The sequence below is a fragment of the Centrocercus urophasianus genome, unplaced genomic scaffold, assembly GCF_019232065.1.
Source record: "Centrocercus urophasianus isolate 14NV4802_14NV808 unplaced genomic scaffold, USGS_Curo_1.0 seq_3, whole genome shotgun sequence".
Lineage (NCBI taxonomy): Eukaryota > Metazoa > Chordata > Aves > Galliformes > Phasianidae > Centrocercus > Centrocercus urophasianus.
In genome coordinates, this window is record NW_024884866.1 from 1143365 (window position 1) to 1287543 (window position 144179).

Consider the following 144179-nt stretch of genomic DNA (forward strand, 5'->3'; position numbering starts at 1 on the left):
AGTTGGAGGGGGCAGAAGGCTACAGGTACTTAGAGTTTTAGGACATTCCAATTTGTTGAAATTGAAAGGTGAGCTCCTGCTTAAATAGCCCATAAATAGAATAATGAGGCTGAACAGCATGTCTGTCTTCCCCACCCCTCCCCCATAGTGGATTCTCTGGTATTTTAGTATTTCCCCATTTGCGACCCCCCCAAACAATTGTTAGGTCTTTATGCAACAATTTAAGAGTACTAATCAGGTTGCCTCACAAAACACAGTACAACCTCTGATATGAATCACTGTCTGCTTAACTGCAGCAATATTGAAGTAGTTTGTCTTGATGCTCAGCCTTAAAGCTCTCTTTCTGAATACTCTATGCATGCAGAATACAGTTAAATGAGAGGAGAGGGAGAAAAGTGTCTATTTTTTTGCATCAGTCTTTGTTTAAGTCCATTCTGCTGTGTTTCACCCAACAAGTATGCTGGCTGCTCAATATTCCTGATCCCTTTATCCAAACTCGAATTAGTTCACGTGCTTTCTTGAAAGTACAGTGCAGAAAACAGGGTGCAGAATTCTAGTCAGTCTCAGCAATGCTTGCTGTACTGGAAGAGTTATTTTATGTGTATTGTTTAGCATATTTTGGATACCAGCATGTGTGTTTTTTAGTAAATTTTCACTGGACATGCAATGTATTGCAGCCAGCAGTCTGCACGCGCCAATCGTTCCCTAAATCTTCTGAACCAAAGCGCCACTCGACCATGACTACAGGTAGAGATCTAAGCTGCTCTGAGATGCAAGGGGTTTTACAAAGAGAAGCAGTCAGATAGCTGGGTTCTCTCTTCTCTGTTACAAGATACCAGTAAGCCCGCATGGACAAACAGTGTTAGTTTGCTCTGGCTATCCCAGGCTGCAGTTTTACCCTCATGTATTCTTGGCCGAGCTCAGATCCTCATAATTCTCTCCTGACTTTTACATGCATCCCTTTGGGTTGGGTTCTATGATTGTGAATGTCACACAAATCCTAATGAAAATACTAGCCAGACCCCCAGAGCTCTTACTGATATGTCTAACTACTCTGTGAATTGATAGTATCCTTGCACCAAGTATTATTTGTTAGTTCCTTCTGTAAATTGAAGTTACGCTGACTGATCCATAATTCTCCAATCTCCCACCCTTGAACAAAAAGAGAAATTGTACCTGCCACCTGAAGTCTTGTCTGTCTTCCATGACTTCTCAAAATAGCATCAGCCGTCTCTACGATGGTCTTAAAACAACTTTGCTGTATGTGTGTTTTTTCTCCATTCTCGTGGAAGCTCGTAGTCAGTTGTCACTGGTGTTAGCCTACACTCATGGCTGAGGACTGAAGCAAAAAAAAGTTAAATATCTTTAAATAGCCTCATCTGGTGTTTCTTTTTCTTCTCAATCAGCTTAAATGAGCTTTTTAAAATTTTTTTGCCTTTTTTTTTTATTAAACAGAATAGCGTTTTACCATCTTTAACAGCTTTTGCTAGTTTTATCTTGTTTTGTGCTCTGCCCTTCTGATTTTGTCCCAGTATACTCCTTTGTGTGCATCTATTGATCTCATTTCTGCTTTTGTACAATTGCCTGTACTTCAACCAAGTGGGTCTAGGTAATTTACTGCACTTCCTATCTTTCCTTCACACAAGGACAGTTTGTGTCTTTAAGAAGGTGCCAACTCTCCTGAACTTTTCTTTCCCTCAGAGATACATAAAAACCTCATGGGAAGGAAGACTCAATTTATTAACCTATTCCTCCTTGAAGCCCACTGTTTTTATTCTACTGCTCTTTTTCCTTCCTTTTGTGAGAACCCTGACTCACGTCATCGTCACTCTCACTCAGGTTACTTTTCACATCTATATTCTCTACATGTTCCATCTCTCTGTCAAAAGTATCTAATTTCTTAACTCATTTCTCTATGTGTTTATCTTCTACATATTTTTACTTTATATATCAGTACATGCCCAGAAAATTCAGAATTTGAACATCTGTGTTAGCATATGTACTTTTCCCAGCAGTGAGTAGGAAGTTCCTTACTGCACACGACTATGATTACAAAAGGTTAGACCCAGCATTTTTCAATTCCTTTTCTTCTGTTTTCCTGTATTGTTTTTATGTAGCTGTTATTTCCTTTCTCCAGCTTAAAGCCCCACTGGCTTGTGGAAAAGCACGTTTGGCTGTTAACTTATTTATTAGGACAACAACAGCCTCTTACTGCTGTATGCTGCAGCAGTCAGGATTCTATTCTTTTTAAGAGTTGTATTTTATTTGTAAGACTAATGGTTCGATATCTTTCTCCTCCAGCTGAGTACCCCATGGGCTGTGTTCATGACAGGAAATGACACTGCCACAAATCACCAGCTCCAGTATCAAGTGCAGCCACATCTATGTAGATTGCAATGCAATTTCCAAATATATCACATATATCTAATGTTGCATCTGGTGAATTAAATGCTTAACAGCCCCTACCTCCATAGAGAGCATTGTGAAATTCCATTATAATTGTTTATAATAGATTTACCTTTCTTGCAGTTTGATGGTATCCATGTGGTGAGCGGATCTCTTGACACCTCCATCCGAGTTTGGGATGTGGAGACAGGAAACTGCATTCACACACTCACAGGCCACCAGTCTTTGACGAGTGGAATGGAACTTAAGGACAATATACTCGTGTCTGGAAATGCTGATTCTACAGTCAAAATCTGGGACATTAAAACAGGACAATGTTTACAGACATTGCAAGGTGAGCTCAAACTAACATAATATAAATCAAGCTGCCTGCAGTAATCTGTGCTGCAGACCCTGTATAAAACCTTCTAACCATTTCACACAAAGAAACAAACACGGACCATTTACAACTTAAATATCATTTTTCTGATGACAGCTGTATGATCTTCCTCTGAATTAGAGGAATTTCATCTAATCTATTCAAATCACTTGCCTATTATGAAAGGCAGATGGCCTGAACTGAGAGAAATTTGCAGTGAGTGTATTAGCTTAATAAGCCACAGAAATATGTAGGAAATGACATCTCAAAACAGTCAGTCGACGTATTATTTAGGGGTCACTTGGATGTTTCAGAGCCTACTGATTAATTGGATTGGGAGGCAAAGCAAACTGTCTATTGCAATAAATCAAAAGAAAAGAGTGGAAGACGTTTTCACTTTTTCAGTAAGAAAAAAGATTTTGGTTTCCATTTTTACAGTTGCCACTGATGCATCACACACACCAGCATATTATTTTGTTCCCTCTCCAGAAAAAGTCATATATCATATCCAGCAATGCTGGCTGCAGCAGAAAATTAAACTTCGCTGGAAAAGCAGGCTGCTGTTTTAACAGTTTATACGTCTCTATATGTCCCTCAGTACTTACCAGTAGAGTAATCCCATAATAACACTTCAAAGGGACTTGGAGAAAAACATGCATCGTGCTCACCTCATTCTGCACAGTTAAGTTCATGTTCGTGAATTTCCAAGCTTGCACTTTGCCTGCTGTGCGTATGGAACAAAACAAGATCACTGTAACAAAGAAGTATTGGGGAAATTTCGCTTTTTGAAAACAGAAGGCAAGGTTCTGTACCTTTTAAAGCACAAAAACAGGGATAACACATCTAAGAGAAACAGCTGCACTCAAGTGGATGGGTATTTACATTACGTGCAGCGCTGTCTGTCACTGCTTTCCCATTAGAAACAAAAATGTTCTGGTTTGCTCTTCTAGGTCCCAACAAACATCAGAGCGCTGTGACCTGTTTACAATTCAACAAGAACTTTGTAATTACCAGCTCAGATGATGGGACTGTAAAACTTTGGGACTTGAAAACGGGTGAATTTATCCGAAATCTAGTTACATTGGAGAGCGGGGGAAGCGGAGGCGTCGTGTGGCGGATCAGAGCTTCCAACACAAAGCTGGTGTGCGCCGTTGGGAGCCGGAACGGGACTGAGGAAACAAAGCTGCTGGTGTTGGACTTTGACGTGGATATGAAGTGAAGGGCAGAAAGATGAATTTATCCAAACGTGTAGACGATGTTCTCCTTTCCCTCCCCTTGGAAAAAAAAAAAAAAAAAAAAGAAAAAAAAAAAAAAAAAGAAAAGAAAAAAAGAAAAAAAAAAGAAAAAGGAAAAAAAATCCCTTGTCCTTGGTGGTGCAGGATGTTGGCTTGGGGCAACAGATCCTAAAGACCTACAGACTACGAAGGAGAAGACAACGATAACAAACTCTAACTGACAAGAGAGGCATTTGCTGTCTCGTCACATAAAATGGCAACACCTTCGACCGGGGCAGCTTTGCAAGAACACAACTTCTGAAATGAAACCAGGTGCAATTATTTCTTTACTTTCCTCCAGCTGCTTCTACGAGCAATTTGGAGGTTAAAAAAAAAAAAAAAAGTTACAGTTCTTGTTACCAGGTTATTTTAGTACAGAGATCCTTAAGGAAGCTGCACAAGCACGCCTGCTGGTACCCCTGGCCCTCAGCAAGGCGCTCTCCCGGCCCCGCTCTGAGCAGGGTCCCTCCCAGCCTCCGTGAGCGGTCGCCGGCTGACTTCAAAAACCAGAGAGCATCTGCAATGAAACCAACTGCAAAACAAAGAGAGTCCATTCCTGGTGTGGAAAAGCTAAAATAGTACTGTGAATTGTTTTGTGCAGTTTTATCAGAGCTTTTTCTTTTTTTTTCTTTTCTTCCTTTTTTTGCCAACCATTGCCAACGTCAATCACAGTATTAGCCTCTGTTTAATCTACTTACCGTTGCTTCCATCTACACTCTTCAATGCATAAGTTGCTCTGAGGTGGCAAGTTGTCCTGGGTTCTGAGAGTCCTCTGATGGATTTAATTCGCAACGCTGGTGCTAGAAGTAGGTCTTCAATTACGGGATTGTTTTCCCACCCCTGTACTGTATTCCCAGTGGCCAAACTTATTTATGCTGCTAAATGAAAGAAAGAAAAAGCAAATTATTTTTTGTTATTTTTTTTTCTGCTGTGACGTTTTAGTCCCAGACTGAATTCCAAATTTGCTCTAGTTTGGTTACAGAAAAAGACTTTTTGCCACTGAAACTTGAGCCAACTGTGCCTCTAAGAGGCTGAGAGTGGAAGAGTTTCAGACAATTAAAGAGTGAAGTTTGCCTGCAAATAAAGAATTGAGTGTGTGTGCAAAGCTTATTTTCTTTTTTTCTGGGCAAAAATTAAAACACATTCCTTAGAACAAAGCTATTGCAGCCTGTTCTGTGGGGAAATTTTTTCTTTGTGAGGGCTGTGGTGAATGGAATGAACATTAAAAAAATTTTAAAAAGCTGACAAAATTTTTAAAAAAGATTATAAAATACAAAAATGAAAGTAAAGTTGCTGGTCAGTCTTAGTGTTTTACAGTATTTGAGAAAAAAAAAAACAACTGTTACAGTTATTGCTGGGAGGAACTGACAGAGCAAAAACTTAGGTTTTTGTAAAGATGTCACATGCAAACAAAATGAGAAATGAAAGAGTCAAACAGTTTGCCTCATTCTCCAAGAGCCACAACTCAAGCTGAACTGTGAAAGTGGTTTAACACTGTATCCTAGGCGATCTTTTCTCCTCCTTTTGTTTTGTTTTGTTTTGTTTTATTTATAGTCTGATTTAAAACAATCAGATTCCAGTTGGTTAATTTTAGTTATGTAACAACCTGACAAGATGGAGGAAAACAACGTTTAAAGGGACTGTGTCTATGGTTTGATTCACTTAGAAATTTTATTTTCTTATAACTTAAGTGCAATAAAATGTGTTTTTTCATGTTAGTCTGTCTTGCTTTTTCTCTTTCTCGCAGTTACTTTAATGCCACATTGCCTGTGACCCCTAAAGCTCAGCCAAGCACCACAGCTGGCCACACACGTCAGTGTGAGCATCCCTGCTGCTGGTGCAGTGTGGGATTGGCCTCCAAGAAGCTGGCGGTAAAGCCAGGGCCTTCCCCCATTGCCAGGGGCTGGCCAGGACTGGACTTCGGGGGGAGGGAGGTATACAAAGCTTCTCACGTACATAAGAGCTATCTCAATAGCATCCTGTTACTGCAGCTTAAATTGAAACCTGGTTATTATTTGTGGATTTCAATCAATTGATTGCAGTCTTAACAGTGGAAAACACATCCACAAATGCAACTAAAGTCAAAGCGAGGATTGCAGTAGAGCTTGAAACAAGGACAGTGACACAAACCCCACAGCATTCAAGATCAGCCCGGTGGCAGTCCTTTCAGAAGCTGTGCTAAGTCATCAGCTCTTAGAAACCTAACAGCTGAGCGTCCCTTTCTCTTTAAAACTCCCGGACCAAAATCCTTCCTGTTTGGGACATACAATTTTTCTTTCCCTACAGAAAACTGCCATTAAAAAAAAAAAAAAGTATATGCATGGAAGAGAAAAATATACATCAAATCATGAAATGTCTATCTGCTTACTCAAATGTAGTTGCAATTCCCAATTATGCAAAACAAATAATGATGAAGGAGCGCACTTCCATCTGGCCTCTAGAGATTAAAAAGCCATACAGCATCACTGAGCAGCCACAGATTGTAAATATCTGTTCAGGGAGTTGGTGTTCAAGAAAAAAACAATTGCAGCAAGCCCTGACACAACCAAACTATGATCATCCAAGTTTTTATGTAAAAACAACAAAAGAGCTCATCCTCTCAGCCAGGAGGGCAGTGTATGGATAGCCAGAACTTCAGGGAGCGGCTCAGGCGTGCACCTTTTGGGCTGAGAGAAGTGCTTGGCCCTGTGCAGGTCCTGAGCTGGGCACTTTGCTCTGCTGAGTAAGCAGGCAGGGCTCCCCACCTGGGAATGGGGCATCAGCCTGGGCTGAACTACTCGTGGCAATAAGTAGGGGGAAATACGAAACGTTACTGCAGGGAACCGAGCAATAGCTTTTAAGATTGTGTAATTGTCTTCTATGATTTGTAAAAATTGCAACAACATGTTTTCAAAGAGCAAAGGCAGTTGCTTACCTGCACAGGAGGACGAGAAGTTTCTGAATAACGTTACGCTGGAGGGCAGGAATACAAATCAGGGCAGAAAAATGACTGAAGAGGAAGAACAGCATCCAGACAGGCTCAAGCTGTGTGTAAGTACACTTTAAGCAGCCAATATGAGCAGGATCAAAATGAACTTAACCAAAATCCAGAGTTCTTCCAGGTAATAGAGCAGTTCCAACACTACCTTAAGTTCAAATCAATGCAGACCAGCTTGAACCTGTTGAACAAACCACATTTAGAGCTTCTGTCATCCCACATGCAGATTAAAAACCCCTGTATTGCCTTCAAAGTCAATATGTCGCATGTTAAATACAGAAATCATCACAGTGCAGTTCAAAAGGCTTTTCCCCTTCGATAAAAAAACTGTGAAGCAAATTGCAATAGCACTGTGAAGTCTTCTGTTTTGCCACACAGTTGGCTTAGGTTCATAGGCATTCATGTTGCTTACAAGGCACACGAACAATGTCACTCAATAAGCAGAAATTTGTTAAATTATTCAAGTGACAGCATTTCCAAATGGGCCTGTAGCAAATAGGTCATTTGTAAGGAAGCATTTGAGCAGTTTTTCTTTATGGTTTCCTTATTTATGGCATATTGTCTTCATTTGGTGTGATTCGATTTTTTGGGTGGGTAATTTGTTTCCAATAAAAGTATTTGTGAGTACTGGTGTAAGACTGGAACTGCTTCAGGCTCTCAGTATGCATGCACTTCTTGAATCTAGTGGCTTATTCATTGTGGATTATAGCATAATGGTATCTGCAGCTATCCGGGAGAGATAATTGTGTGAGCTTCTGGAGCCTTAGCCCTTGTTTTGATACTGATTCCTTTATTTCTTTCCGCTTTAGCTCCAGAAAGAGCTTCCTCATTTTCTACTGTATCTGAAGCCAAGACAACAACACTAAAAGATGAGGTTTTTTTAATAAATATTATTCTTTTTTGGGCCTTGATTTTAGCTAGCAGTGATTAAGTCAGAACTAGCACTGCCACCTCCTCTAAGATGCTGTTCCCGTGGTCTCACATATGCATTTACTTGGTCAGGAGCTAAAACCTGATGTTTCACACCTGCATCTACACCAGCCTGTAGCAGAGCTCTGTGAGCCATTGTGATTCCTTCGGGGTATGAGCAGCAGCTCCTGATTAAACACCTCTAAAATACACGCCTGTGGAGATTTGGTCTTCAGGACCAACAGAGTGGTGCTACAGCTGGGCTTCTGCTCACACCTCTAATGGCTGGTAAGGGCATAACCCAGACCTCAACCAAACGGGCCTCCAACAACCCTCTTCTGCAGCACTCATGGCTCCTGATAAGCAGCCAGATCTCATCCAAACATCAGGAACAGAAAAACAGAATCCAGCAGCCAGCACTATGGAGGTTTTGCCAAAGATAAAAGGGCAAATGCCTTCATCTGTCTTTCAGCATGCTTTCTGGGGAGTTTGTTCTGATCTGTTCACGGAATCCAGTTTAAAATATCATCTCTCACTGTCTGGCCAAAATGTTCTACCGGGAAGTCAGCACCTGAATCACTCACAAAAGGAAATCATTACATTCTGCAAAAAGAGAGGCTAAAGATCCAGACTGTTAAAAGCCATGAGAAAAATGGCTTGAGTCACTCTGACCAAACAACTGGGAATTACTTGAAGGGCAATATCCAACTATGCTGACCGCTGAATCCTTAATGCAAGTGGGAATATTATCTTTCCATCTCCTGGTATTTTACCAAAAGCCTTTCTCCCTCACTTTGATGCTGTGCAAAGGCACACCTGTTGTGTGACTGTGGTAAGTATTTGATGAAGCTTGACTATACACCATAAATACACAATGTATATTAGGTTGTTCAACTTTTCTTCTGAAATCTGCATGTATTCAAACATTTTCCAGTGATGTGTTTCTTTAATCATCACTGCAGATTTGTGAATAACTGTTCTAACGGAAAAGCTGTTTCGAGTCCCTTCTGCAACAGTCTGACCAAACCAGCTGTCCCCAGAAATCCAGCAGCCATTTCAGGCTCCCTGATCAGCTTGCCAAATGGCCTAGTAGCTCCAGGAGTACTTCAGATAAAAGGAATGGTGCATTGTGCTACCACAGTGCACACTGCTGAGTGAAACGCCGCAGCACTCTGCGACTGCAGCCGCCTACAATCCAATGGCTTTATGCCCACATACATACTGCACTGCTCTAGCCCAGGCAGGGCAGGAGAGTCCTCCAAAATCATGACTAAGCATCATCTGGCTAGAACACAGTCTCCCACTAACCAGAGGTGGCAGAACTCATTAATCACAGAGCTTTCCACACAAGAGCCAGGCAGCACAGAAGAATCCAGTGGTGTTTTTAAATGACACACTGTACAGGACAACAGAGGGTAAGCAGACTTGGCCTTAGCCAAAGGCATCCTCCAGCTCTCCTTTGTCCTCACCCCTGCCTTGCTCAGATCCAGCATCATCCACCTGATCTCTGTTCACAAGCTGGTTTGTCACAACCCTACACAGCAGCAGTGATTTTGGTAAAAGAAAATGAGTAATTTGCCCTCTGCATCTCTCTGTGCTGCAGAAGTCAGCTCTGAACTTTCTGCAATGCTTTGTGCAGGGACAGCATGATCTCAGCCTAACACTAAATGCTTCAAGGGAGTCCACGAAGATGAGAATGCATTGTTAGCCTAGAGAGAAACATTTGTCATCAGCACTGCTGAAAAGATTTCCACCTTGAGACTAGACTGAAAGTAATCTTCTAGGCCTGGTGCAATCAGACAAGTTTCAAGTTGATTTCGACTCCTTAATTTTTCAAACACAAAGCCACAAACCTCATCTGGCCGGGTGCCTCCATGACTGCAAAACAGGCACATTCCGTAAGCAGGATTGTGAGTCTTGCTGCCTTGAACCTGAGAGCTCGTGGTCTGTAGACAGGGAACAAACATGGAAGGTCTGTGTAAGCTGGATCAGAAGTGACCTATGAAAAACAGAGAAAGACAGGGGCAATGAATTAGGGGCTTCTTCTGTCAAAAAAAGTCATCAATGCAAGTTCTACAACAACTGGCTATTTCAACATCCTCATCAAAGCACAGGCGTGAGCGTTCTTTATGAAGCACTCATTCTGGCTGGCCTGTAGTCGAGAACACAACCAACCAAGTTAGCTCTGACTTGCACAGACTTCTCATGCCTGGGGCGGGCTGTTTGATGGGCAGGGGAACGCCTGCCTCGCTGCGCCAGCCAGCTGGGGTGCAGGTTTCACACGGTGCTTGCGGTGCGTTATCCGAGAACGCTTTGTTCTTTTAATTTAAAACAGGAAACAAGGAATGCAGAAGATCCAAAAACTTCAAAGGCAGTTTCCATTGCCAAAGGAGCTGCGTTTTGACTCCGTTCAGCCTCCAGATTAAATATTCAAATCTGACAGTGTGGGAAGATGCTTACGCCTTCAAGAGGCTCAAAGATTCCTAAGGAATTGAGGCATTCAGATCAGTTGGCTGTAAATTTCAGTGTGGTAAGCTAAGCAGTAGAAGTGTTCCTAAAAGGTAGTTTTATTTTGAGCTTCTTGGTTTAAAATGAATTTCTAATAATACCACAGCTTTGCAGACACATACGCAACATAAAGTATGTTCCCTTTACCATGATACACAGAAGATCTGAGTAGAACATTTCCCTCTGTTTTCAAACCCCCATTTGCTTTTAGGTTTCCTGTTACATTTAAGTGCTGAATTTGAATGCTCATGTTATAGTTCTGAAAAATGAAGAACTCAAAAGCTACACACTAGAAGGACTCCAAAGTTTTTCCCTCAGACTGTTTAATGCTACCTGTCTGCTTTGGCATACCTCCTGTCAATTCTCAGCTTAAGGAGTCAGTGTTTCTGTTACACGCTGCACACGTTTTCCCAAACACTGAAGATGTGTAGAAATGTTATACTGCTGTCCCCAGTGGAAAAGTTTCTTGATGTTTTTCTGCTGGTGTTAGCAATGCACATTTAGCACATGCTTTGGGCATGCCCTGGATGCCCTCTGCACTATCCTGCTGACTACTGCCACGCTTGTGATATCCCATTTCATCCAGGCCAACACAGCAGCACAATGTTCCTGGTGCCCATTCTTCCATCCCACACAATTTGCTATTACATTTCAAGAGCAGATAACTGATCTGCCCGGGTTCACCTGTCACCAGCAGCTAGCAGATCTCCCTGCACTTCACTTTTGACCAAAAGGCAGAACAAGAACCTGGGGCAAAGGAGCTGTATGATGGAGGAATGCCCCCAGATGTGAGACAGCCATTAATGCAGCCATCTGTTTGTGTGCCTAAATGGGATACAGCCCCACTAAGCCCACAGATCTCCAACTGCAGTTCAGAAAGTCAGCGTTACAACTTCTTTTTAAGAGGTGTTTTATAAAGGTTTCAAGTATGCATTTGTTTCTAAATAAATACGTTCACATCTTGAAACGCCTCTTGCTTTACATACTTAAAAATAAACAATAAAATCTTGCGACAAACTGTTTTCCTCTGCTTTGTTCCCTCATTTTCTCTTTTCTTTGGCACTTGCACTTCAGTTTCCCTGCGTTTTGCTTCCTCCTTTGTCCTCTCCCTGTGCTTTTCCTTTCATGCTTTACCATTCGTGTCCCATTTTTCAAATTTTTATCCCTTCCTCATCTTTCCCAACTCCCAGCCCTTCTCCTTCATTAAAGCTGTCACAGCCAGCTTCTCCCTCCTGCTTCCACCCAACATCTGAGCTGGCACATGGGAGTTTTTTTCACACCACTCTACAGATGTAAGATGCACAGGAGATAGATAAGACTGATGGGAAACAAATGCAGAGATTCCCATCCCAGAGCTTTAAATAAATAAAAAAATTCATTTATCTGCTTTAGCATTAAAGACCTAATGTTCCTCTTTCCACAGCCCAGAGACAACCCATGTGGTCCAGCAACACTGGGATCAGACCCTCTGAGCATGGCCCGGTTTACCATTAATTTCACAAACAACCGAGCAACAAGGATTGCCCAATTCAATCCTCGTTAAGCAAAATGTATTAGCTCTCATTAAAACAAAAACATGTATTATCTTGCTCCTTCGGAAATCTAATGTGTAAAGGCATTTTTGAAAGCATTCCTCCCTAGCAAACATGCGTGATTTCTGTATACCTGCAGAATTTGGAAGATACATTTGGTAAAAAGTCTCCAAGGTAAGTACAGAAGCTATCATCCCAACAAGTGCCCCTTTGTCTCATAAAGCCATGTAGAAATAAGGATTGGAAGCTGCAAACGAAGCCATGTTCTGAACTCGACAGCAGTGGCGGATTTTCCTTCTGGTGGTACCACGGCAGCACAGCTGGGGCAGCGCGGTCTGTCAGGACACGTTAGCAATCATACACAAACCACATCTAAAGCAATCTAGCACACATTTCTCACTAATTCTTAATACACAATGACAGCGTAGGCAACAAAAGCTCCACGGCCAGCGTAGGATGTGGCCACGCACCGGGTAACCTGCTGGTGAAATTTAGCTGTGTTACACTGTATATCCTGCTGAAAAAAGCCAGGGATGTGCAGCACCTCTCTGAGGTTTGATTTCTGCATAGTGTCAAGCCAGCATAACTTAATCCAAAGAGATCAACAACTGGTAAGAAGGACACAAACTGTCCAAAGCAACAAAGACTCATGTAAGACATGCTGGTCTTTGCAGGACAGAAGGCAGTGAAACCTATCAAACACTCACACCATAACAGCAACAAACCAAACAAAGCTCAAATCCAAATCCACACAGCTTTCATCTCCCTGTTTCATTTCAGCCTAATAACAGCGTTACCAACTGCAGGTGACCTCTCCTTCTTCCAAATGCATGCCCACCCCTATCCAGCATGAGCTCAGTGCACACTATACTCACAGACTGTATGAAGAAAGGTAAGAAGGATTTACCATACACTTTGTTTTTATTTTTGCTAATTTTATTCAAGCATTTTGCTTTTATTTCCACTGTTTCACAAACAAGCAGAACAGCCACTGCCACGTTTCTCCATAGCTAGAACAAAGCCAGCAATACATTGATATTGCTGCTTATCCTTTCAGGGCTGCAGAATCACCACATCAGGGAAAATAAGTCAGAATTAGGCAGAGGTTCAAAGCCCAAAAAGCACAGCATGTGAGCAGCGCTGTGTCCTGAACTCCTGAGAGAAGGAGCTGACCCCACTGACAGCTTGTATGGGAACTGCTGAATCACGGCCTGAACCTCTGATTGATCACCTGAGGCAAGCAACCAGTCAGCCCTGGGAGCACAGGTGAAGGCAATTCAGCTGTGCTGCCAGAAGGGGTGGAGCCTGGCTGCACCTCTCTAGACCCATCTAGGAGCTGACCACCAGGGGAGAAGGGTGTCTTCTGGAGATTCATTCCGCTGGAGTTTCATAAGCGAGTCCAGGATATGGGTAAGCATCCTATCTGTTCTCTTTTTGTTGTTATAACCTACTTTGCCAAACTCTCTTGTTTATTTCATAATTATAACATCTTAATATTCTATCTAGTGATTATATATCAATAATTGATTATACACAGCTTTACCCTACACAGCCACCACATTGCACACAGCAGCAGCTAAAGCAGCAGTGAAGGCAACAGGAGCTTTCCCATGGACAGAAGGAGTGCATCAGACAAGAAAAACCCATGTGTCTATTACTTCGTGCTCTTAGAGGCCCCACAAATTCCTCCCCTTGTGATACCTGACTAATCTGACAGCACATGACAAATGAAGCTGCTCTGACAGGAAGACAAGAGTTCCCCTCTCCTTTGACCCTCCAAACAACTTCTGCTCTCTTAATTAACACTTGATGCAGCCCTCTATGCTCACAGCTGAAGCTCCATCAGCAGGACGGAAGGGCCCCCCTCCCATACCAGTGGGCACAAAGACTGGTTGCAGCCATCTCCTGCCACCACCCATGGCTGTATACTGAAGATAAAAAGATATCTTTCTCCATAGCTCTTCTCTAAAAATTCAGAATAGTGTCCTTAAAAATTGTTCTTTCTGTCCAATTTGTGATTTAGGTAAGAGCAATTTAGGTGAGAAAAAAGAGACTGCTTCACAAGACATACCATTCTTTTAGCTCTGTGATAAAAAGGAATCACATCTCAGGCATAAACACAACAAAATGACAGTGCCAATACTTCGCACCTAGCCCAAATGCACGCTACTTACATTTTAAGATTCTTCTCCTGCACCCAGATAAGAGGCACAGAGACAACAGACTGTGAAGCTCACGTGGTATTTTTCCCTTTCAGGAAAAATAGCTATTTCTGCCTGTCCTTCCCACGAAATGCAAAGGCCTACTCAGTGCAACCCTTGTCCCTCCCTCAGATGAGGATTACATTTTTGCAGTGCCCTCGGAGAGCCGTGGATGTCTTTGAGAGCCACTCCAGTTTGGAGGCCCGCTCCGGGGGGGAAGCAGCATCTTTTGAGATCAGTGTCTGGTAGCGAGAGCGTCTTCCTGCCCACATTTCCATCTCACATGTTCTCAGACATTTTCCAGCATCCACCCAATGTGCACTGAGCAGTGAGAAATTGAGAGTTCAAGCAAATGATATAGAGGAATGGATAATTAGCCCCTAGGAATGCATCCAGCTACAGTTAGACTCCATGAAGGTTAGAGACCCAATTCCTCCTCAATTAAATGTGATACTGAAGAAATTTATAGGGCTTTATTCAAGCTACTAATTTCTCAGTTTTACTGAAAACAATTTACAATCAAATGAAGTGAAAGCTAGAAGCAAAGTGTACATTAATTACTTAATTTTCCTTTTGCGTTTCTCTTCATTTTATCTTTCAGTGAAGACGCATTTTAAAATTAGGATAATATGCCAGTAAATATTATACATTTTTTTTTCTTTTAATTATTACTGCATAAAAGTTGAATCGCTTCTATGAACTTCAGTGTTGCCTTCTGCCGAGGACAGTGTTGTATCACCAATCTGCAGCACCAGCAAGTGGGAGAATTTCACCACTTCCCGGGCTGAAAACACATACGATAACAAAGCAGTCCAAAAGATACCACAATATCTGAAGAGAAAAATCTAGTTGCTGGGCTAGCAATATGCAGTCTGTGAATGGCACAGCCACGTGTGTGCACTATGAGATGCGACTTGGGAACACAGTAACAACTCTGTCAAAAAGGAAACATGAATGGCAAAGCGGCTTTTCGCAACACTCCACTGGAGCTCTGGCAACACTGAGAGAGATGGAGGTGAAGCTAAATAAGTGAGCCTGCGGGTCATTCACCCTTATACAGAAAGAGCAAAGGGACCGTGAACTGCCACTGAGGTTAGCAGCACGATTAGGAAGGGCTGTGCGAGGCGCGTGCCCCCGACCTCCCAAGTGGCAGCGCTGAGGGATGCAGAGCAGTGGCTCGCTTGCTCTTGCCTCAGAACGCTTGGCAAAGGCAGGGAGCGAAACGCAACCGCAGCTTCACATCAGCCCTACAGCTGCTTCATGGAGGTCGGTCCCCCAAAACAAGGCAGAGCAGCAGGAAGATACCAAATGCCAACAGCCCAGGGCTATGGCAGCTTGTCTACGGGTGCAGAAATTACCCAGGTACTCTTCCAGTCTTCCTATCCTCACAAGTGCATCCAAATGCAGAGCCATTAGCCTAAAAGCTTTCCACGACCTAATAAATATTTCAATTGTTTATCTACGCTAATCTATTTTAAGGGTTCATATTAGCTAACCTACATTTTGGCACTAGAGCAAAGCAAAAAGCTTTCAGAAATTGCCTGTGAACAGTGTTGGTGAAAAATAAATTTGCCAATGGCTTTGGCAATACAATGCCAAATGAGAGATCAGGCTAAATAGGGGAGGCATAAGTGAAAGATGAACTGAGATGTGCAAGGAGAGAACCACAGTAGGACTGTTCATTCGATGCTCATCACCTTAACGTGGGAAAAACAAACAAGGATTCACAGGGCAGGCACCCAAAGACCCCGAGAGACCTAAAACACAGAGAAGATAGAAAAGCTTTACATAAGATCTACAAATATTTGAAGGGTGTGAAGACAGGAATTTTGTGGGTTCAAATAAAGAGAAAAATCTAAACAGCAGGAATAAATTTAAGAAATAACAGACCAAGGGGATAAAGATGTTTCACAGTAAAATCTGATAGGCAATGAGATGGTTTCTCAAAGCAAGAAGCTGAAGTTTTAAAAACCTTATTTTTAAAGTTATTTTAAAGGTGCATCAGAAAAACTACCCAAATAACTTTGAAAAGATGAAAAACATGCAAAGCTGTAAATCATGGAGAATAGAAGCACACAAGCCATTAAAGATTAGACGTCAGCAAGGAAATCTCTCACTGATTATATACTAAGAGACAGCAACACTGGTCTAAAGCTTTTCCCACTTGTAGTATGCATTTCTGCTTCCTTTCCCCAACAAGCCAATATTGACTATTTCCCCCATGCAGCAAAGTGGGACATGTTCTAGCAACGTGCAATTACTCTCTGGAATGCAAACAGTACTTCTGACACACACGGCAGTAATCTCAACAGTGGCCTCTAATGGAAGTTGTCTGCTTATTCCCATTTCCACTGGGACAGCAGCCTGTGATGCTGCTTGAATGTCAGTCTGGGCTAGACTGTACCTATGAGACTCAAGAATTGTTCAGCGTGCTGAGAAAGTCATTTTAAGAAACATAAGTTCTTTATCCCTACTTGACTCCATGCCAAGGGAGTCACACAAAAACCTCGGGATGTTTCACTGCTATAGATTATGTAACAGCTACTTTTCTGAAACCTCATTTACAATTCTCAGTTGTTCAAAAAAACAGCAGCAAAACCCTGCTGATAATTAGCAAATCTTCCCTCTGGTAATCAAGAAACTGAAAAAACCTAACAAGCTTTCTCAGATTCTTTATTTCTTTCCCTACAAATGCAGAACTGTTGCACTGCAAGCAAATTTGTTTTTTCTTTGTTTCTTATGTAACGGTGTAGTCAGACCTGTTCCTTTCTGAACCTCTGTCCTATGCCATTAGTAACAGCTCTCCGCTGTTCTAAGTACCAACCTCCTTTAATCCCTTAATTAATTTAACCACATTCTAAATAGCACTTAGCTCTCTTTTGGGACTCCAAGATACATGCTTTATTAGGACAGCCCCACACAAAGTGCACTTTCTAAGCCCATGACATCCATGTTACACTCATTCCCCAATAGCTTCAAGGCTGCTGGCTTTTCTGCTGGGAGGCAAAAACCACAACCTTCTTTAGTTTCTCTGGAGATACCGAGGGCTGAAAAAGGACCAGATCACCCAGATCACCTCTCACGACTCCTTCTTGGAAGAGAAGTCATAGGTCTAGTGACACTGAAGTCTCCAAGAGGCTGTACAAAAAGCTGACTGTCTTCTTTTTTTTCCTCCTAATGGAAGTCTGAGAGGTTTCTGTGAAGTAAGCAAGTGCCCCTTACAGAATATAGCCAGAAGTTCTCAGCCAAACACCTCCAAGTGCTTTAAAGAAATACTACTATCGTTACCCTAGAAAAGCAGAAAAATGAAACGGTAATGCCAACCTCAGCATCATCAGCTCAACTATGATTTCCTGGCATTGTTCACTGAGACACAAATCCATTCTTTATCCAGATTTATTTAACACATAATGAAATAGATTCCAGAGAACTTGGCCTTGTTTTATGTAGAAGAAACATAAAAATTCACATAACATTGGTTTTGTCTGTGCAAAATTCAAGATTATATGCCCTGATCTCCCTACTCTCGATATAGCTTCAGAAGGAGAGTGGTTAGAGAGAAAAACTGAGTCTAGAAAAATGAAGGGCATTACTTTTGCCTCACTCAACATAACCATACTGCAAATTCTAGAGTGATACTCTTGACCTAACTGAGGGGCAAGATTTTTACCTCTTAGTATGTGGTAAAGGGAAGGAAAACACATCACTTTCTAGAGGCATGTTAAAGAAGTACAGCATTCGAATGAAAGAAAAGTGAAGTCAAAGAATATTTAATGTAAACTTGGTGAGCTCATTTCCCAGATGAGCTAGATATCTGCTGAGCTTGCCTTAAAGGGCAAAAAGCAAAGATGGCTTCACCTCCCAAATGTGGCCTGGGGCACAGTTAGGATGATTTACTTTAAGACAGTTTAAATGCTCTTGGCTTATTCAGAGTGGAGATCACGTCTCCTGACAGCCAAAGATACTGAGGCACTGGGGCTAGGTCAGAACCTGGTTTCATATCTCTGGAATAAAATAGAAAAAGTACATCACAAACAGCCGACAAGGACAACATCCTTCATCTTAAAAACTATCAAAGAACAGCTTTGTTAGGTAGCAGGAGGGCAATAATAGTAATTAAAAATAACACATTAACTGAAAGGTTGAAAAATCATTCTATGCTATCTGACACCTACAATCCAATAATTACAAGCAAGCATAAGTCAAAAGGGTCAGCCAGCTATAAGCAATTGGAACAACCTTGTGAGAGAGAAGTGTCCTCAAGAATTTATAGAAGACAGCGTTACCTAAAGACAGAGAGGCAGTTATACAGAGAAGAAAGAACAGAGAGAATCAGATTTCAGGGCACCTATCTGTAATTGGCAAGGTTGGGAATAACAATGATTTAATCTACAGGCATGGACTGGATAGCAAGGTGATTTGTAACAGTCATCACAAACGACATCAATCCAAACATTATTAGAAAACCTACTGATGATGCCCTAACCTACCTCAGGCAATATTTTTGTAGAGAATCAAGGGGAATATGAGCAACATAAAGCCACCACCAGCTGAAAAACTGTATTTCAAAGATAGCTATCCCTAGCTTCTTGTCTTACTGAGACGCATAGAATGCAACCATTTCATCAATGCCTTGGATGATGCAATGCTCTTGCTGTGCTTGCAGATCACATCAAGTTGGAAAGGTCAAAAAGTGCTGGAGAACAGGATTAGAATTCCAGAGAATTCTAAGAAAATGGAGAAGTAGTCTGAAATAAATAGGATATGCCTTGGTAAGGACAAATGCTAAGCGTAATACTTCAGATCTTGTCAGCTGGCTGAAGGTCAGAACAATCAACTTCACAAATACTGGATGCAAAATCACTGGCTGGGAGACAGAAAAGGACCTGGGGGACTAAAACTGCTCAGGAATCAAACATCAATCAGCACTGTCACACAGCTAAAAGAAGAAAAATAAAAACCAAAACATTACAGTGCTAAGTGCTATCAAAGCCTCCTCTAAGTAGTTTGTTCAGTTCAGGACTCTGTATTTCATAAAATCTACAGAATGCACACCATTTAGAGTTTACAGGAGACAGGAAGGACAGAGTCCAGCCAGAAGGACCTTTGAGCTAATACAAAGAATGAGAGGTGCTCCATCTGGGAAAGGGAGAAACTGAGAAAGAAGCTAACATGTAAATAACATAATGAAGAAGCATTGCTGCGAAGAGGAAGAAGTAAAAATGTCCTCTGTGCTCGGGGCTAAAAGAAAACTAACTGTGAATTAAATATGCTGCTTAGAGATCTTGCTTAATTTCTATCAAGGAAATCTCTTAGAAAAGGTTAGATGAACACTTAGAAGCGATATTTCAGGTAAAGTTGAACTGTCCGGGAAATGGAGACTAAAAAAATAATCTCTCTATTACATTACTTTTATGATAGATCCTATATTTTAGAATGCTCCATATGATTCTCTGGGCCTACCCATCTTTTACAAATGACTATTTTCAAAGTGTTTTCTTTGAAAACACAATTTTCTTAGCTCTGGTTATAATATCCCCATCATTTCTATGTACAGAAGCAGATACATTATAACTTTGCACTGCAGACTTGCACATTTGAAGAGTATGCACTATTCATGACACTATCCTGGCTTAGTAAGGCATGGAGCCAACAATACTATGAGAGTTAGGATGAGAGAGATAGGAAGGAACAGTCAGCAGTGCCTGGGGAGGGCTGGGAATGCAGACTGGGAAAAGAAGAAAGAGGAAGAAAGGAGGAGGGAAAAACAATCAAACAAATAAATAAATAAAAAGGAAAACCAGAACTACAGTATATTCATGTACAATTTTTCCTTTTAAACAAGAAGAATAACATTGTAAAGAAGACTTCCGGTGCTGCCGGAAGATAATGCAACATCCTTAGCAACAAGGGATGGAAAAAACAATACAGGTGCATCAGTTTGTTTAAAAAGGGAATGGGGAGTTAGAGAAATGGTTAGTAAGGGCAGCAAAGAAAGGAAGGGCACAAAGAAGTGAAATGAGGTGAAAGTGGTCCCTTCAGCTTTTACTCTGTACACTGAAGGGGCATGATAAAAAATTTCCCAGAAACTGATGCTAACATTTGCACTGCCACAACAGCCAAAGTACTGCAGTTGCTAAGCTGGAAACAGAATACAAGGCATTCACTGTTCTTTTGCTGTTTCACTTAGTAAACAACAGCTACTGCCTTATCTACCTACCATTTTCACCATACTGCTCCACTGTTGCAAGGTCCTACCAATGCTACCTTTATTCTAAAGGAACAGAAAGGGATTCAGGCAGTTCCTATCGGTCATAACACTGTATTAGTAAAATCAGTGACAGTTTATTTGATACACACGAAGGATCAGCAGGCTCAGTAGCCTACTCTGCGCTACAACTTCTGCCACTCTGCTTCTTCCTAAGCACTGAATGTAGGTATTATAGGAAGGAACCACAAAATAACCTGAGATGAGTAGATAGAGAAAAGCATTTTTCCAAACTAATATATATATTTTTTTGCCTGATGTAGTAATACAGAAATTAAGTTGGTATTTTTCTGCCTGTTTAAATTTGCATCTCTGCAACAGATGGAACAGAATAGTTGTAGCTGTAGGCCAAACTCTGAGAAATATCTTAGCGATGGAGGCAATAATAATGATCACAAATGGGAAAATGAAGCAAAAGTTCAAATTTAACTCATCAATATATTATTCTCCTTTTTACCACAGAAGACTTGGCAATAGCTGCTCTCTGCCTGTGATCCTTTCTGAATGCAGCCAAAGACTCAGCATGAGACTTCCAAAAGTCATCTAAAGGACTTCCGAGCATAACTGGGCAGGAATTCTCATGTTTCTACTTCATAAAAAGTGCCAACCTCTGGACCATAGCTAGGGAACATTTATTCCCTAAAGGAATAAAATTTACATTTCCCATCTTTCCTACAGAATAGGAATTTGAGGATTTCCTTTCATGTAAGTCAATGCTGCTAGACTTCACTACAGCAAAGGAGTGTGTAGGAACTGAAGCATAGATAAGCTGCAAGCATAGCTGCTCCGACAGGTGTCACAAGTCAGAAACATGGAAGTTTCACATGCCAGTTAGCTGGTGTACAGCCAAAGAACCTGGGATTTGGGAAGAGTGTCAGCTCACCATATTGTCATTAGAAGGCTATGCAGACAGAGAGGCAGTTTGGACAAGTTTCATGAAAAGATGATAATAAATATAATAAGCAGAAATTATGTCAGACAGAAGACTTACAAATTTTTTTGAACGAAATTGAGCATATAATTTGTGTAGGAAATCCTTCTCTGCACTGGTAACTATTACGAGAAAGCACTTAAAAAAAAGAAGGAACAACCTGGAAGGATAAATTCATGCCTACATGCAACATAGTACAGTTACGTCAGGCTTCTTTTTGTAACAATACAGTATAGTACCTAAAGGAACTGCAACCTCTTCAATAGCTCTTCAGCACTAAGAGAAGCAAAGAAAGTCTAACATCACAAGATGAAGCCTATCTAGGCTGTTAGGTTCTTGTTAGAGTACAGGGGTTCAGGAAATTTGTGGGATACTTAGTGATAACCCTTCCTTGTACTTCCCGTGGTCTATAGGCAATTAATCTCTATCTTGCTTGTAATTAGATAACTTATGCGTATCCACAAATGAAGTATGGGTCTAAGCCAAGAAACACACTAGCTGGACTTCTCTGAGGGAATTAAAGCATGAATATTTGGATGCTGCCTTAGAAGAACTGGTATCTTTCAAAAAAAAAAAAAAAAAATTAACATAGTTTTCTTTTTTACTTTTTTACTCCTCAAATGTAATACTCCTATAGATGAGAAGCTATATGTTCCTATCCACTTTAACTGCAAAGCCATGTGAATATTTAAACTGAGCTGGAAACCCCTAAGAGGCAAAACAGCTTTTCAAGGTCTCAAAAAAATTTATTAAATTACACCTTTCTACACTATACAATCTTCTTACCTTAGCAAGTGGTAGATATGGTACCAGATTAAATTAGTTGCACAGCCACCAGGCATAGTGCAATAAAGAATCCATTAACCAAATCATTTTATATCTAAGCAAACAGAAAATGTAAGGACATTTACATTAGCATCTGATGCGAATGTAAACCCTGCACTATTGATAGAGAAATGATGCTATCACTGTCCATATCATGTGTGACTGCAATACAAGGCTGACCATTTATCAAACTGCCTCTTTAATTTAAAAATATATTAAATATGTGCATAGGGCTCTCCACCGTGTGGTAGCAACAAAGCCAAGGAACACTCTGTTACTATTTGTTATCTGCCATCAATGCAAAGTGGAAGCTGAAAAGTTATTATAAATCATTTTTCCCCCCATTGTGTTTCTATTCAAAACTATATGCTTCTTTTAGAAATCTGTATCATTCCACAGTTGCCATGCATTGCAGTCCACGCTTTTTAGAGCTGGAAATTCTCTAGCTTGAGAATGTTTATGCAGTGTACAAGAACCAAAATGGGCTGAATTTTGCTTACCTTATTCATGTGTACAGTTCATCTGCAATGAGTCAGACTGTCTTTAATAGACCCTGTACCTTGTATCAGCCACAAAATTCACATGCAGCAAACTGAAAACTGAAGTGGAAGATGGAGTGAAACTGAAGAACGCCCTTTTGTCAACAGAAGTTCAGCCAACAAAGTGGGACAATCCATCAACAATTTTCTTGATGTTGTAAGTAGATTCAGCTCATTACCAAACACCTCCATGGACAGTCAACTAATGACTCAACAAAACACACTGTCCTTTTTGGATCAGTGCAGTAACAGCAGTTTACAACCTAATACTAGGGGACACCAGGTTACAAGTACTGTGATATAAACGAATGTGAAACAGAGCTTCCCCCACCACTTGGGTTCTTCATGTCCAAATTTCAGTTCAGAAGATGACATTCTGCTTTTCTGTGAATTCATTAGTTAAATAAATACATTTTAAAAATGCATTTTCCAATGTTATTAAATTAGGTTCCTAGGGCTACATTCTGCTGACCACAATTTACAAATGAATACATAGCTGGCACAGTTTGTCATCATACCCCCCACTGTTAATAAAAGATTATAGCACACACTGCTGCGTCACATCACCTTCAAGGTGCTTGATGACTGCTCAAAAACTGCTAGAAAGCAACGAAACAACAGCTCTATCAAAACGAAAACAGCCTTTTAAGAAATTTATTTCAGTGCTTCTCAATTTCTATTACCAACTCAGCTGGTGAGAAGTGAGTCTCTGAAGTCATTTCCCCTTCTTGAATATAACCAGAATAGTTGATTTTTTTTTTCTAATGGAAACCAGTGTATTACTCATTTTGTTTCCATTCTTATCCCAAGATAATATGTTTTCATAAAGTCATTGAAAAGTAAACCAATGCATAAATTTTAAAAGCTGAATTAAAAAAAACAGCCTAGAATCTCTCACCTGCGTGACACACACCTAAGCTCTCATCTCTCCACGGTTTGAGCTTCACTCCAGAAAATAAAGCCAATCTGAACTACACCTTTCATTCTCACAGCTCTATAATAGTGACAACTTATAGAAATAGCAGACTTATTATCTGGTGGAAAGAATTTTTTACAATATGCTCTACAGTTTGAAGCAATACAATTTGACTATGGAACAGTACAAATAGTTTGTATTAAGAATAGAAGAACCACATGAATGAGTGCAGACCTATTGGTCCAACCTCAGGAATATTAGGGAATTCTGAGTAAATTTGGAAAAAAAAGTTAATGAGTGACATGGTTATAAAGGCAGAATAGGATACCAGTCAAAGAGTTCTCTGGGCTGACAAGGTTAGATAATCAGTGTTTTAGACAAAGACAAAAGATGCTCAGTAATTCTCACGTAGCTGGACTTCAGGTAAAGCATTTCCAGTAGAAACCATTTATTAACTCAGAAAGCAATATACTGTGGGTAGGCAGCTTGGTAAAGGAAATACGGCAATGAGAAGTACTGCGGGGAAGAATGTCAGATGGCAGGGAACTGAACTACTGAAAGTTTTCAAGATTAAATCTAGTTTAGCATTTTCATTAATAACCCTGCCAAAAACAAGTGGGCCAATGACAGTCAGTGACATGCAGCATCATTGACAACACTGAGGAAGATTGCAATAACCACTACAAAAGTAATGGATGTTTTTGGTGGCAAGAACAATTGAAATGTAAAATAAGTTCTACATGGACCACAAAAAATAAAATAGTGGTTCTGTGCTTGGGAGTTAACTGAAGAAAGTTCTGCAATAAAGCTCAGAGCTCATCAATAAGAAATTACTAAGGTGGAAAATGTACGGTCTGTGCGATTCAGCTATGAAAGAGACAAATGTGATATTAAGAAGCATCAATCAAGGCATCTGAAGCAGACAGAAAAGTATTAATGCCATTGTACAAGGACTTTCTTTCAAGAGCTGCCCATAATAAGACCTCCATGAATTGTGGAGAGATACATGAACAGGTACTAAGCAGACAAATGTCATCATATCAGTCCAGACATGCCTAACTTACAAGGGAATGCCAGAGAAGCAGAGATGTTTAGCTTCAGTGGCAACTGGACAATTATCTGCAATTACAGCAGGGCGTACAGTAGACAGGAAAAAAGCTGATGCAAGAAGGAAAGAGGCATACGCCGGCCCTCAGGCTGTAAATTAGCAGCAGTCTCTCAGGTATAAGGACAATTGGGTTGTGGAACAGCTAATGAGAGCACCTGACACAAATAAACCCAGCCTACTGTGCTGTGAACAAGACACAGCACCCCTTGCAATTCCACAATACAAAGGAGGCCTAAAATTAAAATGCATTTTATGCACTGACACCTGCTAGTGTTGCAGCGACAAGGAGCAAAAGAAGAAAGTGCTTATTAAGGTGTTCTACCCATTAGAAGGTGGAGTAACAATTTAAAGGGTGGTGTTCAGTATATGTAGCTCACTTCAAGAGAAATGCCTTCTCTTTATTTCCATGGAAACAACAACAGCACACAATAACACTATTTGGTAGAGCAAATTCTTAGCTACGAAACACTGATAGTCATCACCACTAGCTGCGCATTTTCACCAGCAATGAACAAGAGCATGCATGCCTTTCTGATGACCATGCGCATGGAAATCTGCACCAGTGGAGGTGACCCAGCATTGCTGTTACCACTGCTGAAATGCACCACCCTCTTCTCACTGTGCTCACATCCGCTGTTTGGTGTCTCCATCAGTGTTCAGCAAGTGTTGATAAATGTCAGTGGGTGCCATTCTTTCTGCCTGGAGGAATTCAGTGACACACATTGCTTCATATGCACTTCCACGTCAGACATCATTTTTCAGACTGCTCCTCTGCTGCCATCTGACACACGGCAACAAGAAGTAACAGAATAATGGTGGGAAGGTTCAGACTCTACTGCCAACATTTACCTGTGATGTTGTGGGACAACCGAATAAAATCAGAAGCATTACTTTCAGAGCAGCCCTCATAACACAGTCTGCAACAGTAAAGCTGCTCAGGCTGACACTGTCAATTGCATGCATGCGAACATGAAGGCCTGCATTTGTTTATAAATAAAGGAAATTATAACACTATCCACTACCAGAGAAGCCAGCAAAGCCTGCAATTTTACTTATTTTATCACATTTCAGGAATCCAAAGCAGTAAAGCAACTTAGAAAAGATTAGTGGGTGTTAATGCTTTTACTGCATTAGCAGACATTCTCCCCAGAACTGCGACATAGTGTCCTAGGGAATGACACTGATAAATGAAGACAAAGCAGGGAATCAAAAGACATGCAGATGTTCTTTAGAAGCGTTCCAGGATGATGAAACAAATGACTTCTTCATATAGTTCTGAAGAGATTTTGTCCAAAGTATGCGTATTCCTGTAAAACTAAGGCACTAATGGGACCAGATATAATAGATCTCCTAGAAGTACAGTTGGCTAGGCACAGCACACACCAAACTAGCTAATTAGGATGCCTGGTTTAAATGTGACAGAAAACAAATTAATAAATGAACAGTGTCTTAACAACACACATCTGGTCATTAATGTTCAATATTTTCCTGAATAATGTTAAGGAAGATAGCTGTCCATGCTTCTATACTAAATATAGCACAAACACGCTTACCTCCTGCTTAACAAGAAGTACTTAAGAGCTATACAGCACCTCATAGAGTCTATTAGCTGGCGTCAAATCTGGGTTGATTCTAATAGTACAAAAGTGATTGTGCTGGAGAGGGGTGAGTTTGCCTTGTTTGTCCTGAAGGGAAGTTTCTGGCAGGCAGAAATTACTCAGATGGACGTAGATTTGCCACGCAGGATTAAAAATTGTGGAAAAAAAAAAAAATTGCTTGGAAAACAACTTTGTTTTCCTGAAAGGACATTTTAAACTGACAGCAAATTCCAATATGTATTTAGCTCGGTTTGCCTGGGCTGACATCACGATCGCACCTATGCAGAGAAGCTCATTCCCCAAACCCCCTCCAGGCCTCATCGCTCAGCAGTATTACAGCTTTGACAGTTGAGGGAGACTGTCTCAAAAAAGTATTATTAATTTCTGAGGTGAAATACCGGAGATTGACACTCATGGTTATTTCACACAATAAGTCCATTCAATAGCACTTGGGCACAAGCCAAACAAAAATGAGGTTTGGCCTCTTGAGCGCACATATAAGAAAGATTACAGCGAGTCACCACTTCGCGCATCAAACACAAATCACACCTCCCTGTGAGTGTGTTTCAGGGATTACCCGGAGGTCTGAGATTCCCTTCTGCACGCGAGGGCAGGAGAATGGACCGAAGGGACAATTAGCCTTCTTCCCACTGAACAATTTCCATGGCTCATGTAAATCAATTTAACACGGCTGTTACAAAGCCAACAAAGAAAATCCAACACTGCTGAAACTTGATGCCTGAACAATGCAGCCTCTCCTGGGGAATCTGCAGCATCCAGACATTGCTACCACATGAGTTTCATCTCTGCAAAGGGAGGTTAATACGCCTCACTGAGAGAAAGAATATTCCTTTCTTTCTCACAGCTCTGGCTGAGGGATGATGCAAAGCAGCAGTTCTCTTATATTACCTAGCGGGAAAGTTCTCCACATTGCTTTAAAAACAACATTCTGTAAATGTTTGTTAAATTATTCAGCACCACTGCACTAGGCAGCCTCCTGCTTTCTGAGCACTGCTTGCACTGGGGCACGTATGCCACACTCCGCCATTTTGAAGTTAAAAAGATCCAGGTATTGCTCAAACAGCTCTCTGAAACATAGTGGGCGCTACTATTGCCCTGGAATTGCTGCAGAACAGGTGGGCCGGGAGGCCACTGCTGTAGACAGCTGAAAAATGGCACCCAGCAGCTGACTGACAGCACCCAACCGCTGTGGCTGATCTGAATCCCCAGGGCAACTTCCTAACCTCTTGACTTCCTAACCCCAAGGCGAGAATTTGCCTCTGTGACCAGGAACATCTGTTGGGTCAAGGCAACCCTCATCAAATGTCAGCAGGGACTAAAAGATTGCACTGGACCAGGAAGGTTGATTTTGTTTGTCTTTCTTTGTTACCAGCCTGAAGTAGGAAAGGACTTAGCAAGGGCAGATTTGGAGTTTTAAAGGGACTTCAGCAGAGTCTAGCATGCTCCAGGGGACAACAACAACTCCTCCGTCCTTCAAAGCCAGAGAAAAGTGGCACAGCTGAGAGGCAGGCATATAATTGCCAATGCAGGATGTGCCCCTAGCACACAGTTCAACCCCTGCTCTCCTTTTTCTCCTGAGCACTCATGCATCACTGTTAGAAAAGCCCAATGACACATGGGACACCAAGCAGACCTGTGAGACATTACAGAAGGTCCTGAATTCCTATTACCCACCCCATGCTTATCCACAGTACTGCATATGTAAGCATGCTTCCTTCTTGAAATGACGGCCTGAGGATTTCTGAATTTTGAGCTATATAATAGAATGTAAGAAAAGGTAATTAAAATGACAAGAAATGCAAAGCAGTTACAATAAAGGTAAAGTGTATCACAGAGCACAGCAAAAGAGCAAGAGCTTTACAGAAGTGTTGGATGTTCTTAGTGAACAATTTGCACACTGAAGGCTTAAAGGTGTTTGTGGGATGTTAGTCTAATATATGAATACTCACAGAGCTGGTTTTCTCTTAATTCTCATCTTTAAATTGGTGCATCTAATATTTAAATCACATGGAATTATTTTTTTTTTTCCCAATGTGTACGGTTTTCTGTCTGCGTAATTACCTTATTACCATACCTATACACTAATACAAAATGTTTTGTGATGTAAGGAATTCTGGGATTTGAGAGTAAGCTAGACTGATTTTGCAGTCATATCCGCTCGTATACAAAACTTCATTTGTCTTCAGCAAGAAAACACTAATTTCCCATTGTCAAGTGGCATTGCTGTAAATGATCACTGGTCCTCTACAGTTGTTGATATGCAGAGACTGCTGCATCTGGATTTCCAGCTCCACAGCCAGCTGCCCTTGTGCTGAACCAGTACGGGCCGAAGGATAAGTCAGTGAGAGGAATAAACTGAAAGGTGGCTTCAAAAGGAGCTCCACCTGAAAGAATACTCTCCAGCTACACCCCGTTTTTGAAAGAAAGACAGAGGGGACGTATCCTTGTAAGCCTGTGAGGACCAACAGGAGTTTTTTTCAAAGTTAAAGCAACAGAAGTGAATCACCACTAGCCCCTACCTTCAAAGTACAAAGAAAGGCTTTCCAGTAACACAAAATGTCACAATTTCAAGTGACCATTCAACTGCTGCAGTGCTGGTAGAACTGGGCTCTGCTATGAAGCAAGAGGCAATGTGCCAGCTCCTACAGTCTGACAAGGAAAATTTCTGCTGGATTTGATCAGCTGAGATTCACAGATGGGCCATGAGATGTGTTGCCACTTAACAACCAGCAAAAGCATTACTTCTTCCTGCTGACTTTATGTCTAGATGATCCCTCTGGAGGAGTCATCAACAGAAATACTGAATAAGTCTAAAACAAAGCTGGGCCTTCCCTCCCTCACTGAGAAAGGGAACTTTTTTCTCCCAAGACTGCTCTGATGTTTTGCTGTCATTCAGGAATCCCAGATTCCCTGGCTTTGACTGGTCATTTGGCAAGGAGACATGAGTTGTTTAATTATCTCCCAAGAAGCAGCAAAATGACAGTGGAGCGCACATTTGCAAGGCTGAAAGGCAGCTCCTAATGACAAGTCTGTAAGCTGCTGAGCAAAATCTGCTCCCTGTGATAACTGCTTGCTGCTTTTTGAACATTATCTCTAAAGTCAGAGACTGATCTTTACCCGCAGAGGCTAAGACAAGAAGGACAGTAATTGTATAAGTACTGTTGTGGGTTCTCCTTACCCCAGACATGGAGATGGCTAAACAGCAATGCACGAAACAGCTAGACATTAATGCTGTTATCCATCAAACTAGCCTGTACCCAGGAAGACCTGGAAGGGTAACAGGATCAGTGAAAGCAATTTCAAAAGCCTGCACTGTTTTGCAGTATGAACCCCAGCCTAAAATCAGGTCAGCTTTTGTCTGCAATAAACAACTATTCTGCTAAAGTGTCACATGTCAGAAAGCACCTATCATGCTATGGGGCTTTAACAGGTGGGCGCGTAACAAGTGAAATGTACTGAGGCTTAATACAAATACCTCAGTCTCTGCCTCTACGATAGCTCAATCTAGAAAACTTTCATAGGTTTTGGACCAAAACTCACATATGCACTGGAAGAAAACAGAATTCATTTCTCCAGCAGCACCTTGCACCTCTATGTCTTCATCTAAGGATATAAAACACCAGTTTTACAGAATGTAGAAAGAACCAATTCACCAGAATTGACACTAACTTTCCTTTCAGAGGCTGCTGAGGTCAAGATTGCAGAATATGGTAATGTTACCAGCTCAACTTCAATTCTTACAGACTACTGCAATGACGCAAAAGCCTTGAAGTGCTAGTTCTAGGTGTACTCTTCTGCTCTCCCTGCACCAAGGTTCCTGTGCTCAGACTAGGACAGCTGCTATCAAGCTGGCAGAGAAATTCCTGCATCAGGGTGAGTGAAGTGGCTGCAGTGTCCCACAGGAAAGTGTTATGTTCAGTTCAGTCCAAAGTGAGCCAGGCTATTACTAACGAAAAACACAAAGGTGTATGACATCATGTAAAACAGCAGCACAGGTTCCTGAACTATAATACTGCATCTGCATAAAAGAGCAAACATGAAAGCTATGAATCCAGCAATAATGGAGGGGATGGTAATTCTAGGAAGGCTATGTGAAGGGCAGGTTATGGACAAGGAGCAATCCAATTTGGTTACACTAGCTAAGGTAAAATTTACAATGGCTATCAATCCTCATGCTTTAAGGCATAAACTGAGCACCATCTGGGGCCAGAAAGAAATTTCCCTCTGAGGTACACTATAACACAATTGGCTGTGTATATTTCTTCTTCTGAATCATCATAGATTGGCTACTGTCAGAGACAGGATACAAATCAGTACGGATCACTGGTCTGTTCCACAGCAGCGAATTCTATGCTGTTCATTCTCTTCACAGTTCTCACAGACTACAATATCATTAATACTACAGCAGTCATTTTTCCAATACACAGCAATAGTTTCTCTAATTCTGAAACAAACACCAAAAGCAACTTAAATGATTCCAATAACTAATCAAAAGCACTACGCTACATTTTTTGGGGGTTTGAGTGATTTATTGGTTCTGCTTTGGAAAATACATCTCACTGTCTACTTACTTGTGTTTTTAAATTACACATCATGCATATTATCTAGCACTCAATATAACAATAGCAATAGACTGAAAAAAAAGCATCAATGGTGCTTCACAAGGTAATTTAGAATTTGGCTTTAAATTTGTTTTGAAGAAAAGATGTAAGTATTGTCTTCCTGACTGAGATTTATTAACACTCCCCCTTTCCATTATCTGAGCATCTCACTTGCCCTAAAGCACATCTGTAAAGACAGTGAGAGACTGCCCACATTTGCTATATCCATAAATTACAGATGTTGCTCTGAGCTACACATCTATCAAGACAATTTTCCATAAGACTAAGACCAACCTGAAAAGTATCCATCTAACTGAGAATATGGAGAATAATTAATAAAAGCGGAGTCTGCAGACTTGATTTGTTTTACTGGGAACGTTCCCTACCCAAAGCTTTTTAACATGGTATGACAGAACACAGAGAAACAAATCAAAGCCCAAATAACACTTCTAGGTATCAAAATAAAAACCTTGATGCTTCAGTGACATTATGCTGCACATGTATGCTGCTGTAACAAACTCAGCTAAGAGAATATGGATAATTCTGCGTTTAATAAGACACACTAGATCGTATTTTCCAATTAGTAGCATTATGCCATATTTTACAGGTCAGTGCTTCTGTTCAATCATGCCTACATACATCATCATTATATTCAGCTCCACAAACACGCTATTTGCATCTGTGGAAGAACAGAAGACCTGTATCTAACATAATATGTGATTATCCTAAAGCTTAAGTGCACAAAACAACATGAGAATTGAGAAGAAAATGAAAGCAGCAGTTTTACAAAGAGTCTGCCATCACTGGGCCCAACTACTGTATCTTAACCTTTGCATAAATGCTGAGAAAGCAGATAACAAGATTAAGAACACAGAGCCTATTCCAGGTTGCATAAAGAACAAAATATGACTTAGCTGAATGGAAAGAGGGAAAAATGTACTTGTGATATAAGAAAAACACACTTGAACACTTAAAGCCAATCATTTGCTTATTCTAAACAAATAGACAAATAGAGTATTTCTATCTCCAGAGCCAGGCAAGAGAGAAAAAGACAGTGCTTTTGTATACAGAGAAGTGTCCCTTTTCCACTGCAATTTGCATTTCAGAAACAATAAAAGACACTGAGTTCCCTCTTGTACAATCTTTGAAAAAGCCACTGCTTCCCTTTGCTTTGTAATGCATTTTTGTAACAATGAAACTATGCTTCTAAACACATGAGATAAGTTATTGGTTTTCTTTTCCTCCTCACCAAAACAGAAAGCTTTGGTGGAAAGAAGTGTACTTCAATTCTGTTTTGACTTAAGCAAAGACAACAGAAAATGACATGGGAACACATGATAAAACAATACTGTAGGCTTGATTTCCCCACAGTTAAAGGAAGACTGTCTTAGGAAACAAGGGAATGGGAAGGAAACACTAGAGTAGAAAAGCAGCCACTTTCATAAAACTATTGGCAGCTAGAAAGCAAATGTTTTATATGAACCGTTTCTTCTCGCAGCCCTATGCTGTTCACCTAAAATTTCTTGACCAGCCAGGCTGCAGCCACTAGGCAAGACTTTCAAAACTGGGCAGATATATCTGCACGTAGGTCCTCAGAAACAGGAACTGCTGGATACCCAGCACTTGGAAAAAAAGATGGCACTTCCTTGAAAGCCTGACTTTTAATTCTCACTTTGTAAAATTCATCATTGTCTGTATCATCGTAGTTAAAGGACTGACAGAGGCCTTCCTTTGGAGTCCATATGTGCAACTCCTAACAGGCTGCAAGAATATCTGCTGAAAAGAAAAGACAGGCACTGACTTCAAGCATGAGCATGCTTTTCTCACCACAGTATTCTCAGCCTTTGTGTGCATAGGCAACGAGAGACCATAGGTAGAATCATACCAAGTTTTATACAAATCTGTGCCAATATGATATTACGCATACTCTCAAAACAAGTACTTTATAGGATATTTGCTGCAAGCTTCCACTTTTTGGGTTCAAACTTTCACTTCAAAAGATCTGTTTCACAAATAGATGAATCACTGCTCTTTAGACTTCTAATGCCATCAGCCTAGGAAAAAGAAAAGACTCTGGCCACTCCACTTTTTCATCGTAACAGTATGACCTTTGGCTTCATGGAGCACATCCAGCTAATGGGGAAAACAAAGCAAAACAAAAAAGTGCTAGCAAACAAAACCACCAACAAAAACAGAAGAGGAAGCAAACAAATAAACACAAACTTTATTATTATTATTTTTTTAGATTTTACAAAGATTTCACTAGAAGGTTTGCACTGAATCTCTGAAAAAAGCATTTAATTTACAGGATTAAAACCAAAACCTGGAAAGGCATTAAATCATCTACTGTAAACACAGAGAAATTGAGGGCAGTTGAAGTGAGGCAATATCTTTGATTCAGTGTCTCTGACCATCAGTGAAATCCAAGAAAACACACAGAACATATGTTGCATGCGTCCTCAGAAATCTCAAATACAGTTAATTAAGAAATAGAATTTTGCCTTTTGGTCCTTCACATAATCCTCCCTCTTCCTCAAAGACACGTAAAACACAATGATAACAGAATGAAGGCTTTAGGTCACTGGTGCTAAAGGCATCCATTTCTACAGCCTTCCCTCTCATAGTGCTAGGGAGAGCTCACAGCTCTTGTCTGTCATCACTACATATTATCCTCCTCATACACACACTGATACTTACAAATAAGGAATGTGGTTGACCTGGTAACAGGATGTTCATTTCCTAATTTATCCACTATTTCTTTTAATAACATTAGTCTCAGCTAAGTATGGAACAGTTCCAGCACTACACAATTTTGCTAGCATCTAGTTTTACCTGGTACAAGAAGCACCCCCCCAAAAACCCATCTTCTGAGTTATACTTCACTATCAGGAACGTGCTTCTACGAAACAGAAAAATAGAGCACCACAAACAAAACCTTCTACCATTCATAATTAAGCATTACTTTATTACCCTTTCTTTAGTTTGCTCACTAGAATCACAAGAACTGAAAATTATGATCTGCAAAGAAGCTTCAGGGCCAGCAGCAATTTTGTAATTTTGTGAGAGGAAAGAGAAAAAAAAAAAAAAAAAAAAAAAAAAAAAAGAGGGAGATTAGACCAGGGAAAGCAAGAAACCTTCCCAGTCCTGAATTCTGCCTGAGACATGTCTGATCAATGCAAAGACCCAAAGAGACTGAAGTAATAGCCATGTAATGGTTGTACTAGATATCGTAGTGATCTTGCCAACCTTAATGACTCTATGGACGTTAGTAGTGACCTTAGCCCTTCTCTCTCCAGCACTGAAAAATAAGAGGCATTTTGGTATGTAAACGCCTTGATTTGAGATGTCAAATCTGAGGAAATTACACAAGGCTTCAGTTTTTTGAGAGAGGATGGTCCACATCCTCTGACATGTAATCCTATATTTCACAAAGTTTCCAAAAACAACAGCTAAACAGAAAGGTGAGCTAATGCTGTTAATCTACTATGATGATTGCTTAGCTCATATTCCAAATACATTCTTCTAATCTTTCCGTATGGATCCAATGACTTGGTTCAAATTTGTTGTAAGATTCAGTGATCTCTGTGAGAAAGACAGCAACAAGATTCAGCTATCTGTACCATAAACTCACTCTGCACTATGCCTCAAGCTCAATTTCTCCAAATAAGCAGCCTCACAGATAAGCTCTGATCAGTATCACAAGTGCCACCCTTCTCACAAGACATTCAAACCTTTCTAGCATATCTCTGCAAGATTCTGTAGACAAAAACAGAGTGCACAGAGCGAGTCTCCTCTTCTTAATAAAGACAGCTGCAATCCCTGAGGCTGCTTGTGTGGGCTACTGTTGTGGGTGCATAATGGCTGCCTACATAGCAGCACAGTACCAGCATCTAACTTTGTAAAGCGCTTTGTGCCAGAAAGGACTGAAATCTATTATTTATTTAGTACAAATAGAAAAAGCATTTTATTCAGTTTAATTGCTCCCTACTAACACTTTACAGCTAAAAAAGGCTGTCAGGCGTATTTTCAATAGATATGGCAAAGTAGTGTGAAATCCAACACCACCTATTCCTTTAAACTCAAATTTTGTATCACTAGGTTCCTGCAAAAATAGTGCATTAAAATACAGCTAACTTGAGGAAACTGACAGTAAAGCTGGAACAAAGCCAAAAAGCTAGAGTATACAAGGATTTTCATGGCTATAAAATGTTTGCTACTCTGTGGTGCAATTACTCGCCAGACTAATTCCTCTCTGAGGGGCCAGGTTCCAAGCCCTGTAAGGTGCGAGACCCCAGTACACGAGTATGCTCATCGACACCTGAAGATGCTTGCCCACCACACCATTTGAACAACATTGCACAGTTAAGGAGCACTGAGAAATGGCATGGCTGTAAGTCAGGATTTCGAGTAGTATCAGTAGCAAACTGTGATGAACCTGCACCACAGCAGCTCACACCACTGCCTGCCTCCAGACTGCAGCGTCTGTTTTTCTCACAGAAAATGATTGAATTTGATGGCTACATTCTCCAGAGCTTCATCCCTCCAGCACTGCTTCACACCTGAACAAACTCAAGTACAAAATGCTTCCCCTCTGATTTGGTAGCACTTAGACTACAGCCTTTACAGGGAATAAACAACATGCAACACAGCAAAACATCAAGATCTGTACGTAGCAGCTCTGTAAGTCTGCAACTACATAACATTTTTACATTAGCAACATTACTTTCTCTACCCAATCTACCAGACTACCCTCTGGATCCCTGACAATGTAGTTTTCTACAGAAGGTATGATGCTGGCTATAAATAAGTCTATATATTTTTAATTAAAAAATATCTTGCAGTAGCTACTGTGCACAGTGCTAAGTTCTTGCCAACATTGACTGAAATCACCTGTAAGAACTCATCCAAAATGCTCACCGTACACAAAGATTGTCAACTGACAACAAAAATCTAGGCTGGCAATTACAGGTCTGGTCCCAAACTGGCTTCATACAGAACAGCTGTCAAATTATTTTCCCCTAGCATGAAAATTTATCTTTTCGGTTCTCATCAGTACAGAAGCAAGCTGTTACACAAACAAATGCTCAGATACCCATACATCCTTTTTGGGCAAAAGAAAGTACTCTTCATATCATTGAGCTAAGACATATATATACACACAATCCAAAAATATTACTGGACTGTACTAATATCACACATTACTAAAATTACAGAACGATGTTTGACCAACCAGTATTTCCAGTCCTTTATTAATGTAATGCTGGTGTGGACACTGTTCTTTCAGCACATTTATGATCATTTTAGCAGCTGCCAATACTAGCATACGGGTACAAAAATACATTCTTGCTCGGCTGATTCAGATAAGAGGGCAGGGTTTGTTAAAAGCCTGGAGGGCTTCCTAGCAGCCAAAACATTTGCTCAGCTGTATTATTTGCCACTGGGAGTGTCTATGGGGGTAAATCTAGGACAACACTTAGTATTGCCAATATAGCCAGGTGTATCCTGTCATTTGAACATCCCATAGGAGCACTCACATGCTGTGCAAACAGTGCTCTCACCCAGCAAAACTCCACTTATCCACACACCCTATCAAGCAGGTACTTAGAATCTGCAAGATACCTCTGAGCAGGCCCTGACACTCCTCTTGTAAACCCAGGTGGGATTTGCAAGCTGCCCAAACTACACCAAAACTTCCGCTGCTTCCTAAGGACAAAGTGGATGTCAGATGCTAAACCCAGAAACGTATAACGCTTACAAGACCAAATCATCAGACACAACAATGACACACTCACTGTGAATATGTCCGAAATATCTCTGACTGATCAGAAGTGTTCACTGCCACCTTTGAGGTAGTCATTTCTTGGCTCAGTCTGTCCAGAAAGGCTGGGAGGGCTGCTGCAACCCAGAGATTCAGATTGCTGCTATCACTGCTGGTAGGAGGAATAGGTGCTTCGGCAGTGAAACTTCCCCTACTTGCTACAAATCCTTCCCCTGTTGCACTCCTCATGATTTCCATAGGCTCTAATTGAGTATTACAACATTCTTGACCCACTGATGCAGCTTCTGACGACAGAGATTTCTCCCTGTTTTCCATGATGGCAGCAGGCAATTCTCTACTGTATGCTGCAATCTCCGCTCCTGGCAGGGAGTAGCTTGTGCTGAATTTAGACCATGAGCAGAAGAAACACGATTGCACAGGTACGGAAGAAGTCAATAGAAAATAACAGTATTTAGCAATGCACTGTTCAGAGTTAGAGAACTATCATAGTAGAAGATACTTTTGTTTAGTTGACCACTGGCTAATTACAGCTAATCACATAATCCTTTAAGGATAATTCCTCTACAGCTATCTGTAAATGCGCTACTTTAGCATGGCACTTCTTTCATGTTTTTTCTACTTTTTATAGAAAGATTTCTATAAAATTTGTTGGTGGACAGGAGGGGAAGAATACTGACTGCACCTGTTCCCCAAAGGCTCACAAATGGCCTCCATTCATCTTGAATTGTCCAAATTCAATATGCAAGATTGAATAGAGTTTGCACTGAGTCTCTTCAGCACTTAGCCCTAAAGATGGTAATTTTAATAGCTGTAAAATCTGCAGAGGGAATAAATGAATGAAAAGGTTTAATGGCTGACTTGCATTTTACTGTGTTCCACAGGGATGAAGTGGTTTCATATTCTGTATCTACGCTTTGCTGAAGGTGGTTTAAAATTTCCATTTGAATCAAGCCATACCTTTTACCAGTGTTCTTCCCCAAACCACATCCATTATATGCAAAAGCTGGATTATTTATACTTGATTTCAAGATATAAGTCATTGTCTAGGAAAGGCAAACCTCTATGAATTTATATGGATTATTCTCTATCATTAGTAACTGACTACTACGTAATCCTTAGTATCTTCTATGTAAAACTGCTTTTTAAATAAAGTACGTTTCAGACTGGAATCTTAGGGCAACTACAGCAAAATTTTTGTTAGGGAAATTGATGCTGTGGTTATTTCTTTATGCAGCTTTGGGTTTCAAATCTCTCTGGGTAGTTTGGAAGGATAGTCATTGTTTAATTAGTATTTTTCTCAATTAACATCTGGAGTTAAAGATCCACAAGTGTGTATATCTATCCAAGAAATTCTCTGAAGATTTACCTACCAGTAACTGAATGTGCAAAAGTTCAGAAAATTGCTCATTCTCACTCATATCAACTTCAGAGATTTTATTTTAAATTAGCAAAAGCAAGTGTAAAATAAGGAGCTCTTCTTTACCCCTTTCCTCAAAGAGTGTGCAACCCACTGGCAGCCATAAGTGCATTTTCCTTTGCTAAATGAAACACACGCTCTACCCAGAACATATTCAGGTAAGACACACTTTGAAAACAGCAGTATTACCTCTGAACACAAAAGGTCAGCATAATCCTATCCTACTTAAGCATGCATACGGCCGGGCTGGGTAATGGGACCGTTTAGAAACAACAGCTGCTCAGGAGTCTGGAAACACTGGAATCCTGCATACAAATTTGGGAGCTGAAGACTAAGCTATGCAGAGACTTTCACAGCTACTAAGTAAACCACCTTACCTAGCAGACTGATGCATGTCTTATTTAATTAGTCTACAACTGCTAGTTGATAAAACAATACAGATGACAAGAGGCAGAAACAATTAGTAGGGAGACTTAGGCAGGAGAAAGAAATCCTGTCTACTACCCACCAATTACTAGCTGTTTTGAACCATTACTTCAAGAGCTTTGAAGTACTTCAGTAGTTTGATTACTTAGAGAAATAAAGCAAAACTAAGCCAAACCACTGCTCTATAAATTACATTGCTTTAAATCAAATGATTTTTTTTTTTTCTTTTTTCTTTTTTTTTTTTTTTTTCTTTTTTCTAATAACTGAACTAAGAAGGTTTGTCCAGCCATAGGAAAAGCAAGCAGTTCCCATAGGGTACCATACTGCTGGGAAGAGCAGTGTAACAACTGTTCCAACATCTCCTTCACCTCATCTCTGCAAGAACAGCTATGTTGAGAACTCCTCCTGCCCTACTGAGAGAGGAAAAAAAAAAAAAGAAGCCACTTGGAGAAGGAAGAAAGAGTGGCTCATACCAGTGCTTCTCTTTTCCTCTCCCCGTAGCACATGGCTTCCCTGACCTGGCTTTCATCGTCAGAATGGGAAATCTCAACTTTGTCCACACTTCTTGAGATGCTTTAAGACAGCTTTATATATGAACACCTGAACACAAGACAGCTCAAGGTAAGCATGCTAGAGTTATTAATTTTTCTATTTTGTTAATGTATATGAATACACAAACAGACAAACTATTTTCAGTTGAAATCATCTATGGCAGAGGCAAATATACTGTTTTGCAGAGACAAGCCACAACCAGAAATCTTTCACTTTCACTCTTAAGAAGTCTAAAGAATGTCATCTGACATCCAGGGAAACTTCACCTCCAACATTCTTAGCAAAATGCGTGCATGTCAGTTTTAAGTAATTTTATTTTCTGGGAAAATTATTCCATTTTTATCACACCAAAACCAACAGAAAGCTACAGCTCCTTGAGAATGCTGGTTGTTTGCTTTCTGAAATGATCAATAAGACACTAGGCAGAAAACCAAGGAGAGTTGACTGAGTGAGGAGATGCACAGTACAAGGTGTTTTTGAAGCAACTGTCACATATCTTCCCCATGGTTAGATGCGAACTCAATATTTCAGGTCCCAGACCACTTGCTGCCTAGGGAAATAACATAAAATTATGAGAGAGAGCAGGGAGGCTTGAGTGGGGAGAAGTGGAATGTCAGCTGCATAGCTTTCATACTAATCCTGTCAGACCACTTTCAGGGCAGAATATCTGTTCCTTTCCTTTCCTGCTGGATGTGAGGTACCTTTCCTGAGAGTTAGCTATAGATAAGAGGGAAGTAATGGTAATAGAAGAAATAAGTTAAGACACTGGAGCAGTAGCTGGTAAGGGAACCTGGTCTACTTCTGTATTCAAAAAGGAAGATTCCCCTGCTTCCACGCACATGAGCACTTCCTTTCCCAAACAACCCTCCACGGCAGCTATTTAATTAGTAATGCTGGTATTGGTGTGGGAGGATGAGCCTTGTCTCTGAGTTTAGCTCTGACCCATGGCAGAGGCATGCTTTATTACTACACACCATTTCACTGCTGATCATGGAATAAAATATTTAATCTGAATCCGTATGTATGTTTTTGTAATGCTCACTTTCCCTCTCTTGAGTATCTCTGCAACTAGAGTACAGTAAGAAAAAACAAGGAATTACAACAATTTCACAGAAGAGATTTCTATTGCAGCTATCATGTTTAGTAGAAACAAAATCACATAGGCGTGCTTACTACTGAAAGCCTATATGGAGAGCCTCAAACTTAAATACCAAAAATAATAAACACAAGAGAAATTCAGTAAAACTACTAACACAATATTCTAATGAAACTAGGAGACCAACAATTACATTTTTTTTATTCTCAGACAATAAAACACTAGTACTCCAAAAATACACGTAATATTTTAAAAGACACAATCAAACAGGATCAGAATCTAACAGAAGTGGGTATTTGCAAATACATCATCAAACACTATTTAATCTGCACATGACAGACGTAACTCAAGCAAGCCTAATCCTGGTTCCCTTTCATTTGGAATTTAGACTCGCTGAGAAAAAAGTGATACCCCAGGCCACAGCTCTTGTCTCTATTTCCATTCACATCCGCCCACTTCAGCACTTCCCCTTTACTCCTGTTCCATCCATCTTGCTCAGTCCTGTTCTCCCATCTCGTTGGCCCAGTTTAATCTCAGCTTTGCTTGCCCTCACCCCACCGGCTCTTTCCGAACGCACCACATTCACCAGCCCCCTTCCTCTCTGTTCTGTTCTTCCAACACCTGCTCCTACTTGCTATTACACCTACTCCTTCCAGCTCCCACCTCTCCATTCTTGCCCCCCCCCTTCCCTGGGCCCCTTATCTGGTTGTTGCCTGAAACCTCATCCTCCCTGCATGTCAGTCATACCAATTCTCCTTCAGGCTACACAATATCAAGAACTCTGAGAAGGCAAAGGGAAAATCAGTCTTGGCGCTGCATGCTGCTGCAATAGGAAAGATTAATTACAGGAAATGACCAGTTCAGATACCAAAGCTCTAAAATGAAGTGTCTTCAGTTAAGCAAACATCAAAAACACACGAAGGGACAGAAGACGCTGCATGGAGACAGAACCTTCAGTCTTACAACAACGTGCACAGTTACCCTTAGGCTTAGCACTCCTTCCTAAATATCTGCTCCTTGTCTCCAAAACTTGCAGTTCATCAGAGGACTAAACACCTCTGCAAATCTTCAGCTCAGCCATTAGGCTTTGACAGTGAGTGAGAAAGAGTTCAGGTTTTCAGAGGTGCCCAACTTGACCAAAAATGCAGAATTTAACATAGCTAACTGTAGACTTGGATGGATGCCCTGACAAATTTCAAGTCTCTGCTTGAAAACACAGGCTGGAGCTTCACAAATAAAACAGGCATGCATTTATTTCAATATGAGCAAAATACCTCTACTCCTTAGACTCAGTCTCAGAAAGGAACCAACTTACTTGAAACTTTCCCACAATACAGCCTGAGGCAGATATTTGGCTTGAAAAAATTTACCACAAATACTTATAAATTGTAAATTGTACACAATTCAAAATGGAATCTCTATAACAGAAAGCGTCAGATTATACTAATTTCATCCATAACTAATATAGATGCACTCAGCTTTTTAATTACTTTTTTTCCCATCCTTCATTACCATTGTTTCTCAGCACTTTGCACCTAAGAGATACACTTCACAAACGTTTTGCAATGACAGGTAGGAAAATGAAGAACTGCTACTGTTTAAACATTACCCTTGAAAACATAGTCATTGTCTTACATCAGCACTATTTTTCCCTGCCAGTGCTAAGACTCAATGACCAGCTTTGCAAGAAGGTGCAGAATGTGATTCATGTAAAAGATTATCCTCCTTCCATGTTTCTCCGAAATATTTGAGAAGGGCTATACAGTAGACATTTTCACCAAGATCAAGCCAATAAGAACATCTTATATGTGGGCAAATGTTGCAAGCCTGCTGAAATAGAAAGGAACTGCACGAGGAGTATGTTTCCTTCTTGCTCAGTGTTCATTGTGAGAACTCCTGGCTCTCCCGCTGATACTAAGACTTGACAGTGCTCAAAACAGTTCAGGACTGCCTTCTGTATTTCAGAATTGAACTCAATTGTTTGAAGCCTATCTCATGAAGGGTAGGCTTCAGAGAGAAGATGTAAAAACATTTCTAAAAGCCATCTGCTTGTGCTACATACCGAGCTTCACTACCCAGGACTCCACAGATCAAGAACTCTACATCAAGAATTACGGGAGTCATGAGGTTTTTCACCAAAAATGCATTTAACAGAGCTTCTTTGATGCAAAAAGCATGCTACACCAACCCAATTTGTCCACTAATATCTATTTTAATATAAAAAGTATATTAAATCTATCTTAAATTTCTTTACAAACTAGCAAAAAAAGAGTTGGCAGGTCAGCTGCTACTTCCAACTAGACCTAAAGGATTTTCATATTATTATTTATTATTATTATTAACGGTGAATTTCCCTCGCCTATCAGTCAAACCTGCTCTCACAGGCAAAGCTAAACTGCCACACAATTTCTTGCTGATGGGCTCTGTCAGATATGAGAATGACATCTGGATATTTTTAAGGTAGTTACAACCTGGCCTATATTCCTCTTCTTCAACAACATCAGCAGAAATCTCAAAAAATCATGATTCGACTCCTGAAAAATAGTGATACTAGCACAGAACTGGCACAGAAAATACACGTAAAAATTTGGTACTATAGATTAATGCATCCATGATCCATGATCCAGAATGGATCACCTGAGCCTATTAACAACTCTGGCAAGAGGAATTTCACAAGCTGAAATAGTCTAAACCTATGACTAAGAATTACTAAATGGTCACCTAATTATTTTGCTGAGGTAGTCTCTGTTTAGCCAGTACTGGATATTCCAGCCACCTCTGCAGCTCTGTGAAGGTTATGAAGGTTCTGTGAAAGTAACACAAATAGAAAAATAAATGAATAAAACATTTGCAGTAACATGAAATTCTCTTTACTCAAACTTTCCTTAGTCAAACTTTTTAAAAACAGGTTATAAAGTCTGCTAATTATAGAGTACAGAACCTCATTCAGTCAGTCACAGCACTGGATCCACTTAGAATAAACACTACCACTACTGATAAATGTACAGTATTCTTCTCAATACCGTTTAGCTCCTTATATGAGCAAAGGCACAATTAAGGTGCTGATCTATGCAGAACACTCATGTTTAAAGGAGCCAGTGTCAATATTTCACATTGCTGGATGAAGCGTAACGAACACTAATGAAGAGCTTTGTCATGGTCTTCTAAAGAAGTCTAATAGTCTGGGAATCCTGACATGGAACACATTATTTCAATTCAAAACTCGTTTCCCAGTCCTTCACCTCCAGCTACCCATCTTTGACCCATCTTTGGCAAAGTTGATCTATTTTTTCCTCTATCAAGCGTATCACTATGCTTTCAGGCATCTGTCACACAAATCCAGACTCTCCAGACAATTCCAAGTACCAGTCCAGAAAAGGCAAAGCAAACAGACAACATGTAGTAGTAACACGTGCTTCTAAAATGCCTCAAGGAAATGGACAGTGAAAAGAACAGTGCCTCATTTGTTCAACACAACTTTACACCAAACTACTAGTGGTCTCACATTCTGTTACAAAGGTGATGTGATGCACATCATCCACTTTAGAAAACTCCAGAAAACACACTTGTTGAATATCACCAAAGGAAAACATTATTAAATAAAACTCATATATGTTAAGTACGTGAACGTGCAACAAGGAAAACGTAAAGTAAGTCCCAAAATTATATTTTTGTATCTGTTTTTTTTGCTGAAATTATTCAAAATACATCCCAGTTACAAGAGATCTCCCAACACTTGTGTAGAGATGCCATTCTAATTAGGTAATAAAATCTACAGACTTGTAAGATTTTAATTTTCTGTATTTGGTGTTGCACACAGACTTTAAAATACCTTAATATGATATTTGAATGAGATGAATAGAATAACTCCAATATACATAAGAAAACTGCAGTATACATAAGAAAGGCGTTTCTTTCAGTAGCTGTCCTACTTTCGAGGCTTCTACTGTAATAGCAATGCTATTCTCTACCTCCCCTATAGCAGATTGCAGTTTTCCTCCGCCTTTCCAGCATGGCTAATAAGTTCTGAGTTTGAGCAGCTTAGACCTCAGGCTACTAGTATGTTGAAATCAATTATGCAAAGCCCATTCATTTTGATACAACATACTAAACTGCTGCTGTCACCACAGTAGAATGGCTACTCAGATTGTTTTCTTGGATTTTTCCCTTCCTCCTCTTTTTTTTTTCTTTTTAAATCATCACAGTGGTTTCATCCATTGCTAAAGTTGGCACTCTTCATCAAATATAATGCCTCTACCTAGGATGCAATGCTCACTTCAGGATCAATCTAAAAATAAAAACATCAAAACGAAAGCTGAAAACACAAGTACTACCTATAGCATGATTTTTACTTGCAGTGATATTAGTATACAAATTCATTCAGTACATCAAATCAGAAGCTTGGTCACAAATGTTTGTTCCAAGATTAAAGACAGACAATACTCTAAAAGCATAAAAGATGCACAAATTAAGATGACTTTCTCCTACATTTGCTTTTAAATGGATAGCCAATGAGGCAACTATTAATAAGATACTGTGATATAAAAATTTGCTTATAAGTTTAGGATAACAGTGCACACTCCATCCACTTTTTTCAGTATTCAAAGTGTCTATTTCAGGCGTGTTTAATTACAGAATAGCCTTTAAACTTTATTAGTTTGTATCCTAAAGTTCTTAAAAGCACAAGTGGCATTAGCTATCTCAGATTTCTTGTCAAATGTAAGTTTGCTTCTTATGATATCGCCCATTTTGATGGCTATTATCATTTCCATGAAAAACAATAATAGAAATAATAATAGGAGAAATAATAGAAAAAATGTTATTAAAACATTCAAAAGATACTGTGACTATATATATATCTATATGCACACTGTAAGGTGTAAGTGAGATTCCTTAAGACAGCTGGGGAAGTCTATTTATCTGCAGACGCTGTGAAGCATGGAGAGCTCAAGGAGCTTTTCAATTTGCAACCCTGGAAGGAAAGCTTATTCTTAAAGAAAACAAAACACACAACAACAACAAAAGCGGGTATTTCTTGGTATGTTTAGTATGCTGAGTCAGCTCAGCAGAGGGTCAGACAGGAACCAGAAAGGAGGAGGGAACAGGACCACCCCTTCTGGCAGTAGCACTCCGTTTTATTGGCACCGGCAGCTCTTCCAGCCTCACATACTACTGAGCTAAAGATGTGAAAAACAGCACGTAAATATAGTAATGCCACTGAGAATCATTAATTTACCACATGTAATTCAACAACATCACAGGAACTCAGGAACTAACAGCCCCTGAAACTGTATTTGAGATCATAAATTAAGTTAAAGGTTACTAGTAAAGAAATCACAAGCGTCTCACATGTTGCCAGGGAGATAAATGCAGAAAGAAACAGGAAACAATGCGTCAGTCTATAAATGTGAGCCACTAATCTGGAAGGAGGGGCATAACTTTCAGCTTGCAGAGCTCAAGCTTACACAAAAAGACCCAAAACAAAAGACACACAAGAACCTCTCAGAAGGGCTGCAACAAACAAAGTATCAACACTTTGCCAAAACACAGAGCATACTTCTAGGCACCTCATTTCTGATAGCAAAACCAACTTCTAAAGAATCTGACATGCCTCCCCCACAGTTGCTCCTTCCCCTCTCCGTGCACAGGTGTTGGTGCAGCTATTAGAGGTATAACTGTTAGGCACATCGCACAAATGTTCCAGATTAGAAAAGGCAAAATCCCTTCTAATTAGACTCAATAACGGTGACACAAATACTTTCCAATAGTAAGAACGATACACTGGAATACAGAATAGGAAAATGACAGAAGTCAGTCATGTTTTCCATAATGAAAGGCTGTAAAGCCACAGTGCAATTTTTCTCCTCTGCAAAGGCCTGAATCTCAGACTATATTTCTACGTGGCTCCTGGACAGCTGAACATACAGCCCAACTATTCCAAGCCTCATTTGCCCACTTGCATGAGTTCTTGCAAACTCATGAACAGAAATCTTTTAAACTGCCTGTAGAAGAAGCACCCAGTGTCCAGCCTCACTTCTGGTTTAGACACTACTGGTTACATGTAAAACTCAAACTTTCGCAAGGTTTGAGAAACAAAGAAAGTACAACAGGCCACAGGAGAGCTGTGTCCACAGTAAACACCGCAGGAATGTAAATGCTACAATGTAAGTGCTGCCTGCGTTGGCAGAATGCTCATTTTCTGCTTTGCTGCTATGGGACTGCTCACCCGTGCTGGCAAAACTTGTTCCTTCCCCATCTCTCAGCCTCCCCCAGACCCTTTCAATTCAATCTCAAACTGCAATGATCATTAAAAACAATGAGTATGTCTGGCGCAAGCAAACGTGCCTTGACTATCAACTATTCATTAAATACCTGGCACTGGATCCATAATATGGGATTCCGACATAGGAAGAAAAGCTTTAGAGCTTACTGGAAAGTATGAGTTTTACATATAAAGGAGTTTGAAGGTGCATCTTTGTCTAACAAATAAGAGGAGTCTAAGTCCTTTGTGACGAGGTTGATAGCTTCATGCTCTGTATGAGCCAATTTTCCTATTTAGATACCATCTTTTTGAAATCACAGATAAATTAAGTCAACTTTAGCTAATGTGGTAATGATTTGTAGTGAGTGGCAGAAATTCCCCTGTAATTATGCATGAATTGATGTGTGATTTCCTAATGAGCTTAAGTGAAGAAATCATCATTTTGTGATAAATACCTTATTTCTTAAAATGCTAGTAACACATTTCTAATAAATTTAATCAAGCTACTCTCACTCATGTAACATTTACAATTATTATGTGTGCAGTATTTGACACTGCCTTATAGCTTTGGCTGATTGCTGTGTGTTAAAGTTTGTTATTTCATAAATACTGTTATAACAGTCATTATGTTATTTTTCCTCAGAACCATGACTTACTTCATTTTGAAGCTAACTTAAATTCTCTAGGAGTTTTGTATCTGCAAGACAAAATTCTTCTCCCTTTACATGAGAGCGTACACATCAAGAAATGAAATCAAGTTTTTCTACATTTTAGGACACACCTTATCCTTCAGGATGTCAGATGAGGGACAGTGAAGTCTCACTATAGACAGCTACTTACAGGGTTCTCATTTTAAGAGTTCCCTGAGTAGAAGCATTTCATCTCTCTGAAGAATTCCTGATAGCTCACCACCAGTTCTCCCAGTTTTCCTGGTAGAAAACCAGCACAATATTAAAATCTGAGCGGAGCTGAATTTCTACAGGAGCTGGAAAGGCAGAAAACTTGCTTAAATGTATAGAAGTCATGACCTATGCTCTTAAGAATTTTAGTTCAAATCTTCTATAGCAAGCAGCTGTATGAAATGGATGACCAAGGAGAGTCACAGACCTGAGAACTTCTATGAGACTGGAAATGAAATGCCTCTTACATTCACTTTTGCACATTCAAATGCTGGAATTTAGCTATCCCAAGTGTACTATAGGGTTACCACCTTCCTAAAAGGAAGTATGCTTAACCAAGGGAAGCCTCCAGCTCTGTTAAGCCTCTTCATGCTCAGCACCAAGATCTTCTTACAGTTGCAGAAGAAAAAGTAAAGAGAAGAAACCTGATTTAGAATTCCACATATAAAAAAAATTTTGTTCAATCCCTCACTACAGAGAAAATTTTCATATGAAACAAATATTAAGCTGGCCAATTAAAAAGGCTGGACCAATGTCAAATGGCACCAAAAGTTTTTTTAAGTGAAACCAAGTTACAATGATCTACATTCAAAAGGGTTTTATTACGTGTTCAATTCCCCTAGGACATCTGGAAGAACTCTGGTACAGGTATGTCTTAGCAAATCTCTCTCTTAAAAGCCTCTATATTAGAGCAGTTAATAAAACCATTTAGATTACAATCTTCCTTCCTATCTTTCCACCTATTCCTATATGAGGTCAAAAAAGTGAGTGACAGTGACAAGCTGAAATTCTCTTTCTTGAAGAGGCATTCTTTCCTCATTGTCACAGGCATTCTTCAACTTTTTCCCCCACTCTGGTTTGAAGTTGAATCAAAACACAAGCACTCAGCATCACGCTTCATAGTCCTCTGTCTTGCCAACTCATTCTCACCAAATTCTGTCCTCCCACAGCCAGAATATGTTTCACAGCTTGATTCAGTCCACTTAATCTTCCTCCTTCAAACATCCAAACTGCTCCTTATCTAAGTTACACTCTCTGACTGCATATTCGTTTAAGTTTTTATATTACAATCAATAACAATACCAAAGATTTTTTTTTAAAAGATATGGTTATCATGTAGACTGGGATTTTCAAAGGAGGAAGACACTGAATTTAAACTGGAAACTGTTGGATTTTCCAGCAAGAGCTACATTTCTATCCAGTTTCCAGGCCTTTGAATATCTCAGGTCTACTATATTAAAGAGAATACAAACTACTCCCACATTTTTCAAAACTTGCTTTCTCTGTGATTCCTATCATTGTTCCCTGAAATCTTTGCTGTTTAGAAGTGGATTAAATACATACAACAATACTTTTAATGTGACTCTCCATCTACAGTAATTACCAATGGACTTTTACCCTCTGGTTTCAAGTACACCAAACATCCACTGACTTTTTTTCACTTTAAGGCTCAGTGCACAGTTTCCTTAATTCCAGGGTTTGCTTACAATGAAATACTAGCTTTCAGTATAGAAGTCGACAAAGCTTCAACTTATTGAACCCAGAAGGTCAAAATTTGCATTATGTTCCCGCAGCTGTGTGTGCTGTTCCAGCTGGTTCACACTTAAGAGCTATTTTAAAAAGCCCATAAAGTAAAACAACCAATACATACACTATTCTACTGAAAGTTGTTCACAATTCTCACTTTTCTATCATAAAATTCTTCTGAATAAAGTTGCAGAAGTTCTTCTTTCTCTGAAATATTTACTTAATTTAAACAAATAAATATTGCCTTTGTAAGTAGGTAAAAGACAGGATGACATTGCAATTCTTTCTAGACTTTTTAAAGTACATTACACAATATTTGTCTGTTAAAATAAAAACTTCACTATCTTCTGTTACACACCCTAAAACAGAGGCTCCCTCTTAAAAAACACTGTGCATCATTTCTCCTTTCAGAAAGATCCTGCTTTTAGAATTGTTTAAACAGCGTTTTTCTCCACCAGTTTTTTGTTGGTTTTTTTTTAATTTAATATGGGTCTAGAGGCAGTATTTCTACAGTCCTGCATCTTGCGTACGGTAGCAACTATGGCATTAATCATTATTCCATATTTCAAAGTTAAGTATGAAAGAAGAGAAAACACTATAAACCCCTCAGGAAATCATGATATTAGCAGTATCTTTTCTCAGTTTAAACTCTCATCCTCTGGTACAAGGAAACACTGGTAAACAGTAAATATCATGTTCATTTGATCCATATCATAGGCTAATTAATCAATAAAATTTTATCAGTTTGCCTACATTTTTTGAATGCTATGTTCAATTTCCACCAACCTATAAAAATAACAAAACAAAACAGATTCAATTTTTGTTTGCTCTGAAACATGACACAGTCTAACCTAATCACAGCTTCAGTATAATACACAGGAAAATGTACAGTCAGAGTGTTTTAGAGAAAGACCATTGAGCTACACTTTTTCACTAGCATAAGATTAATTCTGTAAAACTGAAAACAAAACATGCTGTTCTTCCTTTCTATAAATATATTGGATTCTAAACTGCTATGCTTACGCAATCTGTCAGGCAGCATAAGACTGCTCTTTATGTTTATTGTTTATCTAATAACACAGACCAACTAATTCTGGAGTAGCACTGTTCATGGTGGCCAGGAGATGCTAACAATAAGAGACAATTCACTCAAGAAAAATTCTTCATTGGCAGTTTTGCCAAAACATGATACCAACTCTACGACTACTGCAGCTATGGCATGATTTTTAATTGACTGGCATGCAGCCTACCCATAGTGAACACCCATAAGAGCAAGTATAAACCAGAGACATCACAGCATACATCGAGTCTTTACAGGTAAGGAAAGCTAAGGAAAGACTTTCAGTATATATCTAAATCAAATATATTCTCAAGCACCTAAAAAAACAGAGACCTATGTCACGGCTGTATCATCTGTAATAGCACATTAAACTTTAAAAAAGGACAAACAGATTAATACTATGACAGCAGGTACAACAAAGAAATCCAAATATTTTAATATGTTAGCAATATCTGTGGCAGTGAATGTTTTTAAGTTGATAAATTTCAACTCATGTCGGAACACACTGGCATTAACAAAAACCATGTAATGGGATGGGACAGTTAGATAACCAGTACAGAGAACCTTTTCTATGAGTAAGCAGAGATTCTTGGGATGAGTTACTGAAGCATTTGTATGAGTCCTGTTCTTGAATACTTGTTAGTAATATTAAAATAATAGTAAGGAATACATACATTTAACCTAAAAAAAAAAGAAAATCAAAGTTGCACTCTGCAATTGCCAATATATGATATGTAGTTACTGGAACACACTGAAGATTAATGAGTACACTGAAATGTACCCACACCCCCTGATTCAGTGCCACTTGGAGTCAAAATTATGGCATTAACTCACAGGCTCTGCATCCCAGGAACCAGTGAGCTGTGCCAAAGAATCCTTGTTAAGTTATAATTACAAGATTTCTGTTTTGCCAGCCACTTCAGGGGCAGATGCGTGTGATCTCAAGATGCCAGCTCTTTAGTGTTAGGTAGAAGCAGGCAAGATCATTAATTAAAACTAGTTAAATAATGAAAAAATTCAAATATTTTCCGTAAACTGCTCTCATTTTCCAGTCCATATGCTTCCTATGTGGTTTTGTAATTAATATTTTATAGAAAAAGGGGAAATATATTTCTAAGAAAATGTACTTCGGTGTATTAAGAAAAAAAAAAAACACAAAAACAGAGATATATCCAAGTAGGTGCAGTCCAGGATCAGATGAAATGGAGTTCAGCTAGCTTTTAAAATTTGTTTTTCTTTCTTCCACAGTATTTCCCTTTATATGATTCTATGAAGTTTTAAATCAATTCAGAATTATAAAGGGAATAACTTCCTTGCCTTACGCAGTAGTAGAAAGAAGGCTGACTGCAGTAACTTCCATTTTCTTTCATACAATAAAGCTCTTGAGGCATTCTTATTAATAATCACTGACAAATGCAAAGAAAAAAAAAGTAAAAAAGTAAGACGGGGAACATAGTCATTATGGAATTCATCTGGGTATGACACAGGTTGATGCAGACATGAAGCCACTGAAAAGTCCTTGCTTCAGGGTTCTGGAATATAAAATAATCATGCTGTATAATTTTGCATAATTTGTTTAGCTACTGAAGCACAATTTAGTTCCTCAGTTCACAGATAATGAAAAAAAAAAGAAGGAAAATACTTTGCAAAGTATTTTCAAAATCCAAAAGTATTTTGTTGTTGTTGTTTTGTTTTGTTTTTTACTATTGTGTATGGCATACTAGTCTCTAGATATTAGAAATTATCAGATATAGACATCAATATATATAGATATCAAAACCAAAACATCTTGAACATGTCTGGTGTTGGCTCTCATGCTTTTGCTCATTTGATGAAAATATTGATTTCCCCCCAGCTGCATGCTGTACTCTCAGAAATATATCTGATCTGGGCACAGTGAAGCTCCAGACTCAGAAAGCTTCTCCTGCTGCATTCACCAACTCCAGGCTAGTTTGTACTTGAACACTTAGTACACAAAAAAACCCACCCACAAACACAAAGAATTCAGTACGTATTTTAGATAAGTTGTTCAACGTTTTAGATATTTCAGCCTGGTTTCCTTTCCACTGATCTAAATCTCATGTAGAATCAATGCAGAAAGTTCAGAACACAAAGTTATACACACAACCCTGGATCAATCAAATCCAAATCAGGATTGCACAAGAAAAGTCCACATTCTTTTCCTGAAATTCACTTTGCATAAAATTCACAGAATCATAGAATGGATTTGGTTTGCAGGGACCTTAAAGACCGCCCAGTTCTAACCTCCTGCCATGGGCAGGGTTTCCACCCATAAGATCAGGCTGCCCATGGCCCCATTCAACCTGGCCTTGAGCACGTCCTATGTATAACCTCCCCTGAAGTACCGGAAGGCTGCAATGGAAGACTCTCTGGAGCTTTACTTTCTCCAAGTTGAACAATCCCACCTCCCTCAACCTTTCTTCACAGGAGAGGTGCAAAGTCTCAGTGACCACATTCAAAAGTACAAAAAGTACGAAACATTTTTATTTAAATATATGTATATGATTTCACACTTCTGCTCAGCTGCATGATAAACTGATTGTAACATACCTATGAAAGAAAGGGCCAAGATTTCAAGAGCTCACATTTCAAAAGTACAAGAGACAAGAAATGGAAACGTGGCAACAAGACAATGATAGTATTAGCTGGTAAGCTACGTGATAATTTTTCTTTTACTGTATGTGTGCAGTCATCTGATTTTTAAAAATTTCTTGATGTGGAAGTTTATTGGAATAGATCATTAAACAGAATAACTTTGTATCAAACATGAAGACAGAAGCTCACTGACAATATAACTGTGAATCAAACTGTTAGATTTTCTTCCAACTCCCACACATGTTCAATTCTTTGGAAACTAACACCTAAATACACCTTACATAGAGATACATAGGTATCAGAAAGAATATTGATATAAATATTTTGGAAGATTATTTTTGGTTTTTTTTTTTTCACATTGATCAATATAATATTTCTATAATCATCTGTAATTCAAAATGGACTTCATGCTTTCGAATAAAAGCCACATCTCACTTCATCTCTTTGCTTATTCCAAACACATTTCACATCGTATTTGACCTGAGCAGGAGCTTTTTGATTACTCCACTAGCAGATTTGATACGCAAATAAAAATACAAACAGTAACATAAAACACACCTTAGGGAAGAAGTCTCAAAAATTAACAAGGGAGTTACGCTCTCTATTTCCATCCAAAAGTTGACAGAGAATTTAACTGCGTTTAGCTCGTATCAGGTATCTCATCCTAATTGTTAAAAAACTTGCATGGAGAAAAATATATACACAGGTATATGCACTGCTCTGCTCCTTCACTTTAGCTACCAAAGCCACGAGGAGCCACTCGCTTCCTGACCACAAAGCCCAACACTGAAACAAAAAAAATGGATGAAAATTCTCACTGGACACAGGACACACACACATACTTCATTTTGAAAGATACTTTCTTGATTTCTGACATCAATAGCTCCTGTACATTTACATATAAACTAGGCTTCCTTAAGTAAAAAAAATCAAATTCACTCAATTATGCCAGTTTAATATTCAGTAATTAAATCAAATTTCACAATTTCATCAAAATAGTAATTTCATCAAAAATAGTAGGTCATAATCTGGAAAGCCTAACAAGAAGGAAAAATAAATACCATAATGGTTTTATGACCCTACTGGTATATATGAAACTGTAAAGCAGGAAAACATGCATTTAGTTCAAGCTCAGATGAGCTTCTGACCACTATCGCCAGGGGGAACATAATCTTCTTGTGCAAAATTACTATTATTTTTTAATTCACATAAAATTCAACAAGTGTGTAAAACAAGATAGGGGTAGTCAGAAAGAGAGTAAACAATCAACAGAAGTTACAGGTCTTTGAAGAACAAATTTGCTTCAAAGTTACTAACCCAGCAGTTCTGACTTGACCATTTCAAAGAGAATCACCTGTCAGTTGTGCCTTTGAATCTCTTGAAGCTCTGAGAGCAAGAGTTGAGCTTGGCCAACTACCAGCAGAACATGTGGCGCCTGCATTTACCATCTACTCGAGAGAGAGCACAAGTGATAATCTCATATATAACACAGCAGTTATTTAAAGCCCTTTGGAAAATCAAGTCACTGCTGCTGAGTGTTTCTATACCTCAGGCTATATGAAGACATGTTAAATGCTGATTCTGAACCCTACCATTTTGTTTTATTTCACTACAATGGGCAGGCTGGGAGTTGCCCAAGACAATGAACGTAGCCATAACCCTTCTTCATGGTAAACATATAATTTCCCCAGTGATCCAGTAAGCAATAACAAAAAGTTATGTGTAGTACATATAGTGTTTAAATTCCCCTGGGTTTAATATGGCTCACAGTAAAATTGATTTTGTGGAATCTTGCAATAAACCTCATCAAAGTAAATGAAACCCACGCTGGCTTTTTATAAAGTGATTGGATTCAGGATGATAAATTAACCCTCACTGTCAGAGAGACTCCCAGCAATGCACTTGCTCGATTAAACACCTCCAGACTCTGTTTAGATTTTAATTTGTCTGCAGGACTTCTTCTCCTCTCTCTGAGATTCCAACTCACTTCTTGCAGAAAGGATAGCAGCTGAAAACTATACTTTTTCTTTTCAGACTAAACAGACCAACCAGATTTATATCTGCCTAACCTACATTAAAGAACTACTGGAAGTTAGTCATATCCTGTGGGAGTGAGTAAAGAGAAGGAAAAGAACGAGCTCTGCTTACTCACAGTTCCTAACAAACACCAGGAGCAGAGAACGACTGAGTAATTCTAAATTTTTGCACACGTGAAATTAGAATTTGTTAGAGAAGCAACAGCAAAATCCAACGTGTACCCTGCGGTAGTCTACAGAAGTAGTGCTCTTCTGACTCACAACAGCCTTTCCTTCACTATTCATCCCTAGCACACGATTCTCCTGAAAATGACCATCTACACTTACCAAGGAAGATTATTCCCAGTTCTTTGCTAGTCTTTGAATATTCATTTTTGCCATCATTCAGTTTCTGTTTCCCCTCAGAAAATTTCAAAGTGACCTTCCCTAGTGTTCCTTAGCAGCCTCCAGTGACTGTCAAGAAGGAAAATTAAAAAAAAGATGCTGTCATTTCATAGCTACCATGCAATATGTACGAAAACTATTTTTTGTTGCCATATTTACTCCTGGTTAAATGAAAATATTATTCATTTAACTAGGAATAAAACCACTGAGATTTTGTGAGATTTTTTTCTCATTTCCTAGCCTGTCTAGGGAGAACAGGCTGCAGTAAACAATCATGCCCTATTTCATTCCTACTTAAATGAATTATCATAATAATAATTACTAGCAAAAACATCTGGTTTCCGCTCGGCACAGACGGCAAATTCTTTGACACATTGCTTGCATTTCCCCTTCTTAGTCTCCAGGTTGAGGGTCTCAGGCTTTTTTTAGACCAGTATACATGCCAACACCACAGCATGCCTGATGGTGTAGATTTATGGAGAGACTGCTCCATAAAATGTTTGCTTTGTTTTTTTTTTTTGTTTTTTTTTTTCTGCCTCCAGAAAATTATGCCTTTGTAATAATACCTTTTCTTTAACAGCGTTTCCCTGCTTTTCATACAGATATGAATATATATGCATGCAAACACTTCTGGCTGTTTTTCTTCACTCCTAAACAACTGCCTGGAAAAGGAATGTTCCCTTTGACATCACATTGGCCAGTTACTGTACAGTGCTTCTACTGCCACTTTCTAAAATGAGGCAGTTCAACAGAAGTAAATGTCACATTCAATCTAATTAATAACTCAATTGGAAGAGATTATTATTTTGTGAAAAAGAGAAGGAAGAATTAGAAATAATCTCTTACATGTTGTCTTATATAATACCTTCTACCAGAGGTAGAAGGTCTTAATATATTAATGCCCACTGCTCTGGGGAGCCTGTTCTATGCCCTCTGCCTCCTGCTGAAGAACCTTCTCCTAATACCCCATCTGACTCTCCCACAGTGCAGCTCCATGCCGTTCCCTGGGTTCTGTTGCTGTCATCAGAGAGAAGAGCTCAGTGCTGCCCCTCTGTTTCCCTTGTGAGGAGCTGTAAGCTGCCATGAGGCCCTCTCTTAGTCTCCTCTTCTCTGGGCTGAACAAATCCAGGGACCACAGTCACTCTTCAGATGTCCTGCACTCAGACCCTTAACCATCTTTGTAGTTCTCTTTTGGATGCTCTCCAATAGTTTTATGCCCTTCTTATGTTGTGGCACCAAAATGCACACTTGCTGCTCACTGAGGCCACATAAGAGTGGGGCAAAGCAGAATGGGGCAATCCGTCCCCTTGCCTGATTGACAGTGCTGGGCTTGATGCACCCCAGGGTACAGTTGGCCCTTCTGGCTGTCAGGGCACACTACTGACTCAGATTCAACTTGCCATCAGCCAGAATCCCCCAGATCCCTTTCTGTGGGGCTGCACTCTGGCCTCTCATCCCCCAGCCTGTACACAGATAGAAGGTTGCCCCACTCCGGGTGCAAAATCTAGCACTTCCTCTTGTTGAACTTCAAGCAGTCGGTGACTGCCTAGACTTCTAGTCTGTCAAGATCTCTCTGCAAAGTCTCTGTACCCTCAAGCAAGTCAATAGCTCTTCCCAGTTCAGTATCACTAGCAAATTTACTCAGTGTGTATTCAAGCGCCGAGTCCAGGTCATTAATAAAAACACTGAAGAGAACTGGCCCTTTAACAAAGCCCTGCAAAGCCTACTAGTGACTGGCTGCCATCCTGATGTAACCCCATTTATCACAATCCTTGGAGCCTGACCCATCAACCAACTGTTCACCCATTGCACTATGTTTTTATCCAGCAGGATACTGTAAGAATCAATGTAAGTATCAATGATGTCCAAAAAGATTACATGATATGGCTTCCCTTGGTCAACTAAGAGGGTAATCTTGCAATAAAAGGAGACTAAGTGAGTTGAACAGAACTTGAGTGGATAGCTTCTGTTGACTGTAAGTAGCCCTCAGTTCCCTCAGTACTCTGCAGGTACTTCAAGGCACTGCAGGAGGACAGGCACCTCGGGTCATCCTAACCTTGCTCACTTGCCAGAGTGACTCCCATGTCACAAGTACAAAGTAGAGTTGCTAGAAGTTGACTTGCAAAACAGCTCATTTATATCAAACAAAGTGTTTCAGAAGGTAAGTAAATATCTGTCTCATTTTATAAATGGAAAACAGAGGTACTGAATAATTCAATAACACACAGGGAGTCTCACAGGATGCTAAGCCAGAAACAGAGCCTTGGGATCTGAAATTTGCTGTCTGACCACTCCTACAATGGTCCTCTTTCTATTTATGGAAGAATCTACATTAACACAGGCCTGCTGGCTACTCTTGCTGATAGAAATGCTTTATGAGACTCACAACAACCTAAGACAGAAAACTTGTCCCACCGTCAGTGTGATATCACTCCCAGGGATACTGCTCAGCTGTACATCCACTGATATAATTAGCATCATCTGGTTTAGGTGCCCACACCACTGTTCTTTCATCTGAATTTAAGTTATCTTAACTGCACAATATGTAGAATTTTCAAAAGGATTATAAGCTAAAGTACATAAAATCAATGCTATATGAAAGAAGCAATTAGAAATATGTATTTGCATAAGGATAAAAAAATATATATTCTAAGACAAGGGTTAGTATATTAAAATGCTTTCAGAAAGTGACTATGAATCTTATCACAACATTTTACAATCCTTATATCTTCTTTATAAAATCTTCATGAAGTTCTAGTTATTTCCTTGTCATTTTTGCAAGTTTCATAATATTCAAGAGTTATCTTCAGCCTGCCAGCAAACACTTAAGAACTAAAAAATCCCCAACAAAACACAAAATATTATCATAATTCTACAACTTAACAACACTTTTAAACACACATTAAATATGGGAAATTTCTTCTCTATTATTTCCAGCACTACATAGAATATAGGCAATATATACAGCCTACAACATGTGATTAAGAAAATAAGTTCTTGCAACTTTGCATTTGATGATAATGAATCTAGAATACATCTAGAACATAACCTAGACTTCTGAGCAGAGGTCAGCCAGTCATTAATGCAGTTCTGCACTAACTGGGTTCTTTTATAAAATATTTGGATAACCATGTGGATATTGTAATTTTTAAACTATTAACAATTTGATTATATTGTAAGACCCTAATCTACAGACCATACTCATACAAATAACCTCACTGATTCAACTATTTATTTGAGTGAAGGCTGCAGTTGGAAATAATCTTTTCGAAGGAACTGGAAAAAAAGAAAAAAAGAAAAAGGAAATAAAATCTTAATGAGTCTAAAAGAAGATTTAACGAGAGCTGAACTGAAATTTTAGGATGGAAAAAGTTAAGCACTAATATTTGCCAGGGCCTACCACAGGTTGCTTCTACTTTCCAAAGATAATTAAAACAAATCTACAAAAAAAAACCAGCATATTTTTCATTGCTGAAGGCAGTCAGGGAAGGCAAGAGTCAGGTCCCATAGGATCCATGTAACAAAAGCAAAGACAACCAAACAAGAGTTTCTTCTGGATGCAAATGTTGGTATGCATAGGCTGAGGTTACAATATTTTCAGTTGCATTTCCTGAAGTCTTCTAAACTCTTGCAAACCTTTTGAAAGCATCGCAGGGGCTGCTATGGTTGAAAACTAGGAGACGTGAATCACAGATTCTGTAGAGCCAGAGTCAGCTGCAGAATCAATGCGGTAGGGCAGCAAACCTCTCCTCTCTGGAATGCATGCAATAAAAGAGGGATACTAAGAAATACATAAAGATCCTTATATTCTTACTCCAATCTCACAATAAATTCAGACCCAAAAGTAGACCTAAATATCTAATAAGAAATATTATTCTCACACCAAATAACTAATAAAAACCATGAAAGACAGAGGCCAAAGATAATCCAGGCCAAGCTGACCCAGAAAATTTTGACCATATTTATCTATAAATAACAACAAGTATTGAACATACACATTTTCTAATAATGCACTTCTGTACACAAAGCATTTTCTTCCCCATTGGCATCAACAGAACACACAGTACTGCTGAAAAACGAACTGCTTCTATTGATGTGCTTAAGCATCAACTGAGGAGCCTCTATTAAGCATCTCAGTCTGAAAAGTTTCCATTTTCTCCAGTCAAGGAGTCCAAGCAGCATTAGTGCCTTCTCAAAATGTATGACTTGAATAAGCATGTGAGTTCTAGTTAAACTCCATCCAGAGACACATGTTCTCCTCTCTCTCTTCCCCTCTCCCTCAGAAGTTCCTTGGATTTCTATATTCATGTGAAATATTGAACCATTTACTGTAAGACAGCACAAAGGGAAAGGTCAGCAGTCTGGCTTCAGAGAGGCTGCCTCCTTCTCATTTGCAAGGATATATATGCCAGGCTCAACCTAAGGATGCCTGGTAATGCAGAAGTAACTCCTCAGCAAGAAAAATCCAATCTCCTGTCCCCAGGTAGGCTAGACAAAACGTTCCTGCAGGCCAAAGCCTGAAGGGGTAAAAAGGCAGCAGTGGAAATGTGGAATGAACCCAGGATGTAATGCAGCATAATTGTTCTCCAGTGGTAGCTCAAGAGATGAAGGGAAAAACTGGACCTGGCAGCAATGGCACTAGCAAATCCAAACAGCAAAAGTCAGAGCTCATTCATTAAGGAACTGGCAACAGTGCTCCCAAGCACCCCTGACTACAACACAGGGCTGGCTCTTACCCACAGAGTTAAGTGGCTAGTAGAAACATTAATCATGTTGAAGAATATCTGTATTCATTGGGAACCTCATATTATCACTGAGTAACACGCACAGGCTCAGAAGGGCCTCCTCCTGATGTGATTATAGTGTGGAACAAGGTTTTCACTGATGATATAAAAGCACGATTTTACCGTTCATAGCAGGGCTTTTTCTTGGCATCTCATCCTTTTCAAAGAGAGCTGGAAGTAAGAAGGGACGAGATAACTGATGCAAGTGTCTAACCAGGACAGATCTAGGTGAGCTGGGAACATAGTGTTGTCCAATCAAGAAACTCAAGGATCAAATCTATTTAAATAGTTTTTGAAATTAGTCATACAGCTAATTCTGAATACAATTCACCACTCATTTCAATAAAAGGCTGCCTGTTTATTTTATCTCTTTGGGAAGGCATTTATACTGGAAACATGTGACATTCCAAGTTGCAATTAGAGAATAACTTAAAAACATGTAAATAAAGCACAGATCTCATCCTCCCTGCAGTTGCTCTGACAGATTCCAGGAACCTTTCTCAAGCCCAAAACAGGGAAGACTTGTTCTTTCTTTCATCAACAACTTCTGCAAACCTTTTTGCTCCAGGTAAGCTAACAACCTGCACACCAGATTATCCTATTCAGAATTAATTGCCCCAGCTCATTATCAAATAAATTCTTCCTTTATTCCTGAATTTCTGGTAATCTTGGCAAGAAACTTCATCTTCCCCATGCCTCATTACCTCCAACAATAATCTTCCTCATCAGGCTTTCTCCTTCTTTGTTTTACCTCTTTACATCTAACTCCTGTGCTCCCAGAGAATACTTACCCCTCCACTCAGTGAAATTCTTCTGCCTCCTACTTATACAAATTTTCCCACAAGGAATTTTGCAGACCCATCAAATTACCCTAGCCCTCATGGTCCCTTTTAACTCAGTTTTCTGTCCCAGACTACAGTTCCCCCACTGCCCCGACCCTCTAAATCTGCCTCATTCAACTGTTGAAATCAAAAGCTCACTTCCTCCTTTTTCTCTGCATATTTTCTTACTGTCAGAGTAGATCTCCATCTCCTGACTCTATGTGGAAGCCTCTAATAGAAAAATAGCAAGGATCTAGATGGGGGTGAAATAAACGGCTGTGATTCCTTTCCCGAACACAAAGTTTCAAAGAAAACCATGACTAGCTCAATGCAGCACAGCCTAGTGAATGTTAAGAGGAAACAGTAGAGGCTCTTAACAGAAAACATTTCCACATTGCTTTTGATTATGCCTAGAACAGAAAAACGGTAACAACAAACAATATCTTATTCACTATAATGCCAAAAGAGCGGCATTTCTGGGTCAGCGGATGTATTAGTGTGACATGTCTTGCTACGTGAAAGAGGTGTACTTCAAGTGTTTAAATGCAGGAGATGATCTGCACTTTTAATAAGCTGAAATAACCAGAGGTCAGTTCTTGTTTGTTTGTTTTTTTTTATTTTTCCTTTTCATTGCAGGATTATAAGATTGAGTCTCTAAGAATGACAGAGTCTCTGGGAAAGTACTACGTTCCTTATCTGTCATTTTGGGAACAGACATGAACTGCCACCGAGTTCATGCGCCTTGGCTAGAATATGCCCAGGACTTCATCAGATCAGACCCATGTAAAAATAAACACATATAAAATACTGGATGTACCCAAATTTCCTGACTCCCTTTATCAAACGCACAGCTGCATAGTTCCAGGTAAAGAAGTAGAGATACTATTCTTATTTTAGTTTTTCTATTTCAGAAAACACGTATGATTGAAGACTGTAACTTAACTGCAGGTGGGGGGAGGAAAAAAGAGGAAGCAGAAGAATAACGTACCAATAAAACGTTGACAGTTCTCTATTTTTTGCCAATTGTTGATAAAATGACAGACGGTAATGTTTATGAAATGTATAATTCAACACAAATTTGCCTAGATAACCAAGTTAAAGATGCTTTATCTTTCCTAACAAACATAATGCAGCAATCAGCAAAACCCAAAGTACATAATACAAACTGAAAATGTAAGAAAACAAAGCTTTTCTTTTCGCCTAAGTCAACATATTTTCCGAGCACAAATAAAGTTCTTGGCTTTCTTTCAAATCTTCACAGCTAATCAATAGTTTAGTCATATGATGAAAAATGATGTATCCATATTCTTCACAATTGACATTTCCTAACTGTCTCCAAGGTCGCATTGATTGCCAGTTGTTCAGTTTACCAACTTCTGTTTTGAGCCAAATAATATGATCTTTGTTTCATTAATATTTAATAGTAATTTAGATTGTGCCAGATGATCTTAAAGCTCATTTAAATCAGCTTGAAGATAATATTAAGCTTTCTTCTAGTATAATCTATTATCATAAATGATTGTGTCATCTGCATATAAATGGTAAGTTGAATATGATAATGAAATGCAAAGATTATCAATATAGAACGACAAATGCATCTGAGTTAAAATAAATCCTTCAGGGACCCATTTACTCTGTTTTCAGTGGTAAATGATGCATCGTTTCACTTCAAGTATTCTACAGAAAACATAAAAGATTTGGATCATGAGATACAATATTTACCCTGTGTGGGAAAAAGAGTTCACGTTGTAGAACTCTTTTCAAGTGTGGTAATTACAGTTCATATAGATCCTTTATACTTCCAGTACAACAGACCTTGATTAATTATTAGTGTTTTTTTTTAATGAGTGATTACAGTGAAGAGTGTGTTTTTATTTAAAGCAGGTTTACTTTGTATTTCTTTTTCACTAGCTGGTCATTTAAATTAGTTCATTTTAATTATCTCAAATACCGTGCCTATTGAATAAAAGTACCTGAGTGCAGTTATCAGTGTGACACTCAAAGCTGTTCCCTCTATAAAAACGACAGCTGGGAGGGCTGCGGGGAAACCCTGCTTGGCAATAAGGCTGCATTTAAAAGAATTAAATTGTCAAATTCTCTAGGCTCATGGGCTTAATTAAAGCCTGTGGACAATTTCAGTGACAAAAGAAACAATTACACAGTGAGAAATACTAACAAATATATCAGAAACGGTTAAAAACAGTTGAAAATTAAGTAAGTGCATTTACTGGCAAATATTGTCCAAGGAAACAATAACACATAGCCATGACATGGCAGTGTGGAAAACATGCTGAGGTGAAAGAAACTATTGGAATCCAGGACTTGTAGAGAATTGGGAAAACTGACAGATCGTATCCACGAGGCACTTATTCGCTGTCCATTCAAAATCTTCCTAGGCAAAGTTTCAGGTATTTTGTTATCATAAAGACTAGTCATTGTAAAATTTTTTATACAACTGAAGGAATCATTTAGCTTGGGTGCATGTACATATTGAAAAGATCCAGTGTTGTTTTGGCCTCCTAGGACATCAGCTCAGAAGCTGTGAGCATTTGGTCTGACAGAGTCATCTGTGCAATAAAGTGCTCGTGAATAAATTTGGACTAGAAAATGCAAACGCTACATTTATTGGAGAACGAAATTTGGAAAAGACTTGTCAATACAGTCATGGGAGCAAGACATGCACAAACCAAACTGGAGGGATTGTAAATTAGCTTAAGAGAACTCATAAAAACAGGAAATTAATTCTGTAGCATGAATCTTAGGAAATCCAGTCACTAAGGATATGCAAAGAGTTCTGAGAGCACACTGTATTGCTAGGTGTTTACAATATACTTGTATTAACTTCATGCTTCAAAACTCTAACAAGTGGGGACCAGAAAAGAATATTCTTTTCCTTCCTTAGTCTGTAATTTGGCTTCTGGAAACTGGATGGCAAAAAAAAAAAAGTGACCAGGATGTAGGCAGAGTACAGCTGTGTTCCTACTGACGTAAAATTCTCAGCTGAATTGTGTCTTGCTCATATACAAAAGATTAAACCATTCACCATATTTAGGATCCAAGGGACATCTGTCCTCCAAGTCAGATTAGCAGGGATCAAGAGGGTTTTATTTGCCCCATCAGTAATTTAGAGCACGATCAGCTTCTTAGGATCACACAACAGTTAGTGCACATAGAACTGCAAAACTACCAATATCTTTCATTCTGTTATTTTCTTCACGTCACTTCACATTTGCAGCTTTTAAACTTCCTAAAATCTAAGAATTTCTCATAAGTGTTGAGAATTATAATGTTTGGTGATGTAGGAGTGACCTATGGAGTCCTCTGAAATAATATCTACTGTGAAGTTGTCTGCAAGAGTAAGAAAGAAGATTCAGTTTCCCAGATGCTGCCTGGTCCTACATTCCAGCTCAGCAATGTACTTGTAGATGCATATACATCAAGTCCAGCATGCTCATATACACTCTTTGCTATGCTGGGTAATGTGGTATAATATGTGGCTTTTAAGACAGCAGGTCCTTACTGTGATCTGCAAGGCCACATCAAGTGCCTGGTATCTACAAAACTTTTGCAACTATAACAGTTAAAAGTTTGACAGCTCCATGTGGTTACGCTGATAACCATGAAGAGGAGGGCTGACAATAGACTACTGGTTCAAAATTTGGGAAACACTACTGCACATAGTTTCTACCTTGGCTCATCACACATATCCCATCTGCACACTCTGCAGATGTGCACTTACTCAGCTTCAGCTTCCACCCCTTGTACCTCATATCTCTGGGATGCTCGTACACCTTTATTAATGTGCCCTGTATCTCACAGCTCAGGTGAGTGGTGTACATTATTACAGCTCTCAGGCCAGTGGCTTTACCCTGTGTCTGTGCCAAACTACCATATACCTTCCACAAGCTTCAGACCCTATCCCACCAACTTGTTCCTTTGCCAATGACATTTGCTTCTTCTGGTAGCAGGACAATTCTTAAGCAAAGCCAAGAACCACAGCATTCACCATCAAGAAATTAATTATGCTATTCAGTACTGAGATCCTAAGTCTACTAATCTTAAATAAGAGTTCAGCAACTGGGTATCATTTCATAATCATGTTTGATGCCAGATTCACACACACATATATACAAACAAAGTTGAAATTTGCCATCTACAAGAATGCATCACCACACATTTGCTAAATAATCATAATCCCTCTGTAGAATCAAAAGTGGACTTGAAGATGACCTGACTGCATTCTCATATTTGCACTGACCTATTACTGAGACTTTAAAGCAGACCTGGAAAATTGCAGTGATTTATCTGCTATGGGAGTTGTGGAAGCTGCAAACTGTTCTGAGCCTCTAGCCAAAGCTGAGTGGTACGCCGTGCTGCAGCTGAAAGCCTGTCATGGTATGCAGAGTTTGGGAACCATTTGCAGGATTTCTGAGCAGTGCTGTTACCTGCTGCTGAGCTCCTGCAAAATCCTTACCCAAGCCTGGTTTAGGCTTTCTATTAACATGCACAGCATTCATGCAAAGATGTCTCAGTTACAGAAAGTGCTAGCAAGCCACTTTATAAATCAGAACTTACAGGAAAAGTTCCCAGACATACACTCCCCGTGAATTATCAACTATTTACGTGTCAACAATAACATTACTGCATAACAGATAGAACAGCATGAGCACAGAGCACAGACAGTTTTTGTTTTCGTTGACAACAAGAAATGATGCACAACCTAAAGTAAAGGGATGACTTTTGAGACCACACTAGTTTTCTCTACCAACTGTTTTTCATGAGAAATTCAAGTACAGCTCAACTTCAACTGGAGTGCAAAGCAGTGTGAAAACTGTGAATCATTATGGAATTATTTTTATAATCCAGAGTTATTGAGCTTTTTGCTTAGATTTTAGCAGTAGAGATTGATTTCTAGAGTTTTTTTCAGCATGTAGAATTGTAGCATTCTGGTTAATTCAGGATGGTAGTTTTTTTGTTTTTTTTTTTAAACATCTAGAATGCTAATTATAACTTAGAGAAAAATGTCACCAAAGACAACAATCTATTCACACTCACTGTGGAAATGATTCGGATGGCATAAACTGCAAAAAGGTCAAGCTTTGAATTAGTAAATTTATCTTCCAAATAAAAACAACAAAAACAAAAACAAAACACAACCAACTCTCTCTGCTGAAATTATAATGTTAGCTCCTAAAGAGGAAAAGACCCCAAGTTTCTTTTGTAGGTTTCTATTTCAAATCCACACTGCTTGGGTAGATATTAAAATCACAGTCATCACATGGATATCAAGCAACTCTCTTAGATTTGTTTTGTATGTCTCCCTTCCAATTCACCACAACTTTTTGCAGTAAACAATCTGATATATAGGAAACCACCAAACAGAGCAGTTCTGGAAGACCAAGCTACTTTTCTCCCACCCCGAAGACAGGATTTGGGTTCCTCTCTGGGAAGTTGGTGAGTGTGTCTCTACCATACGGTTAACTCTCATTCAAACACCTGTAATGCATGAAGACAAGCCCCTGACCTGAGTTCAGAGTTATAAGCAATTTCTGAGCCCAGAGGGGCTTTCGCAGATTAGATCTTGGTGTCAGCTGTAACACAGCCTCAAAGAGGAATAACACAGCATAAGAGTGGAAAGAAGCTAGAGAGAGTGAGAAGGGGAAATCATTTCAATGCCCTTTGTCTTCCCTCCCAAGCCTTTTGCAAAGCTTGTGGGACAAGGAGAAATAAAAGTATTTTCTTCCCATATATATGGGACAGTTTTCTATCAGGTAGAAAGAGCAGATATCAGAGCAACTGCTTCCAGCTGCCATCACCATCACCATCCAACTGTGAGAATCAAAAAGGATTATTTTAGCAGGTGTGTTTTCTGTAACTTAAAAAAATCATAACAAAAATCAAGGAGGTCAGGGAAGAAAAGACTTCATTAATCAAGACAAGCAAAGAGATGCATCTGAACAAAAGTTGCAGCTCTCAGAACAGAATACAAAAGCCTGATTCTCATGGTAGTATGCTGGAGATGTGTTAAGATTTAGACCTAAACTGTACGGTAAGGGCAAGGAAAAAAAAAAAAAACTGGAGAAGATTTGTAAGCCATAAGGTTCATTGACAAAAGGTTAGGAATACTTATATAGTTCAATAATCCTATCAATGGAGAGCAAAGGAAGGCTCTACAGCCCTACTGCAACAAGATGAAAGGGATGTCCAGCTTCAGTCAGTGGCCTTTAATGACTACCTGGCCAGCACTCGAACTGGAACTCACAAAATTTCAGAGTAACAACAAGAAAAATAAGTTCAAAGATTTAAAAGAAACTCTGTATGTTAAAGAGACTTGACGACTGCAGGGGCAACAGGCTCAGCAAAGAAAAGTGGAAGCAGGACATTCTGGCCTCCCTGAAAACACCAGCCAGGACTCAGCAAACCTTAATGGATGGAAAGGATTTCAGGGGATGGAACTGTGTTCAGGTGAAAGTCTTTCCTTGTAGGTCAGCAGCTTGCACCCACTGTCTCTGAGTGCACAGATCTGTTTGTCTCCAGCTAGCAGAGCAGAGCTGAAGAGAAAAAAGGCAGCAGGCCGTGCCAGCTCCCCTGCACTCCTCAGGAGACAATGGGGACAGGACCTGAATGCTGCCAAAGCTCACTTCTAGTTTAGAAGCAGAAGAGCCTTATGCAGCTGTGGAAGAAAAAGGGATGGAGGACTGAGAAAAAGGCATGCAGCATAAAATAAGATTTTTCAATGTACTTATTCCCACTGCTACAAAACTAAGAGTTGATCTTTGAAAACAGTGACATGAAGGAAAGGCTGTGAGTGACTGTTAAATGAAATGCAAATAATATCACTGCAAGTAGGTAAAAGGTATTCTTTTATCCCCATTAATTTGCTGTATTCCAAATTGCCTGCAACAGGTGGCAGAGTCTGGATGCAATGCATTTTTTACCTTGCAACAGCTGTGAACAGGGTACACACACAAATGCCAAAGAGACAGAGACATTACTTGTTGCAACCGTCTCACATGACCAAGAGCCATTCCAGAAATCAGAATATTTCCTTGTTCTGAATTTAAATTGGGCCACTGCAATATTCATTCTGCAGTGTAATACTCCAGGACTTTGAGAGTCGCACAGACAGATGAGGAGAAAGAAATGGGGTTACCAACTGACAACATTTTGATACATGTTGATAGGTTTTTATGTGATAGTAGCACAAGAACAAGTAAAGCAGCTTTTCCATAAATGTACTACAGACTTTACTAACTCTTCAGCTAGTGCAAGCTGGCATAGTTATACTGACTTTAAGAGAGCTTTGATGATTTATATCAGTTGACAACTTTTCTATGTAAAAAAAAGCCCTACAAAGATTCATATTTACAGTTTCATCTACCCAAATCTAACTATAATGACCAAACTGAAACAGCTTAAGTAATCTAGCTAATATGCCTGTTAACTGACCTTAGAGCAGGGGCTCGAGCAGCTAAGGAACAACAGGTTAGAAGATCTAAAATAGTAGCTTTCTTTAAATAAGCAGTGAAAACCAAAGGGGGAAAGTGATTGAGTAAAAGAATGACATAATCCATCATCTTCATATAGAACTCTTCATAAAATAGCCCTTTTTATGCAACTTAAGAATTTACTTTTTCTTAGATTAATATTGAATTCCACCCTCCACCCACAAAAAGGCACGATTTCCTTAGCATTACTCACTTAAAGGCAACCAATCACCACTAGGAAACAACGCAATATATATATATGTGGTCTCTTACAGAACACAAATACACATCACAGTAACTCTTTGTCTATATAAAACTCTTCTACAAGCAAAGATTCAGAAACAGAACAGCTTGGGTTTTTTTTATGCAGGTTGGTTTTTGGTTGGTTGGTTTTTCTTTTTTTTTCTTTTTGAATAAATGTTCTAAAGCTGATTTTCATTATTGGCCAGGGAATTGTAATAATCAATACATACTTACAAGAACATAAACTCAGTTTTAAATATGGAAATATGTGTGTATATATAACACAGTTTATCTGCCTTCTAAATTACAAGTAAGTCTGGGCAATATTCCTACTGCCCATTAACATTAAATATAACAACTGTGTTCAGAGATAACATCTCACTTAATGGATGTTATACATTTATTATATTGTATGTATATAAGATGTTCCGTGCATTAAAAAAAAAAAAAATCAATGGATGCTCCTATTTTAAACATCATTTTGAAAGCCATTGTAATTCACATTTTAATTAAATCCACCTTAAGTCAGAAATGCTTATTCACTGCCCAGAAATCTCTTAAAAATATATATTTATGTGGATTTAAGTTTTGCATCTACGATCATTTACATTCTTTCTTCTGCCTAATATTAAAACAAATAGATTAATAAAAGCCTTACAAGCAAAAATAAATCTACAGATGCATCAACATTTTTAGATACAGAGCACCAGTCTGCACATATATTTATTATTCCTTCATTAATAAACCATTTTCACCTTTCAAAAAGATGCTTCACAACTTTTCTCACCAGAAAATGAGTAAAAGGAAAGCAGCACTGAAATCTAGTCTCATCAGCTGTAGCACAGCGACAGCCTGACAGAAAATCAGGTCAAGGACACTGTGCAAGAAAAGACCATGGGAGAAATTGTGGCCACAAGGTCTTCGTGAAACTTAACTCTTGTAACTTTGAAGCAAATCCCCCGCAATACCTAGAAAAGCCAAGAGTGCAGTACAGAATTTCCTGTAACATCTGATGGTTATGCCTCAGTTTTGTTAAAGAATGTGATTGTTAGCACTGTTTGCCTTTCTACTGCCTACTTTGTTCAGGCAGCTTCAGATTCTAGCGTAAGCTGGTTGACTGCATTCTCCTCAAGCACACACATAGCCTGGGTTGCTGATGCAGGAGGGCTCCAGCGAGGGACACGGTCCCTCTAGTCATGCTATAAGTCTGGTTTTCTGGACAATCTCAACCTGTCATGACCTCTGATGTCAAACAAAATAGCCAGGTTCTGATTTTCGGTTACTACAACTTACTTCTTTTGATCCCAGGTCTAGGTTGCCCCTGTATTTCTACTTTATTCCCAGTGTGGTCCAGTTAACAAGCTACTTGAAGAGTCAGGTTATACAAATAGCCTTAAACATCAATATTTGGCCTTACACATCAATCAAGTGCCTCACTTCATCCTCTCTGCAGCACAACAGGACTAATGTTGGAATGAGCAAAATGGCACTTTGAAAAGACCTTCAGAGCAGCCTTGCAGATTCACTGGTTGGACTGGGGCCCCAAGGATCCTCCTCTTTGTTAGCTTTCTTTTTTTTGTTTTTTCCCCGAAGTCCTTCTGTTGTTTTTACTTCAGTCATTTTTTTAAATAAACTATTAAAACATAAATGAAAAGTACAGATGTTCCATTAAAAGGATACACATCAATTAGGAATACCAGCCAACAACTAATCAATAGCAAGCCACCAGGCTACTGCTCAGAAAATCTTAACAGCATTCAGACACAAGTTCCACACAGTAGCACGTGATCAGACCACTTTAACTCTTGCTTACATCAGATTAGCTCTCTGCTTCGCACTGCAATTTCAGCACTTTGTTCCCCATCTGCCCAGCTGCTCCCCACAGGAGGAGCCAGGGCCATCTTTCTTGTATGCTGCTAGCAGCCAGAGCTCTTCACAGCTAGAGGCTCCCAGAGGTCACAGATGAGTCATCAAAATGTGGCAGTGGACTTTTGACCTTCCTTGAGGGCTCCATTTTGATGTAGGACCCCGCTCCTTGCACTCATTCTCTGTACACGTTCCCAAAAAAACACATTATACTGACCTCTTCTTGTATTTGCCACATGTAGGTCTCAGGATAGGTTCCTTGAGCCTTCACACTTTTTCTAGTGTAACTTCATGTTACTGAAGGCCTGTTAGCTCTTAAAAAGCAAAAACTAGCTACCCTAGACAATGTCCTCGCTTAACATCTTGAACCTTCAGAACCCCTGTGCCTCATCTCCACAGCCACAGAATGAGGATAAAACTCAGGGGAACGTGAAAATCAGAACTGCTAGGTATCCTGCTGACAAAGCAACAGGGATAATGAACATTTGCTAGAGTACTGCACGAAAAAATCATCTTGGTAAATAAAATGTTTTGTTTTAGCACTCCAACATGCTACCCTGGATACCCAACAAAATCAGCGTTCGCTGATAAAACATTAATGGGCATGAAGGGCAAGAAACTCAAAGTTGTAACACGTTGGTATTTACTTCATCCCTCTACTACCTTAACTACCTTAAGGGGTTAGCCCCCTTAGAGCACTGGTTGATCTTCTATACCATACTATATAGAGAGTATATATACTATCTTCTATACCATATACTACTATATGTTCTGCAGAACAGTGGGTAGGAATTATCGATTAGAGGATCAACTTCCAAATCCCTGTTGTTAATAAGTTTAATACTGAACTGTACTGTTAGGCTGTTTTAAGGTGAGTTTTTCTGTGTCTAATTTCTGAACAAATGCACACACACATATTCTTCTCATACTGCCAGGTAACTTGGTTCACACATGGGACTGAAATCTAACCTTTAATTTTACAGCCTATACTTCAGAAAATTATGTGTTTGAGCTGTTGAGACTTCTGGAAGGTGGGAGTGGTTTGTCAACCACATAAAAAAGAGAAAGCCACACGAGAATTCTTTCTGCTTTGAATAATGAGTCAGGAATAGAGTTATGGAAAGCACATATTCCACTCTTTCATCCACACGCCGACTCTTTCCTAAAGCTATTCTTATCTTCTGCAGCCACTGGTAAAATGCACAGACACAGTGGCAGATCCAGTACAAACAAATGAAATGTTCATGTCAGTGCGGTTGTACCTACCTCCCCTAGAGCTGATTTTGCCACAGGATTAGACTGAATGTAAACAACGGGGAAAGTACCACACTTCGGAAGAAACATGTCAGTTTCAATTAAATAGATCTTCTCATTTTACCTGGCATACCGTGATCTAAGATTCCCTGGCTTTCTGCCAAGCAACTGGGCAACAGGCACTAAAGACCAGTGAGCGTTTGCCTTTTACGACACTTGAAAATCGCTGGATTACTCACAGCTCACTGTCTGCAATCCAACTCAACCACAGCGTAGTGCTGAGCTCCCACTGCCTTTGTATCTGCTGTATCTTGCTAAACAGAGCATCCCCAGAAGCAAATCTCTCCGGAGCAAGGTCACATAGACAAGCAGCTACAGGATGACTGCTGGCCTCCTACACACCAAGGATACTCTATACAGCCTGTGCAAGTACGTATATAGACACTCTCCCCCCTCCCCAGACACCACACCCTGGAACAGCTGAAAGAACAGGCCTTAACACTGCTCTAACTTGTCCGGCATGTTCAGTTTTGTAGCCTGCAGACAAGGTTTAGTTCCGATTAAACGCACCGCAGTTGTTTGCTGCCCTAGGCAGGGCAAGTAAAATATCATTGAAGCATATTCATCAGCACTTTCCAAAACTTCAAAGAAAACCCCAAGCAGGCAAGGCAAGTCTGCACAGCCATATGAATTATTATCTGAATACAATCTTTAGGAATAAAAATTTGAAGAACTAGCATTTACAGAGCGCAGCAGTGCTAGAGCTTTATAACTCGCAGAAAATATGGCTTTTAATAACATGGCTTCTCTAAGATTAGTTTAAGCTTTCTTGATTTAAAATTTGGGCTAAGTTACAAGAACCCTCATAGACTGACAAAGTTTGGGTCTCAGCTGCTCAAGAATTTTGGGTTGTAATTCTTGAAATGCTATTTGGCCTGATCCTATACTTTTTCACAAAACATTTGATGGGAAAATTGCACACAGAGTTGTCTAAACAATTCAATTGAAATTTTCTGCAATACACTGAACAGTGCTGTGCACAAATATATTTGGGAGGGGGAAATGGGGTTACAAGATGGACATCCTGGGCCCACGGATTTTTTTTGGCTGATTATAGCCTAAGCACACCTCAAACACTTTTAGTAGCTGATGGTACAAAAATAGTCTTGAAAAGGATCTTCTACAGCACCAGATGGAATATAAGAGTTGTGGTAATTTCTAAAGTAACTGTTTTATAAAGTATTTAATAAATAGTGGTAACATTTTCATTTAAATATTTCATTTCCCAACGGTATTATATCCATCTGATCAGTAAAAGCTTTGAAATTTCACACAGCATTATCAGAAATGTTTTCTCAGCACACGCAAACCAAGATCAGAGCACTTTCATTACAATATTGAAGCCTATAACAGCTATCAGACAACACAGTACAGCAAAGTGACACCTCTGACATTAGTAATATTGAACCATAAGCATTGACAGAAGAATATGTTTCTTGTTTGATACTGTTTTAAGCCAAAAGCACGACAATTACACCAGAAGATACGCACAACAATGACAAAAGGCTTACAGGAAGTCTCACAGCGAGGCTGTGGTTGATGGACTTCAGCCACCAAGCTGAAGAACTGCTAGCACTCGGGCTGTGCTTGCCCTGCCCATCATTCTCTCACTGTAGTGCAACACAGAGCCATCCAGTGGGCTGTAACAAAATAAGCTGTGAGATCTAATCAAAGCAGCAATGCAGATATTTTATCCCATTCTACTTGATTGTTAAAGCTCCTGTGATAGCCTTAGGCCAAGTGCGACCTATGCTTGCCCTGACATCAAATACAGCAATACTTCTTGGGAAGTCTATGGTCTGTGCACAACTCTCAGGCACATTTCAGAGACACGTCACTAGTTCAAGTAAACTTCAAGTAAATGGAATAAGTGCAATTATATTTCCTCCTACGCTATCCTGAAATTTAGTCACATTCTGATTTAAACTTTTGACTCATTCAGTTTTTATGCTGGTTGCTCATTTTATAAACCAGTCATTGTATGTTTCACTCTCATTACTTATTTTCTTCTGCAATCATCATAGGATAGGGATTAATTATTTTAATAGCTCTCATTAGAACATGCTGGTGCATTTGCTTTTCTTTTTAAAACGAAGTTATGTTTATACTGCTTTTTGTTTTTCTTCTGTCTAAATCAAAAGAGAAATGGCAAACTCTGCTGCAGGTTATAGAAATAAACTGTGCTTTTAGCAACAAATCAGGAAAATGAGAGTCAGCATGAGGAAAGGGTTGGAAACATGAATACTTGAGGAATTAAAAGAACATGAAGTACAGCAACATCACTATCTCACTACATTTCACTGAAAAGGTTTTTAAGTTAGCAAAGACTTGAAGATAGGAGCACTCCTACAAAGAGTTTTATCAAATACGTAAGGCTCAGAAAGACATATGGGCACAGCTTATAAGAGCAGCAAATGTTAAAGCCAAAATAAAATGACCCCCGTGTGAATGCATACACATCTACATATGTAAGCATCTAAACTTCTCATCTCCGAGGTGAGGAATTTTGATGAGCAAATAGGTTTTCCCTTCCCCAGATCTTTGCTGCTGCTATCACCCTGGCTGCCAAAAGTCTGTCATGTGGCTGGATTCTGAAGACTTGGCAGGAGGAGCAGAAGCTTGGTATGGAAAAGGAAGTTCATTTAGAAAAAAGCGAGAAACAAAGAGAGATATCCAGACGCTTATACACAACAGGTATCTACTCTGCCTGCTGAACTTGCCAACCTACTCTGCCCAGTGTATCCACTTGTTCATGACTGTTCTCCACATTTATGTATTTATTTCTCTCCAAATCTGTACATTTAATCTGCATTTCCCCAACTTGTTTGGGGGGTTCTATTCCAAATAGTGTCAGGAGCTTTGCTATAGCTCTGCTATAAATAGGTCTCTCTCCTTATTCTCAGAGTTAGTCATTTTATCACAGAAGGTATTAAAGTTGATCACCAATGATTTGCCCTCCAAAATTTGCATTTGCTATTCAGAGTAACCTTCTTTTTCTTCAGCATCCATGAGAATTCATTCTGTAATTATCAGGGAAATTGGCTGACCAGTCTGTATTTTGCCAGATGTTTATGTCTCTTTTTGAAAACAGGTTTAACATTTCTCCATTTAACAGGAACTTCCTGACAGCCGAAACCTCTCAGAGATTATAAGAATTCTGTTTCATAATGACATTTTTCCCTTATCCATCAGCATCCTTGAATACAGTCTCATTTATGTGATGGACTTTATACATCCAACTTACGTACAGTGTCCCCAGGTTGGTCTTCTTCTACCATCAACAGAAAATCTGTTCCCAAAAACATCTGTTCCTAGGCATAGAAAGCTGGGAGGCCTACACATAATTAGCTGCTGCAAATACACACACAAACACAGACACCACACCCTGAGTGCTCAATCAAGAGACAATTATATATAAAAATCTGCGTACTTGTCAGTGGTAGCAAGTGAGACAATTAAATACAGCAAGAGACATAATTAAAATTGCATACAGTCCTTGAGGGGTCTTTGTCAGCATGGTACTGGCCTAAAAGAGCACTCTCTGTTTATCTAAGAACAAAGAGTATGCCTACAACCCTTCTAACCCCAGAAGACTTTATACTTAACTGCTAATAAATGCAAAATGGAGCAATGTTGATAGTGACTGCTTGCAATGAGCTCATTGTCCAGCCAGTGCATCTCACACTGAGAAAATGAAACCAGATTTGGATATTTGCCAATTCAAATTTCAGTTTGAATTCTGTGTCTTTTCGTTGTTTTTCAAACTCTGTTGCTCTGCATGTGAGCTGTGTTTGAAGCATGTTGACGCTCTGTGCCTTGATGCAGCTGGCACCCCAGATTGATTACTGGATGCTCAACTTGAAAACACTTGAAAGGAAAACCACAGGGCAGATGATACAGTTGGCTCTGGGGCCTGCTGGATGTTGGCTGACCCAGCATTGCTTCATCCCAGCAGAGTTCCTTTATTTTGTATCTCTGCATTGAAAACCATGGAGACTTCCAAATATCCTGCATATTAATTCAATTTTCCAGTGGCTATCACAACATTGATATGGTAATTCAAAATATTACTTTCTAAAATGTAGCCTGAATGTTGAGAGAACCCTTTTTTATTTTCTCTAATTTAGTCCAAAGTATTTTTCAACCTCAACTTCTTGCTGTTTTTTTCTCTGCAGAGGTGCCAGAGGAACATAATTGCAGGTTGATGACTCTGATCCTATCAGCAACCAATAAGGCTGTAGGCACTCAGACATATTTGGATTTTGTTATCGTTTCTCAAGACCCAGTTTGGGATAAGGTCCTCACCTCCATGCACAGACAGGTCAGAAGAGACTCCCTGTTTCATGCTGCTCAGCCGGAAGAGCAGACGATCACCACTGCTCATGGAAGCACCTGCTTTCTTAAAGATGAAGCTCCCAGCACTGATTATACAAGTAAAACAGGTGACAGGCAGCCTACTTGTGCTGACAACAGTCTATGAACTTAGGTTGCTGCTGTCACTTATATGCAGCACCTTCCTCTTTGAAAAGGTTGAGCAAAGTGAAGCTCTGCTCGCAACCATGAAAGGGAACAGCCCCCCACACTCCAAGTGATGAGCACAGACAAAGGGCTCCCATACAGAAGTGGTGCCAGCAGGTATGAAGCACACTCAGTTCTTTACTGCCCTCCAGACAACTCCACTGAAGATGCCAAGGTACGCTAAAGCCACGTGCCTGTAGCTTGATGTAAGTGCACAGTATTAATGAAGCCATTAGGAGTTTTAATTTTAGAGAGTGCTTTATGGGTTTGATATCTGGTCAGCTTATAATCAGCTAAATCGAATGTCAGGAAGAACTAAAAAAGATTCTCTCTCCCTGTTCACTTTATCTGCACATGGTCATGCTTGGTAGCTTTATCTTTATTTAAATACTAATAAAAAGAGACAGTTCCACATTATGAAAATCTCTTCATACTTCATGCATAGTCAACATTTTTACATATTCAGAGCCAACTTGAAGGCAAACAGAAGAATGTGACTTTTTCATTAAGGAGCCCAGTGAGCATACCTCTCTCCTTACTATCATGATTTAAGGGACATAGCTCCAAAGGAAAGATGAACCACTATATGTTCCACAAAATTACCATTTACACATCAGGGGAAAGAAAAGGCTGCTTGTTACATTGAAACACCTAATGATATTTTACATTAACACTCAGTCCATTGTTCTCACTTCTCTCCAGTTTTGGCAGCAGTTCCCCATGACCTGCATAAAGTTTCATTTGGTTTCTTACCTTTGAGAAATATTTTCATTTGCCATGGAAATGATGGGAAGGATAATCTAGTAGCTCAGTAGTGGGCTCTTCTCTCTCTCTGTCTCCTCCCTTCTCCATTCATTTAATTTAAGGAAAACAATAAGAGAGACTTGGCTTCTTCTCCTCTCTTTCAGATATGATGGAAATAAGATAAAAACCCTCTGTCTGGTCTGCCACTAAAATTTGAGTTTATTTATTGTGAAATAGCACGGTTTTCCCAAGGGAGCAAGTTATTCAACTTCTCTTGTCATCATCATCTACTAAAAAGGGAGGAAGAATTGCCTAATTTTGATCAATAAATTCTTCTGTGCCAACAAAAGTGAAAATTTTAGGGTTTTTTTTTTTCCTTGTATGTTTTTAGGAAAACGATTTGCAGTGATCTACTGATGGGCTTATTTTTTATGTATAGGAACCTCTGCACACTAATGCCAGCACTGCTGAGAGTATTTCTGGGAAAGACAATAAAGAATCCTGACAACCATTTGGACATCTCTTCTTTCCTCTGCCCTTGCTTCTCCTCTCACTCCTTTTCCTGTCTAAAAAATGTTCCTTTTCCTTTGGCTGTATTTCACATTCTGCTTTTTCTTTTTCTATCTTCCTCCTCGTATTTATTTTCCTCCCTGTATGAGCTTGTGGGCCTTCCTCCCTCCCTTTCTCCCTCACTGTGAATGCCATTACCCTTGGGACAGCAAGAAAATTTCCAGATGTAAACAAAAACATAAATCCCTTTGCTTCTCTGCTCCTACCTTCCTCTCCTCCATCTCTGCTCCCTCCCTTTCATAAGTATTTTTGAATGTTGAGCCACATACAGAGAATGAGGGTAGAAGTCATGAAGCCAAAAGCAAACAAAACCTCAGTTTGCTTTAGCTTAGTCACTAATAGCCCCACTCTCTCATTGAACTCCAGGATATATCATGCTGCAGTTCATGAACCAGTTGCTCTTGCATTGTTTATATCCTGAGCCAGTGTCTTTCAGATAATTTAGGCTTAATCATTCTTCTGCAATAGCAGTCTTATGGGGGCTATTTAATCAAATCTATCAGTCACGCTACAAGACATCTTGAGATTTCAAAGGAATCACCAGACATGGACTTAGTAATTGTTTACTTGTGGGAATAACATCGTAATTTGTGCTTCAGCTTGGTGAAAATGCTAAATGATAAGGAAGCTGAGATATCTGAGGTATCTCGACCTGTTCTGTTGGCTTAGGAGTTACTGACTGGCAGAAAAATGGGAACAAGGAAATAATCCTGAACTCTATCAGCTGCCATGAACCATCTATCCTGGAGTACTCAACTTGTCTGGCTTTCTTCTGTGACTGGACAAGTGCAAACAGAAAATCAAACAAACACTAGCTCTTAGAAACCATAAACAACTGGAAAAAAAAAGCAACCCACCACATATTCCAACGTGTTGCACCTGTCATCTGAATGCTTTTGAGATGTATTTATTGCACTTTTCCCTCCTCTCTTAATTGGGGTGAGAGGAGAGGTCATCTACAGGCAGGAAACAAGTCAGTACAACCACGTGGTTCATACAATGTCAAAATTCCATGAACAAGGACTAAAAACCTTAACAGCCTGATAGTGAGGTCATGTGTGACCCAAAAATCTGCCACTTCATGTTGCAAGGTTGCAATGACAAAATAAAACAACTGGGGAAGAGAAGAGCCTGTGCAATACCTGTATACACTTATAAGCTGTACCTCTTTCTTGTTTTAAGAGATGTAAGAATACTAAGAGAGTTTCTAACTGTTTAGTATACAAGGTGTTTTTTTAATTTGTTTCGCTATGTTTTAAATATAAAACAGACCCACTCACTCTTACTTCTGCTTCATTGTAGGAAAAATTACAGTTAAGCACTGGTTGGCTAGGAAACCAGCCTCTAACGTGTGTCTTCCTGTTCAGACACATGGAGCAGATATATATGTATCCTGTATAGCCTGAAAGAATTAATTGGAAGAAAACCTAATTTTCCGTTGTTGATATTTACGAAAATGTTACCTAGGCATTTTTTATCTGTTTTTGATTGGATGGAGGTAATATCTCAAAGCTAAATTACATAACTGAGTTGAAAACTTTTTAAAAGGATGGTCATATCTGTTTCTTACACAGTGTTTCCTGGCTGACAACTTACAGAGAAGTCAAATTTCTCAAACAACATTCTTTTTCATATATAAACATACATACACACACATATATATACACACATACAATGAAATGAGAAGCTTGTTTGTGTGAAAGAGACTTGCTCAAGCTTTATAGGACAAATTCTTACACTTTAAGATCACAAACAACCTACAGACGGCTAAGAAAATTACCTTGTTAATAGCTGCAGATTTCTGGAAAGCACAGAATAACAGTGATCTTCAGATTACGGATGGAGAACCCAACCCAAAAAAAGAACTTTTTCACAAGCCAGACACATGTATGACAGACATACCCAACCATACCATCTACTTTTCTCAACCTTAGCATCTCCCGTGCTAAGCTCCAGGCCTATTCACCAACTGTAGAGGACTTTGAGTCCTGGGGTACCAGACTGTTCAATGTGCTCTCCCACAGTCTGGCAAATAAAGGAATTCACATCTCCTCACAAAAGAAAAGGGACTAAAGCATGCTGATGGCAAAACTATTGCTCAGTATTCATTCCTTTTCACCTAAGGCAAATCTGCCTGGTGTCTGGCAGGTTATAGCTGCAGTTCAAAAGGTGCTATATTTTTCAGTGTGTCTTCTCATCCAGCCCCAGGTTGATCTGGTCACGTTTGCTATAGAAACATTAAATAGCCAAGAGAAATTCAAGAAGAATTTCTTTAGGCCAGGTCTCAGGGCTCCTTTAAAAAGTGGAGGAGAACTTTGGGAGGGTCTCTGCACTGTGTACCCTCTAGATGCCTTTGCTCTCACAGTTGTTCTTAGTTTCATGTTCTTTGTGTCCTGGAAAGAATTCCAATGACCAAGACTAATCGGCCTTACTCTGTTTCATTTGCAGGTAACTGACAAGCACACATATTCAGCTTTCCCTAAAACATCCGCTTTCAAATTTTTCTCACAATCTCCAGTGCATCTAAAAATAATTAAAAAAAAAACCCCAACACGTGCAAAAACAAACAAAAGGAATAAACAAACAAACGAACCACTTGTTTTTATCTTCAGTGACAGAACTAAGAGAGCAGCACTTCCCCAACAGTAATAACAGTACATGACAGAGTTCACAGTTGTTTTCCGCAATAGGCTTTGCAACATTTGCTTTGACCACTTTTTCCTGTTTAAAAAGAGCATGTTTACTATTATTTGAAGGAATGAAATGAAGTGCCTTTAAAATAACTGGACTGTACAGGAAATAAAAATATGATTTGGGACGCAGACAAGGCGTAAACGTAACAAGTAAACGCTTGTTTACTCACCAGTTCAGAAGCAAACCTGCACAAACTCCTACACACTATCAGCCTTGACCAATTGCTTAGAAGTGCTGCTGAGCATAAGGAACTCAGCTACCTACTATTCAGCATGTTACTCATAATAAAAAAAACTTATGGAGAGCCCATCACTTTTTTCGGCCAACAGGTAACTGTAACTGTGAGTAAGCAATACTCAATTGCTGCCTTAAGTGCAGTAGAAGTGGCTTAAATTTATGTATTTTAATTTCAGAAGGTTACAAGCAGGGCTGAAAAGTCTTGTAACTATGACCTGTGAATAAGCTGTAAGAATATCTACTTGGTGATAGTTTATGGCAAGTATAGTAAAAAAAAAAAATAAAATCTTAATCTGTTCATAGCTTTGAATTAATAAAATGATGTCTGTTCTAAGATTCTAGATGTTCTTGGAAATCTCTACTCCAGCATCAGAAGCCTGTAATGGTTTGAAAAATGAGATTCATAGGTTCACTTGTCACAATGCCAGAGACAACTGGGCCCATTAAAATCATGCCCATACACACCAAAGACACTATCAAAGACAAGAATGAGTTCAGTAAGATGCAGTAATACTGCAAAACACGGTTGAAGTGTGCTGTACTCCAACTACCATTAGGGCAGTAAAATGCTCCTCTCAAAAGGTAGCAGCACAAAGAGCAGAGAGAGGCTCTGGACAGCCAGGCAGATCTGAGGAAACGTTTTGACTAGCAGACAGTAAAAAGTAAGGAATACACTGCCTGAACAGTTCCCAAAGGCCTACACTACTACACTACTTCTACAGGCAAACACCTTTCAAGAATATTTAGATAATTGAGATAAAGCTGATCTTGTTGTGGAGCAGAGAAAAAAATAATAACCTAGCAGTTTGTTCCAGTCTCTTCTCCCACGTAACCAGCACTATCTTCTAGCCAGCTTGCTTTACCTGATTTAGTACTGCTCCACCTGCCTCCATTATGTCCACCTTCTCTCTGAGCTCATGCACCCTCTGCCCTGCTTCCAATCTGCAGACCCTAAACCTTTGTGTCCTTCTTGAGCCTTGTGGTTATCTCCTGGCAGCACCTTAAAACTTAGATAGGACTACAAAAGAACTAGGTCAGAGCCTGTGCTGAGAAATTCTTGATACGGGAAAGAGATATTCTGCAGCTTCAGCTCATTTTTTTTCAGTGTGTGCCCCGCTGTTATCTCCTGGTAGCACTGCTTTCATCCAGAACTTCTGACAGTGTTGCACAGCCCAAGCCAACAAGGCTAGGAGTGCCTTCTACTGTGCTTTGTCATATGCTTCAGTTTTTATATGGGTGAAGAACTGAGGGTACAAGTAATCTCTCAAGGACCCTTCCAGCCATATTTCCATTACTCTGTTCTCCTGTGATTTACTAAAACAAAGACAGGGAAAAAAAAAAGTAAAATAAATATTCCTAAAATAACTGGAGAAAAAGGAAATTAAAAGTAGAGAGAGGAGGAAAATCTTTATAATAAAGAAACATAGTGGCTCAAATGTTCAGGCATGTCTGTTGAAAGTTTGCCTGGAATCGTGAATTTTTTAAGTCCTGAGTATAATTAATTTTTACCCTGGTACTTGCAAGTCCCACCACTGAATTAATTGCTCTGAAAAGCAAGCCCCATTTTTTCCTTCCAATGCCTGAAGCGACTGATATGGATGCAGGTGTTTAGTTTTATGCACATAGGTTTGAAAAATACAAGTGATTCATTGCAAGGTTAGTTCCCTGATAGATTTACCATAGCTAGAGAAAAAACACAATCCATCTGCTTAAAAATTTACTAGGAAAATAGACGGGTAAATGAGAGGTTCAGTAAACTACTGAATTGCCCTGACTCTGTAAGTAGACCAGAATATGGAAAGTCTATGAGAATCATCTTGACCTTAAAGAAAGAGAGATTCGCTCTGGTTTTCAAACCAACATGAGGCACTTCTTGTCATTCACATACCATGGATAGAACTGCTGACTCTTTCCTCTCTCATATAGGTATGAGAGAATGGACACAACTAGGAAAAGCTGCGACCACTGGATTCCCTGTGTGCAAAACAAGGTTCAGACCTACTGCTTGATTGCTCAGTAGATGGGAGAGATGGCTACTTTCCTGGATTCTGTGCTACTAGTATGCTACCTTAAATCTTATCCAAGCTTCATATTTAAAAGCTTCATTTATCCACTCTTGTTCCAAAAATCTGTCACATGCAGATCTTCACCCTTCTAGAAACAGACTTCAAACACTTTGAGACGTAGTCCAACGTGGCAAAGTTAACAAGTGTGGTGCATCTGGCTCACTGCAGTGCTCTATTAATAATAAATATTAATTTACTCATACATCCCCACAGTAGGGAAAACTGACAGATCAAGCAGCCCTGAAGCATCTGAGTGTGAAAACACCTGAACCTCTTCATGACAGTCAGGCTCCCCAGGGACTTGTCCGATTTACAGGAAAGTTGGTGACTTGCAATAGAAAATAACCTTTTCATTCAGATGTAACTTTATGCTCCACTGCGATGTCTGGCTTGTGTGCTCAGCAAATGAAAGGTGGAGCCTGGGTGCATTTGCTGGTGTCCCACTGGAGAATGTGCTAAGCGGAGAAACTCCTGCAAAGCTTCTGTCAGTGACCAGCTGCATTCAAAGTGTAAAGCATGGGTTCTAGGAGGAACTCAAAGGCTGACCAGGAAAGCTTACTTGTCTGTTTTATAGTGGTATTTTTCAGGAAAAAAAAAAGAAACAAGGAACGCAATGAGAAACTATAAATACTGGGGCAATGAAACACGTTTAACGCTTATCTTTGAAAGGAACAGGTTTTTTAACCCTCGAGAGGACACTTACATTCTGTGTCCAGTTTAATAAAACTGATCACAGGGAACTAATTTCTGCTAGGTAAATACCAACTGGTACATCAATTTCCTGTCAGCAGCTACAATTTCAACAGTTTCAGTCTTCATTCAAATATGCAAATGCTTTGCTTATATTGCACATTTCTCATTAAGGGTACCTTAAAAGTATGTACTGCAACTCATAATCTCTGAGAAGGGTTTGGCTGTGCTTTGCATAAAGCAGTGCTCAAGAAGATCACTCAAGCAGATAAAAGAAGCATTACAGAGCATACATACAGAGAGAGTATTAGAACACTCACAGGTAGAATTTGGGAGAATCAAAACAAAACAAAAAAAAAACCCGCCTACAATTCTTTGTAGGGAAAGAGGCATTCAGAAGTCTAAGCTTTAAATCAGCTCACCAAATCTATCTAGTTTTTCTCTAATGTCAAAGGCTAACTACTTGTGTTAAGAGATAAATTACCACAAAGACTCCAGAACTTAAAAAGATAAAAAGTATCACTTAGAAAAAGCCCAATTTGGAAGCCTTAGACATGAATTCCCAAAATTCTGCCTGGCTGGGCAACTCCTATAAGTAACCTTTCGTTTCAAATGTGACTGCTCGGTTATATTGATAGGAAAACCTAGGATGTCATTTACTTCACCTAGCTAAGATTTGTCATTTGTAATTCCAGTGATGCCACTTCTCCTCCTCTCCAGCCTAGAAGCAGTGTAATTTATGTGCGTTCCTGCCACCAGGGGCTCTGGAGATTTCAGGCTCCTCATGTACCTGCTGACATTTTGCAGTCAGCATGCAGTGGAGCCCAAGAACAAGTTATGAGAAGGAATTTTGCTTGGAGGAAGCTGATGCTTTTCACAAATTCCTATCTAACACAGACACTTTCTCTAGAAGATTTCTAGAGATTTTCTAGAGAAAATGACTGTTTGTTGAAATTCACCTTTTTAAATTGGCACTCAATTTTAGAAAAATACATCTGTTCCACTACAAACAGCTCTGTTTACAAAGTAGATGTTAAAAATAAAGTCATATGTAGAATGTCATTAACATTTTTTTACAATTAAACTTATTTCTTCGTCATGACACTGTTTTGGGAATACATTTCACACACACACACACACACACACACACACACACACACACACACACACATAAACTCAACATTCTTTGTTCTCGTTTTTGCTTTGAAGCATGAGAGGTGTTAAAGACAAAAGTTTCCACCAAGTTGAAATTGCAGTTTTTGCATTTTTGGACAAACCTAGTTATTAAAAAGATGGATTATTTGTCTGCTCTTACTCACTGACGTGTGTTGTCTGTATCCAGTCTGTGGATGTTCCAAGACACAAACCTCAGAAGTCAGAAACTTTTACCTTTATAGTATTGATAGCTTATCTACAGCCATGACTCACGATGCTATAAAGGGACTGGCAGCTAGGAAAGGAACATACAGTTAGACACAACATCACCACCAAAAAAAGCAGCATCTTCCTCCTCTGGATGTTTTTCCACATGTCCCTTTACAAACTGTCTGATTTCAATCAGTACCCCAACACTTACAATAGCAGAGCCACTCGGAAGAACAGACTGAAGACCCGACCTCCTGCAAGCAGCCTCATTGCAAAGTTTCAGCAAGAACAGTGTGAGCAGGGCTCACATGGTAGCTACAGACACATTCTGCAAGGATGCCATCAGGAATGCTTCAGTTCTGTCTGAGTGAGCAGGACACTTCTTCCCAGCTATCTCATAATGCCTTTTCACACAGTTGGTCATCCAGGGAGAAACTCTCCACACTGGAACAGATGGTTCCTTAACCAGTTGGCAACAAGCTCGAAAATATGAATCTTCTTAAAGCAGCTTGCACCTCTAGTAGAAACAAGACAAAGCACACCTCACATTTCAAGAATGCAAAGCACTCAAAAAGGGGGATGGGCAACTCAGAAATTAAATGAAAACACAGGCAGATTAATATATTCACTTAGAAGAAATTCTGACACTACATGTATCAAGAAATCAGACTTATCTCTGAGTCCGATTTTGTCCTTAAAAAAGCTATCAGGGAATCTGTGATTAAGACCTCAATTTCTTCCCTTTTCTCAGCTATCCTGAAAGCCCTTTTCAGGAGCAAACATCAAGACAAAGTTTTTAGAGACTCAAAAGGTTGATCCCACTAACAATATTAATGCCAAGTTCAAGAGTCATTGCAGAACCGTATGGAATGAGGGCAAAGGAGAAGGCTAACTAAAACATCAAGGTCTTATCAGTAGTTGGTGGGAAAAAATTAAAAAAATTAGACGTATTTGGTGATGCTGTCAATTACTTTCCAAGCTGAGAAACTTATTTTTTGCCGATTCAATAAATAAATCAGAATGTTCATAGATAAAGAGAAAACCTTCACTGCTTAGCCTGAATAGATCCCCTAGTGGATTTTTAACTGGCGCTAACCAGAGACAATAAACCTGAGAAATCCTAATGCACTCTAACTGGTTTGGGAATGCATTTTACACACACACCTAGAATAATAGTAGTCAATTGGAAAAACAGATAGAAGACACTGAGGCTCAAACTCACACAGTCTTTTTTTTTTTCCCTTTGCTTCTGTTGAAGAGAAGGATTTTTCTTCAAACAAAAGCTATTTTCATGACTGTCATTTCTTGTGCGGATGCCCAAGCAGTCCCAAGAATCAGCTGAAAATCAGATTAATCATTCAAAAAAAAAAAAAAAAAAAAAAAAAAACCCACTGAATTTTTCCCCCTTAATATTTTTTATTTGTTTGGAGTAAAGAACTAACGAATGGACAGATGTGTGGAGACGTTTACAGTTTTAAATTTTCCAAATTTCCTAGCTGAGACATGTTAACACAGTGTTACGAAAGTATGTAATGATCTATAAAAGACTGTACTAAGATATTCTTAACAAAGACAATATGTGGCGATGATTCTGATGACAAACAAATTCCAGCAGCAGTCACAAAGCTAGGTAAAAGCTCTTGTAATACTTTGAAAGCTGACATCACTACATCTTGTTGCATACAGCATGCCAAATCATAAAGCAAAAAGCCATACTGTCAACAAAACATTCCTTTCCTTTAAAATGACACGCCACCATTAGCATCAACAGTGCTAGCTTTGAATGATATATTATCTACTGTTTTATCTACTGAACAGAGAGAAAAATTGGAGAGAAAAAAAGGATCCCCACAGTTCTGAATCGATCCTATAATCTGCCCTGGCACCCAGAAGGCCGTGTCTTTTCAGACATGAGAATTAATTTGAAGACCTTCACTCTTCAGTTTAACTTGAGCATTTGGATCTGCTTGTGATTGATTTAGTGACTGACATGCTCACCCCTTCTGGAGATGGTTGCTTTATTAAGTGTCTCTTTAGAATTCAGAAGGACTTTATCCAGGCTGGGGTGTGTATTTCTAATTTTTCCATAGCGTGCAGTTGAGAGTAACAAAAAACAGGCTCAAAACCTAGGTGTCCTTAATAAAATTACAGAAGAAAACTAACTTGAATACATACCAGAATTGTGAGGGAAAAAAATATCTGCTCTGGGCACTGTAATAGGCAGTTCCCTCATACTACAACACTAAGCTAGAATGTCAAACATAGCTAATCGTTACACACTATTTATTTACCAAAAACAGCACTGGTTAGGAAAACAAAGAAACAGCAAACCCGGAGTAAACTAAGAGAAAATCTTGTTTTCTTACAGTTCTTAGAATAATGGTATTATGGTTTATTTTCTATACCTATCTTTCCAGCAAATCACTTTGTGGAAAAATATCCTTCTCTATTTCTAACTCCTTTTTCTCCTTAGCACCCCAGTCACGGCTTCCAGTCACCAGTTAGAGAGTTCCCTGGTCTAGGGACAATGAGAAGCAGCTTTTGCTTCTAGGGTAAATATTACCTGTCTCCTAGGACAAAGCTTTGTGCTAGCTTCATGCCACAAAACTGTTTCTGCACTCTTTCCTCCAACCTTAGTGCTGCCTTTCATGTCACCCTGTCATATGGTAACCCAGCAGAGAAGTCCTTTCTGCAGCCCTACTTTTACTGTTCTTGAAAAACCAATTCCCTTTGCCATCACAGATCTCATGTTCAGCTGTAAAGGTAAGAGAGAGCTCCATAATTTCTCGTCTGCATCCCAGATGCAGGATGTCAACTCTCACTGAACCATGAAGACAGCTTAATAACAAACTAGATTCTGCAAGCACTTGTTTGCATTAAAAAAAAACAACAACGAAAAAACACAATAAATAAAGAACTGCTTTTCATTTACAATATAGGAGGGCTGTTCCAAAAGTAATGCCTCCTATTGTATTACATTGGCCCACAACATCAGAGGTGGGTGCTGGAGGTTTGGCAGTAGAGGTTGAACCTTCCTACCAATATTCCATTACATGTTGTTGTCATGTGACAGATGGCAGCAGAGAGACATTCTGACAAAATGGCGTCCAACACGGATGTGCATATGAAGCAAAGGGATGTCATTTAACTCCTCCACGCAGAAAAAAGGCACCCACTGACATTCATCAACTTGCTGAATGTTTGTGGAGACTGAACAGTGAATGTGAGCACGGTGAGGCACTGAGCAATGTGTTTCAGCAGTGACAACAGCAACCACAAAGGCAAACCACATTCCAGATGGCCATGCAGATTTTCACAAGCATGGCATACAGGCTGATGAAAATGCATAACTAACGGTGGTGATCGTGTTGAAAAGTACTGTTTTGTAGCTGACAATTTGCTCTGTCAAATAGAGTTATTGTGCATATTTGTGTGTATAGTTTCCAAGGAAATAAATATGAGGCATTACTTTCAGAGTAACCTATGCATTTCTCAGTCAGGATGCAGAATCTGCTGCTTTATCCAGGCACAATAATTAAGGAAAAACAATGTAAACCAGTCTCTTCCTCAAATTACCCATGCAAATTACCTTCAATCTACTATTTCATCTGTTGAGAAAGCCAACTGTGATTGTTAAGCAGAGGACTACAACTATATAGTGAAATACAAAGTGAGACTACGCAAGGAAAAACATATAATTTCAAAAGGGAATTTTTAAGACCTACATATACTGCATAAAGTTTGTGAAATACGTGAAATAGCAAAAAAATTAATTTAAATGTCTGTGAGTAAATATTTTCCTTCTCCCGTGGTAAAAGGACTCTCAAGACAAAAAAGGTCCCATAACAGACGTTCACAGACAAAGCAGTTTCTTGTGCAACAGATCATGTGCTATGTTTTTTTTTTCAGAAAGACTGCTTTCTCTTTGCCAGCCAATCCTTCAATACACTTGTCAGGTATTTAAAATTATTCATGGACAGGCATACCATCCTGGCAAAACCGATTAAAAATACATAAATAATTAAATCCCCCAGCATCTACTATATCACGTCTGCTCATTAGGGAACGCTTCTGGAACACCAAACCTATCAACTAACAGTCGAAGTTCAGAAAAAAAGACTAGGGTAGAATCCCAGACAAGAACTTCTCTCATTTTTGTGAGTAAGAGAATTCAACAAGCAGCTATTTTCCAGCAGTTGATCGTGAAATGGATCATGCTTTATTTATTCTCCACAAATGGCAAATCACAGCAAAGTGTAGCCAAGGAGCCTAGGGATTAATCAGTGGGCTTTTATCACTGGGGCACCAGTTGGACTTCAGTCCCTCTCAGAGTGCCTACAAATCACTCTGATTAGATGCCTGCCACAGACATACATCATTTGACTTTGCTGGCCTCTGGCGTAATAACTGGAGAACTTTATAAAGTGGATGAGCTTCCACAGAGGGGTCACTAAGGCTGGATATGGAGGATGAAAATTAGTGTGCCTGAGTAAAGGCTAGTAGTGAATAACACAGCCAGCTATGTTGCAAAAGTCTAACCTAGACAATACAATTGCAGAGCCCTAAAACACTGAGCTGCCTTCAACCCTGGCTAAGCGTGGAACTTTTATATCCCAGTGCTAGTTGCAGTGGTAGGGTCAGACCACTTGCAGCTTTCCCACCTCCATTCTGTAGAGGAAAAGGAGTTACTATGGAAAAGAATCAAGAGTCAACAGAAACATAATAGAAAATCGATACTGGTTAAGATTGTTTGTAATTGATGTCATGATGTCACATGGCTGGCAGGAGCCACCTGGTCTAATGAACACACCTAGGAGGCATTTGAGCATAGAACATCAGTGATATGCCAGTGGCTTGTTGGCAAAGGACAACTTTAACATTTAACAATCTTAAAAACAAGATGCCCATTTTCTGTTCCCACTAAAATTTAGGTTTTTGCATTCCATTTACATTGCTCAGCTACCCCATACACTGCAATCAAAGTGGCAGCTCCAAATTCGAGTTGCTTTACTTTCCAGTTCCCAAATCCAAGGGCTTCTATATGCCACCTGCAGCACATGCATCTCTTTTGCAGTGCTGTATGGCTCTCCATCCTGTCTTTCCATGCAGAACAACAGTTTATGGCTGCTATTGTCAGGAAAAGCAACGCTAGTTACAGGCTGATAGGAGCTGCATCAACACTAAATAACAAGGGCTGTAAATGCAGCAGAGATATTTTGGATTCACACCTTATTTAGGATGTAATATTTCATACTGGTTCACTAAAATACAATGTATTTATTTATTTATTTGGACAGTGCCTCATTTGGGTGGTATGTGATACATCTGCATAGTCAATTTTGGACATTTGGTATTTCTGAATTCCTGACTTTGCTGTCTGTGTTTTCCCTACTTACACATACAATTCCTGTATTATCTATGAATTAGAAAGGTATTTGGGGCTCAGAGTTGGTATGAGGAATATATAAATGTGAACAGTTATAACTTGGAAAAGTATCACACTAAGATTACTTATTATCTACCATATGAAGAGGATGGATGTATAAAGGGAAGAGAAAACACACTAACCATTTGATTCCTTTAGCCTCTTGTCAATATCTATATTTACGGCAGCTCCTTCTGTTAAATGAGCAGGAAGAAAAAGTACCTTTCTTTGAAGCTGATGAGAACATTGCTCAATGAATCATTCAGCAAATACTCCTGCAGCTCAGTCATCCTACAGGCCGCATTAGACCTAGGGTTCTTAAATCTATAGCCAAAATGAGCCTTACTGTAGAGTGTCCTCTGTAGTTAAGATAAGCAGTAGTTTGGAAATTATTAGGGAAAATCCTATACTCTGATCTGAGGTATATTATATTAGGATCTACTTAATATTCAATAGAGACCTTTCAAAAGGCTTTCATTTTAAGTACAGTTAAATGTATTGTCGTTGCCTATTTATCTCTCCAGAGAGACAGAGAACATTTTCTCCTTCGTACTGCAAATGGAAAAGAATACTCCATCGTATCTGACACATTCCTTTAGAGGTTTTCAGTGCTTTAAATCAAAGCACCAAAACAAGAGTTTATTGTAGCAATCCAGAGGGAAGCATCATCTCCAATACCCTGTTCTTTGCAGCTGCTCATTCAGCACAGACACAATCTGGTTATTAACAGTAACAGACCTGTTGAATAAAGACTTCCTTTGAAATAAAGACTATCTATATGCCTGCACTGCATATGTGTAGAAGTTACCCATACAAATATGGAGGATTTTATATCCAGAAGCATACTTTTACATTATCATTATTTATATATATACACCATTTTCATAGTACTAAATAAAACACATAAGGTGAAAAAGCCCACTGAGATGAAAAGTCAAGAGTCAGAATAGGTAACAACAGAAATCTTAATTCAGCTTCACTGCACAGAGAGGTTTGCTACTGCCCTTAGTTATACACACACAATTTTTCAGCTAGTCTCCTGCCTTATTTGGGACTTAGAACAAAACTCAGAGAGTGAATTATTATAACCTCTTGGTTATGCTCCTTCGGATCTTGGCCCCTGGCCTTACTCACTACGCACAACACGCTCCCCCATGCTGAGACAAAGTTACTTATTTTCTCCTGGTTGTTTCTATAGTATTGTGCTCTGATCATCCCAGCTATTCCAGTCTATTTCGTTACTGTCCCCATTTTTCAAGGAAGGGAAGTGCAATACAATGAAAATAAAAAAGAAATACAAGAATCCACAGCCTAAACTGAAACTCAATACTTGATTTATCAGATTATACAGCATTTTAAAGTTTTTTTTTTTGTATTTCAGAGAAAAGCTGCACTAGACATCAGCAGTGGTTGTGAGAGCTCAGCACATTTATAACATTGAGTTAGGTTCATAGTAAACAAGATATCCAATAAGTGACTACTTATCAAAATTTAAGGAACTTCTCTGGGTTATTCTGTGGCAGATGCAGGAACGGATTACAGTGGATAAGAATGGCATTATTTGCTTTGCCCTTTCCAATATTCCTTTCTTCTAACAATTCTCTCGTCCTTTCACCACACACCTCCTAATTTCTGCAACAATGAACTACACAACTTCCATTTCATGTACTTAATGAGGTTGGAGCCTCTTTGAGGAAAAAAAACATGTAATAAAAGAGTGCATTACAGTGTTTATGCACATGAATATCAGTTTAACACTGCAGAGAAAACCGACTGCAGTATTTTTTTACTTTTGACTGCCTAATTTTTGCAACATTAGCATTGTTTTAATGTAGGGAATTACAGTTAAAAGTATCTGGGCTTTTAATACCAATTTCATTAGGAAGAATGATACATAGCAGTCATAGCTTTAGATACATTTTAGTGCAAGCTTTTACCACTTGAATTAATGAAGCCACAGCAATAATGAGCCACTATTCCCCAGGAAGACCAAACAGTGATGGTGTTCGAAACACACACCTTCAAAAAGTAGGTTCCATAACTACTTGCAATAAAAAGAGAATGTTAAAACTAAGAAGGGCTTTGGCCTTTTCCCGAGGCCTCAAGTTTTAGAGAAAATATGTCTTCAACTATTACTTCATTCTACACCTTGTAGCTTTTTCTTTCACATCATGATTCCCAACATGTAGGAGGAGTAGAGCAGGAGAAAATCTGATCAACCAGGGCAATTCATGTGCTGCACTCAGGTACTTCAGAGGCTACAGACAACATCATGTCACATAATCAAAGACCGTGTCAGCAGTTCTACCTATAATAGATTACCTTCATACATATTCAACATATTACTTTCTGTACAAAAATTAAGAAATCAAATCTATGGAAGAACTATTTCAATGTACCCCAGACTTTTGTTTCTTTGTGATTCCATAAGAGGTCACATAAGGTACCTTTCTTTCCACACAGTGATTTCAATCTGTTTCTGGAGTAGCAAGGCACTTTACATCTTAAAACATGGGCAGCAGAAATGATGAACTTTGTAGAAAGAATGAAAATAATAATTATTTTTTTAAAAAATTACATGTCCATACTTCTGATAAAAACATCCATATTATAATCAGTTCAAATCCTTTGCAGTTCTTTCACTGCTGTTCATGATCGATTTATCAAGAGTAAAGACACTGATAACTCTCGTAAACAAATGTCTCTCCAGGTACACATCTAAGCTGTATGAAAAATATAGACGGTGCCAATAATTTCTGTGCTCAGAAAAGCATCCTAGTAGATTATCACAACTTAACTGATATCAGAACAGGATATACGATGAGTTGCTAGAATATAATTCAAGTTCTTCTGTTCAGAAATGCACACAATTTCATATAATGAGACACGTGCGTTTTCTAATAAAACATACATCACATGGAGAAAACAACCCACCTCTACTTCTTGTACATAAAACATCCATCAAAACAGCTGGAGAATTCTGCCAAGCAGTGATCTGGGCCACAAGGAGCTTATCAGCTGCTTTCCTCTCCCCTGCAAATACTCTTGGACCCAGTTAAGCAAAAGAAAGTAAAGACAAATTGGAAGCCAAGAAATGGGTCAGAAAATTATTCTTGATGAGCAAGTATGCCTTTAACAAATGGAAACTACGTGCTAAGATAGTGAATACAACTTTATTTTTTCCTTCTAAGCTATAGAAGCATTCAGAGTAGGATCAAAAATTCACAAATGTGATACTGGCCCTCATCCCCATCTGACAGCGACAGGCAAATGAACCATTCCACTTGAAGGCACTCACTAAGACACTCTGCCATCCGTCAATATGTTTCTTGAAACTGCTTTCTGCAGATATGTGTATTTTGGATGGACACACAGTCTCAAACCCAGCAGGAATACTGCCTCTTGCAGAGGCAGAACATAGCCCACCAGCTCTCCCAATGAGGCAAAAGTTTGTTACTAACTTATGATGCCTTGCTCCTCTGTTCAGAAGCTGTGCCCAGCCCAGCTTGCTTCACAGCCACCTAGGAACCTGCTGGTGCAGGAAGGGCTGCTCAGCTCAGAGCAGCGCATCAGAGCAAGCAAACGCCTCCCATGGCTCCCAGAGGCTCTCAGAAAGCTGCCTCCTGCCAGGGAATGGTGGTGGAATGAAGGTTTTCGGAATAAAAGAGTGGCGGCCTGGTGTACAGCCTCCCATGGCCCACTTCAAATACTACTTTGAGCCAAGTTCAGCTGGCCCTGAATTCTCATTCTCTCTCCAGATGGTGATTAGTGCCCGCATGTTGGTCTCAAGCCACAAGACAGCATGTTCACAGGAAGGCCTGTAGCGAGACGTTAGAGGTGGAAAAGAAGGAAAGCCAATCATTGCAGAAGGAGCAGACAGCTGAGAGAACAGCATGAAGCTGTGCTTCATGGTCTGAGCAGTGCTGCCCGTACAATTAAGCAGCTTCCAACAAATCTGACCTCTGTTCAACTGACTGCAGAAAGCAGACAAAAAAAGATCCTCCCCAGCAATGACTGCTCTGTTCTGCTACAACAATGCAGAAATCAGATCTACCTTAGGGACTGCTCCACCACTCAAACCTGTTCACCTTTGTACAGCACAGCAGAAGATTTCTCAGTACTTTTGCTCACAATGAACCCAACTGGTAATGTAATTATTAATAGAAGCACCCTGCATGGAGAAATATAATGTACAGGAAGAACCGACCATGGCCAAGATACTGGACTGGCGTGGACAAGGCCAAAGAGTAAGTGAAGGATTATCACTGCTGCTAAAGAGCCTGTGTTGGCATCACAGGAAAGGTATTGAGATAACAGATGCAGGTGTTCTGTATTTTGTTTGCACTCTGATCCCATTCATCTTCTGCAATCTCTTTTTTTCCACTTCTAAACTCATCAATCAATTTTTAAACTGCAGTGCAGCTTGACATGATGACACCACTTAAAATGTCCCTTATTAGTCCAACTAGTTTTAATTTAAAGTGCAAGGATAATTCAACCTATGCCTCAATACATGTAGCATTGACAGAGAAACTAAAGCATAAGACTTTCTTATCATCTAACAGGGAAAATATAATGCATAGCCTTTTGGATTTACATTCTTTCTGTAAGCTTTAAGGCCTCTGGTCACGAAAATAACCATGACTGAAGTTCAATGAAAAATTAAGTGTAGGAAGTGCAACTTGTAGAGTAGTCCACTTCCTACAAAAGCAAAAAGCAGAATGTAAAAATAGTAAATCCAAGTAAAAATAGCTAACTATACCATCTTCATATTGTAAGTGGAAACCTTTGAAATGCAATATACTTCCTCTTTCCACTATTGTGCCCTTAGCTTTCTTTTTTGACTGGAAGTGTCAGCCTATTTTTTGCAGGGGGTTTGGACCAGGCGAGCTCCAGAGGTCCCCCTACAACTCCTACCATTCTGTCATTCTTCAGCCAAGTGCTGCTATCAAATGCTATGGGTAACTAGAAGAAATTGTCAGCTTGTTTTTATATTAAAAGAAAAAACAAACAAACAATTCACAACCAACAATCTCTCATCCATCATTTCCATTTTAGTCCACAGTGCATCAAAACTGTTACTCATTGAGTAATAAAGAATCAGGAGAAAAGTAACAGATGATGACAGCTGCAAAAGCAGACAAGAGAAAAAAGAGAAAATAGTGAAGCTGTGTTAACCTATGAAGACATTAAAAAGCCACGAAGGTCCACCCAGATTTAAAAACTAAAACAAAGCATGATGTAACTAAAGAGAGAACTTGCGATTTATCAAAAAGGCACAAAGAATGGCCCAAGCCAAAATGTTTTAATTTTGCAATTAAATTCTTGAATCAGTGACAGTTTTGAGAATTGGGTAAAAATCAATACTGTATGTACTCAATGCCTTTGATTATAAAGACGTTTTTAACTATACAGATGATTTTAGATTACAGCCAGCACTGGTTTAAACGCTGGGACTGGATTCAAGATTTGTTCAAGTTGAGTGCAACACAGGTGAAAAATGAGACTTACTAATGTTTACATTTCCTATACTATACTTTCTTTGCCCTTCCTCCAGAGAACAAGACAGGGCTGCTGATAAGCCCTACCTCCCAGTGTCAGGTACATCCAAAGTTGTCTGGTGTTCTATTTAAGGACTCCATCAGCAAACAGCCCCATGCTACCTGCCATCAATCACCAGAAAACAGCACACAAAGGAAGGACAGCTTAGACATTTTAAAAAGGAAAAGGATACTTGGCAATCTTTAAAGCACTGTATGCCACAACAAAATTGAATATTCTTGCTGTACTTTGTATCGAAGAAAAGACAAGTGTCTCAAATAAGGTTAATGCATTTCCTCTAGGAAACCCTTCAAGGACCAAAAGTTGACTGATAAGCACTGAATATACCCATACTTATGAAGTGCATTTGGTACAGTATGTGATATGTATAGTATGATTCAACAAAGCTGGGCTCACTCCAGGATCCAGTATCTGTTTCTATGGATTCAGATTTCAGTTTGTGCAGAGTTCATTTCAAAATACAGTTAGTGCTTTCCTGAATAAACAGGTTTGAATTAGGTCCCTAACTCAGCCTTTATGAATTCAACTATAGCACATAATAGGATTATTTACCACTTTTTATAAAGTGACAAGTGTCTGCTACACAAGTATTCAGGGAATTATACGGTTTGAATGCCTTCAGTTAAAAGGCAGCCTCCAGCCTCCATATTTTTATAAGATCAAAGCTGGTGTTCTCTGCTTAGCTCTCATTCAGAAGAAGATGTCAAATCTCAGCCAGAGTTTTTCTGCTCTCAGACTTTAACAGCCACTGATTATCCACTATCACAGCTAAACCTGCTGGAAGCTGTTTGGAAAAATTCTTTTGTAGCATCATTTCCACTTGCTTTCCTCAAAGCACTGTGTAGGATAGCAAAGTAACCCCCAGCTCAGAAGGGAGCCCCAGCCAAGGTTCCCTCATAATTTCCAATTATTATTGGGCGTGATGGGGACGCCCACAATAATTAAAGCAGCATGACTCTGCACAGATTTCTGCAGGGATTCTCTGCATGCACAAATCAAAGAGGAGAGACAGGTGAAGTGTGACCTTATGTTTGTAACTATTACCTGGTTTCTACCCCTTTCTCTCCACAGACTCCAGAACCGCAGTACAGCTGTTAGACGGACTAACAGAGGATGTGGAGGGAGAAGGAGGAGGGAGCAGGAAACACATTTTGATCTCCAAAATCCATGCACAGCCTAGCCGTTTGTTTGGGTTTTCTTTTTGAACAAGGGTAAGGAGAAGTGGTGGCATTCACTGTATGCATTCACTGTAAACTTGGCTCAGACGAGTCTCTTGGACCAAGAGATAGCAACAAGCCCTGAGGCCACTGAAGCTAGATTCCCACAACCACAGGCACTAACAGAGTACAGATGCCATATTACAACATCTGTTCCACACAGTATTGTAAATCATGCCTTTTAGTAAGGCACACACAAAAATCACAGGAATTTCATGTGCCAGCGGAAGAGGAAAGAGATCGAGGTCCCTGAAACGACACTGGATTATTTAGATAACACCTCAGGTTGATTCAGTGAGGCTCATGACTCATTCCACAAGTACTGCAAAAATTGAACCAATCAGTCCAAACCACCCCAAAAAACAGCCATTCCATTCTCAAAGCAAATTTCCTGCTGAGCCTAAATAAGGCAGTGGCAATCAGTCTAAACAAAAGCATGCCAGAAGCACACCAAGTGGATGCTTGAGTATTCGGTGGATTCAGGATGTCTAGTCACACATATATTCCGACTGTAACTTCTCTCTAATTGCAACCAGTCTAGCTGATTCAGGGGTAGGAAACAGGAAAAAAGAAAAAAAAAAACAAACAAAAAACCCACAACACAGAACAAATAAGCCTCAAGTCATTCACTAACTGCAACCATGCTATCATGGGGAAAGAAGGAAAAGGGGCAGGAAAAAGTGCTGGTGGTGCACAGAAAAACTTCATGAAGCTCTGATGCCCTGGAGTAATACAGCACTATTCTACAAAAATAAACAAACAAAAAACAGTCATACAGGCTCCTTGCAAAGAAGTAAAACCTTCTCCTTGATAGATCTATGGGGAAGAAAAAAAAAGCTAAAAAAGTTAGATAATCAAGGACCCATAACATAAACGAAATTGCTTATGTCAGACGTGCTTTTTTATCTGAATGTCTATAAGACAGTCAAAGCACATTTAAAACACTTGTCTTCGCCATACTATTCAGGAGGCCATTCTCAACTGGCTCCAAGTCATGCATCTTTTCAATATTTTTTTAGGATTCTGTCCAGAGTCATAATTATAATTATTTCAGAAGTGTGTTTCGCTAATAAATATTTTATCATTTTTAAATGCCTTGGAACTTGAAATCTGTCTCAATTCCATTTGCAAAAGCACAAGGAAGAAATAAAATAGACTAGTGCAAGTTAGACAAAATTAATTCCATCTTGGGGCCTTGGTAGCAAAATAAACCAAAGACGGCTGAATCTTCAGATTAAACTGTCATTACAGCTCCCCACAGCTCATATATTATTCTCTCTAAAAAACCCACAAGTTCCTGAAATTTCCTAATGTATTTGCAAATAGAACAAAAAGTATTGATGTCATTTCACGTAGTCATATTAATACCAAATATAGCATATTGATTTTAATTTCTTGAAAAACATAAAGTAAATGGATTTTTCTAATCATACATCACAGATATGTACTATACACAACTTTAGAAATCAATGAAAAATCAGCTACAGTCTGATCTACACGAAGTAAAGGTTGTGACAAATATTAAAAAAATGATACTCCTGCCTTCACAGATTGCATTAGACAGATACATAAAATATGTTTTTTGGTATAAACTGGTACAGCATCAAAATAGGTTAAAATTAATCTATTTTTAATGCTGCTGCTGAAAACAAAGGCCTCTGGCTGCCCTGCCTGCACATTCCCACCGCTGGCAACAGCGAAGTAACTTTGGGATTGGAAAACTGAACTGGCTGATAAACAGTTCAGAAGGAAGGAAAAAAATCCAAACCTAAACAGTAACAGAGCGATTAATTTTTGGTGAAACAAGCCTCCTGATCCAGCTGAGCACACGAGTGCTACTCCCAGTATAGACATCTCTTTCAGTGACTGCATGAACCTAGGCTAGCATATTTCTGCAATGAACATGGCCAGAACAACCTCCATAAGTATATGGCTGCAACCATATGAAACTTATGTCCTAGGTAAGCAAAAAAGGTTTACAATGGTGGGCGGAAAGAAAATGTTTATCCATGTGGGCCAGACTAATTATTACACTCTTTGGAATGCAGCCTCTACCAGTTTACTCAGCACTAGACTATGCAAGGTTTGATGAAATTTGTATCAGGACAGAAAAAAACTAAACCTGTATTAATATCAGGCATTAGTAACAATGTACACATCTGCCCTCAAACCAGTATTTCGCGCTTTATTTGCAGAACAGATGCTGCTTTGCTCCAAGAAGAGAGACTCAGATACATCATATAGCTGCACTAAGGACAAGACATTAACATTCTGGGGCTGGCTTTTCTACCCTCTCCTAGAAGCTTTTCTTCATTTTGTCATTAAAACCTCTCTCATTTTTAAGTGACATAAGTTTTATATGATTGCAGCTATGTACTTATGGAGGTTGTTCTGGCTATGTTCATTGCAGAAATACAGTGCTACCTTGCTCACTTTGAAGGTAATTCCAGGCATAACTGCAGTTGCAGCATCCACACACAAATTTCAAGCATTTTACAATACTGTGGCTGCAGAAGTTTTTATGAACAGTTTGCCTGAACCTGTGACTGGTAAACAATTCCTTCATTGTGATTATTTTTCATCTACCTTAGAGTAATTCTTCTTAACTGCTTATCTAACAGAAGAGAATATTTCTCTTCTTGGAAGGAGCCGATACCAGTTACTGCAAAGGTGAAAGTTGAAAAACCAAAGGGATACTGAAGCAATATGACCATTTCTCTCCCACACAAGTTGATTATCCTTCATTTACCATCAGGCTCCTGTGAAATCGACCCACGAGGACACTGAGATCTTTCTGCCTTAGTTCAATTCCATTGAACATGGGTATCAAAGCCACTATCTCAGTAATAAAAAACAATCTATTCTAGCCCTTGGAATACTAGAAGCTGTATTTACATTCCTATTTTTCAGCACTTCACCTTTCTTATTTCATTAAAATATCATGCAAGGGAATAATTAAAAAAAAACCTATTTTGCCTGTGAAATTATGTCCATTAATCCAAGCTCTTGCAACATGGCCTGTAAGCTTTGAGCCTAGAGACCTCTTTCTTGCTAAGAGCATGGGAGCTGAGAACACACACTGGTCAGCATTGAACAACGTTAACAGTACTTAGTAGTGTAAAGACAGAAACGGTCAAAGTCTCTGTTCAGATCAGAATTAAGGAAAAAGATAAAAATTCTGAGGAGAGTCAGACTTTCAATATCCACATCTGTTTAATAGTCCCAGTGTAAAGAAAAGGTGCAGTGTTAATGATGACTGACACATTTCCCCAGCCTCCCTGCATGTAAATATTGACAAATTTCTGAAATTAACTATCCAAGGAACTGTTTGCGGGTCCTTTGCCCTTCTTTCCTGCTCTTTTTATTTATTTATTTAATTAATTTTTGAAAGGAAGCAAAATATGCCTGTATCAATTTCTGTTGCAAGTCCAGTTGAGTCAGCGAAATTACACCAGGGATTCATTTGCCTAAGTGTGTCTGACCATGTTTTGAGTCATTCTTAACGAATGAGTTTTCTTAACTGCTCAGATAAACTTCTGCAGTTTCAGGGGCCTAAAAGCATATGATTTTAGGTGTCATGACCATAGGGTGCTGCAACTGACTAAAAACCGAGGTAGAGCTAATTAGGTTGGGGATAGGATTAAATTTAATCTTCAACTAAAGAACTCTCTTGGCTACAGAAATCAGAGCTCATTCACCAAGGAAAACGCAAGGCCTTCCATTTCGCAAAACCTTTTTTGCAGTGGTATTAGATAATAGGTTGGCATCAATTCCCCTAAGATAAACAATTAGAAATATTTCAGAACTTTAAATAATTAAACAACGTGAAGCAAGCAGCAATTCAAGTACGCCAACTGTGAAACACAAGGGACAGATGGAGAACAGAGATTTCAAGTGGAGATTTGTCTATGGAAGTATTAGGAATACCTGCAATTCATAAGCATGAAATCAGCATCATGAAGGGACGGATAAAAAATACAAAGAGGGAATGTTATATGCACAAGTGGTTTTTTTGTTCTTGTTTTGCTTTGTTTGTTTTTTTTTTCAGCATGAAATACATATTTTTACTTGCGAACTGCATTGACATGCAAGAAACAGCATTCCTATAAAAACCACCCAGTTAATTACGCTAGTATTTCTAGCATATAGCATAGTGACAAAATGAACAGTGATTCCCACAAGTGCTGGCATACAGAAGAATGCCTAGCCTCCGGGTTGATGTGTTAGGCCCTTTCAGTGCTAAATGACAGTAATGTATAAGAGTCACATTCTCATATCCATTAGGATAAAAATGTCAGAAATAAATCAACTGATTTGAAAACCTGTTTTATAGTAGGAAAACAGCACAGTTGGGTCCTGGAAATGGACTTTGAAGTTGCACTTAGAAAGCTGAAAAGTAACGAATAAGCCAGCAAAATAATTTCTAAAAGGTAAAAAGAGGAAAATCCACTGCCTAGACAATCAAATGGTGACCTGTATGTTTTGCAATGCTTTCCATTACGCCATGTTAATAAAGTTCATTTTGCATTCTCACAACAGTCTTTTTCATTACATATCTTCTCAAAGATAAGAGAGACTTGCACATGAACTGTTCTTGTTAAAGCGTTTAACGTGCCAATTAAAACAGTATGAATAACAGAACATTCTGTAACTCAAAGTGACTGAAATCCCAAATGACTGTGTGACTTCAAATTCTCATTCTCTGGTTCTTGCTTTTTTTTTTCCCCCTACACTATTCTTCCTTCTTCTCTGCAATCCTTTCCTGCTCTAAATTTAATTTAAAACCAGTCTGCCAACCTTCTGTATCATATCAATTGTCAATAAGGTTTTTCTTACTGCAAATCAGTGTGTCAGATGAAACTCTTCAAGAAAAAAAATGTCTGTTGGTATTTAGAAGAGTACTAAATAAATGTGGCCACGTGACAAGCATGCAGTATTGTAGAGGCATCAAAGAACTATTTTGTTGATTCTTACATAATTATCAGCCGTAAAAAAATAAATCGTCAATTGCTGACAATACACTATTCAGCACTCTCAGTCCCATAACCCAGTGGATTGTAGATTAATTGTAATAAAAAAGGGTATAGAATTCAATCATGAGATGAATGAATTAGGACCTTTCACCCAGAGTATGTGGAATAAACTCAGCAAGCAGTAACTGGGACAAAAAGTATTCTCTTGTTCTTTGGGAAGAAATGCCTAATAAAGGTTTATCTGAAGCAGTAAAGATGATCTAGCTAGATGCTCAAGTCTTCCAGAGCATTTTAAGATAGAAGAAATCCGTGAAGACTGATGGGAGAACATTACCACAATTCCCTGCTGAGGATATTAATGAGATAAGTAAAATAATAAAATAAAACCAGGACCAATTATGCTATGCTACCACAACTACAAATATTCTTGTATCCTTGAAGCAGGAATTAATTCCAATATTTTTCCCTAATATATTAAAAACAGGAAGCCAGACTTTGCAATTAATCTGTTTCCATAGTTCAGCATAACATGCTACATCTACTTGTCATCTGTCATCTTTTTTCCTCTTCTTTACTGTGGAAACTATTTTGTCTTCTCTTTTCTGAATAATTCTGCCATCCTATTACACCTTCCTTACTGTGACCCATAACTGCATCCTTCCACCTGCCTTTATACTTGTATGCTTCCTATAATGACTCCAATTCGTGAATCAAACGCAGCACCTCTCAGCATCTCCAGCTACAGAAAGTGCTCTCATTCATCAGATTTCCCATTCTTTCTGCCTCTCTGGTTACCACCTCAGTGCCAGGTATCTGTAGTGAGGCCAGAGCCTTTCTTCAAATTGCCAGCTTTACTAGCATCACAAGCCACTCTGATAAAGACCATGATTCATTTCCGACCTTTAGAATAGGTGTTGAGGAAGAAACCATGACAATTACAGTCCCATTGCTACAATTCAAGACCAATTTAAGAAATTAAAATGGGGGAAACGTATTTGTTTTTAAATCGAAATTAATTATTACCTTAATAGTTTGCAAAATGGCCTTCTTAGAACTTATAGCCTGACTCTGCACCAAACCATACAATAATGAATACCAGAGGGTTTGAGTAACAAAGTAAAACTGAGAAAGGCAAAAATTGTTGAAGAAGTCCTCCGTACAAATATTAACAGGACTGAAATGTAACAAGTATACAGACACCAAAGAAAACCTACAAAGAGAATAAGAAATGATTTGCTAACCTTTACTCTGAGTCTTGTTTTTGTTGCTGTCTTTCTGAAAGAAGTCCATACTACAGCTCCATTCTGCACTCCGTTTGTGTGGGAAGAGAGAGACGAGTTCCTCTCATCGACAAGAAATGCCACTGCAATACCAGAACAAGAATAGCTGAGTATTCATACAGATCCATATATCTAGACAGACCATTACTGAAAACAATGAATCAACCTTCAAAATGCAAGTAAGTATTTAGAATGTAAGGACTCAACACTGATCATTTAAACTATCTTTGCTAACAAAACTGTGAGCAATACAAATGTGTAGCTTGTCCTGCCAATGGTTTGCCTGAGTCGTGATTCCTCTCATCTGAGGGTAGGCACCTTCCACATACAATAAAAACAAGTGTCACACCAGTCATGCAGTGTGACTATAAATCTGGTGGAAACTATTAGTCCATTTGAATGGTGAATTATTTAACACTGGTAAGCTGAATTTTATCATCTCTTGGTTTCATTTATTGCTTCTCAGTAAAGAGAAGTTGGCTGTCATTGAAGGCTCTTCAAAGGAGCAAGAATAAATGCTGGAATGCTATTGCCTTCTGCCTGTTGCTAGGATTAACAGCAAAAGGCAGCAGCCATCAACTGTCCAATAATTCAGGAAGAATTGCTAAAGGGTCAGTAAAGTTCTAGAAATTTCAGTTAAAGGCTAAAGAAAATTTTCTTCTTTATCCAAACTTCTCCAAAACTAAACTTACGACTACCCTCCCAATTTTCACTGTTTGAACATGAAAGTCAGTAAACCACGTGCCAAATGTCATGTACATCACTAGCATATTCTGGAAAGTATATTCTAGAAAGCACTCAGTGAAAAGTGTGAGTGCAGTGAAAGCACTGCGATGAGTACTGTATAAAAAATAACATGTAATATCATTTACTTTTAAATAAATGCTAAGCAAGTAAAAGCTTGCATGAAGAGGATTTTCTTGTTTTTTTCTTTTTCTTTTTTTTTTTTTTTTTTTGTTTTTTTATCCCCAGAAAGAAGCAATAAATGATAAAAACAAATGAGATGAAAATGAACTAGCATTTTCTAGTACGGAGAGCTGCCTTTTTTCTTGATCTCCTAGAGTTACATAGGTCACTGTTCAGTAAAGAGCAACTTCTGGTAGAAGTGCTAAGCACCAGTAAGTTCCTGTAAGAGATTGATGCACTACTCTCCACCCTTTTGTCCACACAGGAATAAGGAGGCAGTGAATGGGGGAAATTGATTCCATATTCACCAATAATGGTTTTCAGAATATGGGTACCAAGAAAACATTTAATAGCATGAATGTAGGCTTAGATATGTTAGCTTGGGACAGGAAATACCAGGATGAATTAACTTTCTGTGCAAAAGGCCTCTTTTTTGTCGGGTTTCTTTGATAGCACATAGCAAGACTTCTCTGAAGAAAGACTGTCTACAAGCAATGACCATGCATACTTTGCAGCTACGTGAATTCACAGCAAGTAAATTCGCAGAATATTTACAGAGATGTAAATGAGCAAAAAAAAAAAAAAAAAAAAACCCAACAAAAAAACCAACATTAGAGAGAACATCATAATATTAGCAAAGTCACATCAGTGTAAATGGTTCCCAAGCCTGATAAAAATATAACTTCTAAATTAAGCAACCTTATTGGTGAATCTGGAAAGAGTGCAAGCAAAAATTGATTAAAAAAAAGATCTTAAAAGATACCTTCGTGAAGTTGCAGCAAGATACCTTGTCTCTTCAGATACCTGTAAAAGTAAAAATCATAGAAGATTTGAAACTAGCATTTCAAATTGTAACTAAATCTATGAGTAACTGTCCATGCAATAGAAATAAATTCACACAAGAAAGAAAAAAAGAAAAGAAACAACAAGAAGCCCATCAAGACAAGGCATCAAGACATACAACAGAAGCTGGCTGGAAAGCTGTTTTGTAGGGATTCAACAATCAACTGTAAATAAGAAATATTGAGTTTTCTAGAAGATGTTAGTAGATGGGGGTTTGAAAACTTAATGAGGAAGGAATTAACTGATGAATGAAAATTAAAAGATTATTAACAAACAAATAATTAGTCATCAAGCTAGATTCCCCCAGAAGATTTTCTTTCTAAAAGCAGGTCAAACCGAAAACATGCAGAGCTCTGCAACAGTTTAAGAGATGAAAGATTTCTCAGCGGAAAAGCCTTACACAAAAAAGCGTTCACCCAATGGATTGCACTGTGCGCTGTTATTCGGCAAACTCATCAGCCAAAGAAAACCAAACTACCACACCCCCATGGGAGCACTGGGGCAGGGGCAGCTCAGAATCCAGACAAGAAAAAAGCCAAAGGTACCAGTGAAGTTTCCCCAACCCTGGCCTAGCCCTCTTCTCCTGTGCAGAAGAAAGAAAAAGGTCAGAAAAGAGGGAGGCCTCAGCAAAGGGCAGGTGCACAACAGCAGTTGCTCCTCACAAACAACTCAGAAGATTAACCCCCACTCATAGACCTGCACCAGCTTGGGACTGGACCCTGAGGCCAGCCAGGAACAGGGGACAAAACATCAAATCTCATGCTTGCTTGAAGCTTTAGCCTAGCGCTAAAGTAACAGTAAATTGGTCCTAATTACGTGTAGACAAGTAGTAATTGCATCTGGCCAAGCCCAAGGGACATACATGTTTATAAAACTAAGGAACATAAAATAGCAGAAAGGTAAACATTTTTTCCTGATTAGGGTAATGGCCAATAAATCTAAATAGCTTTCATAAATATCTTTTCGTTGTGAAAGGAAAGTGGAGTTCTAAACATGAGTCAGATATAGTCACAGTTGTCATTGCTTCTTTGTTTAATCACCTCTCCCAGCCTTACAATAATATTCTTTTGAGTTTTCTAAATAAACACTTCTATTTGCTTTTACCCATCATTGGCTTTGTGAGTTTTGCTTTACAAAATAAAAGGTAATGACTGATCGTAATCAGCTTACAGACAAGCTCATCCCATCCCATCCCTTCTGAAAGAAGAAGAGGCTGGTACGTTCCTTCTAGAAAACCATTGGTACCACTGCACTAACTCAACTAGCTGCAGAGAAAGAACCTGCTCTCCCAGGAGCTGCATTGGCTGCTGAGAGCCAGGGAAGAACCCAAGGCAGTTGCAAGGCTACTTGGACTGGAGCTCAGGAGGCACTGGCCAACAGTTCAATGCACTACTGAGCGGTGATTGTAAGCAGCATTCCTCAAACGCTGGTACGGGGCTGGCACTGACTAACGTCTTCAGCAACAACCTGGACAACAGGCAGGTGTGCCTTCAGGTGACAGCAATCTGGAGGCAGTTTTTCACATGCAGGAAGGCTACAGTCATTTAGAAGGACCCCAGACACAGGTCCCTCCCTATCAACAACGTACTGGATAAAATTCTTTGCAGATAGGTCCCATATCAAGATGTTTTTGCTGGCCCCTGCTGGTATAATTTCCTTCCCACACACCCTGAACCCATGGACATTAATCCCATGGATGTTTGTAACGTAATTAAAAAAAAAAACTCTTCAGCCACAGTAGGTAAAGAAACTAGTGATATAGTTGCCAGGGACAAAATCCTGAACCATTTCACAGCAGAGATAAAGTTTCAGGTAGAAGGAAGAGAAGAAAACCATATCACAGACAGCATTAATCCAGTAGGACATTCCCCTGGAACAGGCTGAGCACTAGAAATTCCAGACTTGGGCATAATTTCAGAAAGTGGAGGAGATAAGAGCAATGAATGGACAGGTCCTTAGTTTTGATTTCTTGCTGGCAGCAAAAAAGGATTCAAAAGACAGTGCTTCTCAAAGCCAAGAAATCACAGGAACACATGAAGGATTACAACATTTACACTGCCAAGGCCAGCGGATGAAACAAGTCCCGTCCATTTCAACAGTAAAGCATTTTAAAGGACAGATGAAGTTTCTCCCTGCGCAGCCTCAACTGCCAATGGCTAGCTTTAAACAGGTTCCTTCAATCGCTCTAATCCCATTTATCATTCTATTCTCTTCAAGACAATCAGCTTGGAAACAATTAGTCTGTTCACAAAGAACTTCGAAAAATATCGGACTCTCTGTACAATAATAAACAGTATCTCTCAGTGTGGCCACCAACCATTAATGCCAATGTAATAACTGCCAAAAAACAATTTTTTTTTTCCAGTTGACAACGTCAAAGAAGAAAGCCAGACAATGAAAGGGGTAGTTTCACAACAAAAACCATGAATGAACTTTATAATTTACCAGAATCAAGCTGCTGAAAGCTGCAGCTTACTATTTCAATCATGAGCTGGTTAAAACAATTAAACCAGACTCAACAGCAGATGCTGAAAACGCACACACAAATCCAGACCAACAGCTGCTGCCTGCCTTATTTATCTGTGGGGATCACTACCACTCTCTACATACTTCTCTCCCTGGTCACACTTCTCTGCACCCATCAAGCCAGAGACATCTCAAAGCTGATAAAGCCTAACTATAACAAGCAAGCTCTCAACACCACATTTACGTCCTAGATTTAACGTAAACAGCAACAGACAAAGCGCAGCTGACCCAAGAGACTTCTAGGAACCCCTCCGGTTTGCAGAAACATTACAACACAAGTTTAGCCAAAGGTGGAAGCATTGCTAGTGTTTAACTCATCAAAACAGTTCTCAAATACGATAGTTGAATGGCTGGGTTAAGTGTGTTGTCAATGCTCTCAAGCTGACAAAAGGAACCAGCTGAAGCCTTGAACTGAAGTTGTTTACTGTTACAAGAGAAAAAATCTAGATGCTATGGGAGACAAACTGTCACAACAACAGAGGGACTAAGAAGTTCAGATGCTAAAAATCTTTGCAGGAGTCTTTTGACTACAGTTCAGAACGATCCAGCAAATTCTGCACAGAGACCAAAGTAAATCCATAAACTTACCCAATAATCTACGCAGCGGGTACATCAGAAACTAAGAGGTATCATTGGAAAAAGAAGGAAGAACAATGTTACCAAGAAGACATATGCGGAAAACATTAAAGTCATCTCGTGCCAAACTGAGCAGACAATGCAGTTCTCCATTTGTTTAAGGTATATGCACACCGGGTCACAGTGCCTGTGGGAGGCCCAGGAAATGATGAAGACAAAACAATCTGGATTTTCTCATGTGTACTGACAGACTGCCTTCACTGTGACTCCAGGACTTAGATCAATGCTACCATTCTCAAATCCTATGCAAATCAAAGAGAAAGTTCAAACACCTTTAAAAGGGTTAAAAGGTAAAAGCTACCCTTCCAAATTTCTCTGGATGCTCTCCACTTGGTGCTTGGATATGGAGCAGAAACAGTATCAAGGGAAAACATGTTCAGTAAGGCCAGCAGGGAAAGCTTCCAGCTTCAAAAGAGAAACCTGGACTTTGTGCAGATCCCACAGCCACTCAGTAAGCATACGCTGTATCTTTGTTTTTGGGTTCTGTGGTAGGATTACAAACACTGCAAACACTAGCAGGTCAAACTGGAGTATAAATTATTTCCTGACTGGTCTTTAAGCTTAGGACTTCCCTTGGAAAGCAAAGCTTCATCTGAGCTTGATTGCAAGGGCAATGGAGATGCATTCTAGGTCATTTCAAACAAAAAACAAAGCTGCTCTCCTGAACGGAACTTATGATAATTCTACAGAGAGTTACATTGATTTTTTTATTTTATTTTTTTAAGTACTGCCTGGAAAGGAAAAGGAGATGTTTTATTTATTTTTCTTACGGGAAACTCTATCTGGTCTGTATTTTAGTTCAATTTCAAATCATCATCACAAAGTAGACTGCCGCATCTCCATATGAATCAGCAATGAAGTTAATGTTGGAAGAAGTTGAAGTCTGAGAAACAGCATTGAAAATGAATAAAAGATTCAGCATTCTCAGTGCACGTTAGGGAAATACATAGAAGCCATCCAACAACGTTCTTGCCATAAAGACATGACCCAAATTACACAAACGCCTTCCTTAAGTTGGTCGTCTCACTCTACGACAAGCAAATTCAGCAACAAAAAAACGCACAGATTATAATTTACAGGAAGAAGTTTTGTTCCAAGAATTCAGATAAGCACTGTGATACTCAAGCCTACAAAAGGACACAGAGATTTACAGTTTCAAATAAGTCCCTAAGACATATTGAAGTTGCTTTTTTTTTTATTTGCATAATCCTTTTTAAAATCCATGCCACTAGAATATTCTCACACTGTTGCAGAAACGTGCGAAAGCAGAGATTGTTAAAAATCACACTGAGCAAGTACATGTAATCAGCGCTGAAGACTTCATTCTTGGGGTAGTTCTCAAGCACATTACAAGCCAGCACTCTCCTTCTGCATGCCACTATTCTACAAAAATTCTTGTTGCTATGATGATCAGTGGAAGACTAAAGTTCTACCAGTCCGAGAGCAGACACTTCTTACAGATCACTGTTATTCTAAAAAAGCTGTCAATTTCTCAAATATCATTTAATATCTGAAGCAATTTAATTGCTGTAGACAGATAAACTGAGTCCTCTTCTTGAAGCACTCAGTGGTTTTCACAACAAAGGTAGGAAATCCATATGGCCACTTTTTTCTATGCCCTTTTCCCATAGCAAACCCTTACTACCTGATAGTAGAAATGACACAATCACTCTCTAAGGAGAGGGGAGTAGCCTTTGACATTGGTAGAGCACAGAGAAGACAGTAGCTCTGCTCCATTGAACAGGATGGAAAACGATGCCACATGATCTTTTCCTTGGTTTCTTTCATAACACGCTTCTATTTTGTGGGGAGTAATGGAGAGAGAGAAAAGGAGTGAAAATTTGTTCTTCAGGAGCAAAACACAGGACCAATTACATCAAGTATGGTCACGAGGGCACCACATACTCAATTGGCCTCAAGTAATATAAACAAGTTGCATAGATTTAATACTTTATCTAACAGTGACAATATGGCAATCTGAATTTAACTATTGAACAATTATCTATATGCTTCCCTGGTATATGTCAAGACAGAGCACAGACTTAATTTCAGAGAGCACACAGAAAGATCACCAAGCAATAACACCCACAAACAACTGTATGAAACCAGGTGAACACAATTCCTTTGCTTGGTGCAGTATTCACTGTAAACAAACCCTTTTCAAGAACACCAATGGCATCCCAGCTTGTAGCAGGAACGATGTGGTGAGCAGGACTAGAGAAGTAATCCTGCCCCTGTACTCAGCACTGATGAGGTCCCACCTCAAGAACTGTGCTCAGCTTTGGGCACCTCAAACAGAAAGGACACTGAGGTGCTGGAGCAAGTCCAAAGTAGGGCAACAAGGCTTGTGAAGAGCTTGGAGAATATGGCCTATGAGGAGAGACTGAAGGAACTGTGGTTGTTCACCCTAGAGAAAAGGAGGCTGAGGGGAGTCTCCACTTGCTGGTGACAGGACAAGGGGAAACAGCCTCACGTTGTGCCAGGGGAGGTTTTGTTTAGATATCAGGAAAAATCTCTTTAGAGAAAGGGTTGTTAAGCGCTGGAACAGGCTCCCCAGGGAGGTGGTTGAGCCACCATCCCTGCATGTGCTTAAAAACTGTTTGGATGTGGTGCTCAGGGACATCATTTAGCAGAAGGTTGTTAGAGTTAGGGTAGTATGGTTGTGGTTGGTCTTTCCCAACCTGAGCAATTCTATGTTTCTATGATTATATGATCTGATTTTTCAGAAATTGTCTGTATCTGAATTACAAAAATAATTGGCACAGCAAGTGCGTGCTTCAGCATAATTTACCCTCAGGTACCTCAGTAATGGCCCGCTGGGGGTTGAGGGCCACAAATGTAGAAAGAATCAATGTCCATATATGAATAGTAAAAATATCATTTGAATAAAACGTTTTCCATGCTAATCTACTTAGTTCAGGTACATGTAAGGAATGACCAGCCTGTTAAACCCGAGAACACCAAGCATCTCCCCATTAAAAGCCATTTCTGAAACTGCACGACTCTTTGACAGAACTAAGCGGCAACTGGTTAGCAGCCTGACAAGTTCCACTGTTCCCATGCCATTCAAGCAGAGCAGTTTTTTTTCCTTACACTGAGCTCATGCCATGCATTTGTTCGCCTCCATTTAACGTCATAAGTAATTTAGATAAACTGCTCAGCGCTGGTTGTAAATTGAATGTATACCTACTTCTCAACTCTTTGTGTTACATTTACCTTGTATCTTTCAATATTGCAGGAGAATAATCTGCTAATACATGGCTGACTGAGTGCATGTGGAAAAAAAGACAAAAATCCACAAGTATCATCTATCATCTAGGTATGATTTCTCCTCGCATAAAGCTAACAGAATCAAAAGCTGATATTGACACTGAGCGAGCTGAAAATACGAACAGCAGCAAAGGACATAAATGCAGACAAATGTTCTTTTTCTGTGCTCAGAAGAGCTCCATATGATCTTGCTCTTAAATCCTTTCATTGATTACACTGTCTAGTAGAAGCCAGCATTTCAGCAGAAGTTGAATCTTTCTTGTTGCAAGTGAGGCTAGCTCTCCTCTTCCCCAGCCCCATTACCTTGCAACAAAAGTGCTTATCCCATTGTCTATATGGAACCTACATCCAAGCACACCCTGCACTACAACAGCAACGGCTACAACTTGTACCTGCGCTTGCACATGCGGTTACTCATAACTCAAACACTTCACTTTTTAAAGTAGTATACTGATCAGTTGATTACTATCTCCTTCTAGAGATGGATCAGCTGCTATTTTAAGGTTTAGCTGTACGACTTCATCTCCTGATACAGTGAAATCATCATTTAGTCTTCTTTTACTCATATTTTGCACAGGTCAAAAAAGTATTTGCTAGGCTTCATTTTCATTAAATTACTGAGGTTCCTCTGGCACAGTAGGTAAGATACACCTTCTAAGAAAGCAACAATACCATCGGGAGGATTTACACTTACTTGTGATTGGAAAAACATTCCTCTACCCTTGTACTCATTTTTAAGTGGAGAAAAGTGCGACCGTGTTAAGTGCAAATGTGGAATCTTCCTCAGCATTACTTGATATGGAAAGAACTGATGAAAACTTTTAGAGTCCAAAATGCTTATTAGAGCTCTCAGCTGTAGACACTGTAATGTTCATGGTTATAAAGCAAACTCCTGTGAAGTCAATGCCAGTATTTATTTCTATGACAAAGAACTGACTTCCCATGTCTGTACCAGAGCAGCAACGTATCTGTTGAGCACTGCTGAAGGAATATGGCAGAGATGTAAGTGTGCAGTGCTCTTGCTTAACAGTCATTTGAAATGAGTATGAAGAGACACCATTACAAATCAGCTGGCCCTACTACAAACAAGGTTTTATTCAATGTGCAGTTCCTGCAAAGTAGCATGCAGTACAATAAACAGACAACTGATCCAAAACAAAAGAACTGCAGAATTCGGGAGAAGATAGTGCCTATTCTCTGGAATCTGTCTCATCAGTCTGGAAAGAAAAGTAATTTTATTATTCATTTAAAAGTATTATAGAAGCAATTAAATCTCACTTCGGTGCTTGCCAGTGTCAGTTCTTCCCTATTGCAGACAGCAGCACTTCAGCCTGTGACATTCAAGGTCATACAGTATTCAACCTACAAACATATTGGCACAAAGAAGGTAGTAGATGTTGTCAACAACAGTGACATCTATCTGAAACACAGCATCTTTTTATTTATTATGTCACATTAATTAGCAATTTCAAAACCAAATGATTTTTCAATCTGTCACAATGCAAAACAAAGCTTATCAACTAATTTCTCAGTTAGGGAAAAATTACTCTCATCAGTGAGTTGCTTACACATTTGATATAAACTAACTTAAGTACTGCTGTTCGATTAAAAACAAAGAATACAAGACATACAAATGAAAAAAACCTGCTTTGAATAGAGAACGTGTGCTTGTACTGTACAGCATTGTGGAATCTGGACAGAACACAGCCATCTTTGCATTAGAGCATCTGCCACAGCTGAATTCCAGCTGGTTGCTAGTCACTTTCTTGAGTAGCCACAGTTTTAATGTAAATTTATGTTCATTTTAATGTCAGTGTTTTAATGTACATTCAGTACTTTCTGGTCCCATACTTCAGGTGCCCATGGAGATCAAAGTAAATCTATCTCAATCCTTCTTCAGTCTTTTTGACACTGTGAGATCAGGGACAGTATGAATTCAGACCAATGATAAGCAATCGCTCTGAGGTGCTGCAAAACAATTTCAATAAATTACAGCTCACAGAAGCTAGTAAATTTATCCCATCTCTTTTGAGTGCCCTTGATGAACTTCAACTTCTGTTTTCACTTTAAATAGCTTTTATTACAGATATCTATTTTTTCCAATTTATTAAGTCAAATTATGTATTTAAAAATAAGTAAACATCTATCTAGAAATGATTGCATCTGGAAACTAGAAAAACAGCAGACAGTTAATCCCTGACTCAATATCCCACTGCTCTCCAGAACAGCAGCAAAAAATATTACTTCTATTTTGACTTTCACGCTCCGTAAATTAAGTTATCATTTAGGATCAGAGGTCACTAGACATCAGGAGATTTTTGCAAGTACAATTTGTATGATTCCTAAGCTATTTCAAAAGACTTTACTGCCCAGGAAGTTTGAGATAAAAGTTAATTTTTTATTTTTTTTTTTAAATGAGGATGAAAATTTAACTTTAAAGGTTGAAGATGCCAAATGCATGAAAAGTGCTTTCCACTTTTAACTGGACAAGACACAATCCCTCTCAGTCTCCAACACGGGAGGTTACACACTTGTTATTTAGAAGTTTGGGCGCAATACTCACAGGAACTTCTGTGCCGCACAACTCTCTAATGGCTGGTAAGTCTGAGGAGATAAATCCTTCAGCACATCCCAAAGCACCCAAAGAAAAAAGGCAGCAAAATAGCAACTGCGTGGAAAACAATGAATACTGCAAGAGGAATTTCAAATTCATATGATCAGGTTTGTGTTCTTCAAAAATTACAGCTGGCAACTTGCCTGGTTTTCTCAGTTTTATCCCCATCTTCTCCCACTGCCTTGAAGCTTTGGCTCTTTTCCTACCTGCTCTACAAACTAAACCTAAATGCCAACGATATTTGATGCCCAAACTGCAGTTACCAAAGATTGGACATAAATTCAGATTCAAAATCCAACTCAAAATAGTAAAAATAAAATAAAAAAAAAATCTTACAGAAAACTCAACTCTGGGTATTTCAATCTCCTACCTACCACCACTCTTCTCATCTCCACACACATTTATGAATGTTTATCAGTACTCCCCAGTTAATACCATATTAGGCAGAAGTCCCACACAATCCAGGTGGCACACTGAAGAGCATCAGTCTGCACGTTCCATACAACCTTTGGATAGTTAAACACGGAGATAACTAGAGACAGAAAGGTCCTGACAGTAAGGATACTCAGAAATAGCATGAACAGGAGAAGAACAGGGCAAGATTTAGCTTCCTGTCATTTCATTAGCGAAGTCCCCACCTAGATCTGTGCTGTAAAAAAGACGCATGCAAGGTCTTTAAGAAGCTGACCACAAACACTGTCTTTTTCCAACTCTAACAGACACAAGGACACTGTGAGGGGCTGGGAAAGAAGAGCAGAACACTTTCTTTTAAGCAAGAAAAATGCCATGCAAGAAACTTGTTAACCACTAAGGATTCTCCTGTAGTGGTATTTTTGTTACATACACGTGTTCTTCAATTAGTCTTTTCTAGACAGACAATGCACTATACGAGCAATGTGAAGGCTTTGTTTCCTCAATACTGGGACAAATAAACATGCCTGTATCTGTAAGCAGTTTTAATTGAAAATGTCATGTAATTAAAGTGTTCGCACAGTGGCACAAAGGTGCCAGGTTGACTACAGAGTCTCAAGGATACTACAGTTTATTCTGCCTTACTAATTAACCATGACAAGTAGATTAAGGAATGACTGTCATATCAGAATATGGTACTCCCTACTAATAATTTAACTATCCAAAGCTACATTTGAAGCTATAAGACAAATAGTTTAGCAATTGCTAAGCTTACAGACTCAAAAAAAAAACCCTCCTATTTACCCCAGACGGACCAGATTACTTCCAAACATCAAACAATTAGCAAAATTAAGACAGAGAAGATCAAATGGATCAAATAAATTGAGTATATCGTACAGGACAAATGACTAGTTTCTGTTATTTGTCATTTTGAGTTTGGGCTGGACAGTTCAGCTACTTGGTTTGGTATATTACTTTTCCATCAAATAAATCTTCCAGGATTTTTTCTGTCATTAAATTTCTAACACCCATTTCTCAACCTTTTCCTCTCTGTGACTACAATTTCTCATAGAAGAAATCAGTAGTGAGATCCACAATATCAGAACAAAGCTGTACAGACTCTTTCTCACTGAAAATTAGGACTTCGCAGCATTTTAGGATAAATGAAGGTAGTCATTTGAAGACTACACTTCAAATTTGTACATATTTCATCTGCTTTGATTTAAACCCACTCAAATTATGGAACTTTAAATGAGGAACGTCATTTATGGTGGCATATTTTTTAAGTTGAAAGAACTTCACTTACTTTAGATGCGTAACACTGTTCCCCAACCACAGCATCACTTTGTTGTTAACAGCTATTACAAACAGGATCCAGTACAAATCCCAGGCCCAAGTACTGTGCTAAAATAACAGCTAGACACATGCAGGTTTGTCTAAAAATAGCACCACATTGTTCATTATCTTTTTTTTTTTAACAGATGAGCAGGAGGATTAATTTTAAATTGTATGCACTGCAAGTAAGACAGGAGATCATGAAATTTCACTCAGCATTTACACAGGGAAAAAAGTTCAATTCCAATAAAGGTTTACAAAGTATGGACACAGTAAAAGCCAACTGACCCTTCCCAACTCAACTTTAAACTTTTTAATATAAGTGAAAAGATCACCCTGCCGCTTCCCGAGATGTCTGCCACTTTGTTGTCACAACACCGATGCTCTGCAGAATCAGGCAGTTCTGAGATTACAATTAGGGGTATTAAATCAAGCCCACACTTGTTCCCAGAAATCTTTCAGCTTAAGCAGCGAGATTGAGAACTTCAGAAAACAGGCACGGAACAAACCGCTCTCCATGAATATTCCCATACAAGTTTTGACAGCATGCCTGATATGAATGGAAAAAAAAAAAAAAATCTATTACCTAATTCAGGTCACGTTGAAAGGTTAGCGATTTTGTATGGGAATCTTGAACGGCCTCTCCCTGTTCTGTGAGCAGAGGGATTATTTCTTTCATGCTGTATATGCTGCGCCCTTGCGAAATGCTTCATTCAATCGAAAAACTAGTTCTGGAAACAACGTCTTGTGTAGCACTGTCCCCTGCTACACTGCTTTATAAGTTGAGAGGGAGAGCTGAAGCAGACAGGAATAGCTTCCTAGTACACTTCCTTTTGATTAAAGACAATATTACTGCATTCTATATGGTAGATAGAAAATCCTGCTTTATTAACAGTCTATGACACCCTAATGAACTCTGGCAAAACACAGAAGGAAAAGCAGATCCCTACTGAGCTGTCTGAAGGAGCCAGAGGGATCCAAAGAAAAACACAGGCAAGACGTTAACAGGAGAGCTCGGGCAAAAACCCGACTACAAAGGAAAATGAAAAGCTTACTCTAAGGAGGAGAAGTATTGTATTATTAATAATAAAAGGACAGTTTTCAATGTAGGGTTATCAAGCATGCTTTTTCTGCACTGTTTTGAGCCAGCTACCTTTGTCTATTACCATAAAGGCAGTGCCACCAGTTAGTTTTGCCTAAGTAGCCCCCATCGGCTTGTTTAAACTGGAGCATTCCTTTTTAAAGACTCATTTCTTTTTTAGTTACTTTGCATGCAGTGCGAAACAGTGTACACTCTGCTAAAACAGAGCTGCACAGGAGGAGGCCAACTGCATAATAATTCTTGAAGAGGCTGACAATGACTAGAATTAAATTATGCTTTCATTTTTCTTATGTGTTTTAATCCGATTTGCCTTAATTGCATGTTTGCAACATGTTAATTATCAGGGCTTGAGTTGGTATCTAGTAGAAGAATGATTTGACTGTGAAAGCGAAATCCTCCAAATAACACAAAAGTTTGGCAACAAATTAGATGTGCAAATAAGCAAACTTTACTGCATTACCCACAGACCTAGAATTTCTAAAAAAGAACACCATAAATCACCAACTTATGATCTCCGATATCCTTTCATTTTTCTAGCAATGAAAGCAAAAACTCTACAGAAAGCCTACATTACAGAAAAACTACCCATTACATAAAACCCAGATGAATAGTTTAACACACAAACACCACACAAAACCCCAGAGTTAAAGCTGAGACGTGCTCTCAACATGCTGCTACAGCCCTACTGCTGGCCCGCAGCAGGAGTGAGACCACAGTCTGGAAGCAGCAGCACATTTTCCCAGAAGCCGGTGAAGCTGCACCACTTCCAGCAGCTCAAAATTTGGCTCAGTAGTACTCAATGTGTACCAAAGAGGTGACAGGAGCAAATCTTAAGTGCTGAAGGTAATGTACTCTCATATTCCTCAAGTAATTGGAAATTAGACTAAAATGCTATGAAAAAAAAAAAAGAAGTGAGGAAGAACTTGCTGACACCAATTTGTCTTTGAAACACCCTTCCGTAATGTGAAAGGCTTCCCTGGATACTTTTATAAATTGTCACTCTCACCGAGCTCTGGGGAGGTGTTGACTAGCCTCAGCTTCAGATTCATCCCAGAGGAAGGGCTCACACCACCTCCTTGGGCACGTTTGCTGTGGGGTCAGTGCACCAGGCCCTGAGGCACAGCAATTTGCTGTAATTAGGAAAACACTTCAGGAGAAGCAGCTAAATAGGTTTTCACTGAGCTACTGCTCCTTTAGGTTTGTTGTACTGCTAATAACAACTCCTACCAGTGCTCAGCCCTAAAGATGCAAGATGCAAAAGACAGCATGAATAATTCAGGGAGCACTGGGTCCTGAGCCCACCTTCCCTTCAACAAAGGGAGAAGCAATGCATGCACCTCAGGTAGAAGTTCTTCTCTATCAGGCTTCATCTTTTCTCCTTCAGCACTTTGTTACTAAGTGCTGTGTAGGTGTGAAAAGCCTTATTGCCAGGTAATTTTGTTGGGATCAGACTTGCAACTACCTGCTTTGCTTTATATTCATATACGCATAACAATCAAAATCTGTTTTATTTCCTAACAATAGCCAATTTTGCTCTAACGATTTTAAAATAGCAAATTTAAGGAATAGCACCCTGGTTAATTCACATATGGCACCTATCCACACCTGAATAAAATACCTTATTATTTATTACCTTTCTCATAATGAACTTCGTGATAAACAACTGGAAAACTAATTTGCTTTTTGACAATACCGAACCTTTGAATAGAGAAAATCACGGAGTCGAGCACCGAGTGCAGGCCTGTGTGGTAAGTAGTCTCCATGGCAACCAATGGATTTTATGCTAAGTCTGGCCTTTAAAAACATTTCACGTTTACCACCGAGAAAAAGATGGCCTTGATTTAAAAATGATACAACAAGTATCTTGAGCGGGCATGCTTTCTCTTCTCCGCTGCAAATAAAATTAACAGGCGTCCCTTTAACACTAAATCCTCTCAGCACCGTGTGTCATCATTGACGTATGTGTGGGCCTGCTTTCAGCACGGAATTTTTTTTCTTGCATATCATTGCACAACATGAAGCCCTTTCCCCCCCATTTTCCTCTCCTTGTTTTTCTCTATCCTGCACGAAAATAGAACGTCAAGCTCTTATCTCAGTCAGTGATCATGGTGACAGTGAAAATATTATTGCATGCTTATCTACAGCAGTTTCAATCATACAAGCTTATAATAACTTGCAATAATGGAAGTAGTAGTAACTATAGCTGCAATGCCTGCTCCAGCCTAATTTACTTGCACTCCACATTCAAGTAACTGGAGTCCATAAAAGGGAATGTATTTTTAATAAATAAAGATTCCAACTTAAGGATGTATGTAATTATTGACAATAATGTGCCATAAGGAGTTAAGAACTATGATTATCATTATTAGAGCTTAATGAGACTTCTGCTTGCAGTATTGGAATTTGAATAAAGGGCATTACAGTAGATGGACAGAATTATAACTGAATTAATCACTATTTTCAATTCCTTACTACCTGGCAGTACGGGGCACATGCCCATAACATTTAATTCAAAGCAGAGTTCGCAAGCACAAGTAATTCCTCCCGGCATGGGTGTGGGATGCCTGCTTTTGCTTGATTAGGAATGCAGCCTTGAGAGCTTTGGATGAGTAGGAGGGAAAGATACAGAGACCATCTGTTGCTATTCCTGTGAAGGTAATTTCAACATGCATTCAGTCATCATCGTGACAGTAATAGCACTTCATACATAGCCTTTCACATCATCAAATGTTTGGTCTTTGTGTTCCATTCCATCTCAACTGCAGTATAAGCATCTCACCACGCTGAATGCTTATTCGACCATCTCCTTTGTCTGTGGTATGTTTTCCTTCCCATATAACTTCAGAAAGTTCCTTTACTCAACCACACTGAACAAGGGGGCACAAAACCATCAAGTTCTGTTTACCATGAAACAAGACAAGGTAACCAAATTTTGTGTTACTTATTCTTATCTGCTGTTGTACTTCAATTTCTCCAAGGGTCAATCATCCAAGCAGCAACAAAAAATAGGAGCCCCAACTGCGATGGAAACAGGCAATGAAACACGAGCTAAAAAGCTTCTGTATAAAGCATAGTCCCCAACATGTCTCTACGGAGGGCTAAAGTTTGCATCCTATAGGAAAAAAAATAATTACTGGGCACAAATCTATCAGATATACAGAAAATACAGCAACAACAGGCCCAGTGGTGGTCAGGTCCAGTGGTAAGGAATGGCAAGAAAAATTCTGCCTGTCATTCATTCACTCCTTGCATCGGGACAAACTAACCATGCTTGTACCTTGCAGAGTACGTTAACCTCAGTAACAACACACTACGGTATGTCAAAGGAATTTTGCTTATGGTGAATGTTGTAGCACTAACACTAGCATCATCACCACCACCCCCTCCCATCCTCTCTGCTTCCACACAGATGGAGGAACACCGTGCCAGAGTTATGATTAGCATAGTGTTGGAGTTACCAGAAACAACTGAGCAGTTCCTGACAGACCGCTTCACTTTTTTTTTTTTTTTCCTTTTCAGAATTTTTAATTAATATTTATTTAGGAGAAAAATAAGACATATAAAGAAAAAAGATGAGAGATGTAAACAAAGTGCTTCAAGGGAGGGTCTTATTTGTTGACTCCTTCCCTTGAACCCTGATCTACAGACATGTCCACAGAAGTACTGACAACCAAGGTGAGCCCTACCCCCTGGTTCCAAACCAAGACTATCAGAGACTCCTGTGCTCTTGCAGCCAGCCTTCATGCTCTGCTTTGAAAGCAAAGGGCAAGAATCAACCACCATTAATACCAACGGATGCGGCAATATTTCCAGTAAATTAACAGGCAAACCTTGTGGTTTTTTTTTTTTTTGAAAAAAAATCATCTGCAAGCAAAAAACACAATATAAAGAAGATGGTACTGTATAGCATGCCTCCCACACAGAATTTCTTTCTTTCACATAATCCCAAAAATTCTACTGCATTACATTTAGAAATAAATCATACCTCATAATCACTTACAGGAACTGATTTGATTTAATAAACTTCTGGTTTCTCCATACTTAAGAGAGGAAAACGTTCACATCTCACATACCATAACACGGAACAGAATCCTGTGTTCTTGAGACTTAAACAAAATATTTGCCCTCATTCTGTACTATTCTGGGGGAGGAAGAAAACACAACCAAGACAAACATACATAAAACTCATAAGTCTTCTGCTGTACAGATCTCCAGTACCAACTTGTATTTTATCTACCGAATAAGAATCTGAAGGTACATGTTGGTGGCAAATATTAAATGGTTGAAACACCAGAGCCTTCTCAGTGCACACAACCATTTTCCCTCTTCCTAAGTGGAGATGCAATGAGACCTTTAGTCAGGCATGGCAGTGCACTGATCACATTTGAAAGTGGCAAGCTTGTCATCTACCATCCACCAAATATCCCAGCTTCCACAGTTTCTTACAAAACTCATTGACTTCTGAAAAAAAAAAAAAAAAAGTCTATGTAAATTTGAATTGCGTGGCTAGGGAGAGCAAAAAAGTATGCATAGTCATTAAACAAAGTCTACATACTATGTAGGCAAGAAGAAGTTCCACTAGCCACTGCCCAAAATAATAGTCACACACAGACCTATAAAAAGCCTAGCAGTAGGGCCAAGTTAGAAATTAAATATATTTACACAACTGCCAGTTCCAAACAGAAAATGTGGCTGTTCTGGCAAAAAAAGTCAATTGTTTCACATAATGAAACACTAATCTACACTTCTAGATCCTATTAATTTTCACATATAAATGTTCTAATGTAGGAGCATCAGGAATCTATGAAAATAATTTCTACTGACAGATACAGGATTAAGCTCTTTTCAAGTAGTTAGAATGGCTAACTTAAGTTATAAACTGCTTTTAAAAAGCTAAGCATAGACTATAAGCCCTCCCCCACGCCTCCTACCAACTGACATCAACAAGGCATCTGGGACAAGTGTATGCTGGTAATTCATCTTAATTATTTGTCAGCAAAGCTGCCCTAATAGGATCTGTCTTTCATTTTGATTAAAATGACCCTCTGAAATGCGGGCCTCATAGAATGTTGACAAGCTGAGGTAAAAATTGAACTGTCTGGCACTTCTAATTTTATCTCTGGAAACTGAAAAAGTGTTTCTAAATACTCTTATATAACTACTTCCTTCATTTGTCCCTCTCTGATTAGCTTCCACATCAAGAAGTTTCTTTTTGGTGATCAACAACGACAGCTATCTTTGCTCTCCATAGTTTTACTCTAGTACTACTGGATACAATAAAAGAGTTAAACAACCCCAACTCCCCAACTAATACTTTTTTTTTTTTTTTTTGAATCACATAACCACGATAAATCCATCATTCTGCCTCGATATGCAGGTACAGTACTCTACTGAGTATTATCATACATTTTTGATCATGCTGCAAAGACATGATATTTATTTAGGAACTTCACTTTTTTTGTATACCCTAAGACTTACCATTTGCCTCAATTAGTGTATAAACAAAACTGACATTTACTGTCAGGATGCAAGATTACAGATTTGATTTTGAGGTTATCAAGGCACTCTTTCAGAGGTGTTTTAATTGAAATTTTCTCATTAGATAAAAGGTTTCACTTTATGATACCAGTTGCACATTAAATGTTATTTCATTATTACTACTCCAGATCAAGTTGTGTGTACAACTAAAAACCACAGACAGTTCCTCTCAGGGCTTGCGTGAGGAGGCATCAGGTACACGGAAAGCTGCATGAAGGAAAGAGCTCTTTGGCTTAGAAGGGCAGCTGCAGAAACGTAGAAACAGTAGGCTGCCAGTGGAAAGATGACAACTGAGTAAATAGGAACACTAACTAGAAAATCTAAGAAAAAAAAAAAACCCAACTTCTTGTTTTTTCAATACATCTCACAAATTGTTTAGAGGAAAGATGGGTTGTAGCACTTCAGCTGGCTCAGATGAAAAAGGAAACAAAACACACAAGTACCAAGGGTGGGGATATATACAAACTTCTCCCACCACAGTTTGCCAAGGAGTGGTGGCAATAATTTCCACTTATGTTCTATTTAAAGCTGTTGGGAGAGCCTGAGGATGGTCTAAGACAATGTGATACAACACACAACATATGTTTAGTCTGAATATGCTGTACCCTTTTTTTTTTTTATGCTTCTAATCCCATATCCTGTCAGCATCAGCCTTAAAAAAACAAAGAAAAAGTGATTAGACAAAACATCCCACAGATTTTAATTTATGGTCTTGGCACACACAGACTAATGTCTAGTGAGATTTTGAATACTGATTCAGTACTGGAAGTGGGAAACAGGAAAGAGAAAGAGGTGAAACAAGCAAGGTCAAGCATCAGCATTGGTGGGATTTACATGGACAGCGGAGTAGAACGCACTCTCAGTAAACTTGCAGATAACAAAAAACTGCAAGGAGTGGCTGATTCACCAGAGAGCCAAGCAGTTATCTACAGTGTCCTCGACAGGTTGGAGATGTGGGCTGTCCAGGCAGAAGCGAAAATGGGACATACCATAGGAGCATACACAAAGCTGCACAAAAGAGAGCACAGGAAGAAACAAGCAGGAAAAGGCTTGGAACTTTCTATACTTTTAATCAAGGCAGTATTCTGATATTGTTAGATTTGCATATCTGTTTGAGCTCTACAAGTTGTGAATAAGTTCAAAGAGCAGATTTTGGGTGAACACAAAGAGCATTCAATGAAATCGCTCAATCCCTGCTTAAGTCTGTCTTGCCTAGGATATCACAAACCATCCTGAACACAGAGCAGTATGTTCGTTGTCATAAATCACACCCAGACACTTGGAGCAGTAAATCAATACTGTTCCTATCTTCTGCAAAAGGAACAGGAGGCTGACATAACCTACAGAGAGAAAAGGGAAATCTGCCAGCCTACTCTAAACAGGACTCCAAAACATGAGAGTCACAAGCTCTTCACTCAGTAGAAAAACAATGCTACTGCTACTGACACTTCCCCTCTTCACAGAAATTTCTTGTGTTTGTAGTATATAACTGTCATACCATTGGCATCAACATTCTTGTTCTTCAAAGAGAAAGACAGGTGGTAGAAAGAAGTCAACCACAGAAGGGGCGAGGCAGAAGCCAAGCATGTCCTGCTCCAAAAGGCAAATAAGGAATGAAAAAAGAGTCACATTCTTTCACCTCCACAGATAATCGTAAGGGACTTGTTCCTGATGTCAAAGCCGCCCTCCAGAAGACAAAAACTACAGTAAGGGAGTAGGCAAAGCAGCAGGAGTGAAATTCTCTGAAGAACCCATTCCACTAGAGATCTTGCCAGTAAGTTAAATAAAATTGTGTGAACTTGTTTCTCAGAAGCTTGAGGAGGTGGGGGGAGGGGGAACTGAAAAAAATAATCTATCCCAGGAAATATTTCCAGTTTAATCTCAATGTCATCAAATTCCTTGGGGGGCAAAAACACCTTAAAACCCATAGAAGCCCAAGTGTTTCTAACAACATCTTCCAAATGCATTCTTGATTATTTTTCTGATTGACTTAGTTTGAATTTTTTTTCAGTTTTATTAAGGAGAAGCTTAAAATACTAAAATTTGGCCAAAGGATAAGTAAAACAATTCAGTGAAGTTCTCATTTAAGCCCCTAGATAAGATTGATGTCAAAATGATCTAATAGATTTAAAATCCATCATCATACCAGCTCCCTTCCAACTCCCATTTCCTTCCAACTTCCTACAGCACAAGAGGTCCTTTAAACTTTGTTCCTCACCTTTAAACTGTGTTAGCAAAAAGGTGTGTGGTAGTAAAAAATGGAAGCACAGAAAAAAAAAAATTCTGTTTGAGGCTCTGAACCCTAGGAAAAAATATCAGAGTTCAGCATGTGTGGGCTGAGAAGTTTACTTCAGAAAAGAAGTATGATGAAGTACAGGAAAACATTTTCATCAAATGGAATGAGCCACAATGGAGTTAGGAAATAATTTTTCTGGTGTTGGCTCTTCTTTTCATGACTGCTGACAATTTGGGCAACCTCTTTGAATTTGTTAGCTTCTGTTTTCCCGGTCTTTAAAAAGAGATGATACTCACTCAACAAAGTGATCCAGGATGTACAAATGAAACATTCTATTAGAAGATTTTCTGCATTTTGCCTAAGATCCAGAGTTTTAAAACCTTCCGTAATTCACAGTTCAGTGAATTATCCGGAAACATAAAAGTCTTTGGATAAAAACATTTGCATTTAGATACATTTAACCTTACATTAAAATCAAAAGATGAATAATACTTCAATGCTCCTGTCATATTTATTATTAGCTCTGCTCAAGGTGAGCAAAAGCTCTCGGGAACAGATGTGCCAGACCTTCTTCCCCTTCCCCCCATTCACTTCTTTTTTTCCTTCTTAAACTGCAGGTGTGCCAAGCTAGGACTACTTTTTCACAGTAGTGTTTTTTCATCCTGGCACGAAAATCAGAATGCAGAAAACATATAAGGGATAAAGGTTAAAAGAAATAACTGGCTACTAAATTGACTGCATAAAGAGTAAAAGAGAGATAAAACTGGTTGTTCAAATAAACATTCTGACCTATTCTGCCATAAACCTCTATGTCATTTTAACCCAAAGATTCTCTCCCAGAGCTCATGCTTTTATTACTTGCACTTGTGTTCACAGGACCGTTTAGGTTCCGAGGGACCTCTTCAGATCACCTAGTCTAACTACAATGCTCAAGCTGTTCAGTTGGAGCAGGTTGCTCAGGCAGGGTTCCAGGTAAGTTTTGAGTATTCTTAAGGCCACAGACCACACAGCCCCTCCAAGTGCTGTTCCAGAAGGGGAGACAAAACAAAAAAGACAGAGTTGGAGGCAAAGGAATGGTGCATGTCATCAGCATGGGAAAGGAGCAAGGATAATTTACTGAGCCACACAGCCTGTTTCTGTGGCTGTGGTCTATCCACGTCTTACACCTCATTTATCTTCAAATATCTTTGCAATAAACATTTTGATTTCTTCTATAGCTCAACAATGACAGCTGCAGAATACTGCTAAGACAATGTCTGCACTAAAATACATGGTGGTTTTTTGGTTGTTTTTATTTTTGTTGGTGGTGGTTTCTTTTTCTTTTTTTTTTTCTTTTTAGGAATACAGTTCTGAGATGTTTTCCCCAGTAGGTGACAACAGCACACTTCCCTCAAATGGAGCGTGGCCTGCTTGTTGCCCAAATGTTCTTCCTATTTCCCTCCTGTTTTCACAATCAGAGATGTACAAACATTGGTAGTTTTCCTGGGGTCCCATTCCTGGTTACACAGAATACACAACCTTCTGCTTTTTTTTTTTCTGATGATCAGCTATGGAGTGCTCATATCCATTATGACTAATTTGTATGTTTGTGTCAGTACTGCAATCAAATTTAAACTCATGCTTAAAAATATCTTAGAGATTCACTCAGCACTTCATGGCACGGTATCCTGTTCCATACCCTGAGACATAGCACAACAGAAGCATACCAAAAACTTTCAGATTTTACTAGTCATCTGCTCTTGAGCAGAGGAGACTTTTTCACACTATTGTCCTAACCCACTATGTTTATATTTACAAAAGGTAAAGAACAGAAAAGGACTCTCTCCCTCACACACACACAAAATTAAAATAAAACAAAAAAAATTCACACCTTTCAGGGAACAGAGGGAAAAAATAAGTAAAAAACCCAATAGTAGGAAAGAGCAGAATTGATTGAATAGAGCTAATGAGAATGAAGAGAGTGCTAAAAGGGTCAGAGGTTATGCACAGAGCAACCCTTTAAAAAAAAAAAAGTATTACGATCTTTGGATATTTTATCCAACCTGTGACCCTTGTCACCAGTTAAAATATCAAAAGGTACTGCAACATTAACCACCAGACATTTTTAGAAGAGTTCAAACAGCCTGTGCAAGCCTAATTAAATCTGCCACCAAATCTGTTAACCAGTACAGGAAAAATAAGATGGGGAAATTCATCGTGACTCAAAATGAAAAGGTAGGTGGGATGAGAATACTGATACTGGCATTTATTCTAGGAGAGTATTGCAATAATCAGCCCCAGCAAACAACCATCACTCGACGTGCGTAAGGCTGAGCTTTTCATTCTCAGTATGTTAAGCTTTGAATGCCAAGGAACGCTCATAGCCCGGAAAGTATTTCATGACCATTTTGTTACAAGTAGCTCCATCAGGCAAACAGATGCATTGGAGCACTCAGTTTGGTTCTAGCTGTTTTCTGCTTTGTTATACTTGTATAAAGTTCTTAGATTGATTTTTAAGAAGAAAGGAGCCCTAAAAAAAGAGCAAGTTGTTATCATGAACAAAAGCAATCAAACACCTTAGTTTATTCACAGCTACATGTGACCCCTCCTAATCTAGGCAAACTGTACAGCTTCAAAGTTTCTTTACTCATGATTTATTCTGAGAGACGTTAGGAAAGCAAGAACATTACAGGCTTAATTAGACAACAGCATATTAAATAGTTGAAGAATTCAGGATAGTCATGCCAGCCAGAAGTACCTGCTACAACATGATGCACTGCACTAAACTACTATGTGATAAGCAAATTTTCAATATGATAAGCAGAACATTTGACCTTTGTACCAGAAAGCATCACAGCCCTACACAATTCACACAGACAACGTAGAACTAATGACCTTCTGAAGCAGATAGAAAATAAGATCTTATCCCTCCTCCCAATGCCCTTATACTTAAACAGAAACGAACAAAAAAAAAAAAAAAACAAAACAAAACAAAAAAAAAAAAACGATCTGCTTCTCTTACATAGCTAGCTTTGTAGTCCTATTGTAACCAGTGAATTGAAGACCTATCCTTAATAAGGATATTTAATGTCTGACACTGACCTTTCTAAGATTATCTCATTTTGGACATGCTAGGCATTTCAGACTTGGCTTTGCTCTTCTCTTATATAAAAAAATAACACACGTACTTCCATTTGGAAGTATGAAGACATCAGCAGCTACACTTCACCATTCAGAGGTCACGAAGATGGAAAAAAATATAATGAACAACCGAAGCTAGACAAGTTGTTCCTAAAGGCTCTAGCAGTCAGAATCAATGTGTAATAGAATGAGCTTCACAAGGAAGTTCATTTTCAAATTTCAATATTTAGTCTTGAAATAAGTGCTTCTTTGATGAGAGAAAACACTTCAAAAGACACTCTTCTTAATGTATGACATTAAAATAAACACCAACCTAACCTGGCACTTAATTATTTTTCCTTGTAAATCCTGACCCTGTTTAATCTCCAAACAAACATTTTGTATCAATAACAACAGTAGGCCATTACACTACTAAAAGAAAATGCTTCAAGTTTTCATACTGACCTGCACCACTCTTCATCTCTGCTTACGGTTACGATTTTTCTGGGCTAGAATATCTTTTAGTAAAAAGCAAAAATTTTTGAAGTCAAGAAATACTTTTTAATATTACCCCTTGGCTTTCTCTCTTTGAGGAAGACAAAATTTAATCTCTCCAAATGGAAGTTACTCTTTTCTGCTAAATTTATGTGATTACTAAGAAACCCTAGATCCACAGGATGTAAAAGAGATGAAAAGCAACATTAGCTGATGCATATCAAATCCACTCCACTTTTATCAAGCAGATCTAAAAAGTTATTAGTGCTGTGGTAAGAATACAGGGTGCATCTCTAACATGCTTTCATTATTTCCTGACTGTTCATACCCTTCAAGTGTTTTAACATTCTCTGGGCATAGACAAAGCAGACACTGGGGTGGGTAGATAAGTTTTAAATGTAATAACATTCAAGCAGTGACACCAATTTAGCATTGACTGCCTTGTGACTCAACTTAGTCACTTCCTCACTAAAACACAAGAACTGCTTATACTTCTAAAAATACATGTGTTTGTAATATGCTCTTCTGAAATACCTTACCAAAACTGTATCTGCTAATAAGCTTTAAGATGTAGTCATATACAGACAGTTCATTTCAATGTAGACCTAACTCTGAAGCTGCTATTGTTTCATAAAAAGAGACAGCCATTCTGAGGAAGGAATCTTTTGGATTACCTAAAAAAAAAATAAAAAAATCTTAGAGTCAAACATCAGGGAGTCCAGATAATACTTTCCATGCTGTTATATTTTCATGTCCGCTGGGTTTGCTATAATATACCAGTGGATATATTCAGCTAGTATCCAACTGCCCTTCATGTCAAAACGTACTTCCCAATTGCTAAGGCAAAACTGATCTTTCCTAAATTCAACCAAGGGTTCCTCGTTGTACTTTATTGCGAAGCTTAACATCATTACACTTTTTCCCTTCTGATTGTTTTTATGCAGACATATGGGTTCCTTCAGTACACAGCCAAAGGAACACTTAGAAATTTCAACTGGAGCCAAGATGTGATGCAATTCCCTCCTCCTGGCTTGACGGGAAGTAGAATTGGTATGGACAAACTTGTATAAGGGTAGCTGTAGGTGGGTTTGTATCACACTGTCTTCATCTGTGCATCTTTCTAAAGCTCCTGCCAGTTACTTCAGCCCGCAATTCTGCTAAACTCTACCCTAAAAATACACGAGATCTCCAACAAAATATTAGGATATTATCAATTCTACTGCAGGAGTTTGCTGAGTCACTTAACGTGGGAATTCCTTGCAGCATACCCCCGTACAAACTTCTCCCGCTATTTTGCTGCTTTCTTTACCACACAGCATATAAGCTCTGAAGATGTGCCAGATGACGCATCACCTACTCTGGACAAAGTAGGATGTTATACAACTGTACTCTGGAAATTCTCAGCTATTTACAGATGAAGATTTATTCAGTCCAGGGAGCCGCACCTAATGGGCAGCTCTCGCATCTACAAGTATTGAACACCCACACCCCCATACAACTATTGCTGCTGCGTCTCACATTGCAGCACTCAGGAAGCAAAGAGGTACTTACTGCCCCTGGGGTACTACTCAAAGGAATGGCTCGCATCCCACAGGGCTGAAGAAAAACACCTCTGCTGGTACATAAAATACGGCCCCATTCTCACTATATTTTCATGGGTTTCTAGGCTCATTATCTCTCAAGACATGGTATCTTTTGCTTACTGCCAGACCTACTCACTCAGCCTAAGATTTGGAAGTTGAGGTATGTTAATCATAATAACAAGTAGGGCTAGCTGTCATCTGGAAATCTGATCACACTAAACAGCAGTACTTGTGAGCTTTGTAAATACTCAGTTGCATTCATCTCTTGCTTTCAAAGCAACGAAAGCCTAGGCACAGGATAGTAAACACACACCTGAAAAATTTCTACCAAATAACCAAACCAATATAATGGCTACTTCAGTTCTACAGGCTCCCTAAATATTGCTGAGACTCAGTTACTCTATCAGTTAATAAATACTGCACCTTAAGAATTTGAACAAACACATGATCATGTCAATCAGCATCTAACACATGCCAAAACCCAGCATCTCAGCACTGCAACAATTTGGCCGTATAAACTAATAATTTCTGAAGTTCTTAATCATCTAGCTAACAGAAGACTGGAATCCTTATATTTCAGGAGATACAAAAGGTAAACTAAAAACTTCTGTTTCATTTTCTTAGATGCAATATAAGCAAGAAGGTTTAGCAAATTAAAAACAAACAAATTCCCACCCTCCAGAATTACAATGGTTATATGCTTTATGGACTAATGACATTTTTTATGGTGACAGACAAACACAAAGAACTCATTTATGATGCTAGTTGATAACGTATAAAAGTTAATCTGTTGTAACTGGTTGTTCAGTTTACCATATATTTAGCTGTCGTATTCATTTGTAAGCTAATGAAATATTATCCAAACATTAAATGCTGCACTGGTGGATGTTTTGGTTAAATAGCTAAGGATACTGTTGCCTAGAATCATATCATATATCTGTTTACTACAGGCTAAAGACAAAATTACTGATCCTGGTATTTAAGTTAGCTGGAACTTCTAAGCTTAGGAATTTTCCCATAGCTGCTTCTAACACAGAGAAGTTGAACAGACTGTCTTCAGCAAGCTAGCTTTACATTACTTTGCACTTCATTACCAGAAGTCTAAGACTTTGGCACAAGAATGTCGGCACACTGGAACAGCAAACATGAAATTGAAGGGAAAAAACAGGAATCAAAACACACTAACTTCATAATTTTGAGAAAATACAAGTTCTTCACTTACTTGCTGAGTTGACTATCAGTCAACTGGTGAAAACCAGTTCTCACAATATTCTCACTTGCTTATCAACCCTAAAGGAAGTGCCCACAGCGTTTATCTTTTTCCTCATATTTCAATAGTTTCTACAGTTTCTTAATATAATTAATGTGAAAGTTGGAGTCTTAATTGTTTTACTTCAAAGCTAAAAGAGGATCTGGAAGCTTCCTTTTCCTATAATTTTGCCAGAATTTCTTTGGCATAAATGAGCTGGACAAGAAGCGAGTGATTTATCATCATTATTACTAAACTGCAGGGGGAAAAAAAGTGTTCAGTCTGTTCTCAACATTCTAGAAGGAGAGAATCTAAAAACCACAAATACTCTGAAACTTCAAAAAATTTAGGTTCAAATAAATTTTTAACCAATAACAAAAGTCTATTCAAGGCTCTACTGCGCTGATCACTAACACTTTCAATAATGTTAACTAAGACACTTGGAAGTAGGAAGACCAGAATTGGAAAAAGATGTCTTTTGGAAAGTATTTACCCTCAAGGGCTTAGCTAGTTCAGAGTTTAGGGAGTAGTTTCAAACACTTGAGATAGCACTTAACTGTCTTCTGGAACAGTGTCCTTCTTAATGCTGATTATAGATGTTTATAAAAAGGAACGGGTGAATTATACCAACTGCATTCATTGCATTTTGAGATTGGCATTCACATTTCCCTGTTTCCATATGCTTCTACGAATGAAGTGATTTGGATTAATGACAGAGTCACCTTTAACTATGCTAGAACACATTATCTTGGAACATACATATTAAGCTAAAACTTAACACACAGATCAACTTACAGCCTGATTGACACTTTTGTCACTCAAGATGAAGAAGGATGGATGCTTACCTTCATGCATTTCTTTGCATAGTATTTTGCTGCTCCTGCAGCAAAACACACTTCTCCTAAAACACACGTTATTGAGTTTTAAATTTCTGCTGTCTCTATTTTCAAGTCTCAGTAGTTATGAATTTATAAGTTACCAAATATTAAATAAACACCAAATAGTTTAGGTCCAAATTCTTGGATATACTCCAGCTGCTGTGCATTTTTGTTACTTGCAGCTCCCGGTATCTTGTCCTCTAGAATTTTTTTTTTTTTTAGGGAGAATCTCTCTAGCGGTAGAAAATTACTGTGGGCGATAGACACCTAGGACTGTGCATATAATGGATTTTCCTTTTCATAGACAGTGTCGGAAAAGCTATAAAGCAGTTATTCATACTTTCATCATTGGAGATCCCAGCTGGGTTCCACTGAGCAATGGCTTCTGTGAATAACTATCCGGATGCCCCCCCTGGCTCTAAATACCTTACTGCCTGGGGACAGGGCACTTTCCACAGCAGTGAGAGGTACAAATACAAACTCCCTTAGGACAGATACAAAAACAGAACAGCTTCTCTCACTGCATGCTACACCTGCCAGATATTCAAAGGACAGCACTTTCATCGAGAGCTTTCTTGAGAGACTATCCACTCAGGCTGTTGAGGTATGCCTGCCCTGATCACAGTTGTAATAACAAGTTTGCAACAGGAGAATATGCCAAAGCTTCCTCATATCAAGGAGAAGGTAACACCTATGCAGAAGGTAACAACGGCCTAAGGATACACTAACATGAAACTAACTCGAGAAATAACACAAGTAAGAAATATTACACAATAACAAAAGTGAATAATTTGCTTAATAGATCTGTTGGTAGACTATGGTAGAAGTTATTGAGTAATGGTGTCCAAAAATAAGGTGTGAAGCTAGTAAAATCAGAGGCAGATGGGTTTATTTTAGTGGGAATGACTGTATTAAAGAGAAAAATAATGTGAGGAGGAAAAAAGTGAATATAAAAGGGAGTAAAATCATGCAGTCAGACATGATCAGGATACATATCAGGCAGACACGTGCTTGATGTCCACAACTGGCACAGGCTGTAAAACTGCTCCTTCCACCACTCCTGCTTCTGACTTAATTCCACAGTCACAATCAAGTTCCCAGTATCAGTGAGGCGAGAGTACATGGAAAGATCTACTTAACATTGGCATGGAAACCTCACTTCTTCCTCTCTTACAGAAAACACTTAGAAAATTTGACAAAACCAGGTCAAACTCAATGCGTTGTAAAAACTCCAAATCGTATTTCTAGCAAACTACTGTTCAACAACAATGAAATTATTCTATGTACACCAGTCCTCTGTATAATTCTCAGCACATGAAGCCTTCTACAGAAAAGCTTTACTACGCAGTTTTAGAATGCTTATGAAAAGGATGTTAACTACATTCAATTAAAAGAGAACTACTTATGATGAGGCAGAGGAAATGATCTGCCAGCTAGATGCTTGGTAGCAAAACTGTTACAGACAGCAGCTCTATCCTCAAAATATTTACATCAACTCCATCTCAAAAGGAAACGTCTTCTCCTAAGCTAAGCACTCAGAGAAACCTAGGGACCGATCTAAATGTGACTATAACATTCAAAACATCCGGGATTCACCAAAAGCAAGCTTTTAAAACTCAGCCAGCTGTCCCATATGACCTTTTCAGCAATCTTGGCTGAAGAAAACATCTAGTTCAAATTATTTCATCTTCACAGATTCTAGACCCTCTCATTTTAGAAAACTATAATTCTTCTATTTTCTTCCAAGACAGTGATTTCCAGTTTGCCTTGTACTTCAGGCTCACGTAAGCTTGAAAGTGCCTAAGTTAATACTATACACAGCTTGTTCTCATCTTCTGGCTCACCTCAGAACAGAAGCAGGATCCAGGAGGTACCCTGAAGTAACATAAACATGTTAGAATATCTGTTAGGTTAGTTTTTAAACCTTGATGAAGATTTGGTTAGGCACAGAAGAGGGGCAGTACATAGTGACAGTCTAAGTCAATTTGTACAGGGCATGAGAAGCTAAGAACTGAGAATTGTAAGACGTTAAAAACAAACAAAGCAAAAACATACTCAGAAAATTTGTGAAGTCCTGCCAAAGAGTGAAAAGGTTTGGACTAGCGATGCCTACATATAAAATTGAATTCCTTAGCCTATAATTACACCTATATCACAGAATCACAGATACGTTGACATTAGCAGGGCTCTCTGGGTCCACCAGCTCCAGCCCAGCCATCTGGAGCAGCTGCACAGATCCGCATCTAGGCAGCCTTCAGGGATTTTCAAGGATGACACTCCACAACCTCCCTGGCAATCTGAGCAGCCAGCACCGGTGCTCCATCATCTGCACTGCACAGAAGTGCTTCCTGCTGTTCACAATTGTTGTGTTCCAGCTCGTGTCCACTGCCTCATCTTGCCATTAGGCACCACTGAAAAGAACCTGGTTCTGTCCTCATTGCATTCTCCTTCCATACATATGTATTTTTAAATATTTATAAACATACCTATTTATATATATTTGGCAGTCCTTGGTTGGACTCTTTCCAACAAGCCTAGGTCTCTATCTTGAACTATGGAGTTGAGAACTGGACACAGTACTAAAGATGCAGCCTCACCAGTGCTGAGCAAAGGAGGAGGTTCAACAGTCTTGAGCAGCTGGGCAATGCTTTGCTTTACTCATCTCAGGATATCATTATCCTTCCTTGTACCAAGTACACTTGCACACTCGTTTACTTTAAAACGTTTGTTTTCGGATGTGTGTGGATTAACGTGAAGGCAGAAATGGTAAATGAGCATCAACTAAGTGCTTATAACTTCTGATTCATGTAGTTAAATTTTACTTCATTTCAAGTGTAAAATACTCTTAACTGGAAATCCATCTTAGCCTAAATTAAGTGTTTATAGTAATACAGTTATCACCAATGGCTTGGCATTAGTATAGCAACACCAAATACTAAGCTACTATAGCAGTACAAGATGCACACCTAAACTCTAAGTTAAATCTGCTTTCTCTATTCATCAAAGGCTTTTCAGACATTTCTATTTATATCCCATCTACAGATCTTTAAGACCTATTTTCAAAGGCTTGACACTTGCAGTTTCACAGAGAAAAGTTGAATCAACTTCAGAGGAGAAAACTATTTCTTGGAAGCTCAAGGATTTTCCTAGAAATTGAAGTTTCATCTCAAGTGTAATAATCACTTAGGAATACTTTCCTAACTTTAATTTTTTTTAAAAAATATTCGTTTGATTGCATGATCAAACCAGAAGCTAAGCATCTTCCCAGAAAAGACAATGACAAATGACTGAGTTACTTACTGAAACATTTCAGAAAATTATATGGTGTTACAAAAAAATTAAAACAAAAAAAATTGGTGCAGCAGAATAAAATTACCAAGGAGTTTTTAGCAGGGTTTTTATTTTCCAATGAATCACAGAGCGTATCTGATAGAGAGACCACAAAAGGCCGTAGTCTTGTTCCCAAATCTATAGATTATAACTTCAGATGAACAGAAGGTTTTGCTACTGGAATCGATATCAAAAAAATACTGAAAGAATGCACAGGAATGTCTCACAACACCTCTCTCTCTCTGTTTCAGCAAGCAATAAATAACACCTTAATAGTAGGCCAGAACAAAACAAACAAGTTTAATTCAGTTTGCAGAAGCCAGACCAGAAATCTCTCTGTTAGCGACTAAGGAACAGTGATTGATTCAGGCTTAGTGCAGCTTTTGCCATAAATCAGGGCATACTTGTCACCACTCTCATCTATGAACAGCTGTTACACGTACATTGAACACGTTATGTGGACCTTCAGGTTTTTTCCTGTTTCAGTATTAGAAACCATATGCAAGAACTTTTAAAAAAGGACATCCTTGGCCTGCAGACTCAGAAGTTTCATGGCCTTTTTATTAAGGAAATACAAGCCTATGTCTTCAAGCAGGAGTAATAGTAACATTGTTCACAGCTGGAAATGGCAGTGAAGCAAAGCCTGAAAATATAATCACTCAGGGGTGTATAAACGGAAGCAATTAAAATCTTCACATCGAGTCCCGAGACAGGATTTAGAACAGTCTGAACCTTAAACATCTTTGCACTCCTGATCCACAACTGATCAGGATCCAACACATTCAAAAATAACACCTCTCTCTTTTACTGCTGCACTAAGCACAAAAACAAACCCAGGTTTTTTCATGCTTTACCACTACATCAGCAAAAGCCTACACTACAGGACCCCTTAAGGTAGCACTAACAAACACAAATCTCAAAAATACAGTACTCCTTCTGTACTGTTGAATCACCATGAAAACAAAGCTTATTCAGCTGAGGGTTTTGTTTGATCTTACAACAAACTAACTTTACAAAAACAGATACTACTTCTTACCTAGTTTCTTCGCAGTACCCCTAAATAAGATATCACAGTTTCTCAGGCAACAAAAGTTAGCACATTAGAACACAACATGCCTAAGACTACGTAAAAATAGTCGTAAAAATAGTTATTAAATCAGTATTTTCATCTAACTACAATTTTAACCAGATTCCACACTTTATTTCTCAGTACTAACTTAAAAAGAAGAGAACTGTCTCCCATTCAAAGCAAACGTTGCAGCCTTTCACTAATGCTAAAAGATGCTCTACTAAATCATGCCAACCGTGACTCAGACTGAAGAGACGCTAAGCTTTGCCATTTGTGAAGCCCTGCTTTTCTCCGCAGTCATTAGATTATAAACATTCTTTTTCTCCCCTCTTCTTCCTTCCCCTTTTTTTGTGATCATTGGCAGCAGCTTTCAGAAGAAGCTGGGCCTTTAAGGATAAGATCAAACAAAATATCAACACAAGAGAAAAAAACACATTAACAGGATCTGGTAGAAAACAAACCACCAGCTAGACAGCACTGCTTCTGTGACTTACATTTAAACTCAGCTACAGCTACACAGAGCAAAGCAACAACAAACCTGCAAGAATTACAGGATCAGTAAACTCAAAGAAGTCACTGCTCCTTGTGGAAGCCTTAAAGCCAGTTCCAGCCTTCTCAGCCAGACACTGACAGATCTATTAAGCTGAGGTGAAAGAAATTCCCATATTTTAAAAGACCTAAGTATGGAAAGTGAGCAATAATATTTATTTGCCCTTTAAAGAACAAACACTTGGGATCACCAGAACAGGTTACATGTACACAGAGAAGAGCGAGTGTCAGACAGTGTGCCAGGAGCACCTTTCTGTGCTTCCAATGGAAAAGACACTTAGGAAAAAAAAAACCTGAAGAAAGCAAGCAAAAAAAAAAAAATAAATCACAAAATCCCCTCTCCAGTCCAGTGATTACGTCAATAAGGTGACTGACCAGAAATCCCAGCTACTTGTATGATGCAAATAACATAGTAAGTCAGCTGATTAGATGGGGCCAAAATTCAGACATCTTGCACACATACAGAGAAGAGCCCTTTTTCACAGGTTCAGCGTTGCCAGGCCAAGGAGGTGGGTTAGCCCTGCTGTCATCATTGCTCAGTGTCATTACAGAGACCTTTTTTACTGGGGCTCTGAAATTTAGGACAATACGCACATAGTCGTGCCAGCTCTTTATTAAGGTCCTTCAGAGATTTGACACTATATATTCTCATCAGATCAAAGCTATCTGCTAAGTATGTTAGTCAAAGTAGAGAGCCTGCTGTACTTTCCCACCTTCTCTCCAAGTTTGAAACAAAGCATTAAGAACCAACGTACGAGCCATTTATCTGTCAAATCAAGATCAAGTATACTTAAGAGCCTCTGGCAATAAAGAACAAGGCTAGTTAAGGGCCTCTGGCAAAGCTGATGGTGCAGTCTCTCCCTATCCAGCTTTAAAGAGGATTGATAGAAAGGCCCTCACTGCTATTACTAAATAGAATTTTTGAGAAGTTGGAATTAACTCCCTTTAACATCCATGAAATTCAGTATTAGTTCTTCCTCTCAATGCTAACTCGTGCTTTTTCCTTTCTCTAATCTCTAACATTTGCAAAAACAAACAAACAAAAAAACCACATGTATTTAATGACTGTTCAGTAGTAGGCTACTAGCTGAAATAACAGTAATGCTGTAATTCTGAAACACTGCATTCCTATTGTTTAAAATAAAGTAAAAGAAAATAAATAAAATAAAAAACTAAAATAAATAACCAGAATAAAACAATTTAGCCTTCTGTCTGCCTGCCTGTATTTATAGCCTGGCAAAACTCAGGTTCATAGGCCTGGAAATGAAAGCTGATGTGCGAACTCATTTCTAGGTACACAAACAAATAAAAGACGATCATGAAAACAAAGGCTGATCACAGAAATAAAGTAAGAAAAAAAAAAAAAAATGTCAATTTCTACTGATCGTTTGGATTACAGTAGAAAAGAAATGCTAGAAGAAGGTCTGTCTCTAGAGAATTCAGTCTTGGGACTCTCCATGGTAGGCTGGGATACTTGAACAGATGATGTTACTACACTGATCAGACGCTATCCAGCTGAACATTCTGCTGGCAGAAAACATGGCTAGTGAGGAAGCTCAATTGTTATAAGTCGTAATTGACTGGTGTGGCTTTTTTTAATACAAAGAGAAAAGAGGAAATACTTTGTCTCATGCACTGTTTTGACACAGAGAACAAAATATTTTATACATAAATATTTAGGAATAAAATATCTTTATTAACTCTCAAAGATAATGTAAGAATTAAATTACTGGAAAAATTGTTATAATCAAAATACATGTTTTAATAATAACAAAAGCCATCATCCCTTCCCATGTGAATACCTCTCCCAAAAAGTAAGTATCCTCTGCCTCACCTTAGGAGGTGCTCCAGACTTGCTGTTGCTTGTAAGAGGTTTGGCTCCAGCCCACAAAGGAGGGTGGATGCGTGAGAACTTTCAGCCCTGACAAGACCCTAGGAACTGCACTTCATATTTAAGATCCTCTGATCCTGTGATCCTGATACATGAATGGACACATGAAGAGAAAATGTAAGTCATCAGTATCCAGACACTCGTGTGAAATATCTCATTTCATCACTTTTTACTCTAATGAAAAGTATAGACTGCAATTTCAACCAGACCTAATTTCTTCTTACAGAGCCGAGTACAAAATGCAAGTGGTCTCACAGCCATCTGCGGACAATTCTTCATGCTAACAGAGGAAAGTCACCTTCGCTTGAAAGCATTATAGTCATTGCTGTTCAAGAAAAGGATGAAGAACCACTCGGTTAGTATTACCTAAGCTGTGACCAAGCGGAACCCAGCACACAACCACAATCAGGATTCTGTGCTGGAGGAGAAGATACCCCAATAATTAATTCCATTAAAGCTGATTGCAGTGCATATTACTAATAATACTAAAACAGCCACCACTGTCTCTCAATCTGCCTCAGCACCTCTAGTACAAATTGTCTCTCAGAGCACAGTGAATGCTTGCTGTTCCCCAAGGCTTCTGCTTAGAAAATACATCATAAGAATGAAAACACCGTGAGAAACTTCAGCTTCTGAGCAACAATTGCCTCTGCACCTGGCTCTCCTGAAAGCCTCTGCATAGCAGTTTCTGTCTGAACGTGGATGCGATATCCACAAGGTAGTAGGTAAAACGTTCTTGGAGCTGCTGGCAGGCTCCTTACAGAAGTAGAGACTAAGATCAAGATAGGAGCCACCCAGTGATTCCTGTTGTTTTCTCTAGATGGCCCCTTAGGCAGCACGTGAATTTCTTTGCTTTGCCTTTCAGAGTGGCCTTGTTCCTCTTGGCACCATTATTAGGTAACTTCAGCACCTCCTTTTACACCCTGAAATCTGTTCCCCAAACCAGACATCCGAAAATCAAGTCTTGTATAACATAACTCAGGAGGTCTTCCCAAATTACACTGTGTAAAAACACCCTCCCAGGTGGCAGCTGAAGAAAAATTATTAGATTAATATAGAAGAGAAATATTTAGAAAGGTGGAAAGGAAGAGGATAGAGACTCAGTAACAACACAGATAGTTCATGTCAATCTTTAGTACATTAAAAGTAGCAATACATCTTTCTTCATCAACAAAAAGAACAGAGACAATTATTTAGCTATTCAGCTATTTGTCCAGAGGCAAACATGATTAAAACATTAAGCTGAATGCTTCTGGAGTAAAATGATCTTCATATAGATATGATTTTTAGAGAGAGAGAAAGAGAGAGAGAGAGAGAGTGAGAGAGAGAGAGAGAGAGAGAGAGAGAGACTTATGACTCAGGTGAGTTCCAAGAAGGCATATGCGCAGCAACCACTGACAAACAATGAAGAGCTCTCAGAAGACCTTTGGTAATACAACAAAATAAAGCAAAAACACCTTGAGACAGCTAAAATACTCCGTCAGTAAAAGTGAAAGGTTCACTTTACACCTAGGAGTTGCCATTTTGTAGCATCAAATAAATCTTAAGATCCAGAGGTGAATGGAAATTTGAGGAGAAATGCACATGCTTGCAACATTATTAGATTGAAAATGTTTTAAAGTGGTTTAGAAAATCGCAAATGCTTATATGTATTAATGTTGAAGTGTTCAAATAAACTGAGTTTGAGAGAAAGTGAATCAAAGCCTTTTTGTAGCACGTTCAAAGACCTCTCAAAATGCCTCAGTATACACAAAATTCAAATCCCATTAACTCCTCTTAAAAAACAGGGCACCACAACTATACCAAGATCCATCTCCCAGTCAAGTAATCAAGTTATTGCCATAACAGCTCTCTTTATTCTGAGGCAAGAAATCAAACGAGAATAGAAAGCCTTGTTTCTTTAGCATGGGTCCTGGCTGCAGGCTGAGCTCTCATGCCAGTCCCTTCCCTCTGATCTCTCTTAAGCCAAGGCTCACAAACAGGCCACAGCTTGCTGGCACTGCCACGGCTCTCACTTGTCTGTGCTCAATGAAATAGTATAAGAGAATCCTTCTGGTTTACTCACATTCCATACGTTGATAGTATTCTTCTATGAAATTTAGAAGCATATGAATAACAAACCATTATAGTGACAAGGACCAAACTTCTGTGTTTACAGAACACTGCCAGTTCATAAATATTGAAGTATGCTGTTAGCAATGAACTACAACTTATAGATGCTATTTTTCTCCCTAGAGATAGAGAAACAGTAACCATCACTGAAATAATTTATTTATAGACCTTTGAATTTTAAAGCCACATGACTGCACTACAATTTTTCCATTAAAATTCTAAAAAGTCTATTTGTTACCCCTTTGATGAATATGCTAAAGGCAACAGAAACAGCAGCTATTGCTAACATTTCCTAATGATATAGTGGTATTTGCCACTTAATCATCAATACGGTTTTTTAAATGAGTCCTAACATTGCCAAATAACTCTCATGCAGCTTCATTAAAGCAAAAACAGGAATCCTGTCACCATTGGAGATTGCAATTATGTATCTTAATTTGCATCACGGAAGCATTACGGCAAGGAGATGCACACTCAAAGGCAAAATTCCCCTAGGGCTCATGACAGGCATGTTCTGATGCCTCTGGAGTCAGAAAGGAGCACAGTCAGATTTGTTGCCTAGTCAAGCCCTGCCTTGAAAGTTTCCTGACAGCTCCCAGTGTCCTTCAGCTAATTTATGTGACCTTTGCCATCAGAAGCCTTTTCTCTTTCAAACTCACAAGGTGTCATCCCCCTAAACCTTTCTGGGAGAAAAAAAAACAAAACAAAACATTTTCCTTCCTGTGATGCTCATGGTAAGAAAGCTCCTGACAGCAAACACGAATGAATAATAAGACTAGTAATTTAAAAAAAAAAAAAAAAAAAAAAGTAGTCAACCAAGCTATGTAGAACTACAATTAAAAAATATTCTCCACATTCAATCTTCCCTTGCTGTGTTATGTTTGGATGTTACATTAACAGCTGTGACCCTCCTGGAGATTATTTCCCATCTAAATTTTAGATGGTTCTGTTAGAGGGCTTTTAAAATAGTAAGCTTGTAAGGAAAAAGTTGTTCTATCAAGGTTTTTTCAAACAAATTTTTGCCACCTTATCTCAAAAATGACTTCAAACACTAAGCAAAGACTTCTTCAAAGTTTGAATGAAGATGTAGAAATTACAACTAATAACGAAAACAGAAAGGACATACTTCAAAATCAGGCTCAAGCTGACTTCTAGAAGTCTTCCAGATTCACGTCCTTCTCCTATGAAATACTCCACCGCTCTCCTCGCTCCTGCACACACAGTAACCTTTGCGGATTTTAACAAGTCGAGTCTACCGTATCCTGTCACAGCATGCAGGGGCTTGTGCAGGCGAGAGCCTCATCATAATCATAAATGCAGCCTTGTTGGAATACTGGAACAAAGTATAAGAAACTTTGCATCCTCCCTCACTCCGTCAACCCGCACTCCTGCATGGTGTTTACAAGGTGGGGTTTCAGCAGCCAGAGGCTGCAGTGACACCTCCTGTGAAAACTGCCCAGGAGCTGCTCCAGGCTGATTAAGAGCTAATGACCTCTGAAATACGGAGGATATCTCACCTTGCTGCTCTACAAAACTAATACACCTCATGAAAGGCACACTCCTTCAGTGATCCTGTCGTCCTTTACCTATGCAAATATTTTTAAATTTGATCTTGTTCTTAAAGAAATCCCTTAAAAAGGGCAGTCAAAAAGCTTTAAGAAGAGTTAGAGTAAATACAAGCAAAAGGGTAACACACTGCCTAACAATTGCAAATTTCGCTTTGAGCATTTTAATTCCCAGGATAAACTATTATAAGAGCATACCTACAGAACCCCTGAAACCAGAGATCAGCCCGTGTCAGTACAGACAGAAGCAGCTGTATGCCCTACAATATTTAGGTTTAAATTGAAGATAACTATCCTCGGCTCAGGAAGGCATACCAGCAGGAAGTCTCTAGGCCCCTAGATCACATTGCAAAGAGACAGAGGCAAGGAACCTCCATTCATGGAGATAGCTGAAACTTGACTGAACAAGACCTTTGGCAATCTGATCTAACTCTTAGATAGGCCCTGCTTTGAGCAGGAAGTTGAATCATTTGATCTCCAAATCTGAAGATTTCTATGATCTTACGACATATATTGCTCAATATACAAATCACCCTTAAATATGTGTGAAATTCTAAATGGTGCTGGATGATTAGATGTGCACTCACACGCATCAGTTTTGCTTCCAGTGATGCTTTTGAGTGTTATGAGTCGTGCCAGGTATTCTATATTTGGAAGATAGAAACAAGCCACAACACACAAATATTTTAGCAATTTTGGAGAAGTTATGAGGTAACTTATAACCACATCTACTAATGAAATCCTATGAGCTCTACTAACACTTTCCTTCTGCGGAGAAAGGAATAATTTTGGGAACGTACTGTCACCCCTTAATTTCAATGAAGAATCTTAAGTACCGACAGGAAATTTAAAAATTGCATTTTTTACGTATCCATTCAGAATCAGCGTCCAAAAGGCAAACTAAATATCTCCTCATTATTTAAGAGCTAGTTACATTTTCCTGAACAGTTACACTGTTGCAGCAAATCCGGCCTGACCATGGACCAAATCTGGAAAAGGGTTAAAATTATCCTGACAACCTGCAGATCCTTCGTTTTTCTCAAAGTCAAGCCTGAATTCTGCACCATAAATCTGCAACTTGAGATGCAGATTTTTACAGAATTTGTGTTATTTCATGTCAATTAACGAGGCAGCTCTGGTCTAAATTAGAAGAGAATCTAGTCCCAAGAGTCTCATTTTCAAAAGTAAGGTTACATATACTCATCAGAGCAGGATACAATTTTTAAGAAGCGTTTGCTTATTCTGTCTCCCCAGCACCTGGCAAACAGTTTTTGAGTCCAAGACATTTATTTCCTGTTAGGGTGTATGTGAAGCCGTAAGATAGCTAGAGCTTGATTCATAAAAGCATTTGTATCAGGGTTCTGTAATTTTTTCATGGATCTCTCATACAGTAGTCAGGCTTCAGGGTGAATGTTTCATTCAAAGAAAGGAGCGTTTTTATTACATGAAAATATTGTAAAACACAGGGCAGGTGCTAGGGAACTGCAACTCCTCAGAGAACTATGGCCTTGGGAAAACACTCCCATTTGACCACTGAGAGACTTAATCATGTTTCTAACTTGCTCTTTTTTCTCTTAAGATGTGTCAGAGGTGGACTGAGAGCTGACATACCGAATGGACTTCTCTCTAAATTTCTTGAGTCTGAAAGGACCCCCTCTCAAAGACTGAAAGGTCAGCCCTCAATATGCAGCTTTCCCCAAAACTAACAGATGAAGGTCTGACAGCGTAAAAAATACCCAGTTCCTCAGACGTTAACTTTCTATGTCACGCACACCTACTGTATTTATTCTTCCAGTGAATTCCATAGTCTGTGGCAATATCTGGGAGGACAGGGACATTTCCTCTCTCAGGGAAATCTTGCTCTTGGTAAGCAGTTACCAACATTCTATGAATGCTATCTATATCCCCTACTCCGTATCATATGCCCACACAGAATCCCAAACCCAAAAGACAGCTAACTATCTGGTTACAAAGGGAGAAATGGGAAGTTGGTAGGCACTAGCTGTTCATTCCTACTGGAATTAAAAAGACTCTTAAGAAATAAAATGCTACCTATACAC

At 39.1% G+C, this 144179-nt stretch overlaps 1 protein-coding gene and 2 long non-coding RNA genes across 5 annotated transcripts in view; 1 reads left to right on the forward strand and 2 right to left on the reverse strand.

Moving 5' to 3' along the window:
• LOC122165459 overlaps positions 1-2765 on the reverse strand; it is a 4971-nt gene extending 2206 nt beyond the window's left edge. The window contains exons 1-2 of the long non-coding RNA XR_006170483.1: positions 2519-2765; positions 1177-1339 (exon numbers count right to left, since the gene is read on the reverse strand). This is a non-coding gene — a long non-coding RNA (uncharacterized LOC122165459). The remainder of the gene's footprint in view (positions 1-1176; positions 1340-2518) is intronic.
• The window catches only part of FBXW7 (F-box and WD repeat domain containing 7), a 160786-nt gene extending 155030 nt beyond the window's left edge, over positions 1-5756 (forward strand). For all 3 annotated transcript variants that reach the window (XM_042828409.1, XM_042828410.1, XM_042828411.1), the window contains 2 exons: positions 2530-2740; positions 3715-5756. In XM_042828409.1, coding sequence (XP_042684343.1) covers positions 2530-2740; positions 3715-3983 — 480 coding nt within the window. In that variant the 3' untranslated portion in view covers positions 3984-5756. The remainder of the gene's footprint in view (positions 1-2529; positions 2741-3714) is intronic.
• Positions 5757-6961: 1205 nt separating this feature from the next.
• Positions 6962-104593, reverse strand: LOC122165480. The gene is made up of 4 exons (XR_006170495.1): positions 104552-104593; positions 102844-102965; positions 9778-9923; positions 6962-7196 (listed from the first exon to the last, which is right to left on the reverse strand). It is a non-coding gene; the product is annotated as an uncharacterized LOC122165480 (long non-coding RNA).
• Positions 104594-144179: the final 39586 nt, after the last annotated feature.